The 134,084-nt window shown below is 38.4% G+C and overlaps 2 protein-coding genes across 3 annotated transcripts; both read right to left on the bottom strand.

The window, feature by feature from the left end:
* Positions 1–12,524: 12,524 nt before the first annotated feature.
* C9H8orf88 (chromosome 9 C8orf88 homolog) lies at positions 12,525–44,302 on the bottom strand. Of its 2 annotated transcripts, XR_011259271.1 has the most exons (7): positions 43,731–43,896; positions 36,219–36,317; positions 33,183–33,256; positions 27,411–27,483; positions 24,645–24,728; positions 23,189–23,295; positions 12,525–13,332 (listed from the first exon to the last, which is right to left on the bottom strand). XR_011259271.1 is itself a non-coding variant. In XM_069601209.1 (6 exons), the coding sequence occupies exons 2-6, from the start codon at positions 36,295–36,297 to the stop codon at positions 13,309–13,311; spliced, it is 357 nt and encodes a 118-aa protein (XP_069457310.1). In that variant the 5' UTR covers positions 36,298–36,317; positions 43,731–44,302; the 3' UTR covers positions 12,525–13,308. The 2 variants fall into 2 exon arrangements, 1 of the variants encoding a protein (XP_069457310.1); XM_069601209.1 differs by lacking the exon at positions 24,645–24,728 and having other exon boundaries at positions 43,731–44,302.
* A 15,663-nt stretch (positions 44,303–59,965) lies between these two features.
* On the bottom strand, positions 59,966–132,376 carry PIP4P2 (phosphatidylinositol-4,5-bisphosphate 4-phosphatase 2). Its single transcript, XM_069600660.1, has 7 exons — positions 132,153–132,376; positions 98,367–98,515; positions 90,127–90,233; positions 88,746–88,869; positions 78,637–78,689; positions 61,451–61,541; positions 59,966–60,802 (listed from the first exon to the last, which is right to left on the bottom strand). Exons 1-7 carry the CDS (start codon positions 132,256–132,258, stop codon positions 60,659–60,661), a joined length of 774 nt encoding a protein of 257 aa, XP_069456761.1. The 5' UTR covers positions 132,259–132,376; the 3' UTR covers positions 59,966–60,658.
* Between the last annotated feature and the right edge of the window lie 1,708 nt (positions 132,377–134,084).

Raw genomic sequence — 134,084 nt, 5'->3', positions numbered from 1 at the left:
ACTTTTCTTCCAAGGAGTAAGCGTCTTTTAATTTCATGGCTGCAGTCGCCATCTGCAGTGATTTTGGAGCCCCCCAAAATAAAGTCTGACCAGAGCCCTAGTGGGCAAGGCTGAGTCATAGAGTTCTACAAAAGAGGCCTATTTGACTCCTCTTTCCTAGGCCTGTACCTAAATTTTTGCTTTCGGATTTTCTACTTCAATAAGAAGGAAGAAAAGACAATTTTGAGAAAAATAGCAACAAAGGTAAAAGAGTCTTTATGTTTATAACTTTAGAACTGATCTTATCTGTCACCAAGGCTTTTAGGCCACTCAGCATTTAGGGGTGTGTGTGTTGGGGAGCATTTCAATACCAAAGTCACATGAAGGAACACACTGTATATGAGACAAAGAGTAAAACTGAGACACTCGTAGAACCCCAAAGATACCAGTCATAGCTACCGACGTACCTAAAAATCTCTTGGAAACCTTCAGCCAATGGCTGACTGGCTTTACTTCTTGATTATATTTCCCGTACCTCCAACTCGAGACATTTATCACATTTTGTTATTCTTTAACAGCCATCTTTTTCCTAGACTGGAAGCTCCTCAAGAGCTAAGACATGACTCTGTCTTCTTATTCTCTTAAATTTAGCAGGCCTTCAGTTGATTTTTTACTGTTGAATGGTATTTGTGCTCTTGACTAAAACCATTGGGGAAGGTATTTTGCGGAATATTCTCTTCACCTCCCCCAAAGCATAGACTGCTTACCAAACATTAGCTCTAGAAGTGTTATCATTTGATTAACTAATGATTTTAAGAAAATTAAATCTTATACTTTAAAAAAAATTGCTAACCCCTCAGGGCAGGTAGTATGTGTCCTTACTCCCATGGACACTCACTCATACACTCACTTCATAAAATCTGCATTTGTAAACTACAGGAGCACAGGAAACGGTGTCTAGCTTGTGCACTGTTGGATTCCGAGTGCTTATCACTTGGCCCAGCGTACATTAGGTGTTCAATTGCATTTCTTGAATGAATGAAACATTTAAAAATCTCTTTTATAGATACTGATCATTAAGTGTGAAGTCACTTTGCTCATTTGATCACTTCCATGTTTTTAGTTCATTAGAAGTCTAAATTACCTACTGGATTTAGTGCAGACATCCATGTTCAAGACAATTTTAGGGCTTATGCTTCAACAATCCTTACATTTCATTAGAAAGAAAAAGGAACAAGTGTTATATTGATATTTACTATAGTTGAAATAAAGTTTAGAAGACTTCTGAAACTCTAACATACATATCTCTAATTCTTAACATTATAAATTGGTGCACAGAACTGTATAAATCTGGCAGTATAATATAGTTTTTACTGCATAAAAATTTGTCTATATGTAGATAATTAAATGTTTAATGATAGATAAAATTCATTTTTATATTTATATGTGGCCACAAATAACTCTTGGGTCAAAATGGTATTTGTATTTTAGATAATCCTCACAGTTCCATTTATTTAAGGTAACTTATACCTTTATCAACACTATTTTTCAGTATTTAATCTAAACATAGATACCAAAAATGATTATTAGACTCTTGAATTATTGAATTTCTAGCAGATTATACCTTATGTTTAATCAAAAATGATGTTAGAGTTTGAAGTCAATTATGAAGCCAATTGCTGCCTCACAAAACTTTTCCTATTTAAGCTGGAAAATGGAGAGAGAAAAGATGGTGGTAAAATCAAATTTATAAACTACCTTCTCTTAAAAACTTTGCTTTCTATATTTCATGTTAAGTATGTTTTAATTAACACTGTCAAATTAATAAAGCCCTTAAGAGTCAAAGCAATCCAGATTTTTCTTCTGAGAAAAAGTTGTTAATATAACATGTTGTTAACATTTAGTCCAGGAAGCCTCAACTTTATTCAACAAACATTTAAAAATAACTTACTTCCATAATAGGAACAGCAGTGTGGAGGAGGAATGATAAATAAAAGACAGGAAAAAAACAAAGATACAAAATAAAAATAGTGAATTTCACACAGAAGCAAAGGAACAGAGGGTAAATAACTGTAATTTGAGTAAACTACTCTTGTTATAACTTGTTAATCACTTGAGCTGTTATACTCAAGATGTGACATAATATCCCATGCCTTTTGAAGTACTAATTGCATGACAAAGTACTCTTAACCTTGACTGTGGAAGTTCTATGGACTTTCATTTATTCTTCATTAATGGGTTCAGACTCTTCTGCATCTGGACATATAGAAATGACTCTCAGCCTTCAAGGATGCAACCAATTAGAGGAGAGACACAAGTAATTAAATTGTGCTAACTGAAGCGACTTAGCAGCAGCAGCAGCAGCAGCAGCAATATAGCTTAATTTATACTACAATACTGGAAATGCTAGTTTTCATCACAAAAATATGCTAGGAAAATGATTCAAAAACTCTTTCTCAGGTTTTTATATGCAAATCCTAAAATGGTAATCAGATCCATTTTTTAAAACTGCTGTTAGTTGTGCTTATAATAAAATATGCCTTATATAGCAATGATACTTAAAATTATTTTTATATCTTCTCCCATATAATAAAGGGCTTCCCAGGTTTCACTAATGGTAAAGAAACCTGCCTCCCAATGCAGGAGACATGAGATGTGGGTTCGATCCCTGGGTTGGGAAGATTCCCTGGAAGAGGGCATGGAAACCCCCTCCATTATCCTTGCCTGGAGAATCCCATGGACAGAGGAGCCTGGTGGGGCTACAGTCCATGGGGTCACAAAGTCATACATGACTGAAGGGACTTTAACAAGCACAAAGCATATAAGAAAATTAATATTGCTTCAGTCAGATTTTACTTCAAGTTAGTGTAAAACTTTTTTCTTTTCCCGGAACTAATGTGTGACCAGCCTGTTTTATAGTTGACATCTCAGAGTAACTGCACAAGAAAACAGGGAAATAATTTAGTACTTAATATTGTTGGGGGAGAACCAACCAGCCAAGACGGCATGTCAGGCTCTCTCGTGTTACGTTTTGTGGTCCATGAGCTGGACTTCAAAAGATGAGATTTGGGCAAATAAAGATGGAGAAGGGTACTTAGAGGTGACTCATAGACATGAACAACAATTCCAAGAAATGTTAAGTGTGCTACATTAACTGGTGCAAAGATACAACTAAAGCATAAGGTTTATAGGTGGTACACATGCAGAGAGAGGAGAGGAGGAAATGGGAATTGAATATGTCATAACACAGAATTTGAACTTCTTACAGTAGTAGGGTTATTGATATTTCTCCTGGCAATCTTGATTCCAGTTTGTGCTTCTTCCAGCCCAGCATTTCTCATGATGTACTCTGCATATAAGTTAAATAAGCAGGGTGACAATATACAGCCTTGACGTACTCTGAACTAAAAAGCCTCTTGATGAAAGTGAAAGAGGAGAGTGAAAAAGTTGGCTTAAAGCTCAACATTCAGAAAAGGAAGATCATGGCATCTGGTCCCATCACTTCATGGCAAATGGATGGGGAAACAGTGGACACAGTGTCAGACTTTATTTTTCTGGGCTCCAAAATCACTGCAGATGGTGACTGCAGCCATGAAATTAAAAGATACTTACTCCTTGGAAGGAAAGTTATGACCAACCTAGACAGTGTATTGAAAAGCAGAGCCGTTACTTTGCTAACAAAGGTCCATCTAGTCCAGGTTATGGTTTTTCCAGTAGTCATATATGGATGTGAGAGTTGGACTGTGAAGAAAGCTGAGCACCAAAGAATTGATGCTTTTGAACTGTGGTGTTGGAAAAGACTCTTGAGAGTCCCATGGACTGCAAGGAGATCCAACCAGTCCATTCTAAAGGAGATCAATCCTGGATGTTCTTTGGAAGCAATGATGCTACAGCTGAAACTGCAATACTTTGTCCACCTCATGCGAAGCATTGACTCATTGGAAAAGACTCTGATGCTGGGAGGGATTGGGGGCAAGAGGAGAAGGGGACGACAGAGGATGAGATGGCTGGATGGCATCACCAACTCGATGGATGTGAGTTTGAGTGAACTCCGGGGGTTGGTGATGGACAGGGAGGCCTGGCGTGCTGCGATTCATGGGGTCACAAAGAGTCGGACATGACTGAGTGAGTGAACTGAACTGAACTGAACTGGACTGACATAGTAGGGAGTCATTAAAGATTTTTGAGAGGAATAGTGAATGCTCTAATCAGTAGTACATGTGACAGGAGGGGAAAAGGTGAATGTCATAGGGAGGAGAGAAATTAGGTTAGGTAGGTAGGACAATTGTCTAGGCATCTGAATCAAGAAGATAACCTATACAGCTCCCCTACAGATAAAAATTTTTAAGAGTTAATTATAGCAGGATGGTGGCTGAAGCCTGGGATTGGTGACAAAGTGTGTAGGTAAGAAGAAAATACCTAACAGAAGCCTGGAGAACTGCGTTTTCTTAAAGGGCTGGGAGAGAGAAGCCTCCTTTCATTTAGGAGACTGAGGGCCACCAGTCAGATAAGAGAGTCACACAACTGAGCCCCAAGGCAAACCCAGCAGAGTATCAAGGAAACCAAAAGAGGAATAACATGGAATGTACAGTGCTTCTCAGGGGCCTATATAGCAGAGCATGACTGAAGAGTATGGGACTGAAAGTTGGACTTGACAAGAGAAGTTTTAATAAAATGGTAGCAATTTTTAAATTAGGGTGGATTTTGATGGATTGGGTAATATGAAGGTGAAAAACTCAATTCTTAAACTGAGGCTAGGTGAGTTGGTGGGGGAGATCAGGTGTGAATGCTTTCAAGTTGGCTGACCCTGACAGTCTCAGCCTGAGCTTTAGTTATGCATTTACTCTAGATCTAAAGGACATGTTGTGAGAGTTGGACTATAAAGAAGGCTGAGCGCCGAAGAATTGATGCTTTTGAACTGTGGTATTGGAGAAGACTCTCGAGAGTCCCCTGGCCTGCAAGGAGAGACAATCAGTCCATCCTAAAAGAAATCAGTCCTGAATATTCATTGGAAGGACTGATGCTGAAGCTGAAACTCCAATACTTTGGCCACCTGATGCGAAGAGCTGATTCACTGGAAAAGACCCTGATGCTGGGAAAGGTTGAAGGCAGAGGGAGGGGATGACAGAGGATGAGATGGTTGGATGGCATCACCGACTCAATGGACATGAGTTTGAGCAAGCTCTGGGAGTTGGTGATGGACAGGGAGGCCTGGACTGCAGTCCCTGGGGTTGCAAAGAGTTGGACATGACTGAGCGACAGAACTGAACTAAAAGGACATGTTTATCTGGCCTAGAGATGGTAGACTTTTAGAATATCTTTCCATATATCTCAGATTTAACCCTCAAATAAGAAAGCCAAGAATATGGTTGAAATTTCTCATGATCAACAATTTGACTCATACAGTTTAAATTAGGATGCACCATAGCTTTAGGAAAGTTGTGAGTTCGTAACAAAGGCTGTTAAGGAAGACCTCAGTGACTGCCTTAAAGTTACCCAAAAAGGTTTTAGCTTAACATTATATCAAGCTTGAAGAGTCTGTTATAAATGAGATGAAAAGAACTAATTTAAGTAACTTCTGTAAATATGACTGCTACAGCTTTTGTGCATAAAAATGGAGGAAAACAAGAGCCACATCTTATTTTCACATCTCCTGCCCTAGTACAGGATTAGTACAGTGTGGGACACAAGGGAACAAATTATTTTCTACATGAATAAATAAGGAAGGACTTTGGCAGCATCACAAATACACTGGTACTCAGTCATGAATTTCCCAGTCAGTTCTGACACAGAATTTTTGTGTCTGACATTATATCCATTTTCAATTCTCCCAATCTTTTTTTGTTTTTTAGTTACTATTTTTATTTTGAAATTTCAAATAGCTTTGACAGGTAATATGTGACTTTTGGGCTTCCCATGTGTCTCAGCAGGTAAAGAACCCGCCTGCCAAGGCAGGGGAGGTAAGTCACACACGTTCGATCCTGGGGTCCAGAAGATTCCCTGGAGGAGGACATGGCAACCAACTCCAGCATTCTTCCCTGAAAAATTCCATGTACAGAGAAGCCTGGTGGCCACAGTCCATGGGGTCCCAAAGAATTGGACATGACTTAGTGACTGACCACACACTCATGCATGTGACTTCTATGTTTTACTAAAAGGGAACAAAGGTTAAAAGGTACTGAGGATGCAGTCTGTAAGAATTAGCTGGCCCTCCTGCCTTCTGTATATAAAAAAAGATACTGAGATGGCTAAAAAGTTCATAGTTTTTCCATAAGAAGTTATACAAAAATCTGAACAAAATTTTTGGCCAATCCAATATTTTGCACTCATTTCCGTCAACCTGGCACACAATGAAACGACACCTGTGATGGCTGCACAAGCATGTGACTGTGTTTGTGAGTCAGGTAAGCATATAGGTAAGTGTCTATAACACACACCTAACACACAACTGTCTGTGTGTTAGGTCCAGGCCGTCGGTCCCCCAGGTCTGCTGGAGTCCTGGTATTCCCTCTCTGACTTACCATGTGTTTAGTTCTCTCTCTTCAGACTGCTTTTGCTTCAACTCTGGAATTCTGTGAGCGGAATGTCCTAAGCTAATTTGCTTTGTTTCCTATTTCTAACCCCCATTCTTTCTCATCCAAACTGATACATTTTCTCTGGAAGATACTGTGCCCCCTTCTCTCTTTCTTAGAGATCCCTCATCTTTCTCTTGGTTCTCTGCCACAACCTTGGGAGCCTGGACTTCAACTCTCCCAGTCTTGAAACCAGCAGTACAATAGTGTAGAAGGAAAGAAAAGAAGCTTGTTTTTATTGATGTCTTGAGTCTTTCCAGGACAGAAAACACCTGAAAAAGTATACAGTAGAAAAAGAACACAGAGAGGTAGGCTAATGAGTTAGCAAGACAAATATCATAATAAGAATAGCACATTTATAGCAATCTGATAGCTTTCTATGGCCTAACTTCACTTCATTACCTTAGATTAACTTGCTATGCACTATTAGTGTCCTGACACATGCATTATATTACTCTGTCTCTCTTAGAGCATTTCCTAACTTAAAAGAAAAACTGAGTGCAAATAAAACTGAATTATTGTACTTGGAGCTCAAATTCAATACAATTTAATGCCTTTTACCTGCTATCCTGTATTGCATTCAATTCACATACCTAATTTCTACACTGATCACCAGAATTTGATAGAAAAAAAAGGTAGCCTTGATTCTAACACAATTTTTAAAACCTATTTCAAACAACATTTTTAATAGCTTTTGGAGCATCCTACTCTAAATTGAAAGTTTCATCATTATTAACAGCTGACTCCTTTCAGGAACAAACAGCAGACACATCTCTCTGGACACAAAGCTGAAATTAGCTTATAAATACTCCTTATGGTCTTAATGTCCATATGACCTCTTATATTTTTAAGAACTAGCTTTGTGCATTATATTTATTATGTGTTTATAAAATAAGAACAATTAAAAATGTTTTAGCTGCATACAGTTTGACCTAAAATTAAACTCTGAAAGAAAAGCTATTAGTTAGAAACACAGATTGAGTGAGCTTCTATTAACTAATTTAATTCACAAATAAAGATTCCTAATAAGATTGCATTTAATTAAGATTTCTAAGTGGTGTACCTAAATGTTAATAAAGCAACTAAACCAGTCTGCACCTAGATACAAAAATATAAACCAAAATATATTCCTATGAACTCACAAATATTAAAAATAACTTATATGAGGCATACGGGAATATGGAGCCTAAGCTGATGAGCCATCATTAAACACCTAGACAAGAGTATGAGAATTGGTCAGTGGAGCAGAATATCCCTCGGCAAAAGAGAAAGCACTATGGCTATGAGAAAAAATAATACGTAAGGAAGTAAGATCAGTCATTAACAGTCAGGATATTATTTAAACAGCTTTGAAGACAAATTTTAATACTTTCCATTTGTCTGTTTCTCATCTCATTCCACCAAACTTATTTCTTTGCCACAGGTTTGTCTTTGGGATACTTATATTTACTTGGGAACATATTTTCCATTTTACAATGTTACTAATAAGTATTATTTAAAGAACATCCACTTGCTTATACCCAGCTTTTCTGAACTGGGTAAATTAAAACAATAACATGATTTTTTGCTCAGGGCATTTAAAACCTCATTGCTAAGACAAAGTGAAAGCGAAAGTGTTAGTTGTTCAGTCATGGCCAACTCTTTGCGATCCCACGGACTGAAGCCTGTCAGGCTGCTCTGTCCCTAGAATTCTCCAGGCAAGAATACTGAAGCGGGTTGCCATTTCCTTCTCCAGGAGATCTTCCCCACCCAGGGATCAAACTCAGGTCTCCCACGCTGCACGTAGATTCTTTACGTTCTGAGCCACCAGGGACGCCCCTCTCAGTCAAGACAAGTTCTATTCATATAACAAAAACTTAGACTGCAACCAAGTGCCAAAAGATAGGGTACAACTAACAATTGCGTAGGAAAATTCAGTCAAGTCAGGAAAAAGTTACTTGAGCTAAGTAATTACACAGAATAAAGACGAGAGGAAATACTCTGACAATCACCTGCACTATGAACTAACTTAGCCTTGCATTATTTTCATTATTTAAAAAAGTATTTTTTTCTATTTTCAGCTTTATGTTGGATCCTGAACAATTAATATTTTCTTAAACATTTTCTTTATGGTTCCAAGTGAAAAAACAAGTTTTCATCTAAAATGTGAATCAGGGAAATTCTCTGTACTTACTAGTCTATTCTGCTGCTGCTTCAGTTCAGTTCAGTCGCTCAGTCGCGTCCGAATCTTTGTGACCCCATGAATCACAGCACGCCAGGCCTCCATGTCCATCACCAACTCCAGTTCATTCATTCAAACTCACGTCCATCCAGTCGGTGATGCCATCCAGCCATCTATTTCTCTGTCGTCCCCTTCTCTTCCTGACCCCAATCCCTCCCAGCATCAGAGTCTTTTCCAATGAGTCAACTCTTTGCATGAGGTGGCCCAAGTGTAAGGTCGACCCCGGGGGCCATGATGGGCCACCCATTTCTCTCCCCGGCCGGCGGGGGAGGTCTCTAACGGAAGGAGCCTCCCAGATCCCGAGGACCAATGACAGCATACTTCGCCAGCTAAGGCCGCCCCACCCCAGCCACGGAGTAGAAGGACCTGTCAGTCCTCAACGCCTCTGCCTGGTGACATATCCGAACCCTCGTCCATCTAGCCTGACCATCCCTCGCAACGAACGTATAAAAACCACCCCCAACACGGTCCAGGCACGGACTTCTCCACCTGCCTCGTTCAGGTCCGGGAACACCGCCCGGGAGCGCTTCGCCATTACAAAGCCTGTTAGACACTCTTTCGGTGTCCTGGTCTTTTACCTAACACAAAGTACTGGAGTTTCAGCTTTAGCATCATTCCTTCCAAAGAAATCCCAGGGCTGATCTCTTTCAGAATGGACTGGTTGGATCTCCTTGCAGTCCAAGGGACTCTCAAGAGTCTTCTCCAACACCACAGTTCAAACACATCAATTCTTTGGCGCTCAGCCTTCTTCACAGTCCAACTCTCACATCCATACATGACCACTTGAAAAACCATAGCCTTGACTAGACGGACTTTAGTCGGCAAAGTAATATCTCTGCTTTTAATATGCTATCTAGGTTGGTCATAACTTTTCTTCCAAGGAGTAAGTGTCTTTTAACTTCATGGCTGCAGTTGCTTGCCATGTCCGACTCTGCGCAACCCTATGGACTGTAGTCCAGCAATCTTCTCTGTCTATGGAGTTTTCCAGGCAAGAATACTGGAGTGGGTTGCCATGCCCTCCTCCAGGGAATCTTCCCAAACCAGGTACTGAACCCAGTTCTCCCACATTGCAGGCAGACTCTTTACCATCTGAGCCACCAGGCAAGCCTGAGAATAGTGGAGTGGGTAGCCTATCCCTTCTCCAGGGAATCCTCTTGACCCCAGGAATCGAACCAGGGGCTCCTGCCTTGCAGGGGGATTCTTTAACAGCTGAGCTACCAGGGAAGCCCCAGCCTACTCTCTACTTTCATTTAAATATATTTACCCTTCTTAAATGTCTCCTATAATTTTATCTTTAATATGTCTTTTAGCTCAACTTTCAAAATTCACTATTACTCTCAGTATTTGCTGTTACATTGCTACATTGTAAACTAAAACCCTTTAGTCACAAAACCCTAATATATTAAAAAGTATGCATATATATTGGAGAAGGCGATGGCACCCCACTCCAGTACTCTTGCCTGGAAAACCCCATGGATAGAGGAACCTGGTAGGCTACAGTCCGTGGGGTCACAAAGAGTCGGACATGACTGAGCAACTTCACTTTCAATTTCCTGCACTGGAGAAGGAAATGGCAACCCACTCCAGTATTCTTGCCTGGAGAATCCCAGGGACAGAGGAGCCTGGTGGGCTGCAGTCTATGGGGCTGCACAGAGTCAGACACGACTGATATGACTTAGCAGCAGCAGCAGCAGCGTGTACAGATGTTGGTCCATAAAGAAGGCTGAGTGCCGAAAAATTGATACCTTCAAACTGTGGTAGAGAAGACTCGTGAGAGTCCCTTGGACAGCAAGGAGATCAAACCAGTCACTACTAAAGGACACTAACCCTGAATATTCACTGGAAGGATTGTTGCTGAAGTCCAGTATTCTGGCCATCTGATGCAAAGTGCTGACTCATTGGAAAAGACCCTGATGCTGGGAAAGATTGGAGGCAAAAGGAGAAGAGTGCGACAGAGGATGAGATGGTTAGACAGCAACACCAACTCAATGAATATGGTTTTGAGCAAACTCTTGGGGATAGTGGACAGAGGAAACTAGCATGCAGGTTCATGAGGTCTCAGAGAGTCAGACATGACTTAGTGACTAAACAACAACAACAATTTCAAATATTTTAAAACCAAAATTTTAACCTAAGTGAACAAAGAATTATAAAATATGTATGAAACTTCAGGGAAATAATAAAATATGTAGTGGACAAAAAACATCTATTTTACTGTTTCAACCCTAGAAAGACTAGTATCTCAGCATCACTAGATCAACTAAGACTATGTACCTTATATACTCTGCTGTACAAGCTCATAAATGAAGTATTTTTAATATAATTTCTTTATTCTGATGAATACTGCTAATGAAAATTCAATGCATATAGAAATTTGTTACCATGTTATTCTCTAGTCCAAATACCTTTGAAACTACAGGTCCTCTGGGAAGCAAATCTAAAGTGAATTCTTCCTATTTTTTTAACTGTTGGATAACTCAGACAAAAAGAAAGGCTGAACTAAAATTTTACTTTTTAAATATAAAAGTTTATATAACATAAACTAATACAAAATCTAATAAAGACCTTTATATACCCTCAATCAAGCTAAATAAAATTAAAGAATTTTCCACAGCTTCTACTGGAAGTAGGTAGTGAATATTGACATACATAGTCATATTGTGTGTGTCTGTGTCTGGTCATTTCTAAATGTGAAAACGCTATGAAACAACACCTGGCTCAACTGTTTTAATTTATATACAAAGCAAAGAACAATATGAATAGAGATATACAATGATTATTTAGATACGCTATATGTATGTACAAAGGCAAAGAGATAATAAACAGTCTGCAGTCTTATTTTGATTATATGCAGTAAGAAAGGATCAAAAGGGTTTGAAACCTTGGGGACTTTTGATATACAGATCTTCTTGAAAATGCTGGTTATAAATGATTACGAAAATACAAACTATAGCCAATCAATATATTGTTCTGGCCAGTCCATTTCAGTAGATTCAGAAAATACATCAAATCCTTTGGATACTAGGCAGTTTCCAAGTGGAATGGTAGTATGACTTCAAAAGGGTTCTGCCCTCAGTAACAGTGCTAAGTAAAGGGCACTTTAGATTCCAAATTGGAATAGGTTCTATCACGTTTTTTAAGTAGAGTCAACAGCCTTTAAGAATAGATAAATAATAAGGCAAACCAAGTTAATTATATGGTAAACCTTTTTAATTATTTTTTGTTGACATGACCCTAGCTCTTCTATAAATTACATGTATTTTTATGTATGTATGTGACAGTGTGTGTGTATCATACACATATAAATACTAGAACCTATGATATAACAGAAATAATAGGGCAAAAACAAGTGAAAAAAATTGGACCATAGGTTTAAACTCATTTTTAAGTAAACCAATAAATTTATGGCTAGTGAAGGCTTTTTTTTCCTATTTAAAGAGCAATCTTTTTCTGGGGAACAAAACAATGAAAAGTAGTATAATAAAGACCAAGATGGGAAACTTTGGACTAAAGTTTGAATCTGGGTAACAAGCCCAAAGACAAGTGAAGAAAAAGGTCATGGTTTTAGGAGTTCAGCATTCAGTTTAAGATAAACTTTCTGACAAATGATGTCCTTGGATTCCTTGCCAATGGACCCAGGGATCTGAGAGATTCAAACCAGGGAGAGTTTACACTTACCTTTATATCAGCAATTTTCAGTATCTGTGACACTGTGCTGGAAATTTTTTTTTTTTAAAGAATAATATCCAGAATGACAAATTGTATATTTATTGTATAAAATTTCTAGGAGCTAAAAGTTTAAACCCCCAGATTCTTCATCCGTACATATTCTTGCTATAAGAAATTACAGAATTGAAAAATTTAATGCACCTCAATTATTTGCAAATGCCTCAATTATTCCTCTTTTGGAAATAAAAGAATCTTAGACAATGTTGTTATTATCACAAACCTAGAGATCAATCATATATTTGAAAAGAAATACCTCTTATAATATTCTACCTCCTGTCATTGAGAACTGTTCATTGAACATCCTGAATTATTCTAAGCCTCTATGGAGATTGTAAAGATCCTTTCAAGTGCTAGTATGAAATCAGTGGGAAACAAAACAAAAGCAACTTTAAAGCAACAAGAAATTATGTATCATATATACATCGTAGCAAATACTTTATATTTGTGAATCTTTACAGCTTACATTTCCATTCCATTATTACAAGTGATGAAAAACAAAAAATTGCAAGTAGCATTCAAATTATAAATACACAGTCTTCCCATTTCACTAACCAAATTCTTACTTTTCAGTGTTACTTCCCAATTTATGCAGGAAACTGCCTACAAAGCTGAAACTGATTAGAAAATTTTTAAGGTTTAAATCTCTTTCTCATTTTAGGAGAAACCAAATACCCAACCATTGAAATTAAAAATAAATTGAATTGGCACAGTCATTACAGTTATTGTTACTAGATCCACTTCATTTGCAGGTGTCCAAAATAGAAAATGAATAATTCTTTATCTTCAAATACATATGTTCTTAAAATGCTACTTAAAGCTTTGGTTGTTTTCCTGTAATAAAGAAGAAAATGTTAATTTACCAATTAGGTTGAATGAATGTAGCTTTCAATAATTATTTTATTGAACAAATTCTGTGGCTTATTGTTTGCAGATCTAAATGCATGTTTCTACAGAAACTATTAAAGTAACTGGAATTTGTCAAAAAGAAAAACAATTTTTTCATAGAAGAACATATGCAATTCATTTTAAAACAGATTATATTCCAAACCAGTTCTGTTTCTGTAGTACCTAATTTTTTAACGACATTATTAATGCAAAAAACAAAAGTAAACTCAATTTCAGTGTATATGATTTGTCCAAAATAATGTGATCCCTGTAGGTTCCAAGGCTGGGTTGCTTCAGGCCAAAGAGCTAACAAGGAGGGACAGCAGCCCCAACCATCAGCAGAAAAGCAGATGAAAGCTTTAGCGAGCATGGCCCCTGATAACCATACCAAGACCCAGTTCTACCCACCACTAGTCCCTCCCATCAGGAAGCTTGCACAGCTTCCTAGGTAGCCTGATTCACCAGAGGGCAGAGAGCAGAAACAAAAAGAACTACAATCCTGCAGCCTCTAAAACAAAAACCATAACCACAGACAGTTAAACAAAAAAGGGAGAGGATCATAAACAGATGAAGGAACAAGACAGAAGCTCTCCAAAACCACCTAAATGCAGTAGAGATAGGCAACCTTTTAGAAAAAGGATTCCACGACAGTGAAAATGACCTGGGATCTGGGGAAAAGAATGGAGGCAAAGTTTGAGAAGATGCAAGAAATGTTAAACAAAAGCTCAGCTGGGAAAGGATCTGCCTGCAATGCATGGGACCTGGTTTGATGCTGGTCGGGAAGATCTGGAGAAGGACATGGCAAGCCACTCCAATATCCTTGCCTGGAGAATCCCATGGACAGAGGAGCCTGGCAGACTACAGTCCACGGGGTTGCAAAGAGGCAAACATGACTGAGCAACTAAGCAAAAGCACTAAAGAACAAACAGAGATAAATACAATAACTGAAACATAAAATACACTAGAAGGAAACAATAGCAGAATAACTGAGGCAGAAGAATGGATACGTGAGTTGAAAGATAGAATGGTGAAAACAACTGCTGAGAAGCAGAATAAAAAAGGATGAAATAAATGAGGACAGTCTCAGAGACCTCTGTGACAATATTTAACATGCCAACATTCAAATCATAGGGGTTCTAGAAGAAGAGAAAGAGAAAGGCCTGAGAAAATAATTGAAAAGATTACATTAAAAAAACTGCATAACATGGGAAAGGAAACAGTCAATCAAGTCAAGGAAGCACAGAGAGTCCCAAACAGAATAAACCTGAGGAAGAACACATTGAGACACATAGTAATCAAATTGACAAAAATCAGAGACAAACATTAAATATTAAAACAAGAGAGAAAGGAAATATATACAAGAGGAACTCCCATAAGGTTATTGGCCGAATTCTCAGCAGAAACTCTGCAAGCAGAAGGGAGTGGCATGATATATTTAAAGTGATAATAAGGAAGAAACTACAACCAAGAATAATCTACCCAGAAAAGCTCTCATTCAGAGCTGATGGAGAAATCAAAAGCTTTACAGACCAACAAAAGCTAAGACAAACAAAATGATAAACAAAAGCACCAGACCAGCTTTGCAACAAACGTTACAGGAATTCCTCTAAGCAGGAAAGTACCAACTTGAAAAAAAAAAAAAAACTTGTGGATATATGTACTGTTATATTAAAACTTCCTTAAAAACTAGGAATAAAACCACATGACCCAGCAATCCCACTACTAGACATATACCCTGAGGAAACCAAAACTGCAAAAAGACACATGCACACCAATGTTCACTGTAGCACTATTCATAATAGCTAGAACATGAAAGCAACAAAGATACCCATCAACAGATGAATGGATAAAGAAGCTGTGCTACAAGTAAGCCAGAAAGAGAAATATAAATATCATATACTAATGCATATATATGGAATCAGAAAGATGACACTGATGAATTTATTTCTAGGGCAGCAATGGAGAAAGACATAGAGAACAGACCTTAGGACATGGCGGCAGGGGAGGAGGGAGAGGGTGGGATGCATGGAGACACCAACAGGGAAACTTACATGAGCATACGTAAAATAGATAGCCAATGGGAATTTGCTGTATGCTCAGGGAACTCAAACAGGGGCTCTGTAACAATCTAGAAGGGTGGGATGGGGAGGGAGACGGAAAGGAGGTTCAGGAGGGAGGGGACAGTGTTTACCTATGGCTGATTCTTGTTTATGTTTCACAGAAAACAAAATTCTGTACAGCAATTATCTTTCAATTAATTAAAAACAAAACAAACCAAAAAAACTTCCTTGTGCTCAGCTGCTCAGTTGTTTGAATCTCTGCAACCCCATGGGCTGTAGCCTGCCAGGCTCCTCTGTCCATGGGATTCTCCAGGTAAGAATACTGGAGTGGGTTGTCATTTCCTATTCCAAGACCTTCTGGAAACACAAAGACACAAAAGAAAAAGCTACCCAAACACAACATTAAAGATGGTCATCAAACCACAAGAGAACAAAAGAGGGGGAATATAAAAGGCCTACAAAAACAAACCCAAAATAATTAAGAAAATGTCAAAAGAAATACACATATTGATAATTACCAATAAATGTAAATAGATTAAATGTGCCAGTCAAGAGACAAAGCCTGGTAGGGTGGATACAAAAACAAGACAAGTATATATGCTGTCTATAAGAGACCAACCTCAGATCTAGAAACACAAACATAGGGAAAGTGAGGGGATAGAAGGTATACCACACAAATGGAAATCAAAAGAAAATGGAATTATCAATTCTCATATCAGACAAAATTGACTTTAAATCAAAGACTTATAATAGACAAAAAAAGGTACTTCCTAATGATAAAGGGATCAATCTAAGAAGAGGTAACAATTGTTAAATATATGCACCTAACACAGGGGCACCTCAATATATAATGTAAATACTAACATCCATAAAGGAAAAAAATTGACAGTAACACAATAATACTGGAGGACTTTAACACCCCACTTTCATCAATGGAGAGATCGTCCAGACAGAAAATCAATAAACACAGGGTTAGTGATACATTATGCCAGAAACATTTAATTCATATTTATAAAACTTCCTATCCTAAAGCAGCAGAATACACAGAAGCAGAAGCTGAAGTGCACACAGAACGCTTTCCAGGGCTGACCACATGCTGAGCCATGTGAGGTGAGCCTTGATAAACATAAAAAGATAAAATCATATCAAGTATTTATCCAATCACAGTTCAGTTCAGTCGCTCAGTCGTGTCCAACTCTTTGAGACCCCATGAATCGCAGCACACCAGACTCCCGGAGTCTACCCAAACCCACGCCCATCGAGTCAGCAATGCCATGCAACCATCTCATCCTCTGTCATCCCCCTTCTCCTCCTGCCCTCAATCTTTCCCAGCATCAAGGTCTTTTCAATTGAGTCAGCTATTCACATCAGGTGGCCAAAGTACTGGAGTTTCAGCTTCAGCATCAGTCCTTCCAATGAACACCCAGGACTGATCTCCTTTAGGATGGACTGGCTGGATCTCCTGGCAGTCCAAGGGACTCTCAGGTCTTCTCCAATACCACAGTTCAAAAGCATCAATTTTTTGGCGCTCAGCTTTCTTTATAGTCCAACTTTCACATCCATACATGACCACTTGAAAAACCATAGCCTTGACTAGACAGACCTTTGTTGGCAAAGTAATGTCTCTGCTTTTGAATATGCTGTCTAGGTTTGGTCATAACTTTCCTTCCAAGGAGTAAGCATGTTTTAATTTCATGGCTGCAGTCACCATCTGCGGTGATTTTGGAGCCCAGAAAAATAAAGTCAACCATTGTTTCCACTGTTTCCCCATCTATTTGCCATCAAGTGATGGGACCAGATGCCATGATCTTCGTTTTCTGAATGCTGAGCTTTAAGCCAACTTTTTCACTGTCCTCTTTCACTTTCATCAAGAGGCTCTTTAGTTCCTCTTCACTTTCTGCCATAAGGGTGGTGTCATCTGCATATCTGAGGTTATTGATATTTCTCCCGGCAATCTTGATTCCAGCTTGTATTTCCTCCAGCCCAGTGTTTCTCATGATGTCCTCTGTATGTAAGTTAAATAAGCAGGGTGACAATATACAGCCTTGATGTACTCCTTTTTCTATTTGGAACCAGTCTGTTGTTCCATGTCTAATGCTAACTGTTGCTTCCTGACCTGCATACAGGTTTCTCAAGAGGGCAGGTCAGGTGGTCTGGTATTCCCATCTCTTTCAGAATTTTCCACAGCTTATTGTGTTCCACACAGTCAAAGGCTTTGGCATAGGCAATAAAGCAGAAATAGATGTTTTTCTGGAACTTTCTTGCTTTTTCGATGATCCAGCGGATGTTGGCAATTTGATTTCTGGTTCCTCTGCCTTTTCTAAAACCAGCTTGAACATCAGGAAGTTCATGGTTCATGTATTGCTGAAGCCTGGCTTGGAGAATTTTAAGCATTACCTTACTAGCGTGTGAGATGAATGCAATTGTGCAGTAGTTTGATCATTCTTTGGCATTGCCTTTCTTTGGGATTGCATGAAAACTGACCTTTTTCAGTCCTGTGGCCACTGCTGAGTTTTCCAAATTTGCTGGCATATTGAGTGCAGCACTTTCACAGCATCATCTTTCGGGATTTGAAATAGCTCAACTGGAATTCCATCACTTCCACTAGCTTTGTTCATAGTGATGCTTCCTAAAGCCCACTTGACTTCCAATCACAGATCACAACACAATGAGATTAGAAGTGAACCACAAGAAAAAGAACTATAAAAAAATACAAACAGAAGGAAGCTAAACCATATGTTACTAAACAAACAATGGATCACTGAATAAAGCAAAAAAAAAAGAAATTAAAAAATGTGAAAGAAAAATGAAGATGAAAGCACAATGATCCAAAACCTATGGGATGCTGCAAAGGCAGTTCTAATACAGAAGTTTATAGTAATACAATTTTACCTCAAGAACAAGAAAAATGTCAAATAAACAACCTAACCTTACAACAATTAAAGAACAAACAAAACCTAAAGTTAATAGAAGGAAAAAACCATAATGATCAGAGCAGAAAAAAATGAAATAGAGACAAAGAAAATAATAGGAAAGAACAATGAAACTAAATGCTGATTCTCTGAAAAGATAAATAAATTTGATAAACCTTTATCCAGAGTCATCAAGAAAAAAAAAAGGAGAAAACTCAAATCAATAAAGTTGGAAATGAAAATGAGAAGTGACAACTGTCACCACAGAAATACTAAGGATCATAAGAGATTACTGCAACCAACTACGTGCCAGTAAAATGGACAACCTGGAAGAAATGGACAAATTCTTAGAAAGGTAGAGCTTCTCAATACTGAACCAGAAAAAAAAAAAACAGAAAATATGAACAGACCAATCAAAGAACTGAAATTGAAACTGTCATTAAAAAAAAAAAACTTCTAACAAACAAAAGTCAACGACTGGATAGCTTCACAGGTGAATACTATCAAAAATTTAGAGAAGAGCTAACACCTATCCTTCTGAAACTGTTCCAGAAATTGCAAAGGAAAGAAAACTCACAAACTCTTTCTATGAGGCCACCATCACCATAATACCAAAACCAGACAGACACCGTAAGAAAAGAAAATCACTGATGAACACAGATGCAAAAATCCTCAACAAAATCCTAGCAAACACATTAAAAGGATCATACATCATGACCAAGTGGGATTTATCCCAGGAATGCAAGGATTCTTCAGTATACACAAATCAATCAATTTGATACACCATATAAGAATAAAAACCATACAGTCATCTTAATAGATGCAGAAAAATATTTTGACAAAATTCAGTACCCATTTATGACAAAAACTCTCCAGAAAATGGGCACAGATTGAATATACCTCAATATAATAAACACCATATATGTCAAACCTTCAACTAACATCATACTCAATGGTGAAAAGTCGAAAGCATGTCCTCTAAAACCACAAGTAAGACAAGGATGTCCACTCTCACCAATTTCATTAAACACAGTTTTGGAAATCTGAGTTACAGAAATCAGATAAGAAAAATAAAGGGAATTCAAATTGGAAAAGAAGAAGTTAAACTTTTCACTGTTTGCAGATGACATGATACTATACATAGAATATCTTAAAGATTCTACCAAAAAACTACTAGAGCTCATCAATGAATGTGATAAACCTGCAGGTTACAAAATTAATACACAGAAATCTACTGCATTTCTATATACTAACAATGAAAGATGAGAACAAGAAATTCAAGAAACAATCCCATTTATCACTGCATAAAATACTTAGGAATAAACTTACCTAAAGAGACAAAGGCCTGTATTCTGAAAACTATAAGATGCCAGTGAAAGAAACTGAAGACACAAACAGAAGGAAAAAATATACTATGTTCATGGAATGGAAATATCAATACCATCAAAATGACTATATTACCCAAGGCAATCTACAAATTCAATGCAATCCCTCTTAAATCACCAATGGCATTTTTCACAGAATTAGAACCAAAAATCTCAAATTTTGTATAGAGACATAAAAGACCCCAGATGGCCAAAGCAATCTTGAGAAAGAAAAACAGAGCTAGAGGAATCAGGTTGTTGACTTCAGACTATATTACAAAACTATAGTAATCACAACAGTATGGTACTGGCACAAAACTAGAAAAATAGATCAATATAATAGGATAGAAAGCCCAGAAATAAACCCATGCATCTATGATCAAGTAATCTATGACAAAGGGGATGACTATACATTGGTAAACAGACAGTCTCTTCAACAAATGATGTTGGTAAAAATGGACAGCTACATGTCAAAAAATAAAATTAGGTCATTCTTTAACACATATACCAAAAAAAAATCTCAAAATGGATTAAAGACCTAAATGTGAGACCAGACAGAATAAAACTCCCAAAGGAAAATATAGGCAGCATACTCACTGACATAAATCTCAGCAATATCTTTTTCATTCCATCTCCCACAACAATGGAAATAAAAACAAATATAAACAAACGGGACCTAATTAAACTGAAAAGCTTTTGCACAGCAAAGAAAACCATAAACAAAGCGAAAAGACAACCCCAAACTGGGATAAAATATTTGCAAATAATGTAACTAACAAGGGTCTCTAAAATGTACAAATAGCTCATGAGGCTTAATGTCCTCAAAGCAAACAACCCAACAAAAAATGGGCAGAAGACCTAAATAGACGTTTCTCCAAAGAAGACATACAGATGGCAAACAAACACATGAAGAGATGTTCAGCATCACTTGGTAATTAGAGAAACGCAAATCAAAAATACAATGAGATAACTTCACACAAGTCAGAATGGCTATTATCAAAAATCCACACTAAAATGTTGGTGGGAATATAAATTGGTACAGCCCTAAAGGAGAACAGTATGGAGGTTCCTTAAAAGACTAAAAGTAGCATCTGGTTTCATCACTTCATGGCAAATAGATGGGGAAACAAAGGAAACAGTGACAGACTTTATTTTCTTCAGCTCCAAAATCACTGCAGATAGTGACTGCAGCCATGAAATTAAAACACGCTTGTTCCTTGGAAGAAAAAGCTATGACAAACCTAGACAGCATATTAAAAAGCAGAAACATTACTTTGCCAACAAAGGTCTACAAAGTCAGAGCTATAGTTTTTCCAGTAGTCATGTATGGATTGGAGAAGGCAATGGCACCCCACTCCAGTACTCTTGCCTGGAAAATCCCATGGACGCAGGAGCCTGGTAGGCTGCAGTCCATGGGGTTGCTAAGAGTTGGACACGACTGATGCGAAGAGTTGACTCATTGGAAAAGACTGATGCTGGGAGGGATTGGGGGCAGGAGGAAAAGGGGACGACAGAGGATGAGATGGCTGGATGGCATCACTGACTCGATGGACCTGAGTCTGAGTGAACTCCGGGAGTTGGTGAAGGACAGGGAGGCCTGGCGTGCTGCGATTCATGGGGTCGCAAAGAGTCGGACACAACTGACTGAATTGAACTGAACTGAACTGAGCGACTTCACTTTCACTTTTCACTTTCATGCACTGGAGAAGGAAATGGCAACTCACTCCAGTATTTTTGCTTGGAGAATCCCAGGGACGGGGGAGCCTGGTGAGCTGCTGTCTATGGGGTTGCACAGAGTCGGACATGACTGAAGAGACTTAGCAGCAGCAGTAGTAGCATGTATGGATGTAAGAGTTGGACCATAAGGAAGGCTGAGTGCTGAAGAATTGATGCTTTTGAACTGTGGTGTTGGAGAAGACTCTTGAGAGTCCCTTGGACTGCAAGGAGATTAATCCTTTAGATTAATCCTAAAGGAAGTCAACCCTGAATATTCATTGGAAGGACTGATGCTGAAGTTGAAGCACCAATACTTGGGTCACCTGATGTGAAGAGCTGATTCATTAGAAAAGACCCTGATGCTGGGAAGGACTGAAGGAAGGAGAAGGGGATAACAGAGGATGAGACAGTTGGATGGCATCACCAACTCGATGCACATGAGTTTGAGCAAGCACTTGAAGATGGTGAAGGACAGGGAAGCCTGGCGTGCTGCCGTCCATGGGGTTGCAGAGTTGGACACGACTGAGCAACTGAACAACAGCAACAACAGAGGTACTATATGACCCTACAGTCTCACTCCTAGGCAAACATCGAGAGAGACACATGGTCTCAAAGGATACATGCACCTTGACGTTCATGGCAGCACTGTTTACAACAGCCAAGACATGGAAACAACCTAACTGTCTGTTGATAGAGGAATGGATAAAGATGATGTGGTACATATATACAATGGACTACTACTCAGCAATTACAAATAATGAAATAATGTCACGTGCAGTGACATGGATGGGCCTAGAGACTGTCATATTGAGTGAAGCAACTCTGACAAAGAAGAAATATCATATGACATTCCTTATATGAATCCAAAAAGAAATGATACAAATGAACTTTACAAAACAGAAACAGACTCACAAACTTAAGGAAAAATTTATGGTTGCCAGTGGGGTAAGGATGGGGTAAGGGATAGTTAGGGAAGTTGGGATCGACATGTACACATTGCTGTATTTAAGATGGATAACCAACAAGGTCCTACCATACAGCACAGAGAACTCTTCTCAGTGTTATGTGGAGGCCTGGATGGGAGGGGAGTTTGTGGGAGAAGGGATACACATATATGTTATGGCTGAGTCCTTTTACTACCCACTTAAAACTACTGCAGCATTGTTAATTGACATATAGGCAATAAAATGTTTCAAAAAAATAAAGGCAAAGAAACAACAAAGTCATGTTGCAGAACATGTTGTCCTATTGTATAAAACAAGTAACTGAACAGGACAGACAGCCCATAAACAGAGCACACATAAATATAAAAATAGATGGCAGGTCTATCCTCTTGCTAGATATTGCTAGGATGACTGGATATCCATGCAGTAAAAAATAGAACTTCACCTGTATCTCATAATATATAGTAAAATCTCCTGTGCATGTCACAACCTATAGTAAAAGTAATTATAAAAGTTAGTTGAAAAACAAAACAATAAGACTTTTAGAAGATAACATAGGATCTCCTTCCATGACCTTTCAACAGAAAAGTATTTCCTAAAATGTAATTCCATCCTATTTCTTGACAAGAGTGGTAATTAGTTACATAATTGGTCATATATTTAGATTTATGTACTTTTCTGAATTACATTTCACAATTAGAAAGATTAAAAATGTTCAAAAGGCAAATATTTTAGAATTAAAATAATATGAAAATCTCTAGTATATATTTAGAATTAAAATGGTACAAAAATAGAAAATTACTTACTGGTTTTTGAAGTACAATGGGGTGATCAGGCAGAAAGTCTGGTTTTTTTCTGCAGATGGAAACACTTGAGAGCTTCAACAGGAAATCTCTGCTGTATTTGATTCTCTCTGTAGATATGGAACACCAAACATAATGTTATAAAGCAAAGAGTCTCTCAGAACACCTTTGACTCATTTCTTACTGGATGTCAGTTATCAGTCCATTATTTTGTAAAATAGTAAGTAGTTTTTACATAAAAGAGAAGGGAGGGGAAAAAACTCTGACAAACATCTACTGCCTCCAATTTTCCTTTTACATGCAAACAGCCAATTAACCATGGAAAAATTTCAGAAAATTGGAAGTGCATGGCTTCTTTAATCTGGTTATTCACAAGTAGTAGAGAAATCTTATAAAATATAGCAAGTATAATACCTATTGGGCAATTCATATCCTGCCAAAATGGAACTCTAATAAGCCTACCTTTATTTTTTGTATTAACTTATGAACAATTTATATAACCAACACGAATTCAAGAAACATCTATTGTATACCTACTGTGAATCAAGGACTATTTGAGATAATGGTGACAAAGCTACAAGATAGGATCCCTAACTTTAAGGGGAAGAATGATTCAAATATCTGCAGATTTCTCATCAGAGACTACCACAATCTTGGTCTATATTAGACATTTGCTGGGCCAGAAATACTGGAGCTGTAATTTTTAAAATGCTAACAGAAAAGTATTGGCAACCAAGATTTCCATATTGTGAAATAATAGGAAAAATATATACTACTCTGGTTCCTGGTACAGAGATTCTCTTCTTTGTAATTTCCTAAGTGATAAGAAAACTAGGAGCATCTTTCATTCTAATATTTGTTACTTGACTCTGGGTTCCTAACACAGAGCTCCTAAATTCCTTAAAATTTTCTGGGTGATTTGGTCTTCTGTTCTAATGAGATGATTCTTGGTGGGATCCTGGGTAGTGGTTGGTCAGCTGGAAGACAAAGCAATGATGAGAAGCATGGACCTTTCAGCCACACTCCTACATCCTGTGAAGGGGACAGGGGTTGGAAGACTGAGTTAAAGATAAATTGTGCCTATGTGATGAAGCTTCCAAAAAAAATCCCCAAATTACAAGGTTTGGGGGCTTCCCTGGTGGCTCAGTATTAAAGAATCCACCCATCAATGCAGCAGATGCAGGTCTGATCCTAATCCAGGAAGATCCCACAGCCCGCAGAGCAACTAGGCCCGTGCACAGCTATTGAGTCTGTGCTCTGCTCTAGAGACCGGGAGCCACAACTGCTGAAGCCCGTGCACCACAGAGCCCGTGCTCAGCAACAAGAGAGGCCCCGCAACTAGAAGCCCACGCACTGCAACTCGAGAGTAGCCCATGCTTGCTGCAAACAGAGAAAAGCCCATGCAACAGTGAAGACCCAGCACAGTGAAAAATAAATACATAAAAATTTAAAAACAAACCTGTTTAAGAAAAAAAGTGCAGGCTCTGGAAAGTTTCCAGGTGGGTAAACACATCCATATACCAGAAGAATGATATTATCAAATCTGTGGGAAAAAAACTCTTGCACTTTGGTCCCTTCAAGACTTTGCTTCATGTATCTATTTGGCTATTCAGTTGTTTCCTTTTATTTTTAAAAATTTTGTGGTTTTAAACTGGAGGATAATTATGTTACAATACTGTGATGGTTTCTACCATATATCAACACAAATCAGCCATAAGTATACATATGTCCCCTCCCTCTTAAACCTCCTCCCCACCTCCATTACCATCCCACACCGGTAGGTTGTCACTGACCATGGGCGCTGGGTTCCCTGCATCATACAGCACGTTCCCACTGGCTATCTATTTTACATATGGTAATGCATATGTTTTAATGCTACTCTCTCATATCATTCCACCCTCTCCTTCCCCCACTGTGCCAAAAAGTCTGTCCTTAAAAAAACTTGGCTTAAAACTCAATTTTCAAAAAACTAAGATCATGACATCCAGTCCCATCACTTCATGGCAAATAGATGGGGAAACAATGAAAACAGTGCCAGACTCTATTTTTTGGGGCTCCAAAAATCACTGCAGATGGTGACTGCAGCCATGAAATTAAAAGACTCTTGCTACTTGGAAGAAAAGCTATGACCAACCTAGACAGCACATTAAAAAGCAGAGACATTATTTTGCCAATAAAAAGTCCATCTAATCAAGGCTATGGTTTTTCCAATAGTCATGTATAGATGTGATGAGCTGGACCATAAAGAAAGCTGAGTGCTGAAGAATTGATGCTCTTGAACTGTGATATTGGTGAAGACTCTTGAGAGTCCCTTGGACTGCAAGGAGATCCAACCCATCCATCCTAAAGGAAATCAGTCCTGAATATTCACTGGAAGGACCGATGCTGAAGCTGAAACTCCAGTACTTTGGCCATCTGATGCAAAGAACTGATTCATTTGAAAAGACCCTGATCCTGGGAAAGATTGAAGGTGGGGGGAGAAAGGGACAACAGAGGATGAGATGGTTGGATGGCATCACCAACTTGATGGATATGAGTTTGAGTTAACTCCAGGAGTTGATGGACAGGGAAGCCTGGCGTGCTGCAGTCCATACAGTCACAAAGAGTCAGACACGACTGAGCAACTGAACTGAACTGATGGTTGCACGATACTGCACATTTATAATAGCTTAAATGATGAGTTTTACTTCAAGAAAAAAGATACCTAAGAAACGCAAAGAGGATGTCTCCAGACAAAAACAGTAAAATTCATTCCAAGACAACAGCTTTATAGTAGTACTGAAGAGGAATTAATCCATACTGGAACCGGATAATGGAGTAGTCTAAAAGAGAAGTCATCTCCAGGGAAAAAAAATACCAATTCATACATTTTACCATAAGGAAAATACAGGTAAGTGTGGCAGAGTTGCTGGAGCAATTAATGGGCAAAATTAACAATAGTTACATAGAAAAACAAGGTGAACATGAGCTCCAGAAAAAAGGATGGATTTTATGAAACAGGTATGCACTTTTCAGTTGCTGCTACTGCTGCTAAGTCGCTTCAGTCGTGTCCGACTCTGTGCGACCCCATAGACGGCAGTCCACCAGGCTCCCCTGTCCCTGGGATCCTCTAGGCAAGAATACTGGAGTGGGTTGTCATTTCCTTCTCCAATGCATGAAAGTGAAAAGTGAAAGTGAAGTCGCTCAGTCGTGTCCGACTCCTAGCGACCCCATGGACTGCAGTCTACCAGACTCCTCTGTCCATGGGATTTTCCAGGCAAGAGTACTGGAGTGGGCTGCCATTGCCTTCTCCACTTTTCAGCTAAGCTACTGCAATTACACAGCTATATATAATATAAAGAGTGATGATACTCTAACTGAAACTCAAGTAACTATACGGTGGAGAGGGGGTAGATAGAAGGGCTGAAGAAATGAGGGGACTGATGTGGAAGATATAAAGTCTCATCTTCCAAAAGAGGTTGTCAAAATAAAATATAGAAATGAAAAATATAGAAACAATGTAAATATTTTATTTAGAATATGGAGTTAAGTACTAGAAGAAAATGTTAACAGGGTTTAATTACATGTAAATTATATATATAGATTCAAAAATTTGGAAATGACATTAATAAAAAACCTTTATTTTATTAAAAAGTTGCTGGGGTGGGAGAGACTATCGGTTTTTCCCAAGAGCAGTTCTTCCTTTCTGCTTCAGTGATAGCTAGCTGGTTGCAGAGCTAAAGATCACATTTTCCAGTCTGCTCTGCACAGCATGACTAAGTTCCAGTCAAGGAGACATTAAGTAGAAGTTATATACGTAACTTCTGAGTCATAGTTTTAAGAACCTTCTTCCTCCCTACTTCCTTCCAGATGGCTAGAAAGAGAATGTGATGGCTGGAGCAGAGGCATTCATCTTCAGCATTAAGATGGAAGCCACGTATTAAAGATGGTAAAACCAAGGACAGTTTAATACTGGAGCTAGTAGCAACTTCACAGAACAGAATTAATATACCAGCTTAAAATTTTACATATTACAGAAGATATAGAAATAAACTTCTATCTTGTTTGTCACTGTAATGATAGTCTGTTTAGAGCAGTCAAACCTATACTTTGTAATATACAGAAATCAACCAAAAGAATATAATAAAATTTCTAATGTACGTAAGGTTTTCAGGTAAGCAAATATTAACTTTACATGAATGCTAAGAATCTCTTATGAAAGTTGGTAATTATGGTAAAAATTTACCTTTTTTAACTGGAGAATGATGTTGTTGTTCATTAAGGCCTTGAGAAAAGGCTTGCATTCCATTCGTCTTACACTATTGACAGAAGAAAAAAATACACTTTTTATCTAAGGTTTTAAAATTTTATATAACACTTTGTTTTTAATCCATTTTGAGTTTATTTTTGCACATGTTGTTAGGAGTATTATAATTTCATTCTTTTACGTGCAGCTGTCCAGTTTTCCCAGCACCATTTATTGAAGACTGTCTCTTCTCCACTGCATAGTCTTGCCTCCTCTGTCACAGATTCGGTGACTACAGGTGCCTGGGCTTATCTCTGGGCTTTCTACCCTGGCCCACTGATTTGTATTTCTGTTTTTGTGACAGTACAATACTGTTTTGATGACTACAGCTTTGTAGTATAGTCTGAAGTCAGGGTGTTTAATTCCTCCAACTCCATTTTTCTTTCTCAAGATTGCTTTGGCTATTTGGGTCTTTTGTGTTTCTATACAAATTGTGTGTGTTAATTAACGTGATTGTGGTAATCATATCACAATGTATATTAAATCATCAGGTTGGATACCTTTAAGTGTATTCAATTTGTATTTGTCAACATATCTGAACGTTGAAAAACAGTAAATTTATTCTATCATGCCTACACATATTAATCACTGAAAATGGAGATAATTTCAAATCTTTCATAGTATTTAAGAAAATACACCTACTAAATTTTCTAAAGTGTCTTATCTCATTTAATTGTCATAGTCTTACAAGGAAATAAGGCAAGCATTATGATCACCATACTACAGGAAAGGGAAATCAAGGCAAAAAGTGTTTAGTAACAAATCCCAAAGTATACAGGTAAGAGGTAGTTGAGATAGCTTCTGAAACTGATGGCTACTGCACATAGTTATTAAGGATGTGCATCTAAAGGGGCACCACTCACAGCATAGATATGGCAGATTTCCTTCCAGATGGCAGCAAAGTATCTTAACAAAATCTGCATTTTTGTATAATTTTCTGTTCCTCTTCTAATTCTTGTAAAGGCACCAAGTGGGTAGCAGTAGACTTTGAAAACCCACTCATTTGTCAAAAACAGAGTGCTTATTACATGACTGACACTGTGCTTTGTACTGGGAATACAAAGATGAACATGGCATCCCAGGATTCATTTTTGGAGGACTCACAAACTAAAAGGTAGGCAGAAAAATAAAATACTAAATTGCAATAAAACTTGAGAAGTTCTTTAAATAAAGATATGCAGAAAGTGCAATGGGAGGAAGGGGTATTAAATCTGACTTAGAAATTTCAGGAAAGGCTTTACATAGGAAATGATGCATAAACAATACTTATAGGGTTAATAGGAGTTAGAACTGGATGATGACTGAAAAAATGTATGTTTATTGAAGAAAAGCAGCCTTGAGCTGGAAAGCATGGTGCTAAACGGCTAGCTTAGGGGATGAAAAAAGTTGAATAGGCTTGAGTAAAGCAAAATAAACACCAGGCTTTTTCCCCCAAGGCAAGGCATTTTGCAATCTGCAGTAAAATACCCCATCTGCATGCCCAGGTGTTCTACTGAGCCTCCACTTTTCTAGCAAAAATGTTTCCAGCCCCTCTCACTCATCTTACACAAATGCACACCACTGAGATAAAGGAAGGAGAACAGGAAGAGACAAATTCATATCAACATCCACTTCAGGGTGAAAATTTAAAGAGGAAGATTTATAAATAATATCAAAAGACAAAATCTAAACAGGAAAAATACTCTTAAAGAGCTAATTTCTGTAGTATGAAAGAGCTCCCAGAAAACAATGGAGTCTATAAAAAAAGAATGGGCAAAGGCCTTGAATTGGTGAATACAGATGAAAGGAAATTCATATTACTCTTGAACAGATCAAAAATGGCCACAAATTCTTAACATTTTCTCATCTCTCCATTGAATCTGAGCAAGATCCGTGACTGCTCAAGACCAATCTAAAAATGACAGGCTAAAAACGACAATCTAAAAATGACAGGCTGGTCTCCAGGCCTTAGTCTTGAAGCCTAGACATTGTGCTGTAAAGAGCCCAAGCCCTTTGGAGAGGCCATTTGTAGGGGCTACCTCCAGTCTATGGGGGCAGCTGAACTCTAAACCAAGATCCAGTATCAACTACCAGCCACGTGAGTGAGCCATCGGGCCATCCAATCCCACCAAGACTTTAAAGCACTCCAGGCCTAGACGCTATCTGACTGCAATCACATTATTGAGAAATGGCCATCGAAACCCACTAAGGCCACAGACCCATGAAAGATAATAATGAGTTGTTAAGTCAATGTTTTCAAGTAATTTTTGTGAGGTAATAACAACAACAACAACAAAAACAGACTAAAAGAGGTTGTTCAGGCAGAAGGAAGGTAATGCCAGACGTAAACATAGACTCACATAAAGAAATTAAGAGTGCTGGAAAAGGAATAAATGAAGGTTAAAATAAAATTCATTCTTATATTTTAAAAAATTATTTTAAAAGATAGTATACAAAAGCAAAAATTAGTAACAATGTACTGTGCATTTATAGTACAAGCTAAAGTAAAATTCTGACAGCAGAGAAAAATGGGAGGGAATATGCTACAGAAAGGTTATGAGACCAAAGAAGTGAGTTTAACAAGGTCAATGTACAAAAATCAATAGTATTTCTATATTCTAGCATCCAAAATGTGGAATTTGAAATTTATAAAAAAAAAAAGTACCACTGACTTACAATAGTATAAAAAAATAAAAAATTCTTATAAGTTTGACAAGAGTTCAAGATCCCTATGCTGAAAAATACAAAGCACAGAGAGAAATGTCTTGCTTATGGATCAGAAGACAATATTAAGATGGTAATTCTTTTCAAACTAACTTTCAAACAACCAGAATTCCAATAAGCCTTTTTGGTAGAAATTTACAGGTTCACTTAAAATTTCTGTGGAAATGCTGAGGACCCAGAATAAGGGACATAAATCTGAAAAACTATAAAGTTAGTGAAATTTCATTATCTGACTTGGCTACAAGTCTGTAAAGTTTGATGTGGACCTAAAGATACGTAATCTAGGTAATCTAGTGTAAAGCAAGATGGCTATAGTTGACAATACTTCACTGAATACTTGAAAGCTGCTAAAAGAATAAATCTTAATGTTCTCACTACAACAAAAACAACAACAAAACAGTGATTATGTAAAATGAAGACTATGTTAACTAAACTCATTGTGGTAAACATTTTGCAACATAAGCAGGTATCAATCAAATCATCACATTCTATACCCTAAACTTACACAATGTTATATGTCAATTATATATCAATAAAGCTGGAGTAAACACATTATAAATCAGTAGAACATAATGAAGTTTAGCAATAAACTCACACATGTATGATATACTGATGTCAACAAACTCTCATGATTCAGTGAAAGAAAGGTATACACCCAAACAGTAAAAACATGCAAAAGATTTGATCAGACAATTTACCAGAAAGAAAAAAAGAAAAGAAAAAGACAGATGGTAAATAAACTAATGATAAAATGCTCAATCTCATTAATCATCAGGGGAATGCAAATATAAAGTACAATGAGATACAACTACTCACACACTAAAATGGCTAAAAATTAAGACTGACTATACTAAGTGTCAACAAGAATGTGAAATAACTGGGACACTCATACACTACTGGTGGTACAACCACTCTGGAAAACATTTTAGCAGTTTCTAAACCAATTTAACATGATTCATCAATTCCATTCCTGGTTATTCTGTGTATGTATACACAAAGGCTTGAACACAACTATCCACAGAGCATTATTCATAATATTTATCATAATAAATAAACTATCCTATATATTCATACAGCAGAATACTATTACAAATTTAAAAGAAAATCACTACCAATACCTACAACATGGAAGAATCTCAAAAACATTATGCTGAGCCAAAAAAAAAAAAATCACCTAACATCAAATAATTATATTGTGTGATCTCATCTATATGAAATTTTAGAGCAGCCAAAACTAATTTATAGCTAAAGAAAGCAGACGAGCAGATGCCTGGAGCAGGAGGGAGCACTAGGATTAATGGAAGTGGAAACAGTAAATGACTGAAAAGGAATAAAAGAGCACTTCTGGGGAAGCTGAGAATGTTCTACAGTTTCATTGTGGGACTGGATACATGAGGTATATATTGATCATTTGTCAAAACCCATTGAACCAATGGATTCATTTTACCATATGTAAATTATGCCTTAACAAAGTTGGTTTAAAAAATACAAAGAGTTGGTAAAAAGTGTCCTTCATTAAAAATCATGTGATATCTCTGACATAGGTTCTGGTAGCTTTTGCATTACACTTGAAGCAGCAGACAAAATTTTAAGCTTAGAAGTAAATCTAATTTATTCTGTATAAGGTCTTGCAATATTAACATACTCCTTTTTACTTATAAAGCTTTCAAAAGGCCAAGGGTTCCAAAGAAAGTTATTATACAATATTCTTACTGTATTAAGTAGGTAAATTTTCACTGCTGGGATAGATTAAACAAAACATTACAATGGCTTAAAAATTTATATAAAGCAAGAATAATTAAGATATCAAGGTACTGACACAGAGCTACAAAAACAGATCAATGGAAAAGCAAAGTCCAGAAACAATCCCTATTTATATAAAGATTTATACAGTAAAGATGGCATAAATCTATATGGAATGAATATTCAATGAATTGTACTTTACAACTGACTATATGAAAAAAAATTGATTTTATTTATATCACATAAAAATTAATTTCAGGTAGATTATACACCTAAATATTAAAGCAAAACTTTAAACTTTTTAGAATATGTAGGAAAAATGTCTTTTTAGCTTAGGGCAGGGAAGACTTCATGAACAATGACACAAAAAGGGAAATCATAAAAAAAAAATTGATACTATGACTACATAAAGATTTTAAAATTTGAAAAAAGAAACACACAAAAATAAACAATTCTTTCACAGACCAAGAAAAATGGGCAAACAATATGCAGTGATAAATCACAAAAGAGAAAATCCAAATGGCCAAATTAAACATTAAAAAAAAAGATGCTGCATTTCAAAGTAATAGAGAATTAAAAATTAAAACCAATACAGACACATTTCTTACAAATTAAACATGAAAAAAGTAAAAGTTTGACAGTAACAAGGTAAGGTTATAGAAAAATCAGAGTACTTAATGCATTGCTTGTACAAATCATTCTGGAGGGTAATCTGACAGTATATAGCAAATCTACTCCAGGTTTATATTCCAGAAGACCTTTCAAACATGTATAAAACATAACATATAGATGGATGTTTATTATATAACAGCATTTATTATAAAATATTTCTATTATAAAATATAAACAAGGGTCGTATCTGTCAACAAAAAAATGGAACAAGAAATGTGGTAGCTTTACATACAAACAAGTCTATTTGTTATAGTAAAAATACTAATACATTCATGGAAACAATGACAAATTGAGGCTACTTATGCTGGGGAAGTACAGGAAGCAAATGGGAAGGTTCAGGGATATACAAGTGTTTTTAACTATATATGTAAGATTTATTTTAATTTTCTAGAATAAAACAAAATATTGAGATTTGAAAATGGTGAGCAATGGGCATAACGAGTATTTTATTCTCTGAAGTGTATGCCTGAAATATATCATAACTTATTAAAGTATATGATGCATTTAATATAGTACCTGACACACAAGAGCTATCTAACAAATTTTACTTTCCAGTCTGCAATGCTTCATTTTTTTATAACTTCTAAGACTTACTCTGCTAACTCCACTTTGTAAGTACTGGGTGTTGCATGGATATTCATTCTGAAAGTTGAAAGGGAATACTGCTCCTGTTAGGAGAGAGGAAAAAAAACTGTTTTAAATACTTATTACTTCAATAAATGGTATAATACCACCTAAAAAACCTTAAGTATCTAAGATATGCTAGGCACTGTTCTGAAATGTTTTCTGAGAGTTCATTTACTCAACACAATGAAATGTCAGCTACTGTGTTAGGAGATGGGTTTATAAACATGAAAAAAGTTCAGAGATAAAAGACTTCATAGCCTATTTTTTAAAACAAGCTCACAAATAATGATTATAATAATAATAAGTTATGTGACAGGTACAGAGAAGATACCAGGGGAGAGAAGATTGGGCTTTGGGCATATCAACTAAGGCTTAACAAAAGGAAATAATTCAGTCTGGGTCTTGAAGAAAAAGTAGGTTTCTTTGGGGATGTGAGTTGCCCAGAGAGTACAGAAGTATGCTTTAATGCTAAAATTAATTTCTGATTTACCTAACTTTTCTGCTCAATAAACCCCTACTCCTGTCCACATCATAAGAGGACATAACGAAATGAGAGATCAGGGCTACCAGCCCACTTCTACCTACCACTAAAACAGCCTTCAAGGGAAAGAATCTGTGAAAAATGGAATCTGTACAAATGAGGGAGGGAGGGATACTGTATAAAGGCTAGTCACACAAACAAGTAGCTGACAATGGTTTTATTTCCTTTGCTTTAGGACAAAATGAGACTTGGCCCTTTACAACTGCTTCTTCAGTGTACCAGAAGAATGCTGAATCACATCAGCATCGCTAAACTATGGTCCAAAAGATCTCTTTATTTCATTTTGTCTGTTCTAAGTCACAGCTATCTGCAGAGGAAACATGAACAAAAGGTAGACAATCTTCTCTGTAGGAGCCAAAGATGGAACAGCAAGTGGACTGAGGAACTGTATCATTTCTATCTTTTCTGCTTCATCTTTGTAATCAATACAAGTGCTATGTTTTCCCTTTTCTAAGTAGCCAGTTACTCAGTTGAACACTAAGCAGAGTTAAAGTAATTTTTATACACATATATGTAAAAATAAGTATATATAGCTAGTAATGAAAAAGAATAAAAAGTTTTTATTCCAATTTGGAATTTCATGAATTTGTCCAAAAGTTTGGTATTATGGGCAAGAGAAAATATTTTAATTCTAGAAAATTTAATTTTAGATTTCCTAAAAAATTAAGACTTTCTGTTCTGCTAAAGTACAGCCCTAATCTGTAAGTGTTGCTTTGGACTAATTTTTTCAATTAGGTATATTTTTAAAAGGCTAATGATCTCTCCAGCATGACTGCTTGGCAGTGATCAAAATCACAGGACTTGATTTGCACTGAGAGTATCATTCTGAGCATAAGCAGTTGTTAACCATGAAAATGAGACAAAAAAAAAAAAATCCATGAGTTGCTCTTAAGCAAAAAACTGTTCTTCCCATCTTTGCTGGTCTGGTAGACTATGGACTAGTAGACCATTAAGAATCCATTTCTTAATGCAAGTCAAAACCATAATGAGGTACCACTTCACAGGTCAGAATGGCCATCATGAAAAAAATCTATAAATTATAATTGCTGGTGAGAGCAATTCCAATCACTGTTGGTGGAAATGTAAATGGATGCAGCCAATATGCAAAACAGTATGCTCCTGGTGCTGCTAAGTCGCTTCAGTCGTGTCCGATGCTGTGCGACCCCATAGACGCACCAGGCTCCATGGTCCCTGGGATTCTTTAGGCAAGAATACTGGAGTGGGTTGCCATTTTCTTCTCCAATGCATGCATGCATGCTAAGTCACTTCAGTCGTGTCCGACTCTGTGTGACCCTATGGACAGCAGCCCACCAGGCTCCTCCATCCACAGGATTCTCTAGGCAAGAATACTGGAGTGGGTCGCCATTTCTTTCTCCAATGCAAAACAGTATGGAGGTTCCTTAAAAAACTAGAGCCATCTTATGATCCAGCAATCCCTCTCCTGATTATGTATCCAGAAAAGACAAAAACTCTTTACTTTGAAAAGATACATGCATCCCAATGTTCACAGCAGCACTATTTATAATAGCCAAGACACGGAAATAACCCAAGTGCCCATTAACAAATGACTGGCCTAAGAAGATGTGGTATATATACACAGAAGAATAATACTCAGCCATAAAAAGCATGGAACATTGCCATTTACAGCAGTATGAATGGACCTAGAGAATAGTATGCTTAGTGAAGTCAGTCAGATAAAGACAAATATTATATACCATTTTTATGTGGAATCTAAAAAATAATACAAATAAATCTATAGGCAAAACAGAAATAGACTCACAGACACAGAAAACAATCTTATGGTTATCAAAGTGGAAAGGGAGGAGCAAAGGGATAAATTAGGAGTATGGGATTAACAAACTATTATACATAAAACAGAAAAGCAATAAGGATTTGCTATATAGCACAATTATGTTCAATATCTTATAATAACCTATAATGGAAAATAATCTGAAAATACATGTGTATAGGTGTACATACATATATATGTGTGAAAGTCACTCAGTCATGTCCGACTCTTTGTGACCCCACGGACTATACAGTCCACGGAATTCTCCAGGCCAGAATACTGAAGTGGGTAGTCTTTCCCTTCTCCAGGGGATCTTTCCAACCCAGGAATCGAACCCAGGTCTCCTGCATTGCAGGCAGATTCTTTACCAACTGAGCCATCAGGGAAGCCCATACATATATATATATATATATAAAACTGAATCTGAATCATTGCTGTATACCTAAAACCAACACAGTATTGTAAATCAATTATATACATCAATAAAAAAAGAATCCCTTCTCATTGGTTATACTTCTAAATTCTTCAGAGATCACTGGTTTTCATTATCTTTAAATATCCACCATAAACTATTTATGTATTTTATACATATATTATTTATTTATTATTTGGTCTTTCAAAAACTAATTAGCTATTAGCCAATTAATTTTTTAAATGTGGATACCAGACTCACCAGGGGGAGAACTCAGATGACGAACAGGTCTTGCTGGTTGAAGTGGTTTACCAATCAACTTTTTGGTTTCCATTATCATAAAGATCTTGAGGTTCCATACTTTAGGAGGGAAAAATACAAATTGCTTTAACACATACACAAACAAAACAATGACATTACCACCATATGACCCAGCAATCCCACTCCTAGGCATGTACCGTGAGGAAACCAAAATTGAAAAAGGCACATGTATCCCACTGTTCATTGCAGCACTATTTACAATAGCTAGAACATGGAAGCAACCTAGATGTCCATCGACAGATAAATGGATAAAGAAGTTGTGGTACATATACACAATGGAATATTACTCAGCCATAAAAAGGAATGCATTTGAGTCAGTTCTGATGAGGTGGACGAACCTAGAACCTATTTTACAGAGTGAAGTGAGTCAGAAAAAGAAAGATAAATATCATATTCTAACATATATATATATATATATGGAATCTAGAAAAATTGTATTGAAGAATTTATTTACAGGGCAGCAGTGGAGAAACAGACATAGAGAATAGATTCATGGACATGGGGAGAGGGGAGGAGAGGGTGAGATGTATGGACAGAGTAACATGGAAACTTACATTACCATATGTAAAAATAGACAGCCAATGGGAATTTGCTGTATAGTTCAGGAAACTCAAACGGGGGCTCTGGATCAACCTAGAGGGGTGGGGTGGGGAGGGAGATGGGAGGGAGGTTCAAAAGGGAGAGGATATATGTGTACCTATGTTTGATTTATGTTGAGGTTTGACAGAAAACAACACAATTCTGTAATGCAATTATCCTTCAATAAAAAAATAAAAGAAAAAAGGACAAAAAAACCCAGAACTTACAATAAAAAAATCATGACATTCATTTGAAGATAACTATTTTATAAATTAAAGTGGAAAACACAAACACAAAACAAGAATTTAAAATAACCTGCAACAACCAGAGACCCATTTCAGCATCTGTCACAATTGAATATTCCCTCTTTAAAACATTTCCCTCTCTTAACTTCCCTCTTTTCTATAGGTTTTATTTCCCATTTCTTGACTGTCTCTCTTAACTTCCTTAGATGATTGCTATTTTTCTCCAGTTAAATTTAGGGATTAGTCCAAATTTGGCTTTGATTCTCCTAGTTATTTTCATCTATTTTCATGACTGCAACTACCTAACTACATAATAAGTATGCCGCTATTTACCCATCTGCGTCTACCTCTCGTTCAAATAACGTGACATGGGTAAATGGTTTCCTGTGCGTGACACAGGGATGGTGGCTTCCGTTTCTCATTAATAATTCAGGAGGTGTGATCACCTCCTGAAGTATATTATTATTACATTAACTATCTTTCTAATTGCCAAAAGATATTCCCATTTATATCTTATAGTAGTACCTTAAATTCAACATATCCAAAATTAAATTCATTACTTTGACTCCAAAGATGTCCCTCCTGTTGTATTCCTTAAATTTATCTAAATTAGAGCCCCTTACCATAATCAATCTCTAATTCCATTCTACTACCAAAATATCACTCAGATCTATTTTCTTTACTCCTACTACTACTCTTTTAGTCCCCCAGTAGTTCCTACTGTATCTCCCTGAACACCTAGTCTGATTTAATTAAATACTGCCTTTCCCTATGTACCTCTGTACCTGGGACAAAATTAATGTGGCCATATCATGGCACTTAGAGGACACTGTACTATACTATATACTAAACTATGATGGCTGATTTGTCTTCCATACTAGCAAAAGCGAGGGACAGATTCTTCTCAAAGTGAGGAAGTATTTTCATTCCTCCTGTGTCCCTTGCAACTAACTCAGTACTTGGACTGGATCCAAAGTAGGTGCAAATCAAGCATTCGCTGAACAAATGGGAGAATACAGCTTCTTCTCTCTCCAAATTATGATCCCTTTACACACATATCTGCTTCAAAAACTTTAGTTCCCCATGACCTGCTGAATTATTAATAATAGAAACATGAGCCAACATCCATGTTTCATGCACAGTAAACAACTATGCCACATTATTTAATATTCAGAACAACTTTATAAATCAGGCACTATTAATAGAGCTCAGGTCTTGGGTCAGCCTACCTGGGTTCTTATCATAGCTCTACCACCTAGTTATATAATTATGAAAAACAATAACCCCTACCTCCTAGGTTTGAGGACTATACAAGAAAATCTGTATAAATCATTAGCACAGTGCCCGCTACATCGTAAGAGTTCAGTAAATGTTAGTTTTATAATTTTTTAAACCTCATTTTCCAGATAATGCTTAGAGAAATTAGGTAACTTGCCCCAGGACATGAGTCTAGAAAGTGGCATATATGCTCATCCCCATACATACAGAGTGAACACCCTTCAGTCAAGCTAGCTCCTTCCTCTCTTTCCACCCCTGACACAGGCAGAACTGTCCAGGTTTCATTAAGCACCCTTCTTATGTGTTCACAAAGCACCCTTGTACCCTCTTCCAGTGTGGTATTCATTACATTAGCTGACTATAAAATCATAGCTCCATCACTCTCTCTAAGAGCTAGCACAGCAACTAATATATAGCATCTCTCTAAGAGCTGCCACAGTGTCTAATATACACTACATGTTCAATAAATTGTTGAATTCATAAATGTTATTATGTTTCACCATTTATCTATAAACAGGTTTTCTGGTGTTCCCTCACTCTTTCGGCTGCTCTTCTTCTTTCAATACTAACATTAAATAAAATAGTTCATGTGAAGTTCTCTGTGTGGGCTTACTCGCTCAGTCCTGTCTGACTCTTTGCAACCCCATGGACTGTAGCCACCAGGCTCCATTGTCCATGGGATTTTCCAGGCAAGAATGCTAGAGTGGGTTGCCATGCCCTCCTCCAGGGGATGTTCCCAACCCAGGGATTGAACTCAGGTCTCTCACATTGCAGGTGGTTTCTTTACCATCTGAACCATGAGGGAAGCCCCAAAATACTGGAGTAAGTAGCCTATACCTTCTCCAGGCGAACTTCCTGACCCAGGAATCCAACTCGGCCATCACACATTGTAGTCAGATTCTTTACCAGCTGAGCTACCAGGGAAGCTCAGATGAAGCTCACATCAAGTTCTCTAGTTCCTAACAAATGGTTGGTAGTAAAATAACAAGAATAGTAACAATAATAATGATTTTCTTTCTTTCTCCAGTGGCCCATATTCTAATTTGACTATAAATTTTTCTAAAATACATCATACAAAAAATCTATTACAAGCCTAATTGATTAGACAATTGAAGTAAAAAAAAACTGACTTTGTGTATCTTAGTAGCTACAACACAATCAGTTTTACTAAATACATCTATAAATTTAAATGCCTCCTATTTAATGAAAATTTTCTGATGTTTGAATGGATCAAAAGTTTTCCAAATTTTGATGCCTATCAAGATGAAGTTAAAAGTAAAACTCCACCAGATTTTCACTTAATTTTCCAGAAACTGATTGTAACCATATGATCTTGAGCAGAAGTTGGTCTAAGTGACTGTTTCCCTAAGTATAAAATGGGGTTAATCACTTTACACACGAAAGAAATGCTTTCATCTAATTCCTTTGGGCATAATTCAAGTGTCATAAATTTATAAACAACCTTTCAAAGTTAGCAATGATAACTAAGCACAAAATAGTTACTTTTTCTTGAAGTTTGGAGACAAGCAAATCTGACACAAAGAGCCGATTCATTGGAAAAGACCCTGATACTGGGAAAGACTGAAGGCGGGAGAAAGGGACGACAGTAGATGAGATGGTTGGATGGCATCATTAACTCAATGGACATGAGTTCAAGCAGACTCTGGGAGACAGAGGACAGGGAAGCCTGGCGTGCTGCAGCCCATGGGGTTGCAAACAGTCAGACATGATTGAGCAACTGAACAACAACAATCCAAGTTAGCACCCATCTAGATTTGTATTTCAGCATGGTGATTAACAACCTTCTAAACAAAACTAATGCTGTATGTATTTGTTGACATTACAACTTTGATATAATAGGAAACAAAAAAAGTATATGAAGAAAAAAAATCACTTTATTGATTGAATATTTTCTATGTGAAAGAGATATTTTAACATCGACCTAAAAGCAATCTAATATTTCATTATTTAATATGTATCCTAACCATTTAAATTAGGAGCCTAATGTCAATACTAGTAGTAGTAACTTTCCATCCTATTCCCCATGAAAAGAATACAATAGACTACTTTGGCACACACTTTTTTTTCATTGCTCAGCTGAAATTGAGTTGGTAGGTTGTAAAGTGTATTCCAGTTGCTGAGCAAAGCAAATCCACAGTATTCAAACTAGGGATTTTCAAGAGTTTAGGAGTTACAGAACTATTATATGAGTTTGCAATACAATAAATAAACAACAACAAAAAAAACTCACCAAAGATATTTCTGTACCCACCTACCCTTTCCCCTTTCAATCTGTAGTAGGAAAACTACTATAAATTGAGAGGCCTGGCAGGCTACAGTCCATAGCATCGCAAAGAGTTGGACACCACTGAAGCAATTTAGCAAGCATGCACTCTTTCAATTTGTAGTAGGGAAACTACAGCAAAGGCTCCAGATACATTAATTCACATCTCATATAATATTCTATTCAATATGATTTTTTTAAAGTAAACTATGCCTGCATAGAGACTGTGATATTACAGGAAATAAGTTTGGGATGCATACTACGTAACAGCATCATAACTTAAACAGTGTTATTAATGGAAAGATAAGTACTTACCTTATATAATAAATAAGCAATTATTATTGTAAAACTGATCAAGCATCATAAAGAAGGACAGGGCTCCACAAACCAAAGCTTAATTCTTTTAATTTAATTCTTAAGAATTAATTAATTCTCTTAAAAGTTCTTAATTCTCTGAATTTTAATTGTGTTAAAAATAAAGACAGCTGAACTAAAAAATCAGTATGTAAAATAACTTCAGTCTTTAGCACACTCTATTGTAGAATTCCAAAAGTTTCCTTTGAAGCTACTGGTCCTACCTAGTGTAGGCATTTATGATATCAAATGTTACAAAGAATAGTTGTAAAAAAACATAATCTTACCTACACTACTGGGTAGCATTGTGGGTCTGTCATACAGTTGTCTTTGAAATGTAAATATATAGTTTTGTGGTATAAATATTTCTTAAAGAACATTTTGATCCAATCTCAAAAATTCATAATATTAACTAACACATGCTAAGAAATGGTTATTAAAGTTTTTTTTTCAAGTTCACACATATTTAACAAATCATCTTAAAAGGCCAAGTGAAATGTTGAGGTAGGTTCCTTCTATGCCCATTTTTAAAAGAATTTTAATCATAAATGGGAGCTGAGTTTTGTCAAAGGCTTTTTCTGCATCTATTGAGATAATCATATGGTTTTTATCTTTCAATTTGTTAAAATGGTGTATCACACTGATTAAGGCCAAGTGATATGAATAGAACACTGGTTTGCAAGTCAGGAAATCTGTATCACTGCTATTCTACATCTAGAATACTAACTATATCTTAGATTATTTCTTTCTAAAAAAATATGTTGAACTAAATATGAATCCTAAGGGCCCACCAACTCTGAAATTATAAATTAACCTAAAATTTTCTAGAATATAGTACCATAATAAGCATATATACTAATCAGATGGGGCACAATTTCATTACCCAATATATGCTTTTCTTTTTTTAATTAAAACTTCATTTCTATGAGATCTTACTACATATTAAATGCTTTACATATACTACCTCATTTAATTTTGAGCCATACATTAACTGCTGCAGAAACTCATTATTAGTTACTTTACAGATGAGAAACCTGAAGCTAAGAAAAATAAGAGAAATGCACAAGTTCACACAGTTAGTAACTGGTAGAAATGAGGTTCTGACTGTAAAGTTCATGCCATCATCTCTAAATTTGTGTGTTTCGCAAGTAAAACACACCTGACTGTCCACTACTCCATGTGGATGGATAGTACTTGTATGGAAAAAAATTATGAGAAGGAACATTTACAGGTAGAAAACCTTCTGAATAAGTTCATGTGTGCTAATAATTTTCATTTCCTCAATTCTCAATTTTTCTTAGACTACTAAATATATTATGGAATTAATATGCTTTCCTCATTCTTCAGACATGGTACACTGCCATTCTAATCCATTAGATACTATACTTACTATGTACTATACTTAGAAACAGTATTATACTTAAAATATACAACTTAAAGGCTAGATTTCTTTAGAAACTGCTGATGGTTCTGCTACAAGTATGAAATAAGAGCATATACAATTTAAGAAATATGCTGAGATAAGTGAAAAGAACATGCTTTCATTTATCTCATGTATATTTCCCATATAGGATTGTATCAGATAAGATTTAATCTGTTTTCAACTTCAAAATACCTCTTTTGCAAAGTTACGATTTCTTAAAGCCAAATGCTGATGTAATTAAGCAGCATAAACTGATAGAGGAAAATACAGAGGACTAGAGGATAAACTAATTGTTACTTGAAAGACATTTTCTATTCCACAAACTAGGTTGTCATTATTTAGGAAAAATTAAATATCAAATATTTAAACTGAAATATCAAAAAGTTATAAGCCAAGAGTGTTCTGTTTTCTGTTTCATGCTTTCCGACAAAAAAATTTTTTTTTTTCATATAAAGTATCTTTTAACACAAATACAATTTAACATTTAGGTGGGATAAATTTTCCAGGTAATGCGTGTTGGTGGTTGTCATAACTGAGGTAACTGTCCTTTTTCATAATTTTTACAGTTTTGCGAAAATATCAGCAACTATACATTTTTGATAAAATATTATGTTGTACATCTGAAACTAACAAAACGTTGTGTCAACTTTCGTAAAAACGCGTATCCTTACATACAAGTTGCACAGAACATCTTCAAAAACGGTTCATTAGCCGTTTGATTTTCTTCTGTGAAGTGACCACATATGTCTTTGGTTTCTTTATTCTTACTGGGTTTTCTTTTCTTACAGAATACAATTTCGTGTAATTAATTATTCGTTTGCTCTTTATTATTAATAAAAACAACTAAAGTAATTTCAAAAAACGAAAGTTGGTCACGTTTAGCACGGACGATGCCAGGACACGGGAAACAGTCTTCAAACCATCCCACTTACCTACCACCAGGGCGTGGGGCAGGTGTCCATACACACTTACTTCTGGGGGCATTTTGTTTGTTTTATCAACATTCCTTCAGAGTGTAACTCCCCGGGCCACTTGCCTCTCGCCCGGTTTCCCCCGCCCCAGCCCCCGCGCCTTTCCTGCCGACCTGCCCGCCCACTTTGCGCCCTAAGAGTCCCATCTTGGGGACCCTGTGGAGGCCTTGCCCGACTCGTCCCAGACCCCAGCCAGTCCTCTCCCCGTCACCCCAACTTGCCCCATGTCCGTCCCCGGAGACGGCGCCCACTCGCCGCCTCATTCTCCGGGGTCCTGATTTCTGCTCGCCTCGCAGCCCGTCCTCCCCGGCAACCTACCGCCTGAAGATCCTGGAGGATTTCGGGGCCGGCAGCCGCGTCGCGGCGCTCAGTCCAGACACGACCGCGGAGCGCCGGGGGTGCCCGTCCGGGAACGGCTCCGGCGGCTAGCTCGAGGCCGCGATTGGCAGCCGCGGGGGTGGGGCAGACGGCGGCCCCCAGAGGCGCGGGGCGGGCGCTGGGCGGGCGCGTGGCGCGCGCGGGGCGGAGCCTCGGGCGCCCGACCTACCGCGCTGCCGCAGTCGGGCGGGAACCGAACCGTTAAACTGGCGGCGCGCGTTTTCCTGGACGTACGGGGCGCGAGGAGCCGACGCTGCCCCCTTTGGAGGTTGCGCCTGGCGACGAGGAGGCCGCGGGAGGCCTCTCTGAGGTGCTGACGGGCTCTCCCTGGACGGGGCGTGCCCGCATGAACAGCCTTCAGGACCCCAGCCCGCGGTCCGACCTGCCTGAGACGGGGAAGGGGCGAGGCAAGCTGCCGGCTCGGGGGGCCGGGCGGGGGCTCCAGGCCGCTTCTGTGAGCCAGGCCGCCTCTGTGAGCCAGGCCTCGGGCGCGCTGACGACTGCGCCCCTTCCGCGTCAGAGCGGCCCGTAGGCCCCGTGGGCGCTGCCCGCGCTGCCTCTGCCCTGAGTCTAAGCAGTGCTGAGATTAGGGCGGTCAGGGAGTAAGGGACACAGTTAACTTTAGACAGGCGTACACAGCACACACAGACCGCCATCTTGAAAGGAACAAAACTGGTTGAAGCGACGTAATCTGAATCTGAATCCTCTGTTTTTGATCGTCACCTTTATTCTCTTCACTCATATTTTTCACCGTTGTTTTTGAGAGTCCCCTTTGTGGTCCTTTCACTCTACTAGGGGACGTGGAGGCAGAACACGGGTGAATAGGACAATTCCTGTCATTACCCGGCTCACAATCTGGCGGGCCATGGGCCATGTGTGCCACGTGTTGGAATAGATTAAAGTTGGGAGCATAGTGCAAAGAATGCCTGAATTGACTCTTAGGCTTGGAATGTCAGCTGTTTTCTAAGCAGCTTATGCTTGGATTGTTGCGGCTGGCTGGGGGAGGAAGGCGAGAAGAGATGGTTCAAAGGGAAGAGAAACCTTGCCTAGTAAGCAGTAGTTGGAGTTGGGGGAAACAGCAGTGGGGAAAGAAAACAAGTTTTCTGTTTGAATCTTTCATAGCTTACCTTTTTGAATACTCGGGAAAGGTCATTCTTACAGCACAATGAAGGGAAGATTTGGGAGGAGGGAGTGTAAGGTATAGCAATATTTGCTGAGAAAAAAAATGCATAACACGAGAGTTGCGAGTGAAGTTTTATTTGGGGCAATATGAGAACTACAGTCCAAGAGTCAGCACCTCAGATAGCTCTGAGAAACTGATCTAAAGAGGGAGGGAGGAAAGATAGTCTATATGTGATATTGGTAAAAGGGGAGTGCATGCAATCAAGCATATATTTTTTTACAGAAAGTTCCTGCTGGTCTCATGAAGCTTCTGCTAGTCACGAGAAACAATCATCACCATGAAGGATTTTAGTGCTTTTCTAAATGTGGGGAAATATATTGGGCTCATAAGGTCAACTCCTGAGAATATCTGTCTAAAGATCTGTCCTGCCAGTTTTCTGGAGCATCAGTTCAGTTCAGTTTAGTTGCTCAGTCGTGTTTCTGGAACATAGAGTGCCTCATTTCTGCTTTCCACCCTGAATTTCTTCAGAAGGTGTTGAAGGTCAGCAGCTGCAGCGGCACATGATTTAATCCTTGTAGAAGTAGACGGCAGGCACCCATGGCAAGTGCCAACTTGTGGTTGACATATTAGGCCACAGAGGTCTTCCTCGGGAGTGTTTGCAATAACTCTGTCAGCTTAAAAACTATTCACAATCTAAAAGTTGAGAGGTTTTATTTGGTGGGACTTTTTAGGACTTAAGCCCAGGAGACAGTATCTCAAGTTGCCCTGAGAGAACTGCTCTGTGAAGCCGGGTGCAGGGAGGAGTCAAGTTATATAGTACTTTGCAACGAATAGCAGGTGGTCTGAATATCAGAAGTATTTGTGAATTAAAGAAAATCAGATATCCCAAGTTAAGGAATTTAGTGCTTTTCTATGTATGGTAAGATGCAAGAGTCTGGGATCACTGAAATCATTCCTTTCATATGCATCTCAGCTATCTGGAGCCAGTATCCTGTGTGTTTCACATCCTGATTTCCTCTGAGCTCACCGTAGGGAGTGGCTATACCTGATGGCTGCCAGATCACAGGTATTAGTCTTCTTGTGTACCATTAGGGCTCAGGAATTTACACGTGGAAGGCCAGACTTGCTGATGACTGTGACTTCGTTGGACTTCCCTCATGGCTCAATCTTTGTTTACTGTTATGGCAGGAAATACTCCATTTCTCAACTCCAAAAGAAAGAATGATGTCTGAGATAAGTAATGAAGTATAAGGGATAGATCTGAGGGATAGAACTGTTGAAGTGAAATCAAGTTTTGTGACAGATTGGACAGAAGGACTGAGTGAAGAAGAGAACCTATAGGGGTTTCTGAGTTGGGTGAACAAGTGAATAAGATAACAAAATGACATAAGATTGGGAACTCAAGAGGTAGAACAGTTTTGGGGAGGGAAATGATGAATTCAGATTGGAACTTGTAAACATGAGATTATAAAAGGATAAGTTGAGCTTTTTTATGTACACACACAAAATATATACCCATATGTAAATAACATATACATACATGTTATAGATAAATTAGAACATTAAGAAAGGATGCTGATTAAGAAACATATCCATTCCAGAAAGAAGTATTTAGAAAGGGGACTCAAAAGGCCAGTAACCTCCAAAGAAGACTGTGTAAAGACAAGCAAAAAAAACTTGACTAGAATGGTACAACTGAAGATGGAATGCCTCTTTGAAAAGGAATCATCTAAGCTAGAAGTGGATGCTGATGTAGGACAGGAAAAAGGTATTTAGGGAAAAGGAAGTGTAGGTATTAATGTCCTGAGGTGAGAGAGAAACAAAGTTTAGCAGTAAGAAGAGAACAATAGTCTAAAAATATAAATAAGTAAAATATAGGTAGTATATGTAGCAGAAGTATTTACATGGGATACAAGTAGTATGATGAAAGAAATAATTCTGCTTGTGGGTGGAAGAAAAGTATCATGGAAGGGTTTACAGGGGAGGTAATGCCTTAGCAGGATTTTCTGGGATAAAAAGGAGTTTACCAAGTTAGGGATATTCCTTGCAGGCAGAAGGACATGTCCAGAAGCATAGGGAATTGAAATACCAGAAAATATCAGTAATTCAGTACTGCAGAAACACAAAATACAAGACACTGCTAGGGTAGTGGTTCAATATTAGGCAGAGGAAGGGAAGAGCCTTTTATCTCTAAGGATATGGAGCGATGCTGAAGGCCTTTAGGTAGGGTATGATAAGATCTTATGTGTATATGGAAAATGATCACCTAAGTAACTAATGTGGAAAATGGAGTGAGGAGAGGTACAGGCAGCAGACAAGGCGAAAACAGAACCAGAGTGACCAGTTCAAATAGAATTTTACATGCCATGTTGATGAGAGCCACAATTAAGATTGGGGAGAAGCCATGAAGAAAAGTGCACACACTTTAGAGAACAGGGAGAGCTAATGGATTGTAGAGGGTGTGAGAAACAAAAATGAAGATGGTGATGCTAAATGAAAATGATCCTAAATGAAAATGATTTAGGCAGCCAGACAGATCTCAGCAATAATGAAAAAATATTGTGAGTCCCCTGAGGAGGAATGGGATGAATCTAGAGGGTAGGTGGAGGGAAGGAACAAAGGGAAGATTAGATGAACAACCATTGTAAGAGGAAGGGGGTCTGCTGTGCAAAGTGTGGTAAGGGGCCTTAGGACTAAAGTTTTCAAATGGTAAATGCAGGAAATTTGCAGAGAGAACTGAAGACAGGTAAGCAATATTGGAGAGTAATTGAAGGTAAAGATCAAAAATATGTAGTGGCATTTATCTTTGTGGTTATGGGATTCACTGATAAATAGAGATGACAGACTGGAATAAGCAAGAAATTGGAAGTGTTAAAGGTGATATTTAGGAATGGCAGTACAAAGAGAAAGTTTTGTAAGGACAGAGGACACACATGATCAGACAGAGCCTATCTGAGTATTAGTTTGGAGATGGAGTAGTTCTAATTATGGGCACCCATGGTGCAGCTACAGCGGTAAATAGCAGACATGTAATGGAGATAAAGGTCATTGAACTTGAGGGAATCAAAGAACTAAGTCTAGACCAGAGTACTAGAGAAGCCATTCACATTGGTACAAGTCTGCATTATGTGGGAGTAAAAGAAGACCTGTGGATTGCAGACAGTAGACAGAGAGAAACTTTTAAAGAAAGGAATCATATAGATGTGTAAGAAGAGGCCAGAAAACAATTAGCCATTGCATAACCTGAGGAATTCTCTACAAATCTCCTGAGCTTACTCTTGATAAAGGCTTAATTGCTAATAAAAATATAATGCATTTTCTTCAAGATTATTTAAATACCAAATACTTGAAGCCAATGGTATATTTGGTGTAGAATATCAGACACTGTAGCAAGGTTTTTCAGAAATTATTTGAATACTGGGAATTTATAGTAGTTCTATATCCAGACATTACACATAAGCATAAGACATTTGAAAAGACAGAGTAAAATCTGTGATCACTTCCTATTTTGTAAACTACCTTAAATGAGATTTAAAGTGAAGTCACTCAGTCGTGTCCGACTCTTTGCGACCCCACAGACTGTAGCCCACCAGGCTCCTCCATCCATGGGATTTTCCAGGCGAGAATACTGGAGTGGGTTGCCGTTTCCTTCTCCAGAGGATCTTCCCGACCCAGGGATCGAACCCAGGTCTCCCGCATTGCAGGCAGATGCCTACAATGAGATTTAGTTACACTTAAAAAACTGAAGACTGTCTCTGTGATAGATCAAAGACTCTTACTTGTTAAATTACAAACTGTACTCAGATCTTTAGCCTTATCTGAAAACTTAATAGGCTTTTTTTTTTTTCTGTTTTTCACATGGTATTCCAACTTAAGGTCAAATGTAGATACATTTATCAAACATAAAGAATCTTCGTATTTATTTAAATTTGAAACAGCATGTAAAATAAATATAAAAATTAACTTTTCTTTTTAGCATTTGGCACTATTTAACAATCATTTAAATGAACTGCCATTACAAGAAAGAGAAGTTATTTTAATAAAAAATCATTGCAGGGACTTCCCTGGTGGTCCAGTGGCTAACATCCCAATTTCCCAATGCAAGGGGCCTGGGTTCGATTCCTGGTCAGGGAACTGGATTCCCACATGCCACAACTAAGTATTTGTATACCACAACTAAGTTAGTAGACTGCAACTAAATATCCCAAGTGCTGCAACTAAGACTTAACAGAGCCAAATAAATATTTTTTAAAGAATAAAACAACTATAAAAACTCATCGCATGTCAATTTCCATATATTTAATATGTGATATTCCTGTAATATTGGTTTTTACTATATGTATTTATTTTATTTTTTATAATTAACAAAATCACAGAAAAATTAGTAGGATTATGCTGTAAAGAACAATATTGCATAACAGCCTGGAATGTTAGGTTCATGAACTAAGGTAAATTGGACATGGTCAAGCAGGAGATGGCAAGACTGAACATCAACATCTTAGGAATCAGTGAACTAAACTGGATGGGAATGGGTGAATTTAATTCAGATGACCACTACGTCTACTACTGTGGGCAAGAATTCCTTAGAAGAAATGGGGTAGGCTCATAGTCAACAAGAGTTCAAAAGAATGCAGTTCTTGGCTGCAACCTCACAAATGACAGAATGATCTTTGTTTCCAAGGCAAACTATTCAATATCACAGTATTCCAAATCTATGCCCCAACCTCTAAGGTTGAAGAAGGTGAAGTTGACTAGTTCTATGAAGACCTACCACACCTTCTAAAACTAACACTAAAAAAAGATGTCTTTTTCATCATAGGAGATGGGAATGCAAAAGTAGGAAGTCATGAGAAACCTGGAGTAGCTCGCAAGTTTGGCTTTGAAATACAAAATGAAGCAGGGCAAAGGCTAACAGAGTTTTGTTAAAAGAATACACTGGTCATAACAAACACCTTTCTCCAACAACCCAGGAGAAAACTACACATGGACATCACCAGATGGTCAGTTCCGAAAACAGACTGATTAGGCTCTTTGCAACCAAAGACGGAGAAGCTCCATATAGTCAGCAAAAACAAGACTTGGAGCTGATTGCGGCTCAGATCATCAACTGCTTATTGCAATATTCAGGTTTAAATTGAAGAAAGTAGGAAAAACCACTAGGCCATTTAGGTACAATCTAAATCAAATCTCTTATGATTATACACTGGAGGTGATGAATACATTCAAAGAATTAGATCTGATAAACAGAGTACCTGAAGAACTGTGGACAGAGGTTTGTAACATTTTACAGGAGGCACTGACTAAAACCATCCCTAAGAAAAAGAAGTGCGAGAAGGTAAAGTGGTTGTCTGAGGAGGCTTTACAAATAGCTGAGGAAAGCTCAGAAAGAAAGGCATTGGAGAAAGAGAAGTAAGTATGAAATTGAATGCAGAGCTCTAGAGAACAGCAAGGAGAGATAAGATTTTCTTAAATGAACAATGGAAAGAAATAGAGGAAAACAATCAAATAGTAAAGACTAGAGATCTCAAGAAAATTGGAGCTATTAAGGGAACATTTCCTACAAGGATGGGCATGATATGGGATAGAAATGGTAAGGACCTAACAGAAGTAGAAGAGATCAAGAAAAGGTGGCAAGAACATACAGAAGTACTATACAAAAAAGGTCTTAATGACCAGGATAATCACGATGGTGTGATAACTCACCTAGAGCCAGACATCCTGGAGTGTAAAGTCAAATGGGCTTTAGGAAGAATTACTATGAAGAAAGCTAGGGGAGGTTGATGGAATTCCAGCTGAGTTATGTCAAATCTTAAAAGATGATGCTGTTAAAGTGCTGCACTCAATCTGTCAGCAAATATGGAAAACTCAGCAGTGGCTACAGGACTGGAAAAGGTGTTTTCATTCCAATCCCAAAGAAGGACAAGCTGAAGAAAGTTCAAACTACCATATAACTGCACTTATTTCACATGCTAGCAAGGTTATGCTTCAAATCCTTCAAGTTAGACTTCAGCAGTACATGAACCAAGAACTTCAGGTGTTCAAGCTGGGTGTTGAAGAGGCAGAGGAATCAGAGATCAAATTGCCAACATTATTGGATCATGAAGAAAGAAAATGGCAGAAAATTGGATCATGGAGAAAGCAAATTCCAGAAAAACATTTACTTCTGCTTCATTGACTATGCTAAAGCCTTTGTGTGGACCAAAACAACTGTGGAAAATTCTTAAAGAAATGGGAGTACCAGACCACTTTACCTGTCTCCTAAGAGACCTGTATGCAGGTCAAGAAGCAACAGTTAGAATTGGATATGGAACAATTGACTGGTTCAACACCAAGAAAGAATACAACAACACTGTTGTCATCTTGCTTATTTAATTTACATGCATAGTACACCATGTGAAATGCCAGCCTGGATGAATCACAAGCTGGAATTAAGATTACCAGGAGAAATATTAACAGTCTCAGATATGCAAATGATACACCCTAATGGCAGAAAGTGAAGAGGAGCTGAAGAATCTCTTGATGAGGGTGAAGGAGGAGAGTTAAAAAGCTGGCTTAAAACTCAACATTTAAAAAACTAAGATCATGGCATCTGGTCCCATCACACCTTGGCAAATAGATGGGGAAACAATGGAAACAGTGACAGACTTTATTTTCTTGGGCTCCAAAATCCCTGCAGACGGTGACTGCAACCATGAAATTAAAAGATGCTTGCTCTTTGGAAGGAAAGCTCTGACAAACCTAGACAGCATATATCACTTCACTAACATAGGTCCATGTAGTCAAAACTATGTTTTTTCAATAGTTATGAACAGACCTGAGAGTTGGACCATAAAGAAGACTGAGTGCTTTCGAATTATGGTGCTAGAGAAGAATCTTGAGAGTCCCTTGAACTGCAAGGAAATCAAACAAGTCAGTCCTAAAGGCAATCAACCCTGACTATTTCATTGGAAGAACCGATGTTGAAGTTGAAGCTCCAATATGTTGGCCACCTGATGTGAAGTCAACTCATTGGAAAAGACCCTAACGCTGGAAAAGATTGAAGGCAAGAGGAGAAGGAGGTGATGGAGGATGAGATGGTTAGATAGTATCATGTACTCAATGGACATGAATTTGAGCAAACTCTGGGCAATAGTGAAGGACAGTGAAGCCTGGCATGCTGCAGTTCATCAGGTCTCAAAAGGTCAGATACAAATTAGCGACTGAACAATAGCAACACGTACTGTTAAGATAAAATGAAATAAAATTAATAAAGTTTGATATAATAAAGTAAAAAATATTTTTAAGCTATAGTATTCTATTGTTTGTGAAGTAAATATGTAGGACAAGTATTTTCTTTTCTTTCCAGGAATGAGTTACACACAGTGAACAGCAGGGGACACAAAATTGAGAAGTTATTCTCTACATAGCAATGCACAATGAAATCTCATGTTGTAGTGGAAAGCAGATGAATTTTGGAGGCAGACAGACTGTTTGATTTCACCTTGCTCCATCACGTATAAGTTGTGTGTGTTGTGCCCAGTCTCTTAGCCATTTCTGACTTTTTGTGACCATTTGGACTGTAGCCTGCCAGGCACCTCTGTCCATGGGATTTTTCAGGCAAGAATACTGGAATGCATTACCATTTCTTCCTCCAGGGGGGTCTTCCAGACCCAGGGATGGAACTTGTGTCTCCTGCATTGAGAGGAGACTCTTCACCACAAACCATTGGGGATGCCCACATATAAGCTGAGTGACCTTTAATTATTTAACCTCTCTTGACTTCTTGGAATCATGATAACTATAACATGGAGATTAAACCAATATATGTAAGACAGCTCAATAAACACTAGGGTTTTCTTCTTCAGTGCTTACTATATAAATATGTGCATGTACACTTAAACCACACTGAACAAATGCAAATTTAGATTTTATAGTCATTTTTCCAAACCATGAACATGGAAATGGCTATAGTTTCATGATAGAACAGAAACACAAGTATAGCTAGCTCAAAAATCAAAGCTAAGCAAAAGAAATGAGTTGTGTATGAGTTGCTACTCACATCCAATCAAGGTTTTTTCTATTTATGAAAACGTGAATGTCAGGGAAAGTGCCTGAATATGCGTTGTGCGCATTTTCAGCATGGCTTAGTACAGAGTATGATCCAGGAAAAACCAGCATCAGAATTAACAGGGAGTGCTTGTTGTCTGCAGTTGCCTGTTCTACACAAAATCTTTTTCAGATCTTTGGGAATGGCACGTCAATTTCCCCTGGCAAAGGAGAAACAAGAATACTTGCTTCTTAGGATTCCTGTGAATATTAAACAGCACATGTTGTGAAGCTAGCACCGTTCGTGGCATGTATCACTAGAATTCTGTCTTTTCTTCCAAATTGACATGTGTATACTCACAAATGACTTGCTCAAAAACACTTGATCATGGTTCCATCTTTTCTCTCTTTAGTAAGAACTAAGGCCCCCCCCCCCTTTTTTTTTTGCTACTTTGGTGCACAGGGGACAAATAAATCCTTTTCTGACTAGTGGCTATATTATATTCTTTCCAATAATATTTTCCTAGCACTTTGTGTTCCACTTCTGTACTAGTCACTGGAAGACATGTTCTATTTTAAATAATACTAGTATAAGGTGTCATGAATTTGGGTGTAGTTAATTAAAAATATATGATAATTCATATAAGACTAAGCTTGAATATATAATATGCTAATTTTATTATTTTTTTAATTTTTAATTTTTTTATTTTTACTTTACAATACTGTATTGGTTTTGACATATGGTTTTAGGAATTAAATTCATTGACTTGGATTTTAATAAATTTATTTTAACTCTTTAAGAATCTAAATGACAATGCAACAAATATTGATGACTTAGCATTCTTATCTGTTTATCAAAAGGAAACTTAGGACTTTTCAACTATTAATCTAGTACAGAAATAAAGTAAAAATCAGTTATCTTTCATCATGCACAGAAAATGAATTCTTACATTTAGTGTTTAATTATCTTTAGTTTCTTCAACACATAATATGTAAAATTATTTTTAAGAAATGAATTATACGCTACATATTCTAACCTGATTTTGTCTCACAATATTTGTAAACCATTCCAATTAAAGAGATGAAAATTTTAATTACTGCCTGTTGTTCTACAGTATAGATATACCATAAATTATTTCACCTGTGCATGCTCAGTTACTAAGTCATGTCCATCTCTTTGCAATCCCATGGACTGTAGCTCACTAGCCTCTGCTGTCCATGGGATTTCCCAACTAAGAATACTGCAATGGGTTGTCATTTCCTCCTCCAGGGAATCTTCCTGCCCCAGAGACTGAACTAGGATCTCCTGCATTGGCAGGCAGATTCTTTACCACTGAGCCACCTAGGAAACCCTAATTTATTTCACTTAGTCCACATGATTGAATTTTTAGACATTTTCTTCTTTTAACCCCCATTTTAAATAAAAATGTGATAAACAACAATGTTGTACATACATATTTAATATTTTATTCATAATACCTTTAGGATAAATTCTTAAGAGACAAATTACCAGGTGCAAGAATGTGTGTATTTTCCCATATCTTCAAAACTGCAGGAATACTCCAATACTTCTGCTCTATTTCACTTTTGTTGTGGTAGGTTAAATTTTTTTCATATAGTTTTTTATAGTCTTTGTTAGCAAATTTTTAAAAGATGATGTTTATTAACTACTGTATTTCTTCTTTTTTGAATGGCTTTAGCATATTAAAATGTAGAGACATTACTTTGCCAACAAAGGTCCATCTAGTCAAGGCTATGGTTTTTCCAGTGGTCATGTATGGATGTGAGAGTTGGACTATAAAGAAAGCTGAGCACCGAAGAACTGATGCTTTTGAACCGTGGTATTGGAGAAGACTCTTGAGAGTCCCTTGAATTGCAAGGAGATCCAACCAGTCCATCCTAAAGGAGATCAGTCCTGGGTATTCATGGAGAGGACTGATGTTGAGGCTGAAACTTCAATACTTTGGCCACCTGATGCAAAGAGCTGACTCATTTGTAAAGACCTGATGCTGGGAAGGATTGAAGGTGGGAGGAGAAGGAGATGACAGAGGATGAGATGGTTGGATGGCATCACTGACTCAATAATGCTCCAATGAGCATCTTTGGTGATGGACAACAAGGCCTGGTGTGCTGCCGTTCGTGGGGTCACAGAGAGCTGGACATGACTGAGTGACTGAACTGAAGTGAATCATGCCTTTAGTCCCTTCTCATATCAAAAAGATTAATTCTTTATACTATTTTTAAAAGATCTTCTCCAGTTTGTCTTTTGGATTTGCTTACGATTTTTTCTTTTAATCATACAAGCTATTAATCCTTTCTATTAATTTTTAAAAACTGAAGTATTATAATGACTTACAATATATTTCAGGGATGCAACATAATGATTTGATATTTTAATACACCACAAAATGATCACCATAAAATATCTAGTTACCACCTATCACTGTACTGTTATTAAATATTATTTACTATATGCCCTATATTGTTATTGATCATTTTTTTAATATTCCCTATGTTATACATTACATCCCTGTGACTTATTTATTTTGTAATTGAAAGTCTGTACATACCTCTTAATCTCTCTCATCTATTTCACTTATCTCCTTCAGACCCTACCTATTTGCTTTCTGTATTAATGAATCTGTTTCTGTTTTGTTTGCTTTGTTTTTTAGACTTCACATATAAGTGAAATCACATGGTATTTGTGTTTTTTCTGACTTATTTCACTTAGCGTAATACTCTTTAGGTCTATGCATATTGTCACAAATGGCAAGATTTCATTCTTCTTTCACAACTGAGTAGCATTCCATTTACTATGCATGCCACATCGTCTTTATCCATTCATCCTTTAATAGACAGTTAGGCTCCACCCATGTCCTGGCTATCATAAATAATGCTACACTGAAAATAGGGGTACATATGCCTAATGCTTTCCTTTCCTTCACAAAAACACGCAGAAGTGAAATTGCAGCATCCCATGGTAGTTCTATTTTTAGTTTTTTGAGGAACCTAAATACTATGTTCCATGTATCTGTACCTATTTGCATTCACACCAACAGTGATCAGTAACTCCCTCTGATTCACATCCTCACCAATACTTGTTATTTGTTATCTTTTTTATAATAAATATTCTGTAAGTTGGTTTCTTGCAGCTCTGGTTTGCATTTCCCTGATATAAGTGATACTGAGCATCTCCTCATGTGTCTGTTGACCATCTATATGTATTCTTTGAAAAATATCTATTCAGGTCTTCAGCCCATTTTTTAATTTTTTTTTATGTTGAGTAGTATGAGGTTTTTTTTTTTTATATTTTGGATATTAACCTAGTATCAGATGTACTGTTTGCAAAGATCTCCCATTCAATAGGTTGCCTTTCATTTTGTTGATAGTTTCCTTTGCTGAGAAAAAGCTTTAGCTTGATGTGGTCACATTTGTTCATTTTTGACTTTGTTTCCCTTGCCTGATGAGACATACCCATAAAAATATTGGTAAGACTCAACTCAAAGAACATACTGCCTATGTTTCTTCTAGGAGTTTTATGGTTTCAGGTCTTACATTTAAGTCTTTAACTCGAGTTTATTTTTGTATGTGATATGAGAAAGTAGTCCAGTTTGATTCTCTTGCATCTGTTTACCATTTATTGAAGACGTTGTCTTTACCCATCATATGTTCTTGCCTTCCTTCCAGATTAACTGACCACATATGTGTGGATTTATTTCCGGCTCTTGATTCTTGATTCCATTAATGTTTGTTTTCTTGCCAGCATCATACTGTCTTGATTACAGCAGCTTTGTAGTATAGTTTGAAATTAGGGAGCATAATATATCCAGTTGTGTTCATTTTTATCACAATTATTTTGGCTATTCAAGGTCTTTTGTGTTTCTGTAAAATTTTAGAATTATTTGTCTTAGTTCTGTGAAAAATGCCATTGGTGCTTTGATAGGGATTACAATGAATCTTATTTTAGCAGCATTAATTCTTCCAATACATGAGGATGGCATATCTTTTCATTTGTTTGTGTGGTCTTCAATTTCTTTCATTAACGTCATAGTTTAATAAGTCTTTTTCACCTCTTGTAAAAGATTGATTAAATTTAATCCTGGGTATTTTATTCTTTTTGATACAATTGCAAATGGGTCATTTACAAATTATCCATTACAAAAATGGGGTTTTCTTTCTGATAGTGTATACAAGTCAACAGATTTCTATATATTAATCTTCTGTCCTACAAGGTGCTGAATTCATTTATTAGTTTTAGTAGTTTTTCGGTGGTGTCTTTGCCATTTTCTGTATTTATGTATATAGTATCATATAATTGGCAAACAGTGACAGTTTTACTTCTTCCTTTCCAGTTTGGATTCCTTTTATTGCTTTTCCTTATCTGATTGCTGTAGCTGTGTGTGTGTGGGTGTGTGTGTGCACACTCAGTCGCATCCGACTCACTGCAACTCCATGGACTGTAGCCTGCCAGGGTCTTCTGTCCATGGGATGTTCCAGGCAAGAATACTGGAGCAGGTTGCCATTCCCTACTCCAGGTGATCTTCCTGCCCTGGGATCATATTCACCTCTCTTGCACGTCCTGCATTGGCAGGCGGATTCTTTACCACTAGCGCCACCTGGTGGCAGAAGCCCCGATTGCCATAGCTAGGACTCCCAATTCTATGTTGAATAAAAGTGGCAAGAGTGGACACCTTGTCCTTTTCCTGATCTTTGAGGAAAGGCTTTCGGCTTTTCACTGTTGACTATGATACTGCTGTAGGCTTGTCATATATATTAAAAAGCAGAGACATTACTTTGCCAACAAAGGTCCGTCTAGTCAAGGCTATGGTTTTTCCAGTAGTCATGTATGGATGTGAAAGTTGGACTGTGAAGAAAGCTGAGCGCCGAAGAATTGATACTTTTGAACTGTGGTGTTGGAGAAGACTCTTGAGAGTCCCTTGGACTGCAAGGAGATCCAACCAGTCCATTCTAAAGGAGATCAGTCCTGGGTGTTCTTTGGAAGGACTGATGCTGAAGCTGAAACTCCAGTACTTTGGCCACCTCATGCAAAGAGTTGACTCATTGGAAAAGACTCTGATGCTGGGAGGGATTGGGGGCCCAAGGAGAAGGGAACGACAGAGGATGAGATGGCTGGATGGCATCACTGACTCGATGGACATGAGTCTGAGTGAACTCCGGGAGTTGGTGATGGACAGGGAGGCCTGGCATGCTGCGATTCATGGGGTCGCAAAGAGTCTGACACGACTGAGAGACTGAACTGAACTGAACTGAACTGAACTGAACTGAACTGTCATATATGGCTTTTCTTATCTTGAGGTATGTTCCCTCTACACCCACATAGTTGAGAGGTTTTTTTTTTTTTTAATCACAAATAGATGTTGAATTTCTTATTAATATCTGCTTTGAGGTTCTACTTGGAAACTCTTTCCTTATCACAAGTCTATACAAATATTTACCTATACACAGTATATAAGAATTTAACATACCAATTCATTCAATCATTTATTCACTTGTGCAACAAGCATCTATTGAACACATACACACTAGGCATTGTTCTAAATGCTGGAAATAAAGCAACAAATAAGACCAAGTTTCTTGCTATCATGAGTTATATTCCAAAAGGAATATGATCATACAGGATATAATTTAATGTGGTTTAAAGTTAATGGGGGGAGGAATGTATTATTCAGTATACAATGCTGCTATAACTAGTCAACCAGCGAGAAAAAAATAGATTATTTCATACCTAGGATCAAGTATATTACAAATGGATTAAAAATCTTTATGTTTAAATATTTAAAATAAAGCACAAAAATACTGGAAAAAATGTAACTGAATATTATATAAAGGAACATCATATGCATTCTTGAACATGACAACTTTAGAGTAAGATCTAAAGGCAACTTTGGAAAGACCTCTTTTTTTTTAATGGAATAGAACAAGGTAATTTTTGAACAATAATCTTTATTAGTGTATTTTCAAAGATACATATAATCCTGAGCTAGTGCATTTATACATTTATCATTTACTCCTTGAAATTTATGTGCATTTTGCCCCAAACTCTCTGATGAGTACATTTTATACTAATCAGGAACATAAATAATTAAAAATATTATTCTTATCTCTGGAATAGCCAATTGATTTATTCAGATCACCTCATCTAATTCTATTCAGTACTACTTCAAAAGGTTTAGACTATTACCTTTCAGCTAAGTAATTTCTTTTTAAAACTACAAAGATGGGCAGTGCAAGAGGTGATTCTTTAAATCCTAGTGAATTCCTAGAAAACTACATTGCTTTCTGTCTTTGATCTGTATTTGGAATAAATTTGGTAATCATTTGACCAGCTATCTTTGAGAAGGATGATAAAACTAACTACATCTAATCTTAACATTTTAGCCCATGTAAAATGTCACAGGCTTCCTTCACATTTCAGTATTCCATGTGTGTGTGCTCAGTTGTGTCTGACTGTTTGCGACTCCATGGACTATAGCCCTCCAGGCTTCTCTGTCTATGGAATTTTCCAGGCAAGAATACTGGAGTGGGTTGCCATTTCCTCCTCCAGGGAATCTTCTCAACCCAGGCATCGAACCCAAGTCTCTTGCATCTCCTGCACTGGCAAGCAGATTCTTTACCATTGTGCCATCTGGGAAGCCCCACGTATTCCATAAATTAAGGACATGGCAACCCACTCCAGTATTCCTGCCTGAAGAACTTCACGGACAGAGGAGCCTGGCAGGCTACAGTCCATGGACGTGCAAAGAATCAGACATGACTGAGCGACTAAAACACACACACACCCCAATAAGAAAAATTAACCATGATCTAATGAAAAGGAGGACAATCTGATACAGATACATTTTAGTAAACTGTTAAATATTATGAAACATGTTATGTGAAACACTTTCTTCAAGTTCCATAAAGGAATACATAGAGCTGGTTAATATTAAATTTCATAAATCTAGGCCAGAACTTTTATAATTAGAACATTTTCAAACAATGACAAAAATGAAAGACAAAAGTCCTGTGATCTTTGAGAACAAACATTTATCCAACATATCTCCAACAGTGGACAAATAAATATTTTTATTCTCATATTTTAAATTACTACCAAAATATTATTTATTTCTACAAACAACATAAAACAAGCATACAGTATCTAGAAATGGTCTTTATCTGACAAGAATGTCAAGTCTTTGAAGGTACACTAAACATATTTTTTTTTCCTGAACAATGTCACTATGATCTTAGGTTAAAGTTACTATAAGCAGTTCAAGCAAAATGCATATTGCTTAGATTTAAAGCAAGCAATTGTGATAGCTTAATTAAAAAGTGAGTATAAATGTGAAGCTATTACAGCAATATTTATAAACACTCCTTGAGAATACTCACAGACCAGCAAGTAATAGAATAATTGATTTAAAAATAATGAAAGTGTGGTGTTAGGTATAAAGATGGGAACAAATCAAAAATACCTTTAAGACATGTAAAAGAACATGAAGACCAAGCTTTATTATTTGGAGCTTGAAAACTTAGCAGCAAAAGAAACTATTTGCCTATAATGTAGTACAATAAACATTTGTTCATATAAGGCTCCCAGTCTTAAAACTTCATACATAAATGAAAATGAAATCCATTAGGTAAATGATTTAAGATGTCCAGAGTAGCTTATCAAGAACTGTTAGATACCCTCAACCGCATCATAAGGTCATAAATAAGCTTATGCAAAACTGTGTTCTGGATAACTCACTCTTATGGCTCCCCAATAACAAGCTCGGATAAGGCAGACCAAACCTAAGAGATAAGCAATTGCCCAAGAAACATAGGTTGCATGAAATCGTCTTGCAAAATCTTGGGTGCCAACCTAAAATAAAAAGCAATATAAAAATAAAAGGTTAGAAACTGAGAATTTGTGTTGGCTTTTTTGGTGATTTTTATGAAACATATTCCCGAGATGACAAAATATGAGTTGCTGCATTTGCTGACTGACACGGATAGAGCAAAATTTCATAAAATGACATAGCAGGTTATGTTAACTATACATTTTATCAAATCAACAAAAATCCCATTAAACCATTTATAAAGGAATTTAATCTATATCCCTGATGCCATCCCCATATTGATAATAAATCTTTGTCTGACTTGAATAAAAAGAAGAATTTTTTAGACCATTGTAGCTGAATGAGTATTGCTTCAGCTCTGGCCATGGCAAAACTGGGGCTGGCACTAAATAAAAACAAATGGGCTTTTTGTTAAATGCGTGATAAAAGTTCCCAATATCAAGAACTTTCAGAGGGATCCCAAGACATGATTTCACCTGGATGGGCAAACTCCGCTGAGAACAAGCCCATGGATTGCCTTCAGATTGCTCAAAATTTTTTAGAAGCTTCTAGCCTGGTATGTCAGGGAGGCAGGTTCTTTAGGGATCAATGAAAGTTGTTCCAAACCTCACCATTTACTACTGATCAAGTTAAGAGGAAAGAATTCTAACAAGGAATAGAGTAATACTCACAGTTAATCCAATCCCAATGAAAATACATATCATTCCAATGGTAATATATACACAGCAGCGCCTTCGAGGAAGTGCACTACCCACTGAAGAACTGTAAATTTCATGAGAACAAAAAAGAATATTAAGTATGAACATGAAGGTTCTCTATATCATCATTGTGAGTACTAATTCATGACTTTAGTAACATATATATGCTTCCATTTATTTCTTCAACTTGAGAGACAAGAACGTGCATAATAAGAATGATATTTGGGGGGACTTTCCTGGTGGTCCGGTGGTTTAGAATTCACCTTTCAATGCAGGGGACGTGGGTTCAATCCCTGGTCAGGGAATTAAGAACCCACATACCGCAGGGCAATTAAGCCCTCGAGCCAGAACTAGAGCAGTCTCCAAACTGCAACAAGAGAAGCCTGCTCCCTGCAGCTAGAGAAAGCCCATGCACCACAACAAAGAGCTTGCAGGCCACAACGAAGACCCAGTGCAACCAAAATAAAAATAAAAAAGAATGATGTTTTTAATGAGCTATCTAAATCATAATTAGTGAGTTTGTGTTGTAGTGACTCGTTGTAGTTTTAAACAAGATTCAAGTCTTGGTCATTGACAATATCCATAAAAACCCACAATAGTCAACGATTATTTTCCAAGATAAAATTTTATTACCAAAAAACTCTATTTCAGAATGGAAAATAGGTTCTATCTTAAAAATAGCATTTTGTTCTCTTACATTTATAACTGTTGGCATATGTTTAGTGTAGAAAATAAGAATAAAGAATAAAAAGGAAAATTACCTATAGTTCCACTACCATGAATACCACTGAACATTTTGCCTATTTTTCTGCAGCCATCTTTTCTAACTTACCAATTTAGCATAAGCATTTTCTTACATCATTAGGTATTCTCAAAGTAGAATTCTGAAAGATGAATATAACATAACTTAATGAATTCCCTACTATTGGACACTTAGCATTTTCCTTCTTGTAAATAACGCCAGCCAAGCTTCCTTGGTGGCTTAGCTGGTAAAGAATCCACCTGTAACGTGGGAGACCTGGGTTCGATCCCTGGGTTGGGAAGATCCCCTGGAGACGGGAACAGCTACCCACTCCAGTATTCTGGCTGGAGAATTTCATGGACTGTATAGTTGAAGTGGTCACAAAGAGTCGGACATGACTGAGTTACTTTCACAAGCAACATCTAAAATCACTCTGCTTTTTAAAAAGTGGAAGTAGAGGTGATTTACAATGTTTGTTTTTTTTAAATTTCTGCTGTCCAACAAAGTGACTCAATTTTACATATATATATGTCGTGAAGTCACTCAGTCGTGTCCGACTCTTTGTGACCCCATGGATTGTAGCCCACCAGGCTCTTCCATCCATGGAATTTTCTAGGCAAGAGTACTGGAGTGGGTTGCCATTTCCTTCTCCCGGGGATCTTCCCAACACAGGGATCGAACCCGGGTCTCCTGCATTGCGGGCAGACGCTTTACCATCTAAGCCACCATATAGATATGTATATATATATATATATATATATATATATATATATATATATATATATATATATATTCTTTACTTTCTTTTCCATTATGGTTTATCACAGGATATTGAATATAGTTCCCTGTGCTACATAGTTGGGCCTTGTTGTTTATCCATCCTATATATATTAGTTTGCATATGCTGACCCCAAACTCCCAATCTATTTCTCCCCTAACCCACCACTATGGCAACCAACTTACACTCCCAGTAACAGTGTAGGAGGGCTCCCTTTTCTCCACTCCTCTCCAGTATTTGTTATTTGCAGAATTTTTAACAATTTCCATTCTGAGTGGTGTGAGATGGGACCTCACTGCAGTTTTGCTTGCATTTCCCTAATAATTAGCCATGCTGAACATCTTATAATGTGCTTTTTGGCACATTTCTATGTCTTTGGAAAATGCCTATTTAGGTCTTTTGCCCATTTTTCAATTGGGTTGTTTGTTTTGTTGCTATTGAGTTATTTGCATATTTTGAAAATTTAGCTCTTGTCAGTCACATCATGTGCAAGTTATTTTCTCCCAGCCACTAGTTTTTCTTTTCATTTTCTTAATGGTTCTTTTGCTGTACAAAAGCTCGTAAGTTTCATTAGGCCCATTTGTTTATTTTTGCTCTTATTTCTATTGCCTTGGGGGATTGACCTAAGAAAATATTGGTACAATTTATACTGGAGGATGTTTTGCCTATGTTCTCTTCTAGGAGTTTTATGGTGTCATGTCTAATGTTTAAGTCTTTAAGTCATTTTGAGGTTATTTTTGCATATGGTATGACAGTGTTTCTAATTTCATTAGAGATGTAGCTGTTCAACTTTCCCAACACCCCTTGCTGGAGAGACTGTTTTATCCCTATTGTATATTTTTGCTTCCTTTGTTGAAGATGAATTGACCATAGGTGTGTGGATTTGTTTGGGGGCTCTCTATTCTGTTTCATTGATCCATATATGTTTTTGTGTCAATATCATGCTGTTTTGATTACTGTAATTTTGTAGTGTAGTCTGAAGTCTGGGAGCATTATGCCTTCAGCTTTGCTCTTTTTCTTCAGGATTGTTTTGGCAATTCTGGGTCCTTTATGATTCCATATGAATGTAAGAATTATTTGTTTAATTCTGTGAAAAAGGTCATGAGTAATTTGATAGGGATCTCTTTAAATCTGTATATTGCTTTGGGTAGTATGGCCATTTTAATAATACTAATTTTTTGCATTGTTAGAATTAGGATTACAAAATTAAAGAGATTAAACTTTTAAAAATCTTAAATACACATGCAAGAAGCCTATGGGAAATTCATAATATATATCTCTCAATTGAAATTCTAAATTCAATGGTTTTCAGTTCTCTCTACTTCTAATCAAAAAAAAAAAATTCAGAATAGTAAAAGTATAGCAAAGGTCAAAAAGCCAAACTAGTACTTTCTCTTTTCCTAAACAAACATACATTAACCCATATCATATATCACATATTGTGTTACTGGATGGTATTGTTGTTGTTCAGTTGCCCTGTTGTGTCTGACTCTTTGGGACCCCATGGACTGCAACACACCAGGCTTCTCTGTCCCTCACCATCTCCCGAAGTTTGCCCAAGTTCATGTCCATTGCATCAGTGATGCCATCCAGCTATCTCACCTTCTGATGCCCTCTTCTCCTGCCTTCAATCTGTCCCAACATCAGGGACTTTTCCAATGAGTTGACTGTTTGTATCAGGTGACTGAAATACTGGAGTTTCAGCTTCAGCATCAGTCCTTCCAATGAATATTCAGGGTTGATTTCTTTTAAAATTGACTTGTTTGATCTCCTTGCTGTCCAAGGGACTCTCAAGAGTCTTCTCCAGCACCACAGTTGGAACGCATCAATTCTTTGGCTCTCTGCCTTCTTTATGGTCCAGTTCTCACAACCACACAAGGCCACTGGGAAGACTATAGCCTTGATTATACAGACCTTTGTCAGCAGAGTAATGTCTCTGCTTTTCAGCACACTGTCTAGGTTTGTCATAGCCTTCCTGCCAAGAAGCAATTGTCTTCTGATTTCATGACTACAGTCACCATCTGCAGTGATTTTAGAGCCCAATAGGAGGAAATCTGTTATTATTTCCACCTTTCCCCCTTCTATTTGCCATGAAGTAATGCAGCTGGATGCCATGATCTTCATTTTTTTAATATCTAGTTTTAATCTGGCTCTTTCACTCTCCTCCTTCACCCTCTTCAAGAGGCTCTTTAGTTCCTCTTTGCTTTCTGCCATTAGAGTGGTATCATCCTCATATCTGAGGTTGGTGATGTTCCTCCCACCTATCTTGATTCCAGCTTGTAACTCATCCAGCTTGGCATTTCTCATTTTGTCCTCAGGGAACAGGTTAAACAGGGTGACAGCAGACAGCCATATATATATATATATATATATATATATACATATACATATACATATACATATATACATATAATTATCTGATTTGTCTGTGTACAGCCAGTGTCAACATTATACCTACCACGTAGTAAATTACTCATAGAATGTCTACTGAATAAATGAAATATAGAAATACATCACTTACTAGGCATAATTTAGGAGTGTGCTATTCCAAAAAGGTTACTTTTGCACAACAGAAAAGTAGCTTCCTTTAAGTCCCAAATCTTTTTTAAAATTGGTGAATATTGTTGCAAATATGTATCATAAAAATTCCTGAATACTTGAACCAAAACAGCAACATCTGGATGATCTGGGAGTGGGGGGTGGTTATCATTAATTGCAGTAGTATACAGCCTATCACCTGGAGTTAACAGGGAATCTGTGACTCACTCTCTGTATGTTATATTTAACTTTGACCACTTTTAGTAACCATGTGTGCATTTGGTGATTTCTCCTGTGTTATATATCACAGCTGGCCATCATTTCTCATTTACCTAAGTATCTGCCTCTGGTGGTCTAATCTACAATGGAAGTGAAAGTGAAAGTGGCTCAGTTGTCTCTGACTCTTTGTGACCCCCTGGGCTATACAGTCCATAGAATTCTCCCAGCCAGAATACTGGAGTGGGTAGACTTTCCCTTCTCTAGGGGATCTTCCCAACCCAGGGATCGAACCCGGATCTCCCGCATTGCAGGCAGATTCTTTACCAGCTGAGCCACAAGGGAAGCCCAATCTACCATGGATTAGAAGGCAACTGAATTTACTAGAATAAGTCAAAAGTTTCTAAGTGAATACTGTAGCAGCTTTTCTATGAGGCAAAGGAACACACTTTTGTGTTTAAAGTGTGTTTAGAAACACACTTTAGTTTTCTAATGCTTAGAAAGCCCACGCTCATTTTTCATCACTCAACATAAACAGTCTCTACCTCTGGAAAATCTTTACAGGAAAGAAATAATTTACCGCTACTTTACAACCCAAATGCCATCTTATCACAAGGAAAGGCAATGACCAAAAACACCTATTGCATGGATAATAAAATCTCCTATACATTTAATACAAATGTGGTATCTGTATGTAACACATAATATTGTTTTGCAAGTGTTAAAACTTTTTACACATACATGTGTTAAACTGTTTGCTTCTGTGACTTATTTTTTTCCCCCTTGATACTCTACATGACTTTCCCATATTCACATGCAGAAATTTACTTCATTCATTTTCACAACTATCTTCCATTATACACACACACACACACACACACACACATACATGGAGCTTGCTCATTCTTGCTGATGGACAGTCAGGGACTTAAAAAAATTTTTTTTTTTTTGCTATTATAACAAGACTGTTTCAAATACACTCTCAATGTTTCCTTAGGTAAATATGCAGGAAAGTGAAAGTGGCTCAGTTTATCAAACATATACCTAGGAATAGAATTGCTGGGTTGTAATGTAGACATATCTTTACTTTTCACAAATGCCAAATTTATATCTCCACTGACACTATATGAGGACTTCCATTGTGCTACCTATATCCTCATTAACACTTCAGCACTTGATATGTTCTCAGGTTTGAGAATTTCATGAGTGTGAATGGTATTTCATTGCGGATTTGTTATGTATTAATTTCATGAGTGTGAATGGTATTTCATTGTGAATTTATTATGTATTAATGTATAACTAATTTGTAGTGATGTTGGACATCTTCTCATATGCAGGTTGACTACTGATTTTTTCTATTAATTGCTTGTTCATACCTATTGTCTCTTTGTCTTGGGCTGTATTTAGATAATTCATAGATGATATTTATACAGTCTGCATACTATTCCATGCAGCTATATATACCACACATATCTTTTTTTTAAAGGATTTTTTAATATGGACTATTTCTGAAGTTTTTATTGAATCTGTTACAATAGTGCTCTGTTTTGCGTTTTGTTTTTTTGGCCATGAAGCATGTGAGGTCTTAGCTCCCTGACCTGTGATTGAACCCACAGCCCCTGCACTGGAAGGTGAAGTCTTAGCCACTGGACTGCCAGGGAAGTCCCTATACATATCTTCTTATAGTCTGTTTTTACAAATTCATCTTTAATAACATATTTTGATATGAGTATTTACCAGTGATACCAATGTAATACAAAGTACTTCTAATATAGTCAAAACTACCAATCTTTTCCTTTAATGTTTGTACTTTTTTAGGAAATTCTTTTCTACTTCTGTCATAAAAATATTTTTCTACCTTTTCTTCTAAAAGTATTACAATTTTGCTTTTTGCATCGCCAGCTACAAATTGGCACTTGCCAGCTACCTTTGCAGGGATTAAATCATGAGCTGCTGCAGCTTACTGACCTTCAACACTCCCTGAAAGGAGTTCAGGGTGGAGTTCAGGAATGAGACACTTTGTTCTCTGAGAAAATCTGGCAGACCAGGTCTTCAGATAGATCTTTTCAGGAGAAGATTTTATGAGCCCAATTCTTGCAGCTCCTCATTTCTAGAAAAGCACTAATGTCAACTCCTCTTATGTCTACTAGGGGTAGTAAGAGTCACTAGTAGCAACTAATGACTTCATAAGACCAGTAGCAATCTTCTGCAAAAATTGGTGCTTGATTGCATGTACTCCCCCTTCACCAAAATCACACATATACTGACCTTCCTCCCTACTTCTCTGGAGCAGTATCTATCCCTGATAAAACTTAACTCCCAACTCTCACACTGTGCCTTTTTTTTTCAGTTGGCAGCATTTATGTTGATTGTCAAGAGCATAGTTCTTATAATTATTCATTTTTATTCTACATATATCAAAGTTAGATTACTTGTTGCACACAAGTTTGGAATTTATATTTCCGATGAAGCGACCATAATGATAATAATACCCTAAAGCATATGATACAATTAAGGTATATGCTAAAATACTATAACAGAGAAATCTAGAAAACAGTAGCTTTATTTCTCTTGCACATAAGAATTCAAAGGTAAATGTACACCCAAGGGCTAGTAAACAGTTCTGTTCCATGACTGCCACTCACTCAACATGGTAACAAACGTCCTGCTGCAGGTGCCTTCTCCAAGCAACTGGAAGAAGGGAGTAAAAAGCAGGACAAGCAGGTTTTGTCTTTAAATAGAGTTCCAGGAAGATGTAGTCATCACTTTTGTTCATATGCCATGGTTCTCAACACAAACACATGGTCACAACCATCTGCAAGAGAGGTTAGGAAGCGGAGTCTCTAGCTGAGCAGCCATTAAGACTGACAGTTCCACTGTAAGGAAGAAAAGAACAGCAGTCTCTGCTATTTGACCTAGTATTACTATTGCTCTTTTACTGTTGGTTAGTGTTTGCCTGGTATAGCTTTCCTTTTGGTTAGTGTTTCACAGTTTCACTTTTTACTTTTATTCCATGTTCTCATATTTTATGTTTCATCTTCAAATTGCATATAGATGTACTTAAATCTAGTCTGATAATTTCTCACAAGTTTAATAAGTTTATATATATTCTGACAACTAATATACATTGATTATTTCTTCTTATTTTGGTTTTCTACTCTCTGTTTTCTTTGCCCTCCATCCCCTTTTCTAGATTTCTTTTGGATTGACTCTGATGCTCTTTGGAGAAAGCAATGGCACCCCATTCCAGTACTCTTGCCTGGAAAATGCCATGGACAGAGGAGCCTGGTGGGCTACAGTCCATGGGTTTGCAAAGAGCTGGACACCACAGAGCGACTTCACTTTCACTTCACTTTCATGCGTTGGAGAAGGGAATGGCACCCCACTCCAGTGTTCTTGCCTGGAGAATCCCAGGGACAGGAGAGCCTGGTGGGCTGTTATCTATGGGGTTGCACAGAGTCGGACATGACTGAAGCGACTTAGCAGCAGCAGCAGCAGCTGACGCTCTTATTTCATTTGCTACCTACTATTTTGAATTTTAATGATGTATCAGTTTACTCCAGTTCAGTCGCTCAGTCATGTCGGACTCTTTGTGACCCCATGAATCACAGCACGACAAGCCTCCCTGTCCATCACCAACTCCCGGAGTTTACTCAAACTCATGTCCATCTACTCAGTGATGCCATCCAGCCATCTCATCCTCTGTCGTCCCCTTCTCCTCCTGCCCCCAATCCCTCCCAGCATCAAGGTCTTCTCAAATGAGTCAGCTCTTTGCATGAGGTGGCCAACATACTGGAGTTTCAGCTTTAGCATCAGTCCTTCCAATGAACACCCAGGACTGATCTCCTTTAGGATGAACTGGTTGAACCTCCTTGCAGTCCAAGGAACTCTGGCAAGAGTCTTTTCCAACACCACAGTTCAAAAGCATCAATTCTTTGGTGCTCAGCTTTCTTCACAGTCCAACTCTCACATCCATACATAACCACTGGAAAAACCATAGCCTTGACTAGACAGACCTTTGTTGGCAAAGTAATATCTCTGCTTTTGAATATGCTATCTAGGTTGGTCATAACTTTTCTTCCAAAGAGTGAGTGTCTTTTAATTTCATGGCTGCAGTCACCATCTGCAGTGATTTTGGAGCCCCCCCAAAATAAAGTCTGACACTGTTTCCACTGTTTCCGCATCTATTTGCCATGAAGCGATGGGACCAGATGCCATGATCTTCGTTTTCTGAATGTTGAGCTTTAAGCCAACTTTTTCACTCTCCTCTTTCACTTTCATCAAGAGGGTTTTTAGTTCCTCTTCACTTTCTGCCATAAGGGTGGTGTCATCTGCATATCTGAGGTTATTGAGATTTCTCCCGGCAATCTTGATTCCAACTTGTGCTTCTTCAGCCCAGCGTTTCTCATGATGTACTCTGCATAGAAGTTAAATAAGCAGGGTGACAATATACAGCGTGATGTACTCCTTTTCCTATTTGGAACCAGTCTGTTGTTCCATGTCCAGTTAACTGTTGATTCCTGACCTGCATACAGGTTTCTCAAGAGGCAGGTCAGGTGGTCTGGTATTCCCATCTCTTTCAGAATTTTCCACAGTTTATTGTGATCCACACAGTCAAAGGCTTTGGCATAGGCAATAAAGCAGAAATGGATGTTTTTGGGGAACTCTCTTGCTTTTCGATGATCTAGCAGATGTTGGCAATTTGATCTCTGGTTCCTCTGCCTTTTCTAAAACCAGCTTGAACATCTGGAAGTTGACGGTTCACATATTGCTGAAGCCTGGCTTGGAGAATTTTGAGCATTACTTTACTAGCGTCTGAGATGAGTGCAATTGTGTGGTAATTTGAACATTCTTTGGCATTTCTTTTCTTTGGGATTGGAATGGAAACTGACTTTTTCCAGTCCTGTGGCCACTGCTGAGTTTTCCAAATTTGCTGGCATAATGATGTATATTTCTATTTGATTAGCAGTGGAACTTAAATTTTAATATGCACACCATTTGAAAACTAAAATCATTTGAAAAATCTATCTTTCCAGCAAATGCAAGGATCTTAGAAAGCTTTAACTCCAAATACTCCATTCCCATGTTATGTGTTTTTGTTCTTCAATATGTCAGTTCAATTCTATTTTTGTTTCTCCAAATTTGTTAGCATTAACAGTATTTCTGTTATTGTTTTCTTATACTTTTATTATTTATCTATTTTTATTTAAGAAATAATTTAAATTTATTGAATTAATAAATTAAATCTATTAAATAAAATATTAAATTAATAAATTAAATTTATTAAATAAAAATGAAGATTTGTATTACTTATATATTTTGGCTGTGCTGGGTGTTTGTTGCTGGGTGGGTTTTTTCTCCAGTTGTGGCAAGCAGGGGCCACTCTCCAGCTGCAGGGTGCTGGCTTCTCACTGGGGGGGCCTGGCCTGTTAAGAGAGCAGGGCTCCAGGCCATGTGGGCTTCAGTCCTTACAGTGCATGGGCTTAGTTGCTCCACAGCAGGTGGGATTCTCCCCGACCAGGGATCGAACCCACGTCTCCTGCAACTGACAGGTGGATTCTCTCCCACTGAGCCACCAGGGAAGCCCCTGTTATCGTTTTTGTAATTTATTCATTTTGGCTGCCCTAGGTCTCCGCTGCTGCGCACAGGCTGTCTCTAGTCGCAGTGAGCCGGATGTACGCTCTGGCTGCGCTGTGCAAACTTCTCACGGCCTGGCTTCCCCTGCGCTGGAGGACAGTCTCTCGGGCGTGTGGGCTTCAGCATAAGCCGGGAGTGCGCTCAATAGCTGGGCTCACGGCCTCCAGAGCACAGGCTCAGTACCGTTAGCGCTGGGACTTATTTGCCTAAACGTCAACCCACTCCAGTATCCTTGCCTGGAAAATCCCATGGACAGAGGAGCCTGGCAGGCTACAGACCATAGGGTCGCAAAGAGTCGACACGACTAAGCGACTTCACTCACTCACTCACGTGGGATCTTCGTTCCCAGATCAGGGATCAAACCTTTATCCTCTCCACTGGCAGGTGGATTCTTAACCCCTGGACCTCCCGGGAAGTCCCATTGTTATTGTGTTTGCTATTTTACAGTCAGTGCTTCTGACGAATGTTTAGCATTTCTTGGCGCATACTTTCTTTACTCTTGCAGTGCAGAAATGTCTTCAAGGATATTTTCCCTGAGTTCACCTCTCATCAGTCTCTTTAGTGAGGGTATCAGGATGGCAACCACTCTGTTTTGGTTTTTACTGCTGGTGGGATCTGCCTGCAATGTGGGAGACCCAGGTTTGATCCCTGGGTTGGGAAGATAGTTCTGACTGGTTAGTTAGTTCTGCATTTGCCAATATCTTTTTTAAAACTTCATTAGCCTGTGATGGTTTAGATAGGTCTACAACAGTTTGACAGTTGATTTCTCTTAGAACTTTGAAGTATTTTTAAACTTTTTGGCTTCCCTTGTTGCTATTGAGAGGCTTGCTGCCAGAACTGCTATCTTTTTCACACTAAAAATCTGCCTTTTCTGTCTCTGCTTTTAATACCCTCTATTTATCTTAGTTGTCTGAAATTTCACTATAACTCATTTATTTATTCTGCTTGGGGTTCATTGTGCTTTTTGAATCTATGGGATCATATCTATCATATCTCTGAAAATCCTTAGGGATTATCTCTTCAAAATACCTCTATCCCATTCTCTACTTTTTCCTCCTAAATTACAAATATATCAGATGTTCTTACATATATTCCTTTTAATTTTATTTTTATATTTCTCTCTGATGGATTCTAGGTAATTTACTTAATTCTGTCTTCCAATCCACAGCTTCACCTGTCAAATTAATCTGATCTGCTGTTTAGCTTGTTCTACTGTATTTTCACTTCTGTAACTTTTAATTTCTACAAGTTTCGTTGTGTTTTTAAAAGCCTGCCTGCTTATTGTTTGGGTTAATTAATTTTTTTTGTTTTAGGCAAATGTCGACTCAAAAGCCGTTATAAGAAACAATACAGAGAGATCTCATTTGTTTTCTAACCAGTTTCCCCAATGGCAACATTTATACGATATTATAACCAATGTATTGACAGTAATACAATCCACTGATATTCATATTTCCTATTTTATTTATATTCATTTGTGTGTCAGTACTGAAATCAGATTGATTATGTTATATTCTTTGCAGCCAAAGATGGAGATGCTCTATAGAGTCAGCCAAAACAAGACCAGGAGCTGACTGTGGCTCAGATCATGAACTCCTTATTGCAAAATTCAGACAAAGTGAAGAAAGTAGGGAAAACCACTAGGCCATTCAAGTATAACCTAAATCAAATCCCTTATGATTATACAGTGGAAGTGACAAACACATTCAAGGGATTAGCTCTGACAGACAGAGTGCCTGATGAACTATGGACAGAGGTTCATAACATGGTATAGGAGGCTGTGATCAAAACCACACCAAGAAAAAGAAATGCAACAGGCAAAATGGCTGCTGAGGAGGCCTTACAAACAACTGAGAGAAGAAGAGACGTGAAACGCACAGGAGAAAAGGAAAGACAGGCCCATCTGAATGCCGAGTTCCAAAGAAGAACAAGGAGAGATAAGAAAGCCTTCTTAAGGGAGCAATGCAAAGAAACAAAAAACAATAGAATGGGAAAGACTGTGGACTTCTTCAAGAAAATTAGAGATACCAAGGGAACACTTCATGCAAAGAAGGGCACAATAAAAGACAGAAACAGTGGACGTGACAGAAACAGAAGAGATTAAGAAGAATACTTAGAAGAACTGTACAAAAAAGGTCTTAATGACCCAGATAACCATGATGGTGTGATCACTCAGCCAAAGCCAGACATCCTGGAATGTGGAGTCAAGTAGGCCTTCAAAAGCATCACTACAAACAAAGCTAGTAGAGGAGACGAAATACCAGTGGAACTATTTCAAACCCTAAAACATGATGCTGTGAAAGTGCTGCACTCAATATGTCAGCTAGTTTGCTCATTATAATCACATTTGGAGTTTTCAAAAAAGTAGCAATACCTGGGCATTTGCATTTTTCAGGAAATTCCAAGATAATTCTAGTGTACTTCTGGATTTTAAAGAGTGATTATAGGTTTTTATATTAAATGATAGTTAGTGATATATAATTCTATTATTTTCTGTGATATATAATTCTTAAGTATAATTAGATGCATATATACAGTGATATATAATTCCATTATTTAATTCAACATATTAAAATGAATAATAGTTACATAATCACTATAGTGAAAGATAGTTATCCATTTTCACAATCAATAGCCAAACAAAAAATAAAAGATAATTACAGTTGCAAGCCATAATGGAAACATGATTAACCCAGTAGCACTCAAACATGTACATTACCACATGTAAAACAGGTGGCCAGTGCAAGTTCGATGCATGAAGCAGGGCACCCAAAACTGGTGCTCTGGGACAACCCAAAGGGGTGGGGTGGGGAGGGAGCTACAAGCAGGGTTCCAGGTCGGGGGACGCATGTATACCCGAGGCTGATTCAAAAACACCACAGTGTTGCCAAGTAATTGTCCTCCAATTAAAATAAATAAATTTTAAAATATTTATATACAATGTGGGGGGTTAAGTAGAGTGATGTGGTAAGCGGAAGGGCATAAATGCACATGTCTTCATCTACCCAGCCAGTCTAGGTCTTTTGGTTAGTGCATGCGTGCTGTCGCTTCAGTCGTGTCCGACTCTTTGTGACCCTATGGACTGTAGCCTGCCAGGCTCCTCTGTCTATGGAGATTCTCCAGGCAAGAATACTGGAGTGGGTTGCCATGTTCTCCTCCAGGGGATCCTCCCAGCCCAGGGATCAAACCAGTGACTTCTATGGCTCCTGCACTGCAGGCAGATTCTTTTCCACTGAGCCACTGGGGAAGCCCTTGATTAGTGCATGCAATCCATTTACATTTAAGTTAATTATCAGTATGTATGATTCGAATACAATTTTAATTGTTTTGGGTTTATTTTTATAGGTATTTCCCTTCTCTTGTGTTTCCTGCCTTGAAAAACTGCTTTAGCACTTGTAAAGCTGGTTCAGTGGTGCTGAATTCTCTTAACTTTTGCTTGTCTGGAAAGCTTTTGACTTCTCTGTCAAATCTGAACTACAGTCTTGCTGGGTAGAGTATTCTGGGTTGTAGCTTCTTCCCCTTTCTTCACTTAAGTATATTGCATCACCAGTCACCTTTAATATCCCTCTTTTCTGGAAGCTTCCTTTCATATTCCCTTTCCCTCCAGTCTGGATTGGGATCTCTTCGGAGCAGAACATGCTAAGTATAACCTTCCAAAGCACTTTATCGTACAACTTTATTATAATTGTCTGTTCTCTTCCACATATCCATAAGACAAAGTTCCTTGAAGGCAAGATTGTATCTTTATTTTGAGCAGTTGCTACCCAGCACAGAACTGTTGAATTAGTGAATAATTATAAAAGCAAGCACTAACCAGAAAAGTAAAATGATCATTTATGAGAATTTATTGCTGTCGTTTAGATGCTAAGTCGTCTCTGAGCCCTTTGCAATCCTGCAGACTGTAGCCTGCCAGGCTCCTTCATCCCTGGGATTTCCCAGGCAAGAATACTGGAGTGAGTTGCCATTTCCTTCTCCAGGGGATATTTCTGATCAGGGATCGAACCCATGTCTCCTGCACTAGCAGGCAGATTCTTTACCACTGAGGCACCAGAGAAGCCCCAACTTATGAGAATAAGAGGTTTTAAATGCTTTTGTTTAAAATGGTAGAAAGAGATCCACACAAAAGTACCTCAGTGATGTGGAAGGAATGATATTTATTGGTAATTATCATGGATTAAGTCATCATGTCACTAATCATAAATCCATTAAAACATTTTCATGGAAAAACGGTCCAGGTTGACATTTCAGAATGCTAGGACTACAACTCCCGTCCAGCATTAGCCACAAGTTGTCTAATCGAAAAAGAAACCTCACCATTAGCTGTTATAGCCTCGGTGATTGTGGGAATAAGAAACAGTGACATTAAAAAATGTTTCTTGGTCTCTGGAGCCCTGGGGGAAGGTACTCCCCCCACTTGTTTTGTGAGATATAAAAATAATGCTAGTTCCATAACAATGATTTAGTAATTTCTATAACAAAAAAAATAATTTTAGGATATTTGCTATTTGAATTTAAGAAATAAAAATCTCAGAATCTTACTTCAATAGACGACTCATCATTTTGTTAAGAAAAATATTCAAAGAGAAAAGAAATCTAGATATGACCCGTGAGTGTTCATGTGATAACATGATCTTTCCTCAAATAAGTAATGAATGTCCTAAGTCCTCTCGTGTTCAGCATGTGATTCCAATTCTATACACATTCCTCTAAGAATGACATTTAAGCTGATTTATTTCAAGTGAATTTCTAGGCAAATTGTTCCTTAAGAAAGAGATACAAATTCTTCTTACACTAGAACACAGCCTTGTGGTAGAATATCTAAACATTCAATACTTCTTTCTTATTAGCAAAATATTGCCATTGTTCTAAAATAAACCAACCAAGCAAGTCACTTGAGCAAAATCATTATTCTTTCTAACAGCTCCTCATTTATAAAATGAGGATAATAATTCCTGCTACCCAGGACTTGCAAAGATTACAAATAGTATATGTGCATACAAAGGCATGATCACTGTGCTTAGCACACAATTTGCTAATCATGAGAAGTCTCTGTTTTTTATTTTCTAAAAGATTTTTTAAAATCTAACTTAATCCTTCTGGTGAGGATGCAATTTAATTGTCTTCATTTTTGGGAAAATATAGGTAACATACAGAAATATGGATTATTCACACACATATTCACACACGTATGAATATGGTATGTCCCTGAAGTATCCATTTTCTATGCACTTATCTGAGGTTATCCACTTTGCTTCACCATGTGCAGACTTGTCTTAGATTCAACTAAGTTAAACATTCAGATGATTAATTTCACAAATAAATAAAAAAGGAAATATCTGTTCCTTTGAAGCTAGAAATATGCTATAAAGTTATTCTCATAGGATTATATTTAGCTGGAATCATAGCAATCAATCATAGCACAAATAAAAGGAGATATCTTGTTACATATGTTCTACTTCTCAGACATTTTAAAATTCTTTCCTCCTATAAACCATTCTTAGAATTGCTTTACTCTCAAAATAGATACAGTATTTACTTACTTCATTCAAAGGATCACAAAAATTTAACTATGAGTTCATATTTTTCATTTTAAATATTGAATTACCAAAACATTCCAGTTTCATTTCCTTTGCTTACTTTCCACACATGTAAGTGGAAAACAGTAGTTTTTGAATTGAAACTTTATTATCAAAATAGATGTTATGCAGAAAACAGTTAATATAGCTGTCCAGCTGTTCTCCTGGGAACTTAGATTTCAAAATAGTTCTAACTATTCCCTTACTGATGAGTGGTTTGCTATGCCTAAACTGCTTGTACAAAGTAAACTATGGTTTATGTCGAATGCCTGCTTTCCTTCTGGGAGCATGGAATTGTGGTATGTGCTATGCAACAGGTGCCTATGTGACCAGCTCAAATTATACCTCGGACATTGAGTCTCCAATAATCTTCTCTTGTCAAAAATATTTCACACGCGTGTATGCTTAGGCATGCCCGACTCTAAAAGACCTCACAGACTGTATGCAGCCCACAAGGTTCTTCTGTCCATGGAATTTTCCAGGCAAGAATACTGGAGTGGGTTACCATTTCCTCCTCAGGGGATCTTCCCGACCCAGGGATACAACCCACGTCTCCTGCATTGCAGGCAGATTCTTACTGCTGAGCCAAGGGGGAAGCTCCCCACAACACTTCACATGTTTTGTAACAGTTTACTGATGGAGGAATAAATCCTGTGTGACTCCACTGGGAGAGGACTCTTGAAAGCTTGCTCCTGGCTTCCTCCAGACTTTGCTCCATGCACCTTTTTTCTTTTGCTGATTTTACTTTGCATGTGTTCACCATAAAGCTGTGAGTACAACTGTATACTAATTCCTACTGCTGCTGCTAAGTTACTTCAGTCGTGTCCGACTCTGTGCGACCCCATAGACGGCAGCCCACCAGGCTCCTCCGTCCCTGGGATTCTCCAGGCAAGAACACTGGAGGGGGTTGCAATTTCCTTCTCCAGTGCATGAAAGTGAAAAGTGAAAGTGAAGCCGCTCAGTCGTGTCCGACTCTTAGCGACCCCATGGACTGCAACCCACCAGGCTCCTCCATCCATGGGGTTTTCCAGGCAAGAGACCTGGAGTGGGGTGCCATTGCCTTCTCCGAATTCCTACTAGTTCTCCTAAAATGTCAAAAACCCTTAGGGTGACTTGGGGACTCTCAACACAGATGGCATAAAATGTCTTTAATCAAAATATTTTTTTTCCCCATTTTTATATTTCCTTTTGTTATTTTTTCCAGCGTATACCATTTAGGAACACAGAGAAATTGAACAGTTAAGAGAGAGAAATAATCATAAAAATGTTGCCATTCAATGACCTAATTATTAACCCCCTGAAATCTGGCTTTCTCCTAGATTATAGCCCACTTTTAAAAATATAAATTTTAGATTATTTAAAACAAATTATAGCCACTTAGAACATTTGAAAATCCTTACTAGGTTACAGTTAGTTTTTGTAATGTCCACCTTCTTAGAAATTGCTTTACCTTTAGAGAATAGGTTAAGTCCAATCATTTTAATTGAAAAATGGAATATATGAATCAGTTCAAAGATGTCTTTTTTTTTAGTTTTGAAAATCATAAACATGTTAACCATGCATACATTCTGAACTATATCTTAAAATCGAAATTGACTTCAGTGAAAATTCTGAACTGTTTAAATTGTTCTCAAATATTTCCCAGTAGTATTGCCAGTGGTACAGAACTTACATTTTTTTGCAGTGTGGGCATTTTGCCAGAGTGTTGAACCTCAGTTCCATCCACTGTAAAATAAATGAGAAGAGAGGTTGAAAAGAAAAACAACTGAAAACTATCCAATCTGATAAGCTGTTTCTTTTAGTTCAAATGTTCTCAGGGGTCACGCCAGAAGCCATCAACATTTTCATGTTTATATGAGCTTCCCCCTCCAACTCATCTCCCCCTCCCTTAAAATAAAGGTTACACTTCCCCTCTGAAACAGTTCCCAAGGTTTTCCCAATTTTCTGATGCAATCTAGGTTTGCTTTACAATGAAAACTGAATGTCATGTCATAATTGGGGTCATTTTACTCAGCTTTATGTCTCAGTCCATTGCCAGAAAATAAAAATATATTTCATGTATCTCCAACGTTGTTTCTTCTCTGATTATTAATGACTAGCTTTTAAAAATACATGGATATTAAGACTCAATACCAAAATACAATTATTCTATTTATATAGAAAATGCACAAGGTAAATAAAACAAATTAGATACAAGTAGAACTAATGGCCACCTGATGCGAAGAACTGACTCATTTGAAAAGACCCTGATGCTGGGAAAGAGTGAAGGCAGGAGGAAAAGGGGACGACAGAGGATGAGATGGTGGGATGGCATCAGCGACTCGATGGACATGAGTCTGAGTAAACCCCGGGAGCTGGTGATGGACAGGGAGGCCTGGCGTGCTGCAGTCCATGGGGTCACAAAGAGTTAGACATCACTGAGCTGAACTGAGAATTAATGCGAGGAAACTGCTTTCTGCTTATAGTTACTTATTCTATGTTAAAAAAAAAACAACAACACTCCTATAAACAACTTTCTTTCCGTTTTCTTCCCTGTGTTGTTGTTCAGTCATTCATTGCAATCCCATGGACTGCAGCATGCCAGGCTTCCCTGTCCTTCATTATCTCCTGGAGTTTGCTCAGACTCACGTCCACTGAGTCGATGATGCCATCCAACTATCTCATCCTGTATTGCCCTCTTTTCCTCCTGCCTTTAATCTTTCCCAGCATCAGAGTCTTTTCTAAAAAGTCAGTTCTTTGCATCAGGTGGCCAAAGTATTGGAGTTTCAGCTTCAGCATCAGTCCTTCCAATGAATATTCAGGACTGATCTCCTTTAGGATTGATTGGTTGGATCTCCTTGCAGTCCAAGTGCCTCTTGAGAGTCTACTCCAGCACCACAGTTCAAAAGCATCAATTCTTTGGCACTCAGCCTTCTTTATGGTCCAACTCTCATCTCTGTACATGACTACTGGAAAAATCATAGCTTCAACTTTATTACCTATATCTTCCCTGTAATATAGGGATAAAGCGGGCTACCTTCCCCACAGTACTGTTATCCAGATGCTTGAAACAGCTTACTGGCATTAAAAGTAGGTTAAAGTGTTTGAAAAGATGTGCAATATAAGTTTAAAATAAGTATTACTAGCACTGACATATATACACTACCATGTGCAAGATAGCTAGTGGGAAGATGCTATGTAGCATGGGGAGATAGATGGAGGATGCCAGTCAAGAGGGAAAGGATACACGTATAGATACATATATAGATACATATATATACATATATACATATATAGATACATATATATATGGCCAAATTGCTGGTGGCTAGGAGGTTAAAGCGTCTGCCTGGAATGCGGGAGACCCAGGTTTGATCCCTGGGTCAGGAAGATCCCCTGGAGAAGGAAATGGCAACCCACACCAGTACTCTTGCCTGGAGAATCCCGTGGAGGGAGGAGCCTGGTGGGCTACAATCCATGGGGTCGCAAAGAGTCAGACACGATTGAGTGACTTCACTTCACTTCACACGCATATATATACATATATATACACATATAATTATGAGTGATTTTCATTGTTGTATGGTAGAAACCAACACAGCATTGCAAAGCAATTATCCTCCAATTAAAAAGTAATTAATAAAAAAGTAACTCTTCACCACAAAAATGTATTTCCTCAGCCACTTTGCTTCTTTTAACAAAGAAAAACTTAAATTTGTTATTTATAAACAAAATTTGCAATGACATTACAAGTTCAACAAGGGTTTCCCTTGTGGCTCATCTGGTAAAAAATCTGTCTGCTTTTACCTCCCATCATTTGCTTTTCTACATATCTTCTTGTAAAGTGTACACTTTCTTTATAGAATTCCTTCAAGTACATTAACAGTTTTAACATCAAAACAACCTTTCTTTCATTAATATTAATTTTTGTTTATGATTCCGGGTCACTCTTTTTTCTTCATAACTCTCAAGTTCTAGCTATAGTGGGGCTTCAATAAGTTACGCATATTCAAATGTTTTCCACACAATAGAAGATAATGTTCAGAAAATATCTGATACATGACTTTTAAAAAATTTTTTAATGATTAACTTCTAAAAAGACAAATAAATCTGAGTTTGGACTTCTTTTTATTCATTTTAATTTTAAACTTTCTGAAAGTTATGTAATTTTGAAATAATCTCTCTCAATCACAGTAGGAATACACAGACCTAAGGTAAATAAACTAGAAATGAAACTTTACATGAATGTTCACTCTTTTCACAATGATTATTTTTCAATATTTGAGAAAGCTAAACCAAGGCTACAGTTTTTTCAAGCACCGATAACTGTTTCTTTCACTACTCTTTTTGTAACGAATTTACTTCAAAGCTTATTATTAATAATAAAAATGCTAAAATTAATGCACTAAATAGAGACGTACATAGATTTTTATAGAAATTGGCATAGAACATTAAGAAGTGAAGAATATAGAAATCTTACTAATTACTTTTTATATATTTGTAATTAGTTATAAGACAGTTGTTGAACTTGTAGTGAAAGTGAAAGTCACTCAGTCATGTCCAACTCTTTGCAATCCCATGGACTATACAGTTCAAGAAATTCTCTAGGCCGGAATACTGCAGTGGGTAGCCTTTCCCTTCTCCAGGTGATTTTCCCAACCCAGGGATCGAATCCAGGTCTCCTGCATTGCAGGTGGATTCTTCACCAGCTGAGCCACAAGGGAAACCCTTGTTGAACTTGTAATGTCATTGCAAATTTTATTTATAAAAAACAAATTTAAGTTTTTCTTTGTTAAAAGAAGCAAAGTGGCTGAGGAAGCAATTATGAAACCCCTTAAAGCTGAAAGCTGAAGCTGAAACTCTAATACTTTGGCCACCTGATCCAAAGAACTGACTCATTTGAAAAGACCCTGATGCTGGGAAAGGTTAAAGGTGAGAGGAGAAAGGGACAACAGAGGATAAGATGGTTGGATGGCATCACCAACTCGATGGACATGAGTTTGAGTAAACTCTGGGAATTGGTGATGGATAGGGAGGCCTGGCGTGCTGCAGTCCATGGGGTCACAAAGAGTCAGACATGACTGACCGACTGAACTGAACTAAGAGAGTAACTCAAAATTCAAGTTTGAAGGCTAATACATTGGCAAAGAAATTCTAGAATTTTTAGATGACCAACCTACAGGAGATTAGTCAGGTTTTATCATTTAGTACAGATTATGCACAATAAATTTGATTATAACTGACAAACAACCAAGACTGTCGTATAATTAGTAACTTATACAGGCAGGAACCTAGCATATCTGGTTTTGTTGTTATCTACAAGAATTATTTTAAATGTGGCCAACTAAGACTAGAAAAAACATGTATTATTAGAAATAACTTTGTCATAATCTATTTGAATGAATGCAAATACCTGTCCTTTTGAAAGGATTTACCACTGTTCTCTTATCTAAAATGCAGCCTCTGCACTCTTAAAATTTTACTGCCAAAACCTTGAAGTGTCAACAGAAAAAAATATCTAATTTTTCCTGTTTTTAATTGGATAAATTTGACAGGTAACCTTGTGTAAATTTAAGGTGTACAGTCTACTACTTTGATACGTTTATATATTGTAACATGGTTGTCACTGTAGTGACCTTTATCCCATTACATAATTATAACTATTACTGTCTATATTCATTATAAACTCGGGGAGATAGTGAAGGACAGGGAAGCCTGGTGGCTGCACTCCATGGGGTCACAGAGTTGGATACAACTGAGAGACTGAACTACAACAATGTTCATTATACCGTGCTTTATTTACATCTCCATGACTTATTTACTAATTGTTACAAGTTCGTACCATGAGTCTTATCCCCCACCTCCCATCTTCTGATATCTTCTGGTACCCACCATTTTCCTGTTTTTACAGGTTCAATTTTTTTCCACTCTATGATTAAGGGATATCTATCTCTGGCTCACTTACCTTGTTTAGCAAATGTGTTCAAGGTCCTCTGTGTTGTCATAAATGGCAGAATATCCTCATTTCTTGTAGTAGTGTTAGTCACTCTGTAGTATCCCAAGGACTATAGCCTGCCAGGCTCCTCTGTCCATAGGATTCTTCAGGCAAGGATACTGGAGTGGGTTGCCATTCCCTTCTCCAAATCATTTCCTGTGGCTGAATAATATTCCATTGTGTATTTTTGTTTGTGCTCACTTACTCAGTCATGTCTAACTCTTTGCGGCCCCGGGGACGGTAGCCCACCAAGGCTCCTTTGTCCATGGAATTTTCCAGGCAAGAATACTGGGGAGGGTTTGCCATTTCCTACTCCAGTGGATCTTCCAGACCCAGGGATCAAACCCACGTCTCTTGCATCTCCTGCACTGGCATCTCTTTACCACTAACACCACCTGGTAAGCCCCACATCCTTTTTATCCATTCCTACTGTGGGCATTTGCATTATTTCCATATTTTGGCTATTATGAAAATTTTTTCTATCAGAAGGGTTAAAAGCAACTTCTCTAAAACCCAATTGTTTTTAGTAGAGGTCTTCCAATACTTGGCTTATTTCTAACCATTCTATAATATATAATAGATAACTTAGTTTCATCAAGGTATATTTTAAATTGATCTTAAGAGGCACATAAGAAAGTAATACTACTAAAAACCAGTCAGCTGCTAGTATACTAGATTTCCTAATGGATACAACACACAACTGGGGTCATTTGATCTCTGGGTTGGCAAGATCCCCTGGAGTAGGAAAAGGCAACCCACTCCAGTATTCTGGCCTGGATAACTCCATGGACAGAGGCGCTTGGGAGGCTTCAGTCCATGGGGTCACAAAGAGTCAGGCCAGCTGAGCAACTGAGCATACACATGTCATTACTTTAAAGTGTGTTCACTGTTTTCACTCTGCTAAGCAACCGAACTATAGAACCCTACGAACGAGAGAAGAAAACCGGACCCTGTCTGAAGGGACTATATTGGCCCACTTCCAGGCAAAGTTTGAACTCTCATCTATGATGAGGTTGTGTTAGATTTCACTGGGAAATGCCAACCCTACCCAGCACGTGGACCTGCCTTCCATCAGTAACGGAAAACAACTATCCCACACAGACGCAATTAAACTCTCTGCTGGTTAGTTGTCTTAAGAAACGTCTTTATGTTCATGGAGAACTAGTCTGTAATGCTTTTATTCTTCTGGAAAATTATTTTCTAAACAAAGTCCCCCAAAACAGTAGTCTGGTGAGATAATCCCCTCAAAACTGTTTCGACATCTTAATATGTTTATACATACTACATAAAACTTCCTCTTGGATCTTAATATTATTTAATTATTTATAAGAAATTAAGTTTAATTAAATTGTAATAATTATTATTTAGTGGTTTAACATTATTTAATTATTATTATTTTAACATATTGTATACTAAAAGTGCTAAAGAATATACCTATAAAAATTCTGCTTAATTTTTTTATCCTAGCAATTCCTTATAATCTTGGAACTCTTTACTCACATAATACTTATTATTATCCTGTAAAATGAGCATTCTGATGACTATGCTTTGGAAAACACAAATTTAGCTTTTCTCAACACTATGCACTGTTCCAGACAGGCTGTTAAATGAATACTGTGAATTGTGTGAATTTCTAGTAAATATAATTTTAGCATTATGGCAGTGATATTATATTACATCTTATTATATTATTTGTTATAAATGAAAAATATCATTGAGGACACAGTCCATTATACTTTCAACCCATGGGAATGATTTTCTCTTAGGTCTCAGTATTCCAGTAAAAGTTGCTATGTGAACTTTCCAGAAAACATCACAAATATCTTGTAATAGATTATGTTTTCCTCTTTTAATTAACTATAGAAAGCACACCACTAAAATTCAGTCAAATTTTAACAACTGCCCAGGACTGAATATTACGCATACTTATATTCTTATATATGACTTCATCATATTTCTGCCCTATTTTTCATCTCCTTGATTTTGCATGTTTTATTTTTCAAAGCTACTGGACTTTGTAACTTGTTTCAGTTGCTTATGGGCCTTGTAAACCAAGGCTGAAACAAGGTATGGAATAAGTCGATGAATTATCCTATTAGATGAAAGTTTGAAGGACAAAGACTACTACAAAGAACCTAAGATTACTTGTATTGGCATAATAATAATGATGAGGTGAAGTTCTCAAGTGAGAATGGAGAGTTTATTCTTTGTAACCCTCAGCATCTCTCATTAGTCTGAAACTCTCAAAGGTAATAGCCACCCTAAAGGTATGTACTGTGTTCTCTTAATCACAAAAAACTCTGTTTTCAGGAAATTTTGAAATCATCTTTAAATACCATGGGTGTTAATCCAAAACACCCTTTCCTGCCAAAGACATAAAATTTTTAAGTCATAATTACTATGCTAATAAGATTCACGTGCTTGCACTGAATGTTAAGTAAGTTACAAGTTCATTTCTGGCTTACATAAAACTTAGTGACTTTCTTCTGAGGGGAAAATATTTAAACCCCAAATTTTTTAGGCATAAATGTATAAAGTAATGTCATATACATCTATCTAACCTCTTAACTTAGATCATTCTCTAGAGTTCATTTCTAGATGATTCCAAAAGTTAAATATAAAGCTTTGTAACAGTTGTGTTTAATTTTATTTTTGTCTCGTTCCCTTATCTATCCTAGTATCAATTTGGCTAATTCTCTCTGAAATTCTTTACGCTATTCATAACCACTGTCATCATTTTTCTGAATAATAAAGCCTAAATATCTTATTTCTTCAGACTTGCCCATATGCAATAAATTATATACATAACATCCACAAATACATTTTAATTATAAATCTCTGCTTTAGCTTTCCATTACTCTTAAGATAATGTCACTTCAACTAGCCTAGATGCTTCTATATATACACTAAGAACATTCTGTATTTCCCTGCTGTAGCCTAAATGCTGCTGCTGCTGCTGCTGCTAAGTCGCTTCAGTCGTGTCCGACTCTGTGAGACCCCATAGACGGCAGCCCACCAGGCTCCCCATGTCCTTCTCCAATGCATGAAAGTGAGACGTGAAAGTGAAGTCGCTCAGTCGTGTCCGACTCCTAGTGATCCCATGGACTGTAGCCCACCAGGCTCCTCTGTCCATGGGATTTTCCAGCACATAATTCTTGTTTTAACTGTCTTTCTCCTGCTATTATTGGAAAATCCCATGAGGGCAGGGACTGCACTTTCCTGTTTCCCAAGCATGTAACCCAGTGTCTGGTACACACTCAATATTTATTTTTGAACAACTGAAGTCAGCTCACTTATAATGTGGTTTATAAGGATTATCCATGTCAAGGATTTGGATAATCCAAGGAAGAACTATGGATGGAGGTTTGGGACATTGTACAGAAGGTGGTGATCAAAACCATCCCCAAGAAAAAGAAATGCAAAAAGGCTAAATGGCTGTCTGAGGAGGCCTTATAAGTAGCTGAGAAAAGAAGAGAAGCAAAAGGCAAAGGAGAAAGGGAAAGATAAACCCATCTGAATGCAGAGTTCCAAAGAATAGCAAGGAGAGATAAGAAAGCCTTCTTCAGGGATCAGTGCAAAGAAATAGAGGAAAACAATAGAATGGGAAAGACTAGAGATCTCTTCAGGAAAATTAGAGATACCAACATTTCATGCAAAGATGGGCACAATAAAGGACAGAAATGGTATGGACCTAACAGAAGCAGAAGATATTAAGAAGAAGTGGAAAGAATACACAGAATAACTGTACAGAAAATATCTTCATGATCCAGATAACCACCATAGTGTGATCACTCAACCAGAGCCAGACATCTTGGAGTATGAAGTCAAGTAGGCCTTAGGAAGCATCACTATGAACAAAGCTACAGGAGGTGATAGAATTCCAGTTGAGCTATTTCAAATCCTGAAAGATGATGCTGTGAAAGTGCTGCACTCAATATGCCAGCAAATTTGGAAAACTCAGCAGTGGCCACAGGACTGGAAGAGATCAGTTTTCATTCCAATCCCTAAGAAAGGCAATGCCAAAGAATGCTCAAACTACCGCACAATTACTCATCTCACATGCTAGTAAAGTAATGCTCAAAATTCTCCAAGCCAGGCTTCAACAGTACATGTACCAAGAATTTACAGATGTTCAAGCTGGATTTAGAAAAGGCAGAGGAACCAGAGATCAAATTGCCAACATCCACTGGATCATAGAAAAAGCAAGAGAATTTCAGAAAAACATCGACTTCTGCTTCATTGACTACATTAAAGTCTTTAACTGTGTGGATCACAACAAACTATGCAAAATTATTAAAGAGATGGGAATACCAGAGCATATTACCTGCCTCCTATGAAACCTGTATGCAGGTCAAGAAGCAATAGTTAGAACTGGACATGGAACAACAGACTGATTTAAAATGCGGAGAGAAATACATTAAGGCTGTATATTGTCACCCTACTTATTTAACTTATATGCATAGTACATCATGCAAAATTCAGGGCTGGATGAAGCACAAGCTGGAATCAAGATTGCTGGAAGAAATATCGGTAACCTCAGATATGCAGATGACACCACCTTATGGCAGAAAGTGAAGAGGAGCTAAAGAGCCTCTTGATGAAGGTGAAAGAAGAGGGTAAAAAAGCTGGCTTAAAACTCAACATTCAAAAAAAGAAGATCATGGCATCTGGTCCTGTCACTTCATGGCAAATAGATTTGGAAACAATGGAAAGAGGACAGACTTTATTTTCTTGGGCTCCAAAATCACTGAAGATGGTAAGTGCAGCCATGAAATTAAAAGACACTTGCTCCTTGGAAGAAAAGCTATGAGAAACTTTAGCATATTAAAAAGCAGAGACATTACTTAACCAATAAAGGTCCATATAGTCAAAGCTATGGTTTTTCCATTAGTCATGTACAGAGGTGAGAGTTGGATCATAAAGAAAGCTGAGTTTCAAAGAATTGATGCTTCTGATCTGTGGTGTTGGAGAAGACTCTTGAGAGTCACTTGGACTGCAAGGAGATCCAACGAGTAAATCCTAAAGGAAATCAATACTGAATGCTCATTGGAGGGACTGATGCTGAAGCTGAAACTTCAATAATACTTTGGGCACCTAATGTGAAGAACTGATGCATTTGAAAAGACCCTGATGCTGGGAAAGATTGAAGGCAGGAGGAGAAGGGGACAACAGAGGATGAGATAGTTAGATTGCATCACTGACTCAATGAACGTGAGTTTGAGCAAGCTCAGGGCATTGGTGATGGACAGGGAAGCCTGGCATGCTGCAGTCCATGGGATTGCAAAGAGTTGGACTGAGAGACTGAACTGAAGTGAACTGAGTTTATTCCCTTAACTCCAAGTTTCATATTTAAAAATCAGAAAAATTTTGATAAATTATAATAAGAATATTTCTTGAATCTAGAACCATGAATCTAGAATCAAGCAAGGCCACTGCATGAGGCTGTACGTTCTGTGCTCTACTAAGGAGGTGAGTGTAGGAGGTAGATTCAATCGCTCACTAAGCCAAGATACCCAAGTTGCTCTGCCTAGAGGACAAGGTGCTTGTTTATTATTGGTCTATCCAGAGAGGCCCTTTTTGCAAATGAATGAGTCAGAGGATGCACCTTATATGCAATTTACAAATAATGCAGTATATTATTAACTGAAGTTCTGATTAACTATCTTTCTTTAAAAAAGTCTTTATTTTAATCCTTTGGTCAATTTGCACTTGGACCAAACTATAAGACTACAAACAGTGGTCAAATCTGTGTGATCATGACCTACATTGAACAGACTGATGTCTCTGACAGATGTCTTGTTACATACCAGGAACGTGTTTCCACAGTGCCCACACACGACCCTTGTTCCTTCTGGTTGGACTGGCAATGCAGGTTGAGCGGGCTGCTCTTCAGAAATAAGCATTACTGGGCCAAGGTTAATTATGCGTCTACTGTGGAAAGAAAAAGGGAAAACCTTATTATCCCACAAATGGAGAGAGGGCAAAACCTACAATATAGGGCCCAAACATGTGATACAGCATTGAAAATAAGATACTCTTGCTTTATAAATTAAGTGAATTAAGTTTCAGCTTTTAGGGCCAAAATCATAGAAAATAGCAATAGTCAATATTTTAAAAGTAACAAAATAAGATGGAATTGGACCTTAGGAACCATTTAACTGCTCCATATAATTTCAAATCTAATTATTCCTCATCTTACCTTATCTTATCCTATCTAGGAAGATAACGAGTTTGATAAAAGACTAAAGAAGTTAAAATATTCTAAATTAACATTTATATGTGTGCCGTGAAGATACCAAAGTGCTGAGTCAAACCAAATTTTTCTGGGTAGGCTGGTACTTCTTAATATCTATTTAATAAGAGTTGGACAGAAAAGAAAATGGTAGGCTCCTTTCCTTTCTTTTTCCCCAGTTACCATTAGATAGGGTTTTAACTGACTAACATTCAAAATGACAGAAATCACAGGGAAAAAATACAGTTAAGGTTTTGATATACTCCTGTTTGGGCACTCCATATGGCATTTGGCAGGGGTGAATAACTATAGAATTTATTTAAGTGGATTATACTTAGCAAAGGACTTCCCTGGTGGCTCAGATGGTAAAGCGTCTGTCTACAACACAGGAGACCCGGGTTCGATCCCTGGGTCAGGAAGATCTCCTGGAGAAGGAAATGGCAACCCACTCTAGTATCCTTGCCTAGAAAATCTCATGGATGGAGGAGCCTGGTGGGCCACAGTCCATGGGGTCGCAAAGAGTCAGACACGACTGAGCAACTTGACTCACTCACTTATACTTAGCAAAGACTAGTGTATTAACATGTGGTAAAGTGCACAATGATTACTAAAACACTCCCAAATTAAGATGAAATATGTCAAAGATTCAAAGACAAACTAATCAGTTATTCTTAGTTAAATATAATGAGTCACTGATTTATTACAGTGCATTAAATAGTTATATAACATCAAGATAACTTGAATTGTTCATTCAAGAATTTTGGTTTATGAATACTTGCAACCATTAATTTCAAACTAAGCAGTATCACTCCTTTAACAAAGAACAAATATTGAAGGTCTTATAATTACTTTGAGGATAAAGACTCTGTTTAGAACAAACCCTGCCACACAATGAATCTTTAATAAGGACTTGTCAAATGAACAAATGAATGGATAGATGAATCTTTATGTCTTACCAGTTGGGTCTTGGACATCCTATTCGCCGTGATGTGTCCTTACAAATGAGGAGACAATTACAAGGGCATCTAACGTATTTCTTCCCTGTTGGGGGATTTTTGATTGGCTAGGTAAGAGAAGAAAATACAAACAAAGCGAATTAACTGAAGTACAGATTGCCAAAGCTTGCTTGTGTATAAAGAGGAAATGAATCCTAAAAATCTGAAGCTGCACATAGTGCTACCAAAGTACAAATTAAGGAAAATTACATCATAAATGATGTATTTTATTGAAATATAGTTGATTTGCAGCATTGTGTTAACTTCTACTATACAGCCAAGTGACTTGGTCATACATATATATATTCTTTTTCATATTCTATTCCATCATGATTTGTTGATGGAATGTTTCATATTCTATTCCATCATGGTTTATTGACAGAATAGTGAATATAGTCCCTTGTGTTACACAGTAGTGCCGGAGTCCAGCTCCAGCAGCCAGGGAATCAGCCTGAAGAGATAAGCGGTGTCGGTGGAGAATGATGCAGCCTCTGACTCAAGGTGTGGGATGGTATGTTTATTTCAAGCATCAGGTCTTCGTTTATACTTTGACAAAAGCATAGGTCAGAGGTTTTACATTTTCAGCTCCCCCTCACCCAGATTTATTGTCTCCTTGTTGCTCTTCAAACAGAGTTCCTGCTTCAGCGATTCTCTCAGAATCATGTTTACTTGTGATTACATTGTAACTCAGGCTTATGTCTGGGCTGCATATCACATTCCTCAGTTTATTTCTTATCTTTCTAAATCCTGCTTGCCCCTAGTATCTTAAGCTCTCTGTCTCCTAAAAAGGCTGCTGCTGCTGCTGCTGCTGCGTCACTTCAGTCGTGTCCAGCTCTGTGCGACCCCATAGACAGCAGCCCACCAGGCTCCTCCGTCCCTGGGATTCTCCAGGCAAGAACACTGGAGTGGGTTGCCATTTCCTTCTCCAATGCATGAAAGTGAAAAGTCAAAGTGAAGTTGCTCAGTCATGTCCGACCCTCAGTGACCCCATGGACTGCAGCCTTCCAGGCTCCTCTGTCCATGGGATTTTCCAGGCAAGAGTACTGGAGTGAGATGCCATAGCCAAGCTATTCTTAATTATTCCTAAACCGTAAGCTCAGCAAACTTCCTTTGCCATAAAAATTCCACTCACAAACAGGTCTCAGATAACAATCCTTCCCATGGCCTCAAGCTGCGGCCTACATGCTCATCCTGGAACATTGTTTGTAAAGATCCTTGAACAAATGTCAATGGTTACTTTATAGATTATTTTCTGGGCACAACTGCAGAAGGCTTTGTGCTTTTTCATGCTTCTCTCAAGAACAATAAGCACCTCAACATTCTTTCCAGCTAACTCAACCGAAGAAAGGAAAGAACAAGTCAGAATCACAAGACCTAACTCCTTCATCCCGGGACCACACCTGCAAGAGAGGGGGTTGGGGTCGTGCCTCCATTTTGTCAGTAATGCGGCTCCCGACACAGTAGTGCCTTGTTGTGTATCCATCATATATATCAGCGGTCCCCATCCTTTTTGGTATCAGGGACTCGTTTTGTGAAAGACAATTTTTCCATGGACTGGGGGCTAGGGGTTGGGAAGGGTGCAGTGCCAGATGTTTCAGAGGTGTTACATTCATTATCCTGCTGCTGATCTGACAAGAGGTGGAATTCAGGCAATAATGTGAGCGATGGAGAGCAGCTGCAAATATAGATGGAGCTTTGCTCACTGTGCCGTACTCACCTCCTGCAGCATGGCCCAGTTCCTGACAGGCCACAGACCAGCACCAGCCCATGGCCCAGGGGCTGGGGACGCTGGGGACCCCTGCTAGGTCTAAAAGTTCACATCTGCTAGTCCCAACCTCCCAGTCCTTCCCTTCCAACCCCCTGCACTTTGACAAGCACAAGTCTGTCCTCAATGTCTGTGAGTCTGTGTCTCTGCTTTGCAGGTGGTTTCATTTGTATCATGTCTTAGACTCGCCCCATGTAAATGGCATCATATGGTGTTTGCCTTTGTCTTTCTGACTTGGTCTAGACATATAGATATCTCACATCTTCTGTATCCATCCGTCCGTCAGTGGACGTTTAGGCTGTTTCCATGTCTTGGCTATGGTAAATACTGCTGCTATTCTACCTTTCCAATTTAGATGTATGACTAGATACATGCCCAAGAGTAGAACTGTTTGATCATATGGCAACTCTGATTTTAGGTTTTTTGAGGAACCTCCCACACTCTTTTCTGTAGTGGCTGCACCAGTTTCCATTCCCACCAACAGTGCATGCTGTTGCTGCAGCTAAGTCGCTTCAGTCGCGTCCAACTCTGTGCAACTGCATAGACGGCAGCCCACCAGGCTCCTCTGTCCCTGAGATTCTCCAGGCAAGAACACCGGAGTGGGTTGCCATTTCCTTCTCCAACGCATGAAAGTAAAAAGTGAAAATGAAGTCGCTCAGTCATGTCCAACTCTTTGCGACCCCATGGACTGCAGCCCACCAGGCTCCTCTGTCCATGGGATTTTCCAGGCAAGAGCACTGGAGTGGGTGGCCATTGTCTTCTCTAAACAGTGCATGAAGGTCCCTTTTTCTCCACACCCTCTCCAGCAATTATTATTTGTAGTCTTTTTAATAATGGCCATTCTGACAGGTGTGAAGTGGTACCTCATTGTAGTTTTGATGTGTATTTCTCTAATAATTAGTGATGAATCATGAGTGATTTTAAATAGCTCAAGTATTTGGAAACACTCTATAAAATTTGGGGGACTGCAGAGATTGAATTATGAAGGGCATGCTTCAAAATTAGTTTGTATTGGCCTGGAATTGTTTTCCATTTGAAGTTCACAAGACAGGATCATCAAACCTGCCTGGCCAAGGGTTTTCGCACATGTTCAGGGAAAGCAAGCTCAAGAAGAATAGCAGGGAAAGAGGAGCCTATCACAAATTTGAAACTTATTACAGCTCTTAATCCAAGTATTTCTTCACAGTAAATTTAAAAGCTAGACTAAGTAGCACTAAAGAAAACACTCCTTTCATTACAAGGATGAAAGCTTGTTAAAGTAAATAAGCTATGGTGCAGTGAGAGGAACAGAACACCACTCCTGCGGCATACTTGCCAAAGATGTATAACCTGAACCTAATCATGAGAGAGCACCAGACAGACCCGAACAAGGAACATTCTACAGAATATCTTACTTGTACTCTTCAAAATTGTCAAGGCAATGGAAGACAAAGACTAAATTTCAGATTAAGGAAGATTAAAGAAACATGATAACCAAATGCAATATATAATTTATATATATATTTATATTTTTAAATAACATTAAATATATTTATATTTATATATTATATAACATATTAAATGTATTTAAATTTTGAAAATAATTTTTAATTGACTTCTGGATCTGATTTTCTTTTTTCACTGAAACAACTGGGCAAACATGAATTAACTTGGGACATTCCCAGCAGTCCAATGGCTAAGACTCTGCATTCTCAATGCACAGAGCTGGGATTTGATAACTGGCCAGGGAGCTAGATCCCACAAGCACAACTAAAGGTCCTGTGTGCTACAACTAAGACCCAGCACAGCCAAATAAATAAATAAAGGTAAATATTTAAAAAATCATGAAGTCAAAAGATTAGATAACAGTATTATATCAATGTTAATTTCTGATTTTATAACTTACTATAATTATATAAGTGAACACTCTTTTTATTTTTTTAAAGAAATTCACATTAGAATATTTAGGGGTTGAAATGCACCATGTCCACAATTACCTTAAAAGGTTCTGAAAAAATTATTTATTTATTTGGAGAGAGAAAGGTACTTTGTAAAATATCAATATTTACAGAATGTGGGTAAAGAGCCTACCCTATGGGAATTCTCCATACTATGTACTATTATTTTTCTAGCTTTCTATAAGTCTGCAACATGTTTTTTTTTTTTTAAGATTTAAAAATTTTAGGTCAATAACCTTGGTAGAAATATGTATAAGTTAGCAATAAGTCAACTGTAATTTATTAAACTATATTATAATAGAATCTGACAATCTAAAATATCCAGAATATATTGCTATACAATATAAAGTATCAAGAACCAGAATCTGTGTTAATTTCTCTAAATTCATATTTACCATTAAGTAAACATGTTGACAGAGCTTCCCTGGTGGCTCAGACAGTAAACAATCTCCCTGCAATGCAGGAGATTCGGGTTCTATCCTGGACTGAACCAGGGCTTCTCCATGGGTTGGGAAGATCCCCTGGAGAAGGCAATGGCAACCCACTCTAGTATTCTTGCCTAGAGAATTCCATGGACAGAGGAGCCTGGTGGGACAAGGCTGAGCAACGACTGACTGACAATGGAATATTACCCAGCCATGAAAAGAGTAAATAATGCCATACACAGCTACACGGATGGCCCTAGACATTATCACACTAAGTGAAATGTCAGGCAAAAAAAAAAGGCCCATATCATACATTACTGCTTGTACATGGAATCTGAAAAAAATTATACAAATGAAGTTATATGCAAAATATAAATAGACCCACAGACGTAGAAAACAAACTAATGGTCACCAAAGTGGAAAAGGTGGACGAATGAAGGATAAATTAGGAGTTTGGGATTAAATACACATACACACCATATATAAAACAGATAACCAATGAATACCAACTGTATAGCACAGAGACACTCAATATTTTATAATAACCTATAAGGTAAATGAAGATGAGAAATTATATATATATATACACATATATATATATGAATCACTTTGCTATACACTTCAAAGTATCTCAGCTGGTAAAGAATTCACCTGCAATACAGGAGACCCCGGTTTGATTCCTGGGTCAGAAGATCTGCTGGAGAAGGGACAGGCTACCCACTCCAGTATTCTTGGGCTTCCCAGGTGGCTCAGCTGGTGAAGAGTCCACCTGCCATTAGGGAGACCTGGGTTTGACCCCTGGGTTGGTAAGATCTCCTGGAGAAGGGAAAGGCTACCCACTTCAGTATTGTGGCCTGGAGAATTCCATGGACTGTACAGTCAGTCTATGGGGTCGCAAAGAGTCAGACACGACTGAGCGACTTTCACTTTCACTTTCAAACTAACACAACATTGTAAATCATACTTCAGTAAAAAAAAAAAAAAACTGCAACGTAAAGTAACAAGTTCTGAGGCAGAAACTGTAGCAAGCTATTCAGAAGATCTAGCTAAGCTAATTAATGAAGGCGGCTACACTCAACAACATAGTTTCAACATATTTTCTTCTTCCCTATACAGGAAAAACATGTCATCTGGGATCTTCATAGACAAAAAGGAGAAAATAGCGCCCGGTTTCAAAGTTTCAAAGGACAGGCTGACTCTCTTGTTAGGGGCTAATGCAGCTGGTGTCTAAGTCGCAGCCAATGCTTTCATTTACCGTTCTGAAAATCCTAGGGCCCTTAAAGAATTATGCTAAAACTGCACTGCCACTAGAACAAAGTCTGGATGACAGCACATCTATTTACAGAACGGTTTACTGAACATTTTAAGTCCACTGTTGATACCTACAGCTGAAAAAAAAAATTCCTTTCAAAATATTACCTCCTATGGATAATGTAGCTGGTCACCCAAGAGCTCTTATGGAGGTGTACAATAAAATTGTTTTTCATGCTTGCGAACACAACATCCATTCTGCAGTCCATGGATCAAGAAGCAATTTCGACTTTCAAGTTTCATTTTTTAAGAAATAGATTTTATAAGGCTACAGCTGCCAGAGATAGTGAGTCCCTGGATAGATGTGTCGCTGTGGATTTAACCAACAGTCTAAATCTGGTTCTCTGAAGTGATGAGTTCACATAGGACCAATAAAATTTGGCTATAATAAGCTACTTCTGGACATAAAGAAAATTGGGCTGGAATTTTTATATGATTTGTTGTTGTTCAGTCACTCAGACGTGTCTGACTGTTTGTGACCCCTTGGACTGCAGCACGCCAGGCTTCCCTGTCTTTTACTATCTCCCAGAGCTTGCTCAAATTCATGTCCATTAAGTTGATGATGCCATCCAATCATCTCACCCTCTGTCGTCCCCTTCTCCTCCTACCTTCAATCTTTCCCAGCATCAGGGTCTTTCCCAATGAGTCAGCTCTTAGCATCAGGTGGCCAAAATATTGGAGTTTAGGTTTTAGCATCAGTCCTTCCAATGAAAATTCAGAGCTGATTTCCTTTAGGATTGACTGGTTTGATCCCCTTATTGTCCTAGAGACTCTCAAGAGTTTTCTCCAGCACCACAGTTCAAAAGCACCAATTCTTTGTCGCTCAGACTTCTTTATGGTCCAACTCTCACCTCCTTACATGAATACTGGAAAAACCATAGCTTTGACTAGAGGGACCTTTGTAGGCAAAGTGATGTGTCTGCTTTATTAAATATGCTGTCTAGGTTTCTCATAGTTTTTCTTCCAAGGAGCAAGTGTCTTAATTTCATGGCTGCAGTCACCATCCACAGTAATCTTGGAGTCCAAGAAAATCAAGTCTGTCACTGTTTCCATTTCTCCCCCATCTATTTACTATGAAGTGATGGGACCAGATGCCATGATCTTAGTTTTTTGAATGGTGAGTTTTAAGCCAGCTTTCTCACTCGCCTCTTTCACTTTTATCAAGAGGTTCTTTAATTCCTCTTTGCTTTCTCTCATTAAGATGGTAAGGGATCTGCCTGCAATGCAGGTAGACCCGGGTTTGATCCTTGGGTTGGAAAGATTTCCTAGAGAAGGGAATGGCAGCCCACTCCAGTATTTTTGCCTGGAGTATTTTGTGGACAGAGGAGCCTGGCGGGCTATAGTCCTTGAGGTGGCAAAGAGCTGGACACGACTGAGCAACTAACACTTTACATGATTACTACTCCTAATAAATAAAGAAACGTAAATAATTGTGAATATTCTAGAGAAAATGAATAGTATTTCATTAGATTGCCTTGCATGGAATTAGTAATATTACAAGGGAGGAAAATAAGGTGGGAAAAAAGAACCCAGCACTTTAAGGAATGCTCTCAGGCTTCCCAGGTAGCACTAGTGATAAAGAACCTGCCTGCCAATGCAGGAGAGGTAAGGGATGCGGGTTCAGACCCTGGGTTGGGGAGATCCCCTGGAGGAGGGCATGGCAACCCACTCCAGTATTCTTGCCTGGAGAATCCCACAGACAGAGGAGCCTGGCAGGCAACAGTCCATAGGCTTCTCTGGAAAGAGTCAGACACAAGTCAAGTGACTTAGCATGTACGTACATTTAAGTGTTCAACTGAAAAAAGAAAATAGCTAGTTTTGTAGGTATGATTTATTTATACAATAAAGTTCCTTAAATGATATCCCTTATAAAAATGAAATATATTGCTTCATGACTGAAGGTTTTATCTTATGACTTTTCCATAAAACATATAAAGTCCCCCATATTAATCTTTCATGGTTCTTAGAGACACAATAATCATTGGTTGACTTTTTAAAGACTTTTTCTAAGGAGAAAAAAATGCAAATGCCAAAAATAAAATTATTAATTAATTTCAAATTTTGAGAGATTGAAAATTTAAAACTAAAGCCTAACCATGAAAGCAGAAATATATTTAATTTAACCAGTATACACTTGACCAGTTTATTACTTACAATCTTAAAAATCTTACTTAAAATTTAGTTGCTCTTTCCAAAGTTCAGGGGAAAAAAATGCCCTTCAATTTTTAAAAATATTTCACTAAATTAATATCAAAAAATGGAATAATATACAAGCTGTTAATAATCACTTCAACACAAATGTCAGTAACAAACTCACAGTCACAAAATCCCAGAAAAACTATATCCTACAGGTGTGAACAAATTTAAATACTTTTCCACATAAGAAGTACAAAGTCCACATTTATAGGGAACTTCAGTATATTTCATTTTGGTAAAAATCAGAATAGATTCAGTTGCGATGTGGATAACACTGAAGATAATTATAAGCGATTGTTCACATTCAGCCTCATTTTCGAAAATACAGAGCCAAATGGCATTACAGTTAAATAATTCCTCATGAAATTTTCATAACGGAGTTAAACACTGGAGGCATCTCTGTATGATAAAAGAGAAACAGCTAGAGAGAAGAAAGAAAAGTAAAAAAAAAATGGCCATTTCTGTAACCAGCCCACATCTACTTTTAAGTAACATTATTGCCACACTTTTTTCGGGAGAAGATTTTAAATAATAATTTGGGCTATATTAATGAAAATCCCCACTTACCGTAGCTTCATTGCAAACTGTGCACTTAACCACATGCTGGTGAAGCTTGCCATCCAAATTGATGAGAGACTGGCACACACGGCAGTTTATGACTGGAATTCCGCTGGCATCTGGGCTGACAATGGCTGTATACGGAGGCGGGAGTTCCGCTGAAAAGACAGTAGCCACTTAGTCAGAGTCTCAGAGCTATCACGACTGATTTGAGCCTAGGAGCAATAGAAGTGAAGCAGGAAACTATTAATAAATATCTCCGGTTCTTTATGTTTTTAAAGCTGGCCAACATTATATAGTTCCAGAACAGAAACACACAGAACTGTATTGTAAAGTAGAATAATTCCTGACTCCTAAAATCCAAATCACACTTACCTAGGTTCACACCTTTTATTAGCCTATACTCAAAACATCCACTCCATTCCTATGTGCAAATGCCTAGAGTTTATAATAGGAAAGTGATGATTTATGCCTAAAGTAAAAAATCTTACACTAATGATCTGACTCCTATGAAACAGAAATAGTCAATGAGGACAGAGTTTTAAAATCACTTATAGATATGCATTAATTGTGTAGTTGCTGAGCTCTGTTTATACTAGAACCAGTGGAATAACTGCTGAGTATGACAAGAACAAAACAGGGGTTTGGTGGCAGTCAAGAAGAGATAAAAATGAACTTAGGAAAACTAAACTTATCAACAGGGAACATGTTCTAATTTAATGGAACTATGCTAATTGCAGACAAAAACAAGAATGAAGTCAATTCAACAATTTTTGTCTCAAACTTTCACCTAACATTAAAATTCTAGGAAATGTTTCAAAGTATTTATGGGTTACCTGGGATTTAGTAGAAATGCTGCAAGAAAAAAAATGGGTTAACAGATGAAAAGCAGCAAAATGATGATATTTATGAATATAAACACACAGAACACACAGAAGATATTTTGTTCTTACTACTTTGTGTGTGTTTGAAAATTCCCAGAATACAAAGATACACAAGCACACACATACAAACTTACATGCACACACACAGACATACTGTTTTCTGAGAGTCCTTACACTGACTGATTGGGTGATTGGGTAAAGGGTAGAAGCCCAACTTCAGAACTGTGTTCCTCAACCAGAAGTATTATTTGTTACAAAAGTCAGAGGAAAGGAAATTACATATACTAAACCAGGATGGAATTTCTACACGGGACTTGCCTAACCTCATTGTGTGGCTATCTTAATTACAGGCATAGGAGGCCCTTTCTAGGCAAGGTCTTGTCACAGGCCACCTATAAAAGGCTCAATACATGATTGAATCCCCATTAAAGAGAACTGATACATGATTGAATACATGATTGAATCCCCATTAAAGAGAACTGATAGGTTCAGAGGCTTCTGTGACACTATAAAATACAATCACAGTAGCTAATCATGAAAAGAGATATTTTTGAAATAGAGATTTTTCTCTCCACTGGATTAGATTCTGAACTCTGTGATACTTTGAGCTGATAGAACTGAGTTAGAGAAAAGCACATTATGGTATGTTCTGCTAAGTACTAAGTCACTTCAGTCATGTCCGACTCTGTGTGACCCCATAGATGGCAGCCCACCAGGCTCCCCCATCCCTGGGATTCTCCAGGCAAAGTGGGTTGCCATTTCCTTCTCCAATGGTATGTTCAAAATACCACATATTACCACCTGGCATGCTTGGGGTATATCATGGAGATATTTTTTGACTTAAAAAGGATTAGCAACAAGTGATATTCATTCAAATATTCATAATAAGCCAAATTTCTGCAGTAGCCAAGGCTCTGAAAGAGGCCACATTGGAAATGATAATATGCATACATCTCTGGGAGGCTTATATCAGAATGCTGCCAAACACTGATCTTAAAAAGAAGCTATAGATATCTAAATTATAAAAATAGTTTTAAATCCTTGGAAGAATTTAAGGCTGATACACAGTGACCTGTAATGTATTAATCAAGAAGAAAAAATAGGTTAAAGGATCAATGTGTCAGCAGTACATTTGAGCCCTTGCAATTTGCAGATTACTTTATCAGAATTCAATAAAGAAAGTATTGTCCTGGCAAAGAGAATACACACCTTACTAGAAATTCAAGGCACACTGCCTGGTATGCAACAATAAACATTTTTTACTATTAGCAATAGCATTATTAATAAAAAGCTGCTTCTTTTGCCTTGAGGATGAGGGGGAAAGGCCACATATTAAAGCCACAAATAAGAATGGTAAAATCCATCCATTTCAGCAGGCAAAAGTTTTGCTCAATGGAATCTCCTAAAGATTTCAGTGGTTGATCTTCTGAAGCATTTGAAGTCTATCAGAACCAACAAAATCCTGTGAACTCTTCCTTTAAGATTTGTACTACATAATTTTTACCCTGTAAAAAAAGAAAAGCTTTCAATGACAAAAATATGCTCAAACCTTCTGGAGGTTTGGGAAATTGAAGGAGTGGGTACAGAATGAGTGAGGATGAGAAGTCTAATGGGACTTATGGGAGAGACTAAAGCCTCCACGAGGCCAGGGCCATATCTGACTTGCTCAGGTCAGATTCAGCGCTTGTCACAGTGCCTAGTCTGTGGCAGATGCTCACTACACATTTATGGAATGAATGGTGGGTGAATAAGTGAATCACTGAAATTGAATGGACTCATCTATTTCTCTTGGGAAAATGACACTAAGTATATTACTATCACTCTCCTTAAACAGGAGCTGGGATCCTAGCACCGGAGCACAGCTTAACTGTGAAAAAGGTTTTCTCCTATATGTAGACTAACCTCTCTAAAACATGCACTGAGACAGGGAAGGGATTAGGAGACACTGGCCTGGTTTGCCAGATACATCCAATCAATCCAAGAGATCAATAGAATAACAGATGTTACAGCCTAATTGCTCCACTAAACAGTGCTTTCAGGCCTACAGATTCAATTTTCTGTCCGTTATTTCAGCCCTAAACTGATTTAGAGATGTATCTTGTAATTTTATCTCAAGGAAACCTTCACCTACAACTATAACTCCTCTTGAAAAGGACTTGTAGTTCTAGAAATTTGTTTCACAGTCTGTAAACCTGCAGTAATTAGCAACTTAGATGGTTCATTTTATTTCTTTTAGCTTTAAAGCAGCCAACAGATCACCACTATTATATCTATTTTAAATGTTTGCCCTGGATAGAAAGTCCGCTGTAATCTCAGAATGTGGGATCATTGGATATTAAGAGACACAAAAGTTCTTCATTTTGGAAGAGTCTTACTTGTTATTTAAACAATGATCATTTTTTCTATGGAGGTTGTCTATGTGAAAAATCTTTTTCCTCCATGTGAACAGTATTTCTTAGAGCAGTAGTCTTCAGACCTGAAACCATCCCCAACAAAGTTCCAGAATTATACAATGTTAGAAATTTATGCAATCTTAGTCTAATTCATAGCCTAATTTATTCACTTTATGGAAGATAAAACTGAAGCCCTAAAATTCTAACTTGTGGATAGACTTTTATACAACACTTCAGCAAAACCAAGAGCTGACTCTTCCCCAGAGGTCTCTCCAAGATGAAACCTGCCTCTCTTAATGAATAATGATTTAATATATGGAAAAGACGTAAGGACTAGTTAAAGGGGATTAGGGGGATAAGAAAGAATATTTAGGGAAAATGAAAATTAGAATATAATATGAATAAACAATTAGTTCATGATAAAAATTTCATAGAAAAACAGACTCAATAAAATAATATAGACCACAAGGCAGACATAATGGTCTTCCTTAAAGCACTCCAAAAGAGCCATTATTATTCTGTAAACCCAAAGTGATCAAATTACACTTTCCCATCATAAACAATGACCTGATATTTATCTACTTCATGCCAAATAAGTCCCTCTTTCCAGCTAAGTCATTCTGGTATAATAATCCATACTTCAGTTTTTACCAGATGTACCCAGATACAGCATTTTAAAGGTTGATAATGTTTTGCTGGAGAACTCTGGTCTTTATTACCTCAGTTATCCCTTTATAAGTCTCTGCAATGACAATATTGTCCAGTTTAATTCACTTACTTCACTAATATATTCTTTATATGCAGTCATTCAGGCTCTTGACAAAGATATTGTATCCGAATTGAAAAGTGATATCAGATTAAACTAAGAGATATTTTATAACACTATGATTAAAAAGTATAAAGAACCAGCCAGTAAGGAAAACTCTGGCTTTCTCTTCTCCATAGGATCTTTGTAAAGAGTACAGATAGGGACACGGTACACCCAGGTGCTATGGATATATACTTCCTGTGTAAAATGTCTCCAGTCCAGCTCAACACAAAGAGAAGACTACCTTCTGTTCCTACCCTCTCTGAAACCAAAGGAATAAGATTATTCCAAGAGACTCCTTGGTTCTTCTGGAACCATTATACCCTCAGAAGGATCCATCTGGCTAAAGCCAGTTTGCAAGGTAAATGAGCTAGCTATTAGGTTACCAACTCTCAGCTCCAGAGTCACATTCTACGCTTTGTCATACTGGAATGAAAACTCTGCAAACCACATTTTTTCTTTGCCAGTTGTCTGCAGGTTATATTCTGTTAATAGGAGGTGATGAAACAGAACCTGCAAGGTTAAAGAAAACAGAAGGGACTTGCAGCGCATTCCCAGGTATATAAAGTCTTTCTCCAGAGCTCAGAGGCATCAGTACCAGCTGGTTGGCGCCTCTTGGAAGTCATGTTTCAATTATGTTCTACTAAATTACTAAATTTTTTAAATTTATTTTTTAATTGGAGGAAAACTGCTTTACAACATTGTGTTCGTTCTTGCTATACAACAATGCAAATCAGTCATAATTATATATATATACACCCCCCATCTGTCCCAGCTCCAGACAGGGCTCCCTGTGTCATATAGCAGCTTCTCACTAGCTATCTGTTTCACACATGATCGTGTATATATGTCAATGCTATTTTCCCAATTTGCCCCATCCTCTGCTTTTCTTGCTGCAAGATCATTCTCTAATCTGTCTCCATTTCTTGCATGCAAATAGGTTCAACAGTACTCTATTTCTAGATTCTACATATATGTTTTAACATACATTATTTGCTTTTTGTTCTTTATGATTCATTTCACCCTAGGTTCATCCACCTCTCTAGAACAGACTCAAATTTGTTCCATTTTGTTGGACCTTTGCCAACAAAGGTCCGTCTAGTCAAGGCTTTGGTTTTTCCAGTGGTCATGTATGGATATGAAAGTTGGACTGTGAAGAAAGCTGAGTGCTTAAGAATTGATGCTTTTGAACTGTGGCATTAGAGAAGACTCTTGCGACTCTTGGACTGCAAGGAGATCCAACCAGTCCATCCTAAAGAAGATCAGTCCTGGGTGTTCATTGGAAAGACTGATGCTGAGGCTGAAACTCCAATACTTTGGCCACCTCATGCGAAGAGTTTACTCATTGGAAAAAACCCTGATGCTGGGAGGGATTGGGGACAGGAGGAGAAGGGGATGACAGAGGATGAGATAGCTGGATGGCATCACCGACTCGATGCACTTGAGTTTGGGTGAACTCCGGGAGTTGGTGATGGACAGGGAAGACTGGCATGCTGCTGGGAGCCAGCATGAGGAATCCCGCCCGTGGCAAAGGTCATGAGGAAGGAAGCCAGACATACGCAAAGGCGTGATCTGGCTTCAGGGGTTCCCCCTGGGTTTTCCTGAACATCTACCCCCCAAAAACCAGTCTGCCTGCCTTATTGTACTGCCTGCTTTCCTCTCTTCTGCCTCTAAAAGGAATTAACTTAGGGCTCCAGTTAACCGTCTCCTGCATATAAAAAGAATGTCTCGGTTTAACCCCTCTGATAGCTTTCTAACTTACCTGACCAGTCTGCCCGGACTTTTACAACTTGTGAATTGTTTACAGCCCCCCAACCGCGAGAGGCACAAAGCTTAAAGCATCTTAAAGATACAGAGCCTTTTCTAAAGAGCTAAAAATTATACTGATGACGGGTTTCACTGTTGAGTCAATGACTGCTTCCAGGCCTCCATATCCTTTATCTTTTAGGCACCTGGGAGGATATTAATCAATGTAATCGGGATATAGAAAAAGGAATAGAGTAGTTTTGATGTTAGCAACACTAGACTTTTGAGTTAATTACTTTTCTCTTTGTTATAAATCACTGTACTCCTTTTCCTTTTTATAAATTATTGTGTCCTTGCGATGTAAGAATGTAACTTTATTTAGTGCTTTCTGAGAGTGGCACCAGACTTTGGGAAGAACAACACAAATAAGTTCTCTGGTTGACAGACCCTTATCAGAAAAGGGCCATAAAATGTTAAGTGCCCTTCTGGCCAGAAGATGATGTAAATCACCTAAGACTTGTGTATACAACTAGGTATGCAGAGAGAAAGCCTGGTCTTGAGAAGAGAGAATTATGCTGATGCTGCATAATTTTGTATTATCCATTGATCTCTATGTACAATCGAAAGTATAAAAGGCCTTTCCAGACAGTAGAGGATGGGCCAGTCACTGGAAAGACTGGTTTCCCCCGTGTCTTCTTTTCTTACTCTATTTTCAGGCTGAATTCCCATCTGGGGTGTGGAGGCTCTCCGAGTCTACTTACTTGCCCTGGCTTCTAAGACCCACGTGAGAGGGAGCCTAAGGTGGGGCACCCTCCACTGTTCAAGTGGGCACCAGTGGCCTAATGTAGACAGTGTAAGTTCCTTGTCTGGAACTTTATTGGTTTTCCATGTAAACCAAGTTATTCAGCATCTTTTCTCCACTAAATTTCCTACTATACTATTCTTTCCTAGTCTCTCTTTTGTATTTCTAAATAAGTAAGTTTTTCCTCGCCTACTCCGTCTCCCCTTCGAATTACCCTGGATCCACCAGGGCAGGACCCTGGCAGCATGCTGCGATTCATGGGGTTGCAAAGAGCTGGACATGACTGAGTGACTGAACTGAACTGAACTGATGGCTGAGCAATATTCCAATCCTCTTCATCCATTCATCTGTTGATGGACATCTAGGCTGATTCCATGTCCTGGCTCTTGTAAATAGTGCTGAAATGAACACTGGGGCACATGTGTCTTTTTGAATTGTGGTTTTCTCAAGGTATATGTGCAGTAGTAGGATTGCTTGGTGATATGGTAGATTTATTCTTAAGGTTTTTTTTCTTCTTTTTTTTTTTTTGGAATCTCCATACTTTCTCCACAATGTCTATATAAGTTTGCATTTCCACCAACAGTGCAGGAGGGTTCTCCACATCTTCTCCAGCATTTATTATTTGTAGAATTTTTAATGATGGCCATTCTGATTGGTGTGAGGTGATATCTGATTTTAGTTTCGACTTCCATTTCTCTTCCAAAGAGTGATCTTGTGCATCATTTCATGCGTTTATTGGCCCTCTATAAGTCTTCCATGGAGAAATGGCTGTTAGGTTGTCTGCCAATTTTTTTTATTTTTTGTTTTTCTGATATTGAGCTGCATGCATGCATATTTTGTATATATTTGGGGGATTAATCCATTGCCAGTGGCTTTGTTTACAATTATTTTCTCCCAATCTGAAGTTGTGTTTTCACCTTATTTATAGTCCCCTTTGCTGTCTCAAAGCTTTTAAGTATAATTAGGTCCCATTTGTTTATCTTTGTTATTGTTTCCACTACTCTAGGAGGTGGGTCAGATAGGATCCTGCTGTGATTTATGTCAAAGAGTATCAGTTCAGTTCAGTCACTAAGTCACATCCAACTCCTTGCGACCCCATGGACTGCAGCATGCCAGGCCTCCCTGTCCATCACCAACTTCCAGAGTTTATTCAAACTCATGTCCATTGAGTCGGTGATGCCATCCAGCCATCTCATCCTCTGTAATCCCCTTCTCCTCCCACCCTCAATCTTTCCCAGCATCAGGGTCTTTTCAAATACCCATGTTTTCTTCTAAGAGCTTCATGTGCTGGTTTAGTTGCTCAGTCATGTCCAACTCTTGCAACCCCATGGACTGTAGTCTGCCAGGCTCCTCTGTCTAGGATTTCCCAGGCAAGAATACTGGACTGGGTTACCATTTCCTTCTCCAGGGGATCTCTCTGGCCCAGGTATTGAACCCAGGTTTTATACTTTATGGTATCACATTTAAGTTGTTAATCCAGTTTGAGTTTATACACCATATACATATATTTGTATATGGTGTTAGGAAATATTCTAATTTCACTGTTTTACATGTAGCTCTTCAGTTTTCCCAGTGCCACTTACTGAAGAGGCTATCTTTTCTCCACTATATATTCTTGCATCTTTTCTCAAAGATAAGGTACACACATATTTGTGGGTTTATCTCTAGGTTATGTATATTTTTTCATCGGTCCATATTTCTGTTTTTGTGCTGACGGACCTTAGTCCGCAAAGTAATGTCTCTGCTTTTGAATATACTATCTAGGTTGGTCATAACTTTTCTTCCAAGGAGTAAGCGTCTTTTAGTTTCATGGCTGCAGTCACCATCTGCAGTGATTTTGGAGCGCCCCAAAATAAAGTCTGACACTGTTTCCCCATCTATTTCCCATGAAGTGATGGGACCGGGTGCCATGATCTTCGTTTTCTGAATGTTGAGCTTTAAGCCAACTTTTTCACTCTCCTCTTTCACTTTCATCAAGAGGCTTTTTAGCTCCTCTTCACTTTCTGCCATAAGGGTGGTGTCATCTGCATATCTGAGGTTATTGATATTTCTCCTGGCAATCTTGATTCCAGCTCGTGCTTCTTCAAGGCTATGGTTTTTCCTGTGGTCATGTATGGATGTGAGAGTTGCACTGTGAAGAAGGCTGAGGGCCGAAGAATTGATGCTTTTGAACCATGGTGTTGGAGAAGACTCTTGAGAGTCCCTCGGACTGCAAGGAGATCCAACCAGTCCATTCCGAAGGAGATCAGCCCTGGGATTTCTTTGGAAAGAATGATGCTAAAGCTGAAGCTCCAGTACTTTGGCCACCTCATGCAAAGAGCTGACTCATTGGAAAAGACCCTGATGCTGGGAGGGATTGGAGGCAGGAGGAGAAGGGGACGACTGAGGATAAGATGGCTGGATGGCATCACGGACTTGATGGACATGAGTCTGAGTGAACTCTGGGAGTTGGTGATGGACAAGGAGGCCTGGCGTGCGGCAGTTCATGGGGTCGCAAAGAGTAGGACACGACTGAGCGACTGAACTGAACTGAACTGAACTGAACTGAACCGTACTGTCTTGACGACTGTAGCTTTGTCATAGAGTCTGAAGTCAGGTTGATTCCTCCAATCTGTTTTTCTTTCAGGAAGATTGCTTTGGCTATTTGGGGTCTTTTGTGATTCCACACAAATTGTGAAGTTTTTTGTTCTAGTTCTATGAAAACACCATTGATAATTTGATAGGGATTGCATTCAATATGCAGATTGCTTTAGGCAGTATAGTCATTTTCACAATATTGCTTCTTCCAACCTAAGAACATGTTATATCTCTCCATCTGTTTGAGTTATATTTTATTTCTTTTAACAGTGTCTTATAGTTTTCTGCATACAGGTCTTTTGTCTCTTTATGTAGGTTTATTCTGAGATATTTTATTCTTTTTGTTACAATGATGAATGGGATTCTTTCCTTACTTTCCCTTTCTGATTTTTCAATGTTACTGTTTAAGATTACAAGGGGTTTCTGTGTATTAATTTTATATCCTGAGCCTTTGCTGTATTCATTGATTTGTTCTAGTAATTTTCTGGTGGCGTCTTTAGGGTTTTCAACGTATAGTATCATGTCAGTGGCAAACAGTGACAGCTATATTTTTCTTCTCCAATCTGAATTCTTTTATTTCTTTTTCTTCTCTGATTGCTGTGGCTAGGAATTTCAAAACTATGTGGAATAATAGTGGGGAAAGTAGGAACCTTTGTCCTGTTCCTGATCTTAGCGGAAATGATTTCAGTTTGTAACCACTGAGAATAATGTTTGCAGTAGGTTTGTTGTATATGGCCTTTATTATATTGAGGTAATTCCTTCTATGCTGATTTTCTAGAGGGTTGTTTTTTTTTTTTTAATCACAAATGAACATTGAATTTTGTTGAAAGTTTCTCTGCATCGATTGAGATGACCATACGGGTTTTTGTCTTTCAGTCTGTTAATATGGAGTGTCACACTGATTGACTTTGGTTTATTGAAAATCCTTGCATCCCTGGGAATAACCCCGCTTGAGCATGCTGTACGATCCTTTTCACATGTTGTTAAATTCGATTTGCTAGAATTTTGTTCAGGATTCTTACATCTGTGTTCATCAGTGATACTAGATTATAAGTTTATTGTTTGTGATATCTTGATCTGGTTTTGCTATCAGGGTGATGGTGGCCTCATAGAATGAGTTTGGAGTTTTCTTCCATCTGTAATTTTTTGGAAGAGTTTGAGCAGGAATGGTATTCAGTTCAGTCGCTCAGTCGTGTCTGACTCTTTGCGACCCCATGAATCGCAGCACGCCAGGCCTCCCTGTCCGTCACCAACTCCCAGAATTTACTCATACTCATGTCCATCGAGTCGGTGATGCCATCCAGCCATCTCATCCTCGGTCGTTCCCTTCTCCTCCTGCCTCCAATCCCTCCCAGCATCAGGGTCTTTTCCAATGAGTCAACTCTTCGCATGAGGTGGCCAAAGTACTGGAGTTTCAGCTTTACTATCAGTGCTTCCAATGAACATCTAGGGCTGATCTCCTTTAGGATGGACTGGTTGGATCTCCTTGCAGTCCAAGGGACTCTCAAGAGCCTTCTCCAACATCACAGTTCAAAAGCATCAATTCTTCGGCACTCAGCTTTCTTCACAGTCCAACTCTCACAGCCATACATGACTACTGGAAAAACCATAGCCTTGACTAGATGGACCTTTGTTGACAAAGTAATGCGTCTGCTTTTTAATATGCTATCTAGGTTGGTCATAACTTTCCTTCCAAGGAGTAAGCATCTTCTAATGTCATGGCTGCAGTCACCATCTGCAGTGATTTTGGAGCCCCCCAAAATAAAGTCTGACACTGTTTCCACTGTTTCTCCATCTATTTCCCATGAAGTGATGGGACCAGATGCCATGATCTTCATTTTCTGAATGTTGAGCTTTAAGCCAACCTATTTACTCTCCTCTTTCACTTTCATCAAGAGGCTTTTTAGTTCTTCTTCACTTTCTGCCATAAGGGTAGTGTCATCTGCATATCTGAGGTTACTGATATTTCTCCTGGCAATCTTGATTCCAGCTTGTACTTCTTCCAGCCCAGCATTTCTCATGATGTACTCTGCATAGAAGTTAAATAAGCAGGGTGACAATATACAGCCTTGACGTACTCTTTTTCCTATTTGGAACCAGTCTGTTGTTCCATGTCCAGTTCTAACTGTTGCTTCCTGACCTGCATACAGATTTCTCAAGAGGCAGGTCAGGTGGTCTGGTATTCCCATCTCTCTCAGAATTTTCCACAGTTTATTGTGATCCACACAGTTAAAGGCTTTAGCATAGTCAATGAAGCAGAAATAGATGGTTTTCTGGAACTCTCTTGCTTTTTCGATGATTCAGGGGATGTTGGCCATTTGATCTCTGGTTCCTCTGCCTTTCCTAAAATACTGCTATATAACTGAAGATACTGGCAAGACATGCCCAGTGATCTGCCAATGACCAGTTCCTGGATGACAAAAGCTTCTGCTCCGTCTGTTTCTCATTAGGCAATATTTTTACCTCATTCTAGTGCATTTCATCAGCGGCCAGTATTGACAGTTAATAAATTACATATTCTTCTCTCATTTCATCAACTACTATGTTTATTTTTATTGAAAAAAGGAATTTTTTCTGACCCTATATATGCGAAATCATACTGTTTGTATGCATGGCTCCGTTCTTGTTTACAATATTGCTTCCAAGAAAGTATGTGTTTCAAGAAAAATAGAGAGATATTCTTTTTTTAGTACAGAAAAATAGTTTCCAAGGCAAAAAAATACTTGCCTAGAAATTTAGACGCTTCTCCTATAGCATGAGGAGAAAACAAATTCCTGCTCTGTTACTCTTCCTAGACAGCTCATTTTCACTGTCACAGACCATGCTCATTTTCTGAGAGACAGCAAGCCACTCTTTTGCATATAACTAGGTATACACGCTAAATGATAATCATGAATCACAGCTTTAAAATACATTTAAATATAACTGATCCAAAAATTTGCTTTAAAACATTTCAGATGAGAAAATATGGGGAGATCAACTCAGTGTATGTGGAAGGGAACAAGCTCAACTGTATTCATGATGTGTTATTTGCTTAAATACATGAAACAGCACAGCATAATGTTAAGCTCTGATGAAATTAGATGATACGATAGATGAAGGATAATATTACACTCAATAGTTTTCTATTTTGAAATATTTCAGTCATTTAAAAAAATGACCTAAGGATTAATAGATTATAGACAAAAGTTGTTGTTGTTGTTCAGTCACTAAGTCTTGTCCAGCTCTTTGTGACCCTGTGAACTGCAGCACACTAGACTTCCCTGTCCTTCACTATCTCCTGGAATTTGCTCAAACTCATGTCCATTAAGTTGGTGATGGCATTCAACCATCTCATCCTGTCACGCCCTTATCCTCCTGCCCTCAGTCTTTCCCAGAATCAAGATCTTTTCCAATGTGTCATCTCTTTGCATCAGGCAGCCAAAGTATTAAAGCTTCAGCTTCAGCATCAGTCCTTCCAATGAATATTCAGGGTTGACTTCCTTTAGCATTACCCGGTCTGATCTCTTTGCTATCCTAGGGACTCTCAAGAGTCTTCTCCAGCACCACAATTCAAAAGCATCAATCCTCTGGTACTCAGCCGTCTTTGTGGTCCAACTCTCACATCAGTGCATGACTACTGGGAAAACCATAGCTTTGACTATATAGACCATTATCAGCAAAGTGATGCCTTTGCTTTCTAATATGTTGCCTAGGTTTGTTGTAACTTTCCTTCCAAGGAGCAAGTATCTTTTAATTTCATGGCTGCAGTCACCATCCAAATTGATTTTGGAGCCCAAGAAAATAAAATGTTACTGCTTCCACTTTTCCATTTCTATTAAAATATAAAAACTGAGAAAACACTAAAAAAAAAAATCCAAAATTGAATCCATTAAGTGTGGGGAGTTTCTCATTGTAGCCAGTTGGAAGTACAGTGGTGGAGCTCCTATCCACCTTTTGTTCTCATGTCCTTCCAGCTCCTTATAAAACCTTCACTCTCTAAGTGACTTCAAAATCACCAGCATGCATCCTTCTTTGTTTTCTCATTCATTCATTCAAACAACTGATAACTTGTTTAATGCCTAGAAATACAAGATAAAGTGCAAGGGACTATGTAGAACTCAGAGATGAAAGATCCAAAAATCCTGTCTCCCTCCTTGTCTTCCTCGATAACGTCATGCACACAAATAAGTTTTAAAATATATAGTAGATATGTTGAGAGATATTGGTTTCGGAACAAATGAGAGATGAGAAAGGATTCAGTTCAGTTCAGTTCAGTTGCTCAGTCGTGTCCGACTCTTTGCGACCCCATGAATCACAGCATGCCAGGCCTCCCTGTCCATCACCATATCCCGGAGTTCACTCAGACTCACGTCCATCGAGTCCGTGATGCCATCCAGCCATCTCATCCTCGGTCGTCCCCTTCTCCTCCTGCCCTCAAAGCCTCCCAGCATCAGAGTCTTTTCCAATGAGTCAACTCCTTGCATGAGGTGGCCAAAGTACTGGAGCTTCAGCTTTAGCATCATTCCTTCCAAAGAAATCCCAGGGTTGATCTCCTTCAGAATGGACAGATTGGATCTCCTTGCAGTCCAAGGGACTCTCAAGAGTCTTCTCCAACAACACAGTTTAAAAGCATCAATTCTTCGGCGCTCAGCCTTCTTCACAGTCCAACTCTCACATCCATACATAACCACTGGAAAAACCATAGCCTTGACTAGACGGACCTTAGTTGGCAAAGTAATGTCTCTGCTCTTGAATATGCTATCTAGGTTGGTCATAACTTTTCTTCCAAGGAGTAAGCGTCTTTTAATTTCATGGCTGCAGTCACCATCTGCAGTGATTTTGGAGCCCAAAAAATAAAGTCTGACACTGTTTCCACTGTTTCCCCATCTATTTCCCGTGAAGTGGTGGGACCAGATGCCATGATCTTAGTTTTCTGAATGTTGAGCTTTAAGCCAACTTTTTCACTCTCCTCTTTCACTTTCATCAAGAGGCTTCTTAGCTCCTCTTCACTTTCTGCCATAAACGTGGTGTCATCTGCATATCTGAGGTTATTGATATTTCTCCCAGCAATCTTGATTCCACCTTGTGTTTCTTCCAGTCCAACGTTTCTCATGATGTACTCTGCATCGAAGTTAAATAAGCAAGGTGACAATAGACAGCCTTGACGTACTCCTTTTCCTATTTGGAACCAGTGTGTTGTTCCATGTCCAGTTCTAACTGTTGCTTCCTGACCTGCATACAGATTTCTCAAGAGGCAGGTTAGGCGGTCTGGTATTCCCATCTCTCTCAGAATTTTCCACAGTTTATTGTGATCCACACAGTCAAAGGCTTTGGCATAGGCAATAAAGCAGAAATAGATGTTTATCTGGAACTCTCTTGCTTTTTCCATGATCCAGCGGATGTTGGCAATTTGATCTCTGGTTCCTCTGCCTTTTCTAAAACCAGCTTGAACATCAGGGAGTTCACAGTTCACGTATTGCTGAAGCCTGACTTGGAGAATTTTGAGCATTACTTTACTAGTGTGTGAGATGAGTACAATTGTGCGGTAGTTTGAGCATTCTTTGGCATTGCTTTTCTTTGGAATTGGAATGAAAACTGACGTTTCCCAGTCCTGTGGCCACTGCTGAGTTTTCTAAATTTTCTGGCATATTGAGCACAGCACTTTCATAGCATCATCTTTCAAGATTTGAAATAGCTCCACTGGAATTCCATCACCTCCACTAGCTGTGTTCGTAGTGATGCTTTCTAAGGCCCACTTGACTTCACATTCCAGGATGTCTGGCTCTAGATTAGTGATCACATCATCATGATTATCTGGGTCGTGAAGATCTTTTTTGTACAGTTCTTCCATGTATTCTTGCCACCTCTTCTTAATATCTTCTGCTTCTGTTTGGTCCAGACCATTTCTATCCTTTATCGAGCCCATGTTTGCATGAAATGTTCCCTTGGTATCTCTAATTTTCTTGAAGAGATTTCTAGTCTTTCTTATTCTGTTGTTTTCTTCTATTTCTTTGCATTGATCGCTGAAGAAGGCTTTCTTATCTCTTCTTGCTATTCTTTGGAACTCTGCATTCAGATGCTTATATCTTTCCTTTTCTCCTTTGTTTTTCACCTCTCTTCTTTTCACAGCTATTTGTAAGGCCTCCCCAGACAGCCATTTTGCTTTTTTGCATTTCTTTTCCATGGGGATGGTCTGGATCCTTGTCTCCTGTACAATGTCACGAATCTCATTCCATAGTTCATCAGGCACTCTATCTATCAGATCTAGGCCCTTACACAGAAAGAAAGGACTTTGACGAATGGATAGAATTTGAATGCTTCATTTTCCAAAATCCCTGTCCTACTAACCTGCCCACAGTAAGCAAAAAGGGGCTAATAAATGATACAGGTATGAAGCAGTGAGTAAGGTCTTAGGAAAAACATCCACATAGTGATACATGAGCATCTGCATAATTTCCCATATGAAAACAGGATACTTCCTATTAAAATCTTGACCAGCTGGAGTGATGGAGTAAATCAAACACAAGGAAATGCAAGTTTCCGCTCCAGTACCTGTACAGAGATGCAGGGATAGGGTCTAAAAAATAGCATGTGTTAACGTACTCAGGGTCCCAGTCAAGGATAAAATCTACAAGAATCAATAATGTGATGTGGCCAAAGTGCTTTCTAATACATTAAATTTTTATAAGTAACATATTTTCATGACCCAAAAATCAATATTCATGGAAAAAATGTATACTTAGAATTGTTACTCCAATTTCTGTGCTAATTTATCATAGCCTACTTCAAATATTTCCATTTAAATCATTTTTTTTAAGTTCTTTCAGTGTTTCTTAAGCCTAGAACAGGTAATATTAATATACACACACATATTCTCATTTCTCCATTTTTGTTTTTTAAAAAAAGCCTTCATCTTTCTTCATCTGACGTTTTTCATTTTATTTTATATCCTGGCAATCTTTCCATAAAGGTATGTAGAACTTCCTCATTTCTTTTCCAGCTGCACAGTTTTTCCTTTTGTGTATATGTCACAGATTATTGTGATGGTTTTAAATATGGCTGCAAAATTCTTTGACACTCATCTACACTGAGTTAGACTTGAAGTCTATATTTCTTCACCTTACATGCAGGTGACTTATAACTGTTTTGACCAATTAAGCATGGCAGAAGTGACTTCTTCAGTTCAGTTCAGTTGCTGAGTCGTGTCCGACTCTGCGACCCTATGAATCGCAGCACGCCAGGCCTCCCTGTCCATCACCATCTAGCAGAGTTCACTCAGACTCACGTCCATCGAGTCCGTGATGCCATCCAGCCATCTCATCCTCGGTCGTCCCCTTCTCCTCCTGCCCCCAATCCCTCCCAGTGTCAAAGTCTTTTCCAATGAGTCAACTCTTCGCATGAGGTGGCCAAAGTACTGGAGCTTCAGCTTTAGCATCATTCCTTCCAAAGAAATCCCAGGGTTGATCTCCTTCAGAATAGACTGGTTGGATCTCCTTGCAGTCCAAGGGACTCTCAAGAGTCTTCTCCAACACCACAGTTCAAGATCATCAATTCTTCCGCACTCAGCCTTCTTCACAGTTCAACTCTCACGTCCATACATGACCACAGGAAAAACCATAGCCTTGACTAGACGGACCTTAGTTGGCAAAGTAATGTCTCTGCTCTTGAATATGCTATCTAGGTTGGTCATAACTTTTCTTCGAAGGAGTAAGCATCTTTTAGACTAGGTCATAAAAGATGTATGTCTTCCATGAAGCTCATCTTATTTTTAGGCATATCTGGTAGATTTAATAATAACCTGTGTTCTCATTAGAGACTGTCAGTAATTGGAAATACTACTTTTGTTATGCAAGGCATTGCACAAAGCATTCTATCTATGTAGAGAATCAGAACAGGATCCGTGAATTCAGTAAATTTGGAAAACAGTTTTCTTATAAATTTTAAAAGTAATTTTGTATTAACTGGTAGAACCTATACAGCTCAGTAGAGATCAATGTTTATTTGGGAAATTCCTGTGTGGGTATGTGTGTGTGTGTGAGTTGCTTAGTCATGTCCAACTCTTTGCAACCCCATAGACTTCAGCCCACCAGGCCGCTCTGTACATTGGATTCTCCAGGCAAGAACACTGGAGTGGGTTGCCATTTCCTTCTTCAAAAGGAACTACAGAAATAAAGAAAGTGATGTCGCTCAATCGTGTTGACTCTTTGCAACCCCATGGACTGTAGCCTACCTGGCTCCTCCATTCATGGAATTTTCCAGGCAAGAGTACTGGAGTGGGTTGCCATTTCCTTCTCTGGGAAATTCCTATGCTCTAGGATTAATAACAACTCAGGTGGCTGTAAAAGTCTCTTATTTTAAATCTGTTCACTTTCATTTATAAGTATTGCTTTTCCTCTGGATGGTGAATCTTAGCACTTTAATCTCTGAAATTTTAAAACTTCACCTGTTAGATGCTGAACTATTAGCAGCTTTCTGTATACAGGTTTTAAATTTGTATTATGGATATGCAAAGCTTAAATATCTCAACTTGACAAAGCATAGGAGGAAAAGAGATTTTTCCACTGCCTTTAGAAATACATGCTTTGAATCAAATGCTATAATGGTCATATGACACATACAAATACTTTCTACAGAAGAAAAAATATTGCATGCTAGTTGGGCTTCTGATGCTTAACAGAGCTATGTAACACTCCTCAATGTTCAATACACTGTCTTTGCGATTTTCAAAACTATACTGGAAGATACAGTAATTTAAAAAGTTAAAAAGGGACATTGGAAGTGAAAGAGTGAGGTTAAAAACAAAGATAATAACCAGTCCCTTGGACAGCAAGGAGACCAAATCAGTCAATTCTAAAGGAAATTAATCCTGAATATTCACTGGAAGGACTGATGCTGAAGCTGAAGCCCCAGTGCTTTGGCCACCTGATGTGAAGAACTGACTCCTTAGAAAAGACCCTGATGCTGGGAAAGACTGAAGCCAGGAGGAGAAGGGGACGACAGAGGATGAGATGATTGGATGGCATCACTGACTCAACTCAATGGACATGAGTTTGAGCAAGTTCCAGGAGATGGTGATGGACAGGGAGGCCTGGTGTGCTGCAGTCCATGGGGTCGCAAAGAGTCGGACACGACTGAGCAACTGAACAATGACAATATTTTAAAGTTATAAATATTTTTATCTTACGTATATCTAGATTCCTTACCGAGAACAATGAGATATAAAAGCAAAAGAGAACACACTACATTACTCCTTCTCAAGTGGGAAACAGACGCCTAGAGTTGTAAAGTAACTACTCTGAGGTCACAGCTATTAATTGGCTGAAAGAATTCAAAAGTGTCAGATCCCTTTAGGCCAAACTACACCCGGTGGCGAAGACAATGGCACCCCCCTCCAGTACTCTTGCCTGGCAAATCCCATGGACGGAGGAGCCTGGTAGGCTGCAGTCCGTGGGGTGGTAAGAGTCGGACACAACTGAGCGACTTCACTTTTCAATTTTCACTTTCATGCATTGGAGAAGGGAACGGCAACTCAATCCAGTGTTCTTGCCTGGAGAATCCCAGGGACCGAGGAGCCTGGTGGGCTGCCGTCTATGGGGTCGCACAGAGTCGGACACGACTGAAGCGACTTAGCAGCAGCAGCAGCAGCACAGCTGGTGGCAGATAATCTCAGGCTACACAGGGATTCAGTTACACAATGCTTGAGGAACTTATCTGAAGACCAGGAAGAGGAGACACATTTTTCATTTATTTTTTACATATTTATTTGTATTCTTTCGGAGAAAAAGAAATTCACTGTATAATAGGAAAGGGAAAAAATGTAGGGATGTGCCAAAGCAACACAAACTCTGATGCACTCTCTACCCAACCTCAAAAAAAGAAAAGTAGAAATTATCTCAAAAGAACAGAGTAGCAGGCAGAATGCATTCCCTTTTAAAATTGATTAAAGGGTTGTCATTCTTTGGTTGTACAATATCTCTTCATCCTTATAAAAAGGAAACTCCTAACAGCTGAGCATAAAGCTGTATTCAGCGTTGTCTGCTTTCCTCCAAAGTGGAAGGCTTAGGGTTTCCACTGATCACTTCCCAGACAGTTGCTTACTGCTCTGAAATATAGTTGTGAACATACATCCTGCTATGAGTCTCCTCTCTAACATCTGTATATATCTATCTAACATCTGTATCCGTCTGGCAAATCTTGCAAGATTTTAACAGAATGCTGCATCCTAAAAGTCTGACGTTTCTGAAGAGTATGAAGAATCCTTGGGAAAAAATGAGAAGCTGAAAGTATCATCTCCCACTACAGCAAAGCCTTACCATACATTAATAGGTAACTGTTGAATGAAATGTATTTCTCAGGCCTGATCTCTCCCTAGATTCCAGACTTGCATATCCAACCTGCATGCTGGACATTTTCAATTGAATGATGACTGAAGGTATTTCACACTCAACTTGTCTGAAACAAAATATTTATTTCCACTGTCCTTTCTTCTCATCCCCTTCCACACACCAAACTCTTCTAGTTTTCCCACTTTAGAGAAAAAGTACATTTTTTACCTAGCTATTTAGCTCAGGTTTGGAAATGTGTGATTCCTTTCTTTCCACCGATTCAATCCTTCACCAAGTCCTGCTGCTCTTTGCTTAAAATATGTCTTGAATCTAACCATATTATACTGCTTCCATCACCTCTACCTTGGTTCAGAGCACCATTACCTCTTGCCTATTTCAGTCCAACAACCTCCTGATTAGTTTCATGTCGTATTAGCCTCTTCTCATTCCTCCCCGCCCCCCCCTCAATAATTCATTCTCTAAACATCAACCAGGATGATCTACTTAAAGGTAAAACATTTCACATTTCATGTCTCTCATTTGCTTCAAAATTTCCATGGCTCCTGTTACCCTGAGCACACAGTCCCGTCTCTGATGGTGGCCAACAAAGCTGCCATGAAACCTAGGATGAAGTCCTAGCCCCTGTAGTTGCTGACCTTCAGCACACCCTGAAAGGAGGTCAGGGAGGCAATCAGGAATGAGGCATTCTGTGTTTGGGGGGAAAACTGGCAGAACAGGCCTTTAGAGAGGTAGGTATTCTGAGGAGAAGATTTTACAAGCCCAATTTCTTGCATCTTCTTTTTTTTTTAAACAGATGACTTTATTGATTTCATTTAGTTTTCTTTTTTGACTGTGCTGCGTCTTCGTTGCTCTAGTTGTGGCAAATGGGTGCTACCCTCTAGTCGCTGTGAGGGGCTTCTCGCTGTGGTGGCTCCTCTTGTTGTGAAACATGGACTCTGGGGGCACAGGCTTCAGCAGCTGTGGGGCCTAGGCTCTAGAGCAGACGCTCAGTAGTTGTGGCGCATAGGCTGAGTTGCTCCAAGACATGTGGGATCTTCCCTGCATGTGGGATCTTCCCTGCATGGGGGATCTTCCTGGCCCAGGGACTGAACCTGTGCCTCCTGTATTGCAAGGCAGATCCTTTACCACTGAGACACCAGGGAAAGTCCTTAGCATCTTCTCATATCTAGAAAAACACTAAAATCATTAATGGAGAGACTTCTGCTCCTCATGACTAGCAGCAACATTCTGCCAAAATGAGTGCTTCCTTGCACGCATATCCCTTTCACTAAAATCACATATATGTTGACCGCTTCCTTACCTCTCTGGAGCAGTTCCTCAGGGCTATCTGAGAAGCTGTCTCCCAGGCTATATTCCCCATTTAGCCCCAAATAAAGCTTAACTCATAACTTTCACTTTGTGCATTTTTTCATCAACAAAGCTCTTCTGGTCTATCCTAGCCTAGACCTGTAACACTTTCTACCATACTTCCCCCAAGTCACTACACTCTGAACAACTGTCCTCTGTTTTAAAACAGCATGTTTTGTGCCTATTGTTCCAGCTGCCTGACACACTCCTCCCTTAACCTTCCAACGACTGATTTCAACTTCTTTTTCAGGTGTCTGAGCAATGGTCATCTCCGAGATAACTTTTCTGAACACATTGCCTGAAATACTCCCCACACGGCCAGTTAACTATCCTCATGATGCTTAATTCTCTTCAGTTTCTGGAACTGTAAAGCTTAGCAAAGGCATCTTTCGCTGAAATGGAAGCTCCAAATGTCATCTGTATCAGTGCAACAGGTGCTCAAATATTTGAAATAGTTGAATGAAATATTCCTTGATTAATGTTTTCAAGATATTTGGCAGAGCCAGGAGGCTATGCGGGCATTATAAAATAGAATAAAAGAATCTTGGAGCCTGCTGAATAGGATTATAACAGAAAAGGATTGTAATAGGAAACAGGCTTGCCAGAATATTGGAAAACTGGAAGAAGATATACTTCAGTAATGTTTGGGCTCTATTTTCGCTTCATAAGCATATGGTCTCAGTGAAGCAGATTTTGATTCAAGAACTGTTTTGTACAACCAGAGCACAGGGAACTATATTCAATATCTTGTTAACAAATTATAATGGAAAAGAATTTTAAAATTATATATATATATGTATATATATATATACATATATAAAACTGAATCACTTGGCTATACACCTGAAACATTGTAAATCAACTATATTTCAGTAAAAAAACAAAGAAAGAATTATTTGGAAAAAATCTCCTTAAATAGAGGATGAGCTTCAGCACAGCACAAAATCAAGCTTTCCTACCTTCTCAGTATCACAGCAGGTACACACCCTTACTGGGAGCTTCAGGTAGCTGCTTTCAAATATGCTGCATCTATTTCCCCTCATTGTAACAACTGGTTTCTGGTGGGTTTTCAGAAACCTTGGCAAATAAAATGAGAATTTAATTTAATCTTACAGGAGGTAAGTGTAGATCTCTGGGTCGACATTATCTGTTTCTGCCAATCCACAGCCAACCTTAAACTCTGCAAGGATGCAAGGAGGTTCAGAAGTTTAAGACTGTCCCAAGAGATTAAAGAATGCTAGCTCAGTGCAACGGACTGAATGTCGTGATCCCCTCACCATTCATATGTTGGATCCTACCCCTCTCCAATATGATGGTGTTAGGAGGGGGGAACTTTGGGAGATAATTAGGTCATGAGAATGGAGATCTCATGACTGAGACTGGTGTTCTTCTGAAAAGAACCCAAGAGAGCTCTCTTGCCCTCTTTCCACCACGTGAGGATACAAGGAGAGGTCGGGGTCTGCAACCCAGAAGAGAGCTCTTGCTAGACACCGAACCTGTTGGATCCTCCACCCTGGACTTCCCAGACTCCAGAACTGTGAGAAATAAATGTTTGCTGTTTAAGCCATCCAGTCTATGGTATTCTCTTATACCAGCCTGAATCAAGGCACTCTATAGCGTCTAGTGAAACTCTAACCTAGTATAGGACGTAGCTTTAAGTGAAATAAAGTGAAATAAACTAAAGACGTTAAAGTGAGGAACCATTTTCACTTAGATTTTTTAAGGGGGAGGACATAAGAGAATTACTAAAAATATACCTTGCTTATTGTACAATTTCTAAGAAAGATGTACAAAGGCTCATATTAAATAACTTATCTCTCCAACCAGGAGTCAATTTATTTTCTAGTCACTGAAAACATTTCCTCAAGTGTGTGAATTTACACACTTTTTAAAGTGAAACAAGGTGAAAAGGAAATGTCAATGCCTTCTAAAATGTTTCATAGGTAATCTAAGTTTGTTTTCGCAATAAAGGAGTATTAACCTCTTTATTGAAGTTGATTTGAGGTAATTTTACAATTAAAACAAATGTACATTAGCATATTGCATTAGATGGGAATGAACAGTTCTTCAGTTCTTTTAAAAAGGATTTGCATATAAACATATCTAAGCAATTCTCAGCAAGGTCACTGATAACTTTCATGACACTAAATTCAAATGACATTTCTTAGATTATATCTGTTCTTTCTTGTAGCTTTTGACATGTTTGATCATTTCCTTTTTGAAGTGTTTTCTTCTCCTTGATTCTGTAATAGTACAGTCTCCTGGTTTTCACCCTACATCACTGGAAGAAACTGATCAGCCTTTCGGCAGGTTCATCTTGATGTAACTGGTCATTGAACGTGGGAGTTCCTCAAAGCTTTGTCCAAGGCTCTCTCCTCTTCTCATGTTGTTCTTTCTCTCTAAGGGGGCTTATATAAAGCTTCCAACTTTTCAACATTTTGGTACACAGAGAAAATGATAATCTTTGTATAGATACTTAGACCTGGAGGCCACTGGCCTAAAGGCTTCTGCTACTCCACGGATAGAGGATAATTAACATCTTAACACATATATGTTCTATCTCATCACAACCCGTGGCACACTGGTGTGGATCTGGGCAATTCTAAATCGAGATCCATGTATTTGGCTATCACCAATATGTAACACAACTTTATATTTTCAGCCCAGTCCTCATTATTAGCCCTGCACCCCTAGATCCAATTGCCTATCTGACATCTCTTTTTTGGATATTGGAAAGTACCTTAAATACATCATGTCTAAAACTAAGCTCATGATTTGCGTTCTTCAAAACTTGGTCCTCTTCTGGTGTTCTCTATGTCTCAGTGTAAGCAATCATACCAGGCTGTACAAGCCCAGAGTTCTAGGAAATAGCCTGACACTTCCTTCTCATTCCTACATTTAATCTATCATCAGCCCCAAGTCAGTAATTCCTAATGTCTTCTTATCTCTCCACCTCTACCACTACCTGAGTCCAAGTTATCATCATGGCATCCAGTCCCATCACTTCATGGCAAATAGATGGGGAAAAAACAGAAACAGACTATTTTCTTGGACTCCAAAATCACTGTGGTCGGTGACTGCAGCCATGAGATTAAAAGACACTTGATCCTTGGAAGAAAAGCTATGACAAACCTAGATGGAGTATTACAAAGCAAAGACATCACTTTAAAGGCAAATGTCTGTATAGTCGAAGCTATGATTTTTCCAGTAGTCATGCATGGATGTGAAAGTTGGACCATAAAGAAGGCTGAGCACAGAAGAATTGTTGCTTTTGAACTGTGGTGTTGGAGAAGACTCTTGAGAGTCCCTTAGAGTGCAAGGATACCAAATGAGTCAATTCTAAAGGAAATCAACCCTTAATACTGGAAGGATCGATGCTGAAGCTGAAGCTCCAATACTTTGGCCACCTGAAGAGAAGAGCTGACTCATTGGAAAAGATCCTGACGCTGGGAAAGACTGAAGGCAGGAGGAGAAAGGGGACGATAGAGGATGAGATGGTTGGATGGTATCACTGACTCAATGGACATGAGTCTGAGCAAGCTCCGGGAGAGGGTGAATGACAGGAAGACTGGCTTGCTGCAGTCCGTGGGATTGCAAAGAGTTGGACACAACTGAGTGACGGAACAACAAATGCTACAGGAGAAGAGCAAAGAAATATCTCCAGGAGGAATGAAGAGTCTGAGCCAAAGCAGAAATAATGCCGACTGTTAGATGTGTCTGATAGTGAAAGTAAACTCTGATGCCATAACAAACAATATTGCATAGGAACTGGAATGTTAGATCCATGAATCAAGGTAAATTGGAAGTGGTCAAACAGGAGATGGCAAGAGTGAACACTGACTTCTTTTAAATCAGTTAACTAAAATGAACTGGAATGGGAGAATTTAATTCAGATGATTGTTATATCTATGACCATGGGCAAGAACCCCTTAAAAGACATAGAGTATCCCTCATAGTCAACAAAAGACTCTAAATGCAGTACTGGGGTCCAAACTCAAAAGTGACAGTATGATTTCAGTTCATATCCAATGTAAAAAACTCAACATCACAGTAATCCAAGTCTATGCCTGAACCACTAATGAAGCTGAAGCTGAAGTTGAATGGTTCTATGAAGACCTACAACACATTTTAGAACTAACAGGGAAAAAAAATGTCCTTTGAAACACCAGGGACTAAAATGAAAAAGCAGGAAGTTAAGAGATACCTGGAGTAACAGGCAAGTTTGGCCTTGGAGTACAGAATGAAGCAGGGCAAAGGCTAACAGAGTTTTGCCAAGAAAACACTCGTCACAGCAAACACCCTCTTCCAACAACACAAGAGAAGACTCTACACATGGACATCACCAGATGGTCAAATAAAAATCTGATTGATTATATTCTTTGTAGCTGAAGATGAGAATCTCTATAGAGTCTGCAAAAAAAAAAAACCAGGAGCTGACTGTAGCTCAGATCATGAACTCCTTATTGCCAAATTTAGACTTAAATTGAAGAAAGTAGGGAAAACCACTAGGCAATTAAATCGTGAACTAAGTCAAATCCCTTATACAGTGGATGTGACAAATAGGTTCAAGGGATCAGATCTGATAGAGACTGTGTCAGTAGAACTATGGACAGAGGTTCGTAACATTGTACAGGAGGTGGTGATAAAAACCATCCCCAAGAAAAAGAAATGCAAAAAGGCAAAATGGTTGTCTGAGAAGGCCTTATATATAGCTGAGAAAAGTAGAAAACAAAACGCAAAGGAGAAAAGAAAGGATATACCCATCTGAATGCAGAGTTCCAAAGAATAGCAAGGAAAGATAGTCTTCCTAAGTGAACAATGCAAAGATATAGAGGAAAACAATAGAATGGGAAAGACTAGAGATCTCTTCAAGAAAATTAGAGATATCAAGGGAATATTTCGTGCAAAGATGGGCACAATAAAGGAGAGAAGTAGCATGGACCTAACAGAAGCAGAAGAGTTTAAGAAGACGTAGCAAGAATACTCAGAATAACTATATAAAAAAGGTTTTAATGACCCAGATAACCATGATAGTGTGGTCACTCACCTAGAGCCATAGACATCCTGGAGTATGAAGTCAAGTGGGCCTTCAAAAGTACTACTATGAACAAAGCTAGTAGAGCTATTTCAAATTCTAAAAGATGATGCTGTTAAAGTGCTGCACTCAATGTGCCAGCAAACTTGGAAAACTCATCAGCGGCCACAGGACTGGAAATGGTCAGATTTAATTCTAATCACAAAGAAGGGCAATGCCAAAAAATGTTCAAACTACCATGCAATTGCACTCAATTCACACGCTATCAAGGTAATGCTCAAAATCCTTCAAGCCTGACACTACCTGTATATGAACCAAGAACTTCCAGATGTACAGGATTTAGAAAAGGCAGAGGAGCCAGAGATCAAACTGCCAACATCCATGGATCATAGAAAAAGCAAGAGAGTTCCAGAAAAACATCTATTTCTCCTTCATTGACTACACTAAAATCTTTGACTGTGTGGATCACAACAAACTGGAAAATTCTTAAAGAGATGGGAGTACCAGACCACCTTACCTGCCTTTGGAGAAACCTGTATGCAACTCAAGGAAGCAATAGTTAGAACTGGACATGGAACAACAGACTGATTCAAAATTGGGAAAGCAGTACATCAAGGCTGTATAATGAATTCAGTTTAGGTCAGTCGCTCAGTCGTGTCCAACTCTTTGCAACCCCATGAATTGCAGCACGGTGGGCCTCCCTGTCCATCACCAACTCCTGGAGTTCACTCAAACTCAAGTCCATCAAGTCGGTGATGCCATCCAGCCATCTCATCCTCTGTCATCACCTTCTCCTCCTGCCCCCAATCCCTCCCAGCATCAGGGTCTTTTCCAACGAGTCAACTCTTCACATGAGGTGGCCAAAGTACTGGAGCTTCAGCTTTAGCATCATTCCTTCCAAAGAAATCCCAGGGCTGATCTCCTTCAGAATGGACTGGTTGGATCTCTTTGCAGTCCAAGGGACTCTCAAGAGTCTTCTCCAACACCACAGTTCAAAATCATCAATTCTTTGGTGCTCAGCCTTCTTCACAGTCCAACTCTCACATCCATACATGACCACAGGAAAAACCATAGCCTTGACTAGATGGAACTTTGTTGGCAAAGTAATGTCTCTATTTTTCAATATGCTATCTATGTTGGTCTTAACTTTCCTTCCAAGGAGTGTCTTTTAATTTCATGGCTGCAATCACCATCTTCAGTGATTTGGGGGCCCCCCAAAATAAAGTCTGACACTGTTTCCACTGTTTCCCCATCTATTTACCATGCAGTGATGGGACCAGATGCCATCATCTTCATTTCCTGAATGTTGAGCTTTAAGCCAACTTTTTCACTCTCCTCTTTTACTTTCATCAAGAGGCTTTTTAGTTCCTCTTCACTTTCTGCCATAAGGGTGGTGTCATCTGCATATCTGAGGTTATTGATATTTCTCCCAGCAATCTTGATTCCAGCATGTGCTTCTTCCAGCTCAGCGTTTCTCATGATGTACTCTACACAGAAGTTAAATAAGCAGGGTGACAATATACAGCCTTGATGTACTCCTTTCCCTATTTGGAACCGGTCTATTGTTCCATGTCCAGTTCTAACTATTGCTTCTTGACCTGCATATAGGTTTCTCAGAAGGCAGGTCAGGTAGTCTGGTATTCCCACCTCCTTCAGAATTTTCCACAGTTTACTGTGATCCACACAGTCAAAGGCTTTGGCATAGTCAATAAAGCAGAAGTAGATGTTTTTCTGGAACTCTCTTGCTTTTTCGATGATTCAGCGGATGTTGGCAATTTGATCTCTGGTTCCTCTGCCTTCTCTAAAACCAGCTTGAACATCTGGAAGTTCACGGTTCACATATTGCTGAAGCCTGGCTTTGATAATGCTGAGCATTACTTTACTAGCGTGTGAGATGAGAGCAATTGTGCAGTAGTTTGAGCATTCTTTGGCATTGCCTTCCTTTGAGATTGGAATGAAAACTGACCTTTTGCTGAGTTTCCCAAATTTGCTGGCATATTGAGTGCAGCACTTTCACAGCATCACTTTCAGGATTTGAAATAGCTCAACTGGAATTCCATCGCCTCCACTAGCTTTGTTCATAGTGATGCTTTCTAAGGCCCACTTGACTTCACAGTCCAGGATCTGGCTCTAGGTGAGTGATCACACCATCGTGATTATCTGGGTCGTGAAGCTCTTTTTTTGTACAGTTCTTCTGTGTATTCTTGCCACCTCTTCTTAATGTCTTCTGCTTCTGTTAGGTCCATACCATTTTCTGTCCTTTATCGAGCCCATCTTTGCATGAAATGTTCCATTGGTATCTCTAATTATCTTGAAGAGATCTCTAGTCTTTCCCATTCTGTTTTCCTGTATAATAAGGCTGCATAATATCAGCCTGCTTATTTAACTGATATGCAGAGTACATCATGCAAAATGCTAGACTTCAGGAACTTAAGCTAGAATCAAGATTGTTGGAAGAAATATCAATAACCTCAGATATGCAGATGATACCACCCTTATGGCAGAAAGCAAAGAGGAACTAAAGAGCCTGTTGATGAAAGTGAAAGAGTAGAGTGAAAAGCTGGCTTAAAACTCAACATTCAGAAAACTAAGATCATGGCATCCAGGCCCATAGTTCCTGGCTAATGGATGGAGAAAAAATGGAAACAGTGACAGATTTTACTTTCTTGGGCTCCAAAATCACTGTGGACAATGACTGCAGCCATGAAATGAAAACACATTTGCTCCTTGGAAGATAAGCTATGAGAAACCTGGACAGCGTAGCAAGGACATTACTTTGCCGACCAAAGTCCATCTAGTCAAAACTATGCTTTTTCTTGTAGGCAGGTATGGATGTGAGAATTGGACCGTAAAGAAGGCTGAACAGTAAAGAATTGATGCTTTTGAACTGTGGTGCTGGAGAAGACTCTTGAGAGACCCTTGGACAGCAAAGAGATCAACCAAGTCAATCCTAAAGGAAATCAACCCTGAATATTCATTGGAAGGACTGATGTTGAAGCTTAAACTCCAATACTTTGGTCACCTGATGCAAAGAACTGACTCACTTGAAAAGACCCTGCTGCTTGGAAAGATTGAGGGCAGGAGGAGAAGGGGATGCCAGAGGATGAGATGATTGGATGGCATCACCGATTCAATGGACATCAGTCTGAGCAAAGTCCAGGAGATGGTGAAGGACAGGGAGGCCTGGCGAGCTGCAGTCCACAGGGTTGCAGATAGTCGGATACAACTGAACCTCTGAACAACAACAAAGCAAAAGCTGGAAGACCTCTTGTGGCCTAGTCTCCAGTCATCCAGGCCTCTATTATATTCTGTAGCCTAAAAACTATCACAATATCAGTCCAGATTCAAGGAGAAGAACTATTCTAGGAGTTGAATATCAAAAAGCATAGTTCTTAGGAGAGGAAGGACAGTCTTTGGAGAACACGAACCACAGCACCCTCTTCACTCCCATTCTGCAGTTCATCTCCTCTTGCTGTTTCCGCTTTTATCACCCTGGCCTTCTCTCTGGTCCCACTAGCCACCATCCTCTATCCTGCTAAAGGCTTTTGTACGTACCCTTTTTTTTTTTTTTTTGCTTATAGTGTTCTTTTGATCCCCAGTTTGCCAAATTAACTACTGTTCAGCTTTCATACCTAAATCAAGTCTGACAAAAGCCTTTCCTGATTTTCTTAACCAGGCTAAATCTTTTCATGATATCTTCTGTACTCTCAGGGCATGGGATATATTTTTAGCACTGTCCTCTTCCCCACTGCACTTTGTATTTGTCTGAATGACTATGTAATTTTTGTCTCAATATCCCCCACTAACCTGGAAGAAGAGCCATGTCTGTTTTTCCTTTCTTACCACAGAGCCTGGCTAGTATTCCAGTATTTATTTTCTGAATAAACAGAAATAAACTAAACAAATGAAATATCTCTGTATAACAAAGTATCCTTTTCCCTACAGAATTATAGTGAAGTAGATAATCACATTCCCATATTCAATGCATAAATAATTAGACAACCCAAATATAAACCATTTTTCACAGATGACATCTCATGAATTTAGATGTCATATTCATTTGCTACATCCTACCTATAAAATTAGCAAAATGTATAAAGAAGGCAAGTAAATATAGCTAAACTGAATAAGTTTTGTGGTATTTTTCTAATCTCCTTTCAAATGAGGCTAAAACTCTGATTCTAATTTCTATGACTTAAAAAAAAGCAGAAAAGTATACCAAATGGAGAGGTGATTTCCTACTCTACACAGGAATCCAGTACTGATAGCAAAGACCACTAGAAGCATTCTACTCAGAAACCCAGGGGGATTTGCTACACAAATGAAACAAGACACAAATACTAACTGACCCTCACTATGTTATCCATAAAAAAGTTAAAGTGTCAGTCGCTCAGTCATGTCTGACTTTTTGTGACCCTGTGGACTGTAGCCTGCCAGCTCCTCTGTCCAGGGAATTCTCCTGGCAATAATACTGCAATGGGTAGCCACTCCCTTCTCCAGAGGATCTTCCTGACCCAAGGATTGAACCTGGGTCTCCTGCATTGCAGGCAGATTCTTTACCATCTGAGCCATAACTTGTCTGTAAGTAAACATTCTATCAAGTTTCTATTTGACATGAAATATTTCATCTTCTGGTGGGATCTCACATCCCTGTTCTTAGAAAGTTACACAAATGGTGAAAGGTTGAATTGGAGGAAATATTCACTGTGCTTAGTCATTCAGCTGTGTCTGACTCTTTGTGACCCCCATGGACTGTAGCCCACCAGGCTCCTCTGTCCATGGGGATTATCCAGGCAAGAATATTGGGGTGCATTGCCATGCCTTCCTCTAGGAATCAAACTCAGGTCTCCTGCATTGCAAGCAGAGCCTTTATCATCTGAGCCACCAGGGAAGCCCAAATTTTATTCACTAGTTATAGCTATTAACCCACCTATAATTACCCAGACTTTAAAAATGTTTTTTGTAGAAGTGGTTAGTAGCTGTAATATTCGCTAGTTATGGCTTTTAATCACTTCTACAAAAGTTTTTTTAAAGTCTGGATAGTTATAGATGGTAATTATCATAAGCCAAAGTTCCTTATCAAAAAGTACATTTTATTTCTGGTCTTTTGAATCCCAAGCCTCTCAACTCTAATTGATGCCAACTGCTGAAAATATTTGGTCTAGTGAAAGACTGTTTCTTGCAGTCTGAAACGATTCAACCATGTTTTAACTTATTCTTTCTCCTCATTACAATGTGGATTCCATGAGGGCATGAATTTGGTTAGTTTTGTTTACCTAGAGCAATCTCTGGCACATTGTCCTGACCAATGAATTACTGAATGAGTGACTAGCACTGGTCTTCTAGAATCAGATCCTATGTATTTCTCAAAATATTTATCAATATTCTTATTTGTTATTTATTAAGAAAAAATATTTTCCAAAAACGCAAAAAAAAAAAAAAGCCTTTTACTTATCATTTATGCTTCTTGCTTCCTGGGTATTATGCCATATGAAATTAGTGTTTCTAATTATCTAACCTGTCTCCATCACCAGTTAAGAAAAAAATTTTACAATAGGTGAAAAGAGCGTTTGGCTAAGTCAATTGTTAAGAACAAGACAACAAGTCCGAATTGGAATCACTTATGCAGACCTGGTTTCAATCCCTGGGTCAGGAAGACTCCCTGGAGAAGGAAATGGCAACTCACTCTTACCTGGAAAATCCCATGGTTGGAAGAGCCTGGTACGTTACAGTCCATGGGATCAAAAAGAGTTGGACACAGCTGAGTAACTTCACTTTCACCTTTCATGCTTCTTCCAGAAATGGAATGTTAACCTAATCAATCAAGATTCTCCTGATCAGCACTAGTGAGACAACCTGCCTGATAGAGACCTGCCATCCTCTAAAGAAAAGACCTTGCCACAATCAATCCACTTTTTGCTAGTATAATTTCCCTGTCCCACTACCTTTTGCCTATGTCAGTCTTTAAACTTTGTACTGATAGCTCCTTGGAGTTCCTTTCTATATGCTAGATGGGAGGCTGCCTGATTCATGAATCAATAAATGAAGCCAATAAGACTTTAAAAATTTACTCAGTTGAATTTTGTTTTATAACACATTGAATTTCTTTGGTTGTTACAAGTTTTCTGGAATAAAACTTCATTTTCTTAGTGACTGAGCTGTAACTTTTACCTTATTGTGAGATTTCAGAAGTCTTATCAGATTAAACAACTGCATGGCAAATGATAAAGAAGTCTACAAGCAGATCCATGAGTATGACCATTTTTGTGGGATAATTTAACTATTATTTGACTAAAAATAAAAAAAAAGATACCAGATAGAAGGTATGAAAATCTGGTATAAAACAGTTTCTTAAATCTAAACTCTGTCTCTCAATAAACTGTCAAATATTTTGTCTTAAAAAGGTGACTTGAAACAGGTGAAGTTGGAACAGTCATTAATAAGTGTTTAAACCTAATGGAGACTATAAAATTTAGATAATAGTAAATATATTAACATCAAATTTGCCCATTAAAGGAAATTCTCCTAAGTGGTCCTCTAACACATCCTTAATGCTGGCCAACAAACATGACTTGCGGGTTTTCAATATGTGAGTATCTGTACCATTAGCACCTTATTTCTCAACTCATCAATCACACTGAATTATTCACAACTAAATCTCTTTTTCCTTTGTCCTGCTTCTTGTTAGGTGTGGATTAAGAACTAGATTGCTGTGCCTAAAGTTATAAAGTGCCAAACAGAATTTTAAATACTCGACAGGTTCAACCTTCTCTACAGCTGCTCCAATTCCAGACTTGAACTTAGAAAAAGTTGTGTTGCAAGAAACATGATCCACTCACATTTTCAGAAGCGTTAACGTGTGCCTCCTTAAACCTCTCACATTTATCCAAAAAAGAGAGATACACAACCTACATTTGCAAGAGCCATATTTTACCAATCTTTTCACTAGTCTAAGTGTTGTTTCAGTCTAGCTTTCCATTTCCTATAACCCCTGACTCTGCTTTCCAGTTATCTTTAACTCCTGACTCCGCCTTATTTCTACTATAGGCTTAGAACAAGGATAGTTACTGGAATAATTGAATAGTTTGCTAAATAGATTCCCCCTCATTTTCTTCAGATCCCACTGCCATCAAGTCTTTCTTGATTCCACCTCGAGAAGAGAAAGAGAAATATGCAATGTTATCGAGTCCATTTCAGTCTCAGATATGCATCAAAAATATTCCATCTTGCCTTCTATTCCTCTGTATTTACCACTCAAACTAACACATACTCCTTACAAGCAGGAGGAATAAGGGCAGAGGTTTCAGATATATTAGTAACGTCTATTCTTTTTGGTAGGGCAACTCCCTGATTGAACGGAGTATGGTAGGAAATGCATATTTCTCAAACTAAGCCCTTTCAAGGACAGACGCCAAGGTTGAGCAGTACTCCCGGCTTCTCGGCCACGCGAAAGGAACTGTGAATGACTACGGAAGATCTGCACCAAACCATCCAGATGCAGTTCAAGAGCTGCTGTGAAACAGCAAAGCCCAGCCTGGGAAATTCATGTCACATCCCGTACGTGGGTCAGAAGTGGCGAAGTACAGACACACAGAGCAGTGGATAAGACAGGGTGCACACGCATACATCCCATACCGCTGGGGATGAAGGGGCGAAACACAAACACACACACACACACTCCACACACACACACACTCCACACACACACACAAACTACACCCCGAGAAAGCCCTCGGGGGCCTCCCGGGCAGGCGGGCTCCGCGTCAGGGGGCACCGCCAGCCTCCGTCTTTCCCAGCCTCCGCCTCCGAAACCGCGGTCTATTGACCGTCCGAGGCTTCTCCCCTGTGAAGCGGAGAGGTGCACGCCGGCCTTACCTCGGGGGCTGCTGTCCTGGAGGTACGGGGGCGCCGTGGGAGTGACACTCCCCGAGTGGGACGCGGACAGCAGCGGCGAGCGCTCGTCCACGCCGTCAGCAGCCATGACTGCGGCAGAGGCGGCCGCGCAGGCCGAGTCCGCGGCCCCGGGAGGCGGTGTCGGCGCCGCGGCCGCTCGGAGGACCGGGCTGTGTCACACGGTAGGAGGCGGCGGGGCGGGGCGCGGCGGGGCGGGAGCGGGGGGCGGAGGAGGGCGGGGTGCCGAGAGGGGAGGGCCCACTGGGGAAGACCGCCAGGGAAAGGGGCCAAGTCACCGAAAGCGCCGAGGAGCTAATGGATGCAAGGGTCCCCAAAACCTCAGAGGAGCCGAGTGGGATGGAAGGGTCACCAAAAACACAGAGGAGCTAATGGGATGGAAGGGTCACCAAAACCTAAGAGGAGCCGAGTGGGGTGGAAGGGCTACCAAAACCTCAGAGGAGCTAAGTGGGATGGAAGAGTAACCAAAACCTCAGAGGAGCTAAGTGGGATGCAAGGGTTACACCTCTTTCCTCTTTGTACTTGACTTTTCTTTGGCTAAGGAGAAAGAAGGGGAAAGAGGAAGCCTGAAAGGGGATAAAAAGGCCTGTGGCTTGATGACGGGAAAACTACAGCTAACACAAATCCACGTTTAACTCCTCCGGGCGGAAAGAGGAGCTCTTTGCTGTCAAACTTGCTGCGGTTAAATGAAGAGAGCTTATTTAACCCTAAGAAAGCTTAGGGTTATGAATTCCTTCTCGAGGGTTGCTGGTTTTGTCGGGAAATCATTTTTCAACCTCTGCTGTCTAAGAGGAAATAGATTTTTGGAGCATCAGTGCCATTCCCTGCTTTTCCTTGTTAATTTTAAATACGTTTGGTGCTCTAGTAACAGTACCTTATGGAGACAAGGCATAGTGGGTTGGCTTTTACAAGTTTCATTTTACAAAGTGGATTGTCACGTTAGTTTTGTTTTTGTACTGTATTGTCGCTGACACACATATGATAATAAGTTTATGAATAATGCAAGACAAAACTGTTTTCTTTAGCTAATGCTTTCTTTCACATGTAAAAGAGAGCATAGAAAACAAGTTAGGTCACAGTTCTCATCTTGCTTGTTGTCTTTTTCTTTTCTTATTTTGTTGGCTCACTAGAATGGTTTTAAATCAAAGTTTTGACCATGCCCAGATTAAAAGAAAATGCAATGCGAAAATAGTCATCGTCTCAAACCGATAATTTTTCTGCAACAATTCTGAGTCATTCATCACATATTTATCATGTGATCACTGGTCTGCAAAGATGAGTAGGGCATGGCCTTCATCTTCAAGATGCGCATGAGGCAGCAGAGTCAAAAACAAACGAAGAATGAGGCCGGTAGTCTTTAAATGGGCTGTGGCTTTAAAGGAGCAGGGGGAAAGCAAACTGTAGACATTTGAAACTACCTCTTATATTACATGCCCTCTGAAGATGTTCTTTATTTTGAAAAATCCATTTAGGCGTCAGCCAGAAATTCTAAGGGAAAATCAAAGTATAATGTTTTCTATTATGTAACATCTTTCGTGGGTCAGTAGCATCAGAATACAATAAAATATAAGGATTCCTACAGGACATAATCAAAGGGCATTTATAAGTCTCTGAAACCTGGAATGTGAGGGCTCAAGATGTAGCACTCCTTGCAAAAGGGAACAATTTACAGAAGAAACAGCATTGTTTTTACATTTGCAGCCTAGAAGCTATGGAGATAAAGAAACCTTTAAGACGAATCAACAAAATCCTATTTCTATAAAGTCGGTCCTCCACATCCACAGATTCAATCACACTTCAAAATTTTTGGAGAAAAGATTTCAGAAAATTGCAAAAAGCAAAATGTAAATTTGTCGGGTATAGGCAATTGTTTGCATATCATCTACATTGTATTTT

The sequence above is a fragment of the Ovis canadensis genome, chromosome 9 (assembly GCF_042477335.2).
Source record: "Ovis canadensis isolate MfBH-ARS-UI-01 breed Bighorn chromosome 9, ARS-UI_OviCan_v2, whole genome shotgun sequence".
Lineage (NCBI taxonomy): Eukaryota > Metazoa > Chordata > Mammalia > Artiodactyla > Bovidae > Ovis > Ovis canadensis.
This window is presented reverse-complemented; position numbering and strand designations above follow the sequence as displayed.

What these genes read in the sequence shown, in the direction of transcription:
- C9H8orf88 (XM_069601209.1), bottom strand. Translation starts at nt 36,297, where the DNA reads ATGATAATGGAAACCAAAAAGTTGATTGGTAAACCACTTCAACCAGCA. An exon ending in TCATCTGAGTTCTCCCCCTG is followed by an intron (nt 33,257 to 36,218) that starts GTGAGTCTGGTA and finishes CTCTCCTAACAG; the next exon opens with GAGCAGTATTCCCTTTCAAC. An exon ending in TCATTCTCCAGTTAAAAAAG is followed by an intron (nt 23,296 to 27,410) that starts GTAAATTTTTAC and finishes CCATATCTACAG; the next exon opens with AGAGAATCAAATACAGCAGA.
- PIP4P2 (XM_069600660.1), bottom strand. Translation starts at nt 132,258, where the DNA reads ATGGCTGCTGACGGCGTGGACGAGCGCTCGCCGCTGCTGTCCGCGTCC. An exon ending in GGATGTCCAAGACCCAACTG is followed by an intron (nt 88,870 to 90,126) that starts GTAAGACATAAA and finishes TTCTTTCCACAG; the next exon opens with TAGACGCATAATTAACCTTG. An exon ending in TGCCCACACTGCAAAAAAAT is followed by an intron (nt 61,542 to 78,636) that starts GTAAGTTCTGTA and finishes TGAAATTTACAG; the next exon opens with TTCTTCAGTGGGTAGTGCAC.